This window comes from Xenopus laevis, chromosome 1S (genome assembly GCF_017654675.1).
Source record: "Xenopus laevis strain J_2021 chromosome 1S, Xenopus_laevis_v10.1, whole genome shotgun sequence".
In the NCBI taxonomy this organism is placed as follows: domain Eukaryota; kingdom Metazoa; phylum Chordata; class Amphibia; order Anura; family Pipidae; genus Xenopus; species Xenopus laevis.
Genome location: NC_054372.1, coordinates 155,998,537 through 156,135,016, shown reverse-complemented (window position 1 = coordinate 156,135,016; position 136,480 = coordinate 155,998,537). Strand labels below are relative to the sequence as shown.

Sequence of the window (136,480 nt, the reverse complement as noted above, 5' to 3'; positions counted from 1 at the left end):
TTTTAAATAGTTTTGAATTATTTGCCTTCTTCTTCTTACTCTTTCCAGCTTCCAAATGGGGTCACTGACCCCATCTAAAAAAAACACATGCTCTGTAAAGCTACACATTCATGTTATTGTCACTTTTTATAAGTCACATTTCTATTCAGGCCCTCTCCTATTCATATGACAGACTCTTATTCGAATCAATACGTGGTTACTAGGATAACTGGGCCCTAGCAACAAGACTGCTGAAACGGCAAACTGAAGAGCTGCTGATGCTGAATAAAAAGCTAAATAACTTGAAAAAATAAATAAATAATTAAAAATGAAAACCAATTGCAAATTGTCTCAAAGTATTACTCTCTATAGCATACTAAAAGTTTATTTAAAGGTGAACAACCCCTATAAAGCAGGGTTTTACATATGAGCTGTTCTATGCAATATATTTTTATAGAGACCTACATTGTTTCGGGGTATAGTTCTGACAGGAAATAATCTACATCATGCTGATCACTAATCATGCCTTATTATTACAGCAAATTAAAAGGTAAATTATTGACAAGTTCATATTTGTCAGCTTAGTAAAAGAATCAATTTAAAACGAGCAGTTCCCTAATTAAACATGCCTATATTGTAATTATGTTTAATAAGAAATTAGCTCTAGTCATTATAGAGTAGGATTTAAAACAAATAAAGCATTAATTATTCATCTGAAGACCATTTTGCTTATTGCAGCAATAACAATACAATATAAACAAGCATGTATTAACTGGAAAAGCTTGGCAGCAACAGAGCCAGAGATACTCTCTGATACGAAAGCAACTGCTTATTCTCATCCTGCTTCCATGCCATGTCCATTATATGGCTGTTTTGCTTCTAATTAGGTATATTCCAAATACTGAATATTCCATATTCCACAGGGCTGACAGTTATCACCCTCGACATACAAAAACAGTATTCCATTTAGTCAGTTTTTACGTTATAGACAAAATTGCTCTATTTGACTATGATGAGCAGTCACTTATGCTTAAAAAGGAACTTATAAATAGAGGTTACTCTGTTGCTATAGTAGAATCGGCTTATCTCAAAGCACGAGTCTTTTCACAAGTGCAAAAAATTCTAAGGATAAGTCTAATTTGTTATAGACGAGAGACAGTAATCAAAAAGACAAGAATGCCTCAATTTATTTTAGTACAGAATAAAGTCTGGAATTTAATGAAATCTGTAAAATTATAGGTAAACATCTTCCAATACTGTACAATGATCCTTTAATAAAAGATATTTTAACTGACAGCCAATTGAAATTAATTTCCAGGAGATCTCTCACTTTGGGCAGGAGATTATCGCCCAGTATGGTCTCCAGTCCTGTTTCTTACCTTCCAGGTGAGGTGACTGATAAAAGTTACTGTATATACTCGAGTATAAGACGTCCTGAGTATAAGCCGAGGAACCTAGTTTTACCTCCAAAAACTGGGAAAGCTTATTGACTCGAGGATAAGCCGAGTATAAGCCTAGGGTGAGAAATGCAGCAGCTTCTGGTAAGTTTCAATCAAACAATTGAGGGTTTCTGCTCCCATTGGAGGTGTCGGCATCTCGTTTTTGGACGCCGACGTCCATTCTTGGATGCCGACGTCCATTCTTGGATGCCGAAGATTATTCTTGGACGCTGGCGACTATTCTTAGACGCTTGCGACCGTTTTTGCGCTTGACCCGAGTATAAGCCCAGGTAGAGTTTTTCAACATATTTTGGGGGCTGAAAAACTCGGCTTATACTCAAGTATATACGGTACTTATAAATGTGGGAAATATCCCTGCAAGACATGTAAAGTTATATCTGTGAGTTCTGAATTTAAATCGAATGTCACAAACAAAATATTTAAAAATAACATGTATAACAATTGCTGTAGCAGCCATGTGGTATATTTATTAGAGTGTAAATCATGTTCCAAACAATACATTGGTCGTACAACTCGCCCTCTTAAAGACAGGATCAGAGAGCATTTAAATGCCTTAGAAAAAGGTGATAACAAATCTCCAATTGGCAATCTTGTAGCAGAAGGGGTGTTTTGGATTTAGGAATTAAGGTGGTTGAGAAAGTATATACCCCTTTGAGAGGGGGAGACCCTTTATACCTTCCAAACACCCTTGAGGCTTTCTGGATTCTGACTCTACATACCCGTAGTCCACATGGTTTTAACAAAAGATTTGATATTTCTCATTTTATATGAATTGAAGCTTTAGTCATTTGCTTAGTTATTTGTTCATTGTTTTATATTTACTTTTGTTTTTTGTCCAGTATATTTTTATTATCATTTTGTATCTGATCTGTAACCTGCTGTGTTGGTAGATACATTGTATGCTATAGTTACCCATTCATTAAGGAAATCCATTATTATATTCTGCCATCGGGGTCACTTTCAGTTTTGACTTTTTAAATGATGTTCTTACCGTACTCTTGTTTATGCTTATGATTAAGGGCAGCTGTGCCAGAAACGCATCAAGCCAGTGGCGTGTTTTAATATGGATTAAATAAAGATTCCCAAGTTTTAAACTACAGTTCGGTGTCTGGTGTGCGGAACTTCGTCGCTTTCTCCTTTGCAGAGCGTGGGAAGCTGAAAGATTCCTGCACCCGACCGGATGATTTAAGGTGGCCATACACGGGCAGATAAAGCTGCCGATATCGGTCGTTTGGACTGATTAGACAGCTTATCTGTCCGTGTATGGGGGCTTCCGACGGGTCTTCCAGATCGATATCTGGGCATGATATCGATCGGGAAGGTTTGATTTTTAACCGACCGACCCGTCGGAGCCCCTTGGCGCATTGTAATTCGATCATTCGACCATACGGCCGAACGTTCAAATTACCCCCGATATAGCCATGCCGTTAGTGGCATATCGGGGAAAGATCTGCTCGTTTGGCGATGTCGCCAAACGAGCGTATCTTTGAGTCTATGGCCACCTTTAAGCTGCCGAACTTTTACCCACGGCAGTGAGTCTGAGCGGTTCCTTTTGAACTTTATATTCCAAATACAGGTTTGTTTAGGGGTTTGGCCAAATCCAAATAATTTTGGGATGATTTGGATTCAAACCTTAGTGCTAAACCAAATCGAATTAAAGACATGTCCACAGTGTTTTTTGTGGTGGGGTTTGGCATTCTTGTAAAATTTAAATATGGAAATAAGGGTTGGGGTTTATTTAGACATGGGGCAGGATAGGGGTCATTTACAATGTGCAAGTTCAAGTTCAGACCCAATTGGCCATATTGTTTACACGTAACCTCCTGCACTTCTATAACTTTCCACAAGAGGTCTGTGTCTCCCTCCTCCTGTGCTGTGAGTTCAACAAAGCAGTTACCCTACCTGCATGAGTTAAAAGGAAAATTATACTCCCAAAATGAACACTTAAGCAACAGATAGTTTACATCATATTAAGTGGCATATTAAAGAATCTTACCAAACTGGTCTATATATTTAAGTAAATATTGCCCTTTTACATCCCTTGCCTTGAGCCACCATTTTGTGATGTCTGTGTGCTGCCTCAGAGATCACCTAACCAGAAATACTGCAGCTCTAACTGTAACAGGAAGAAGTGTGAAGCAAAAGACAGAACTCTGTCTGTTAATTGGCTCATGTGACCTAACAAGTATGGTTTGTTTGGTATGTTTGTGTGCACAGTGAATTGTACGATCCCGGGAGCAGCCCTTATTTTTTTAAATGGCAATTTTCTATTAATGATTACCCAATGGCACATACTACTAGAAAATTATTTTATTATGAAAATGGTTTATTTACATGAAGCAGGGTTTTACAAGTGAGCTGTTTTATGCAATATCTTTTTATAGAGACCTACATTGTTTGGGGGGTATAGTTTTCCTTTAAGCAGATGTAGAACTTACAGTGTACTGCCAGGTGCCGGCTGCAACAGAGTCAGGCAGGAATGACAGGCAGTGGTGGATTAATGCACAGGCTACCATAGGCTATAGCCTAGGGGCCCAATGTGATCAGGAGCCCTGTTACTTTGTATTCCCATTATTATTTCTATTTTATTTATTTTTATTTGTGCTGCTGGGTCTGGTTGGGGAGCACCTGGGCGAAGAAGGCAAGCAAGGTGTGTGCACCCACAGGCATGCAGATCCAGTGACCTCACTGGCACATGCTGAACCTGACCCAGCATAGAGAGCTGGATCTGCATGCATCCGTACCCAGCAGTAGCCTAGAAAGGGGACCAGTGTGGATGTACCTTAAGGGCCCCACATGCCATTAATCCACCCCTGAGGACAGGACTGCCTTGTGCCTACTGGCACTGCGCCTTGAACTTGATTTTCACTCTGGCAATAGGTACGGAGCACACCAGACACAAATGCTAGGAAATAGGGGTAGACAGATGAGGAACATGCCTAATGATGTGGGGGTGCCTGGATTTGTGGCACAGCTGGCAAGGCCCAAGTCTAAAGCAGCATAGATAAAGAGGCTGCATGCTGCCCAGCCACAATGGGGCACTCTGGGGTCTATTAGCACAGGTCTCTGTGCTTCTTGAATCTCTGCAATTAATCACAATTGCAGGAGTTTCCAAGGGGACGGGGGACAGTGGAAGATGCCTGCGCATCCCGTCACGTGCGTGCGAACCTGAGTGGGAGAGCAGGCACAGGCAGGCATGGGGGCAGAAGATGCTGCCGGGCTCAGGGCACCCACACACAAAATCCGGCCCTTTCTGACTACCTTGCCTTCCTTGCACCACTCACTCACATGGCAAGTATGAGGGAGCAGGAATTAGAGCTTTTAGTATGAGCATTAAGCTCATTTGGGTTTTTTTTTGTAAGGACAGAAATGTCTACCCACCTTGCACATGTTTTCCTTGAAATCTAATTCAAGTATTTTATGATTACTTAATCAATTTATATTGCACTCTGTGGTGACACCCAGACACTGTTCAAGTAGTGCACCTTCCAATGCTTAATGCGTTACATATAGCTGAATGCTGATCTGGACTGCCACCTGCTGGTGAGACAATTTATGCTTTTGTGTTACTGACAAGTTTTACCAGTGAGCAACTCTGGCATATTAATATGTGTATTGTGCCATCTGAATGTCTCATGGATGTTTTCATATGGTAGCATTGACTGAAGTGGAAGTGTTTAATTAATGGGTAGTCTTCAGATCAACTTTTGCTGTATTCTATTATCCATTATACTGTATGCTACCTTGTCATTGCCCAGTACATACATTTCATTTATAGGGGCGATCAGCACCAAACTCGTCTGTTTTAATTCTAAATGATTATTTTTCTCCCAGTAGCTGCACCTAACCTGACCAAGCAGCACAAATAAAAATAAATATTAAAATAAAATAAAAATTATAATTGAAAGTAATGCTAGATAGGCCCCATATCACATGGGGTCCCTAGGCTATAGCCTATGGGAGCCTGTATATTAATCGGTCCCTGATAATGGTGACGCAACATGTGGCTTTGCTATGTGCAGGGATGAACACCAGAGAAAAATCCAATGAGCCCGGCCTATATGTGCTCTCCCTGCCCTCCCCTCCCAGCTGTGGTTACTATGAAGGTATGTGCAGGGGAGGATGAGGGTTGCAGCATACATAAAGGACTTCACAACTATAGTGGGAGAGCTGTGGGGGTCCCTGAGTTGGCAACCCTGGTGGGCTCTAAACCCCCCAGTCTGACGTTGGCTATGTGCTAAAAAATAGATGGCCACATAGGCACTGACATTTTTAAGGATAAAAGTTAAAGCTTTGTGGGTTAAAAAACCCAATGTTTGGCAGTGAATAAGTGTTTAGTGCCTGGACCTGGCAGAGGAGTTTGCAATCAGTGCCGCCTTTGGTACCACACCATGCTCATGCCTATACTAGTCCCCTTGCTGGAACCAAACCATGTAATACATAATAAGGACACTCTCGTATTTTATAGGGAACAGGCTAAATAACAGCAACCTTTCTTGGCACATTTTCTAACATAGTAAGTTAGGTTAAAAAAAAGACACATGTCCATCAAGTTCAGCTTTTTAAATCTGTATATAACCTGTCTGACTGCTAATTGATCCAAAGGAAGGCAAAAAAAAAAAAACCCTGTTTGAAGCCTCCAATTTGCATCAGAGGGGGAAAAATTCCTTCCTAGCTCCAGAATGGCAATCAGACTAGTCCCTGGATCAACTAAGAGCTATCTTTCATAACTCTGTATTCCCTACCTTCCTAAAAGCCATCCAACCCCTTCTTAAAGCTATCTAATGTATCAGCCTGTACAACTGATTCAGGGAGAGAATTCCACATCTTCACAGCTCTCACTGTAAAAAACCCTTTTGAATATTTAGGCGAAACCTCTTTTCTTCTAATCGGAATGGGTGACCTTGTGTCAGCTGGAAAGACCCACTAGTAAATAAAGCATTAGAGAGATTATTATATGACCCCCTTATATATTTATACATAGTTATCATATAACCCCTCAAGTGCCTCTTCTCCAGCGTGAACAACCCCAATTTGGCCAGTTTTTCCTCATAGCTAAGATTTTCCATCCCTTTTACCAGCTTAGTTGCCCTTCTCTGTACCCTCTCTAATTCAATAATGTCCTGTTTGAGCGATGGAGACCAAAACTGTACGGCATATTCTAGATGGAGCTTTACAGCGCTCTGTACAAAGGAAGAATAATCCCTCCTCCCACAAATCTATGCTCCTTTTAATACAGCTCAATGCCTCATTTGCCCTTGATGCTGCAAACACTGATACATTACTTTCAATACCCGCCCCTAAGTCATTAATGAACAAGTAAAATAAAAGTAGACCCAATACAGAGCCCCTAGGTACCCCACTAAGAACCTTACTCCAAGTAGAGTTCATTAAGCCCAACAGCCCTTAGTTTAGAAAGCAGTCGTTTGTGGCACTGTATCAAAAGTTTTGGCAAAACCCAAATAGATCTACTGCTCCCCCATTGTCCAGCATCTTACTTGCTTCATCATAACAATCAATCAAACTTGTCTGACATGACCTATTCTTCATAAAGCCATGCTGATTACTGCTCATAATGGCATGGCATGGAAATTACATTTAAATTCAGTTCTCAACATGTCGAGAACTTTTACTAAGTTTACTTTTTCTTAGTTACTTTGTTGTTGGTTAACTTTTACTAAATTACATGGAAATTATTAAATAATTCATCAACGAGGCTTTACTAGTTATATGATAGGGACAGATACACAGATTCACATTGCAATAAATGAACAACAGAGGGAGCTGTTCAGTCAAAATCATTACCTCACTTGGCTAAAAAAAAGGATGTGGCAATGATTTGCTCATAGTCTATTATTACAGTAAAGACTGGAACTGTACACAAGTATATTTTCTATAGCTTTCAGATCATTATTAATTTTATGTTTTGCTTTAATTGTTATAGAAAAAGATAACTGAATTAGTGGGTTAGTAGATTGTATAAATATACTGGGCCCCACAGTAAAATCATTTAAGGGCCCCCAAACTTTTCTAGATCTTCTGATGGCTAAAGAAAGCCTCAAGTGCTCCAGTGTTCCTTATAGTCTCTGTAAACCACCATCTTTCTAGAATTTTCTGAAAGATGGCCATTTCTAATAATGTAAAGCTCCTTGCTGACTCCTCTTTGTGGAGTGATTTATAGACATTGCTAGGTCATGATATGTCTGCAAGACATATGGCACAAATGTAGCTCCATGAAATATGTAAAAGTTGATGTGGATTCCTATGGCCCAATTATGTAGGATAAGGGTAGAGAGAAGTCCCTTGGAGCAGCAATATGAGGGTCTCTGAAGTGGGGTAAAGACACCTACTGTAAGTGAGTAATACCACTAACTGTTACTACCACCCTGTCTGTGTCTATACATCTGTAGAAACTATTCACTATAACATCTGTAAGGCCAATGCAATACATTTCTACATTTAACTTTACATTATGAACCACTGGCACCCAGGTTGCTGAGATATAAGAAAGTGTGTGAAAAAATCAATGTGAAAACCCTTGCTATAAATTGTCAGCATGGGCCCACTGCGACTGAACCCCTATATAGCCAGAAACTGCTCTGAAAAGCAATAACTTGCATTTAATTCAGTGCAGGAATCACCCTGCAAATATTCTATTCTGATTCCCAGTCAATAGCATCAGTTACACCTGATCACAGATTTGTAAACCTATAAAATTTGCAGTTAGTACAGCTGGCCAGTTGCAGATTGATTGCATTTAAATGTGGTAAATCAATACTGTCTTGTCTCATTGCATATTCTTTGCATCCCCAATTTGACAGAAGAGCTGACTATAACCTAAACCTGGCCCTTGTAAATGCTTTACAATATTGGAATTAAAGTGGTTTTAATTAAGTTAATAGTCTTCCAATAATAAAGACTACATTTCTGTTCCATATACAGAAATATGGCAATGATACTGCATCACCTCCTGTTAATCATAAGGAGAGCAGAGGTCGCTGAGTAAATCTATGGGTAGGACTACACAGATGTTTTCGGCGCGATCCGATGCGCTGCGACAAATCACATGTGACGGAAATAAGGTAAGAGATAGAAATGCTGGATGAAGTTGCAGCGTCTGCATCCAACAGTCGTGTCGCGTCGGATCAACGCTGCGACTTCATCTGACATTTCTATCTCTTATCAAGCACTGCGTATCTTGACAGCGCTATATAAATAAATGATGATGATGATGATGATCTCACTGAAAAATGACTATATTCAGTGAGTGTAAGTACAGTCTATTTAGGAAATGAGAATTCCTTTAGGATATTTGCTGGTTCTGCATTCAATTATCTGTCACTGAGTGAAGAATGCCCAGTAGGCTGTTCTGCTTTCACTTATTGGTTCCCCCTGTGTATTTCCAGGCACTGGTATTATTCTTTTCCATGGCACACTGCAAGCCCCTTGGCTTAGTAAAATTGTAATGGGAATGAACCTTTTAAATAGCTGTCAAGTAAATGATAAGTGACTGTGAGTGTGAGATGATCTCCTGCCCCAGCTGAAGATGTGTCCAATGTAGAGAGCGGTTAATGTACGGAGGAATGACTTGATCTGACAATTCAATAAGGACAGCAAATTGCATCAATAAGCACTGCTGGGGTTTCCTTTACAGGATTAACTGCTTTGATGCTGAGCAATAGTAGGATATTAAAGTACCACCTTTTTCGGTTTCCCTAAACTTTCCAATATTAAGTGGTCCGTCCATTTCTACAGTATTGCATTGCTGCTTTTTTGTCATTTACTGAATTTAATCAATCATTTGAATCACAGTGAATGTTGTGGGGTTGAATTATTCTGCAGAGAAGGATCCCACCCACCGGATGAAACCTACATCAGACTCAGAGCATACAATGACTCCTAATGAGGTTGTGTGTGATTTCTGACAAAGTGATTGCTTTTTATTCCACACGCACAAAAAATGTTAACTTTGTGGCCATTTTGGCGAGATGGCGTACATGAAAATAGTAGATGGGTGTGATCTCTGGGTGTGAATATTCAGATTCAATTTCCTATGGTTACTGGGAAGTCTTATTTATCTGTTTACTAAGAACATGAAATGCACAGACCCGCATTTATTTGCAAAGTGCAAATGAATTCAAGTGGTATTTATTTACTTTTAATGTTACTGATTCTATAGTAAAACATTACCCTTATGTAATATCTCTAGATAAATCCAGTGCATGCAACCAGAGGTCACACCCATAAATACTTTGTTATATTAAAAGAAACAGGTCTCTTCTTTGAGGTGTTCATTGTGTCTCCTGCTCCTCAAAAAAGCTTTTTGGTACATCGATGAATGGTAAATTACCAGTTTTTCCTTTTTTGCACTGAACTGTAGAAAATTAAAAACTCTTCAAATTAATATTTTTGAGTTCGCTAGTTCTTCTATTTAACAGGAACGCCTCAGGTTAAAAGAGAACTCATAGTAGAGATATAGGACCTCTTGACTGGAATGCGTGGGACCAGGGGTTTTCTGCAAAATGGAACACCATTGTTTTAGTGCCCTTTTTTTGTGTGTTTCATGGGCGTTTGAGACACAGGTTTGATTGCATCTAAATGCATTAGGTAACTGTTTCCATTGTTTTCTGTGTATTCTGCCTGGCTGTACTCATGAGCGTTTAGAGTTGGATTTCACTTCATTCTTGGTGAACAACATTTACGGTGACAAATGAAGGTTGCTCTGGGAACTCAAAAAGCGTAATTAGCTGTAAAAGTGCATAAAATGCAAGAAATGCATCTTTTGCACTTGACATGCATTTGTGAACAAAACAAGATATAAGTTGGATTTCACTTCATTCTTGGTGAACAACATTTACGGTGACAAATGAAGGTTGCTCTGGGAACTCAAAAAGCATAATTAGCTGTAAAAGTGCATAAAATGCAAGAAATGCATCTTTTACTCTTGGCATGCATTTGTGAACAAAACAAGATATAATTTCTTGTTTAAATAGAAAATTGAATTTCTCTAATTCAGAGCATTCTGGATTATGACTTTCTGGTTAATAGGTGCCATGCTGTACCTGTCCAGTATTAATCCAGAAACATGTTTCACTGGTGTTGTGGAGTTAGTAAGGAAAATGTATTCCACTTCTAAATCACACTGGAAGCTTCTTATGGAGTATATTCACGTTTATCAGGATCACATTATAGGGCAGGTAGGTATTATTGTAATATATGGTTGAATTAGATGGACTTACCTGTATGGGATTGTTTACCTTTGAGTTAACTTAATGGGTATATGGGTATATTTATCAAAGGGTGTATTTAGAGACCGCCACAGCCTGCTAGAGTGAAAATCATGCCACTCTCCATTTATTTCTATGGGATTTTGAAAGGCATATTTATTAAAGGACGAACTTTCACTTTCACCCATTGATAAATACTCTTTAAAATATCCCATAGAAATGAATGGAGAGTGGCAGAATTTCACTCTAGCGGCTGACGGACTGTGGTAATCTCTAACTTCATTTTTTGATACATATATCCCTTAGCATGATGTAGAGAGTGATATTCTGAGACAACTTGCAATTGGTTTTCATTTTTTTATGATGTGTTTTTTTCCAAGTTATTTAGCTTTTTATTCAGCAGCTCTCCAGTTCGCAATTTCAGCAATCTGGTTGTTAGGGTCCAAATTACCCTAGCAACCTTGCATTCATATGAATAAGAGACTGGAATATGAATGGGAGAGGCCTGAATAGAAAGATGAGTAAGGTAATAAAAATTATCAATAACTATACATTTGTAACCTGACTGGGCATTTGTTTTTTTGGATGGGGTCAGTGACCCCATAAGTGCCTATCATTGAAAAAAACGATAACAAATAATTAATGAAAAGTAACTGAAAAAATGCTTACAATGGTCATTCTACAACATACTAATAGTTAACTTAAAGGTTAACCATCCCTTTAACCCAAATTCCTCATGTTACAGAACTGGTTGTGGCAAAATGGTTATATAACTGTTGTATGTGTGAGTTGTTACTTCCATATAGAATATAATTATTAATCAAGAAGCCGTTTATCACCCTCCTTTTCTAATTAGAAGAAAAGAAGGATATTTTTCTTTGAGTTATGAAGTCCCAGTGTTCTCTGTGGCTGTGTTGATTGGTGGCAAAGGACGGCACTAACTGGAGCCTACAGAAACAAAAAATTGGCTATAAGATGCTGAAATCCAAACACAAAGGACTTTTCAGTGGACAGTGAATGTGGCCCCAGGTGCTGAAAGAAGATGATTTGCTAGAAATCATATTAAGGGGGGGAAGAGTAGTTATGTGAATAGAAGGCTGTGAATGGAAGATGCTGATAACAGTGACCTAAAAAGTAATAAGACTGTAAGTAATGTGAAGCAATCCCTAGCAAACTTTAAAGGGAAAATGACATGCAAACAAGAAGCATTGGTTCATCAGACAGAACCGCACTAAGCAATTGCATGTATGTATATGCTACTAATTACAATGCCTTTTAATTCATGCAGTGTGGTGACTATGGAGCAAAAAAACAGACTTTGTGCCTGTTGACTAGAACTTCCTCTCCTTTGCTTAATGATTTTAGTGTGGGACACACCAATAAAAAACTAGTCTAAACTTCTGTTTACTCATATATGCACAGCAATTTAAAACTGCTGATAAATAACACAATAAGCCTTCTGCATATCCCTGGGAGACTTTCCTACTTGTGTTCTTGCATTACTGTGCAATAATGTCTGTTGTAGGGAGATCCCGTTTACTACTAACACCCTGGGCTAGCAGAGAGCATCACGTGATACTGTTCCACTGTTCCTGAAAGAAGCCTTAAATGTCAGACACACTCACTAAATAAATTACTTTTAGTGGCTATAGGATCTTATGGAGTAATTTGCTTGTTTTAAGTTCCTATTGCCAGGCACAACATATATGACTATTGCAATACAGCTGTATAGGGCATGTTCAGCAATAGGAATTGCACACGTTTTCAGCATAGATTCATGTACTTGCATGTATGGTACATATACTGTATATCTGGGATCTCTCAAGTCAGGCAAAACCAACTCCTTCTTACCAGCGGTGTTAGAGTACTGAGCACCTTCAATACCTACTGGAAAGCCTGACACTAGAGCAAATACCAGACAGTTCTTCTGCAGATTTTTGTTGCTATTGCTATAACACCCATACATTGCATGGACTGATAGCAGCTTTCACTACTGGTCTTTATACTATATATACTCATTAAAGTGTAAGTAATGTGAAGCAATCCCTAGCAAACTTTAAAGGGAAAATGACATGCAAACAAGAAGCATTGGTTCATCAGACAGAACCGCACTAAGCAATTGCATGTATGTATATGCTACTAATTACAATGCCTTTTAATTCATGCAGTGTGGTGACTATGGAGCAAAAAAACAGACTTTGTGCCTGTTGACTAGAACTTCCTCTCCTTTGCTTAATGATTTTAGTGTGGGACACACCAATAAAAAACTAGTCTAAACTTCTGTTTACTCATATATGCACAGCAATTTAAAAACTGCTGATAAATAACACAATAAGCCTTCTGCATATCCCTGGGAGACTTTCCTACTTGTGTTCTTGTATTACTGTGCAATAATGTCTGTTGTAGGGAGATCCCGTTTACTACTAACACCCTGGGCTAGCAGAGAGCATCACGTGATACTGTTCCACTGTTCCTGAAAGAAGCCTTAAATGTCAGACACACTCACTAAATAAATTACTTTTAGTGGCTATAGGATCTTATGGAGTAATTTGCTTGTTTTAAGTTCCTATTGCCAGGCACAACATATATGACTATTGCAATACAGCTGTATAGGGCATGTTCAGCAATAGGAATTGCACACGTTTTCAGCATAGATTCATGTACTTGCATGTATGGTACATATACTGTATATCTGGGATCTCTCAAGTCAGGCAAAACCAACTCCTTCTTACCAGCGGTGTTAGAGTACTGAGCACCTTCAATACCTACTGGAAAGCCTGACACTAGAGCAAATACCAGACAGTTCTTGTGCAGATTTTTGTTGCTATTGCTATAACACCCATACATTGCATGGACTGATAGCAGCTTTCACTACTGGTCTTTATACTATATATACTCATTAAAGTGTGGGGGCTCTATGGTTTATGGCCATGGAACTGGTGTGGCACCTGCAACAGTACCCACTGCTTGAGTAGTATGCTCTCCCAATCCTCTATATGCATTACAGGGCATCCTATTCTCTCCTAGCGGTGAATAAAGAGTGTTATATCACAAATCTACAGCTAATATAACATCATATTTTCAAAAGTATTCTTTGAAATGTAAACGAAATCTTCAAACATATTTCTTATGCAATGTATGCCCTTCTTGGCAGGTTAACGACTGATTTCAGTACTATATTATGTACTACTTATATTTATACAGTTATGAGATCCATTATCCGGAAACACTTTATGCAGAAAGCTCCGAACTACGGAATGGCCATCTTCTATATACTCCATTTTAATTAAATAATTCACGTTTTTCAAATGTATTTTTTCTCTGTAGTAATTAAACAGTGCCTTGTAATCCTTACTGGAAGCAAAAGGAGAAGCAAACAGAAGGTATGGAGGTCCAAATTACAGAAAGATCCCTTATGCGGAAAACTCCAGGTGCAGAGAATTCTGGATAACAGGTCCCATACTTTATGTGTATACATTATGGGGCCAATTCATTAACTTCGATTGAAGGAATAGAAGAAAAAATACTTCAAATTTCTAAATGTTTTTTTGGCTACTTCGACCATCGAATGGGCTACTTCGACTTTCGACTACAACTTTGAATTGAAGGATTCAAACTAAAAATCGTTCGACTATTCGACCATTCAATAGTCAAAGTACTGTCTCTTTAAGAAAAAACTTCGACCCCCTAGTTCGCCACCTAAAAGCCACCAATGTTAGCCTATGGGGAAGGTCCCCATAGGCTTGGCGAAGTTTTTTTGGTCGATGGATAATCCTTCGATCGTTGGATTAAAATCCTTCGAATCGTGCGATTCAAAGGATTTAATCCAACAATCGAACAATTATTCCTCCGATCGTTCGATCGCAGTATTTGCGCAAAATCCTCGAAGGATTTTCATTCCCTGATGAATTTGCCCCCAACCCTTATATTTCAGTTATAAATGTATGCTTTCTAAAGTAATTCTAAAAATATTAAGACAAAGTATGTTTTATTAAAAATCTGAAAATGAACTCTTGCATCAAATACATGTTTGGAAAGTGCTATGAAGAAACCCAAAAATAAGTATCAGCACTTCTGCAGAAAGCCCTGCCCTATGTTACTTTTCAGAGTGAGATTAACAAGCAGACCCCAGCCTGGGAATGATGCCTGCAAGTCCCTCCCCTCTGGGTGCCTCGGTGCTTCTGAATAGGGCTGAGATGAGCAATGACAACAGGCACTGAAGCTGAGACCAAAACATACTGCCCCATAGAGCTGAGCTCTGGATGAAGCATCAATACCGGAGAGCAGCTCACTACCCACCGCAGGGAACATTCCATCCGCACAAGGGACAATAAAGAACAGTTCTCCTCTTTATTCTCTGCATCTGCAAAGTGTTACACTGGAGGATCAATGAATATTGCACCATCAGGTTCAGCAGTGGGACATTCCTGATCCAGCAGAGAGAGAGTGTCTTTAGGGCAAGGTAAGGGACCTGATATCTCTTAAAATCCTTTATTCGCATCAAGAGCAATTTGTACTAAGCTGAGAAACTTGCATGCTGATCACTGGTAGTTCTCTTTCCATTGTATTCCTGCACCTTGAGCTGGAGTTTGCTGAGATGCGTTTTGTACATTGATATACAATTACAGGCATTACCAAAGTAGAAATAATGGAGGTTGAAATAACTGTAAGGGGCTGATTCACTAAGGGTCGAATAGCGAGGGTTAATTAACCCTCGATATTCGACTGGGAATTGAAATCCTTCGACATCGAAGTCGAAGGATTTAGCCAAATAGTGCGATCGTACGATCAAAGGATTATTCCTTCGATCGAACGATTAAATCCTTCGATTCGAAGGATTTAAATCCAACGATCGAAGGAATATCCTTCGATCAAAAAAAGTTAGCCAAGCCTATGGGGACCTTCCCCATAGGCTAACATTGACTTCGGTAGCTTTTAGATGGCGAACTAGGGGATCGAAGTTTTTTTTAAAGAGACAGTACTTCGACTATCGAATGGTCGAATAGTCGAACGATTTTTAGTTCGAATCCCTCGATTCGAAGTCGTAGTCGTAGTCGAAGGTCGAAGTAGCCCATTCGATGGTCGAAGTAGCCCAAAAAAACCTTCGAAATTCGAAGTTTTTTTACTTCGAATCCTTCACTCGAAGTTAGTGAATCGGCCCCTTAACGTTCTTCAACTGATGAAACTTTTATACATCGTTGCTATACGGTTATATAAGTTCCCGTAGTTGCTTTGGGTAGTTATAACAGTTGCCTACATTTCAAGATTCATATTTAATATTAAAAAGACAGTAACAGCAGGTTCTTATTTACAGTATATGGGAAACACTTGCTGCAGAGAAGCTTCTCTTTGGTGCGCTGACTTCTCACTTAAGTTGTCTGCGGGGGGAGGTATTAAAAAGTAAAAATAAGATTTTTGTTTTAAATTCCACAAACAAAATAAATAAATGTTACTGGCCGTAGAGAGGTGTATGTGTATATTTGTGTGAGAATGTTTGTGGGAAGGGGAGGGAGAGGTTGTGCAAAATATTGCTTCGGAGAAGTCTGTGGCCACCAAGTGCAAAAGCTCACTACGCCATAGCTACCCACAGATGGCTCACCAATTCTATTCCTCTGGATTATCTCTCAAGCACAGAAACTTTTTCAGCACAGCAGTTTTCATGGCGTTCTTTATTCTGCTTAAAGCTGTCCCAGCACAGTATAATTACTGTTATGACATTTGCTGGTATCAAAACACAAAGCTACTTTTTTGCAGTTAATAAAGTAACAAAAAAGGCACGCTTATGAAGAATATATAATGTAAAACCGGCATGAATGTTAGGTAGGACTGTATCGTTATTTTAACCCATGGCAGGAGCCCTTGGAGACCAACAAACATGACTCTTATTTCACACTAATCTTTTCTCCAGAACTATGGCCATGCATTTTGCTGAGCTGGCAGATTACTGCAGTGACATATTTCCTGGTAATAATAAACCATTTATGCCAAATTTACCTAGAAAAACAAGCAGACAATAGTCCATGTGGAAGTGCTCACTAGCTGTATTTGTTGATGTTTAAATCTGCCTGGAACCAGCTGCACATTACATCAGTAACACACACCACTCCGGCAGCAGCAGTGGCAGCCTATATGCTCTATGATATGGAAACTCTTTTACTGACAAAAAATATGTTTTGCACAAGATGTGGAAAATGAATTAAAGACACCCATTGTGCGTGAGCAGGTGTGAAAGGCATTAAAAATGTCTTCATATCACTAGTTAGTACCATGAAGATAACAATTATGCGCACAGGAAAAAATAAAACATTCTTTGCCTCCGAAATACAACCAAATGTCTGCACCAGAGGGATGCAAAATCTTTTGACATTTAAAACCAGTTTTCAGAGGTGTTCTGTCCGAATCTGACATTTAACTCTGCAGACCCAGCGGATTATAGCCTTCATTCCTTCTTCCTATTGACTTTATAGAGATTTGTATTGTCTGCTTCTACAAATGTTATGATAACAGGCTTGTCATGCCCCAAAACCTTCTTTTTCGATTTGGGCGTGTTGTAATTTGTGTCTGTGGAGGGCATTATGCAAGCTTCTATTCTGAAGCTGGAAATCTGGGATATAAAATATGCGGAAGTTTGGTAGACTAGTTTTTGTATACCTTTGTAAACTTTCCCTTTAGTACCTCCAGGCAGAGCAATGCAAATCATTGCTAATTTGGCCCTAGGGTTAATCAAATAATGATAACCACTGGTTAAATAACACACATACAGCGTATATTGCTAATTAGTTCAGAGTGCAAACTATTTAAATCTTGTTCAAGCTCATCAGAGCTAAGATACTGGAACGCGAGACTGAGGAGTTCCCTTGACACCTAGATACATTAAGATGTAGAATTTCATATTATGTTGACGGCTGGCTAAAAGATTTAAATATAAAATTAGCATCTACTAAACGCCAAAATACGATCAGTCTACATATGATAGGACTGCTCTGAACTGTGAGCCTATGTTTTCCTTTGGTAGGAATTCCAAAACGGAATTTGCATTGTGTGGACGTATTTATTTGCTTTTGCATACAGTGCTGGCAACTTGTTATTAAAAAATAGTCATTATTAACAGGTATCACTAAAATAATGTTATAGATTTTGTTATTTAATCTATAAACACATACATAGAAATGGTTTGTTCCCCCCAAGTAAAAAAAAAAAAAAAAACACTTTTAACATAGTATGAAAAGTTTGCAAAAGTCATGGGGACATTTAAGATGATAGAAATATCTACAAAGGATAGAGACAAATTAGGGCAATCAATATTCCCTAACAATAAATCTGGATTGTAAATTCCCTTTCACAGTGCTGTCAGTCTTTTTACCAATAAGACACCAGATGGCAAAAGATTTCCAATAGCAGATTATGGAAAAAAACAGAGTTGCACTATAACAATGAACTACTACTCTAATGCATGGCTTTTCTTCCATCAAAGCTGAGTGATGTTCTGCTTTTTTTTAGATCAGCAAAGTCTGAGATTGGGAAAAATTGTATTTCTTTTTGACAATTATATTTTAGTTGTTATAAAGTTGTTGAAGTGCTTGCAAAACTTGGTGCTATATAAACAAATGGTGATGCTGATGATAAAGTGATATTGACACTAAAATGTTTTCTTTTCAAAATATTTATCTACATTAAAGGGATACTGTCATGGGAAAAAAAATTTTTTTCAACATGAATCTGTTAATAGTGCTGCTCCAGCAGAATTCTGCACTGAAATCCATTTCTCAAAAGAGCAAACAGATTTTTTTATATTCAATTTTGAAATCTAACATGGGGCTAGACATTTTGTCAATTTCCCAGCTGCCCTTGGTCATGTGACTTGTGCCTGCACTTTAGGAGAGAAATGCTTTCTGGCAGGCTGCTGTTTTTCCTTCTCAATGTAACTGAATGTGTCTCAGTGAGACATGGGTTTTTACTGTTGAGTGCTGTTCTTAGATCTACCAGGCAGCTGTTATCTTGTGTTAGGGAGCTGCTATCTGGTTACCTTCCCATTGTTCTTTTGTTTGGCTGCTGGGGGGAAAAGGGAGGGGGGTGATATCACTCCAACTTGCAGTACAGCAGTAAAGAGTGATTGAAGTGTATCAGAGCACAAGTCACATGACTTGGGGCAGCTGGGAAATTGACAATATGTCTAGCCCCATGTCAGATTTCAAAATTGAATATAAAAAAAAACTGTTTGCTCTTTTGAGAAATGGTTTTCAGTGCAGAATTCTGCTGGAGCAGCACTATTAACTGATTCATTTTGAACATTTTTTTTCCCATGACAGTATCCCTTTAAAAGTTACATATATGTCACATTGATCGTTTTTTGCTGATAGTCCTGTTTTGTAAGTAATTATCACTTGAAGTTCCTAAACCTGACTGTTTTGCCAACCTGACTGATTCATAACCTGTCAGTTAGAGTTTCTAAAGCTAACCGACTATTGCTGTATGAATATGGCAGCACCCTCTTAGAGGAACACAGGGGTTAAAAAGGTAACATTAAAAGCATCAGGCAAATAATTTTATAGCAAAATTATAAATTGCATTCAAAGATGTTATGATGGATATAAAAATGTTCCTTTTTGGTGTCAGTATCTCTTTAAGCTAAAGCCATTATACAGGAGTTTACATCTCCCAGATTTCTTTCCGCTTTCTCAGATTACTCGCTATTTGTTGGCTTTGTGCTGCTATGCTCCAATTATTTCTTCTCATTTCTACTGTCCCCTAGGACAAGTCAAAGTGGGGTTCTACTATATATGATTTCTTGCTTGCTCTCAAATTAGCCATTAAGTTAAAACATTCACTGTAACACCCATTATCACTCTAGCACCCATTAGAGAAGAAACCCTTTACACTGCCACAAAATCTTACCTTTTGTATTCCCTGTCTAAATTGAAAGCTGTTAGGGGCAGGGCCATTTTATCACATATCTTAGCTTGTTCTTGTTGGTTTATCTCATTGCTTGTAAAGGGTATGCTTCTGTTTTCAGCACTATGTGTATCCTTCTCCAAAACACGGTTCTGTGTGATGTGTTTATACATATGATAATTTGATTATTAAACGCTGACCGCATTATAAACTGTGAAGGTTTGAGAGGGTCTGTGGCTGAATCATTTGCAAAAACTTTAGCTCACCTGCTGACATTATCCCATATTATATGCTTGGCAGGTTCTTGTAGTACAAACATTAAGCCACGTAGCAACTATAAAGCCTGATTTAATGTCAGGATTTAGCTGAAGAAGATGCATGTGCACATATACAGTAATTATGATCACAAGAGTAGCTGTCAACAGGGATGTGTAATGACTAGGGATGTAGCGAACGGCGGAAAAAATGTTCGCGAACATATTCGCGAACTTGCGTCAATAATGCGAACGGTTCGCAAACGTCGCGAACCCCATAGACTTCAATGGGAAGGCGAATTTTAAAAGCTAGAAAAGACATTTCTGGCCAGAAAAATGATTTTAAAGTTGTTTAAAGGGTGCAACGACCTGGACAGTGGCATGCCAGAGGGGGATCAAGGGCAAAAATGTATCTGAAAAATACATTGTTGACACAGCGCTGCGTTTTGTGCTGTAAAGAGCAGAAATCACACTACGTCACTCAGGTGATGTTTCTGGACACGGAATGTGAAAAAGCTCACACAGCTAGGTGGCACTTGGTTAAAGACCGGGCAAACAATGCCTGCAAGGGCAACGTATACAGTAGTGGGTACGGAATATAATATTGCTGCTGTAAAAACATCACTCAGGTGATGTTTACGGACACGGAATTATTATTGTTATTTAGACAGAATGTGAAAAAGCTCACACAGCTAGGTGGCACTTGCATACCTCCCAACTGTCCCTCTTTTGACCACTCAACCCCCTGTCCCTCTTTTGTACTGGAAAGTCCCTCTTTTCTCTGAACTGAACAGCCAGAAAAAAAACAGTTTCTAACTTAATTAGCTTTTGGCAGAGAGCTCAGAACAGCTAACAGGTGCAAATAAGATACTTTCTAACCATTTTTACTCTGGTGCTGGTAGTGGTGAACTACTAGGAGGAGCAGCACACCAGTCCCACTCCCCAACACAGCTAGACTAATAGCACTGGGCTCTTATAGTAGCAAAGTAAAAAAAGAAAAAAGAAAATAAAAGCAGTCCTTACAAGGACTATTGGGTTACAGGCAGCAGTCAGCAGATGAGAGATCAGCAGCAGGACAGCTGCCCACAGCAGCTACATACAGAGCACTGTAGTAGAAGGTAGATTACTAGCCAGCAAAGCTAACTAACCTAAACTCACTATCCCTCAAATCCCTGCAGAGTTCTGTCCCTACAATACAGAGCAGTATCAAGTAGATTACTAGCCAGCAAAGTTACTATCAACTGTCCCTCAAATCACTCAACAGCTCTCTCCCTACACTAGCTCTTCCAAGCACACACAGGCAGAATGAAAAAACGCTGCAGGGCTTCAGTTTATATATGGAAGGGGAGTGGTCCAGGGGGTGTGGGGGTGGTCCAGGAGGGAGAGCTTCCTGATTGGCTGCCATGTATCTGCTGGTCTGGGGTGAGAGGTCAAAAATAAGCGCCAGCTAAGGCGAACCCAAATTGGCGAACGTCGCACGACGTTCGCGAACATTCGGCGGACGCGAACAGTTGATGTTTGCGCGAATTAGTTCGCGGGCGAACAGTCCGCGACATCCCTAGTAATGACACAGCGGAGCATGGCAGTTTACTACAAATTTCTATACAATGTCAGTTTTGTCTGGTCAGTCTGTATACCCACTGATGACATCAGCGTTACCTCATTCTCAACATGTCTATCTTTTCAGTGAGTGGGAGGCATTTCATTAGAGATGGGGTGTAGAATACACAATAAGAGGTGAAGTACTGTATAAAATTAGCACAATGCAATCTATAAGTATAAGTATAAGTATGTTTTTTGCTGAAATAGAAGTCTTGCAACACCTGGAGAGATACAAGTTGAGTGTTGAAAGCAGTTTGCTATGGTCATTTTCATCGCCAAGCGTTCTAGAAAAAGCCACTGTAAAACCAATGAATATCTATAAATAATCTTTGTAGTTAGCACATTGCTACAAGGCATTATCACTAGTAGTTATCTACACAGTAGCATGGCAATAGCACAGCCCATTCACTTGGTTTACTTAGCATGTAACTAAATGGTATAGAATTACTTTTCCTTATTCTATTTTTTAAAAAGAAATGGACTTTCATAATTGAAAAGTCTATGGCACTTTCCACATCCAAACCATATTCACACCCAAGTGCGTTTATCATGATCTGGAAGTGGTCACTCACTACTGTGTTGTTATAAAACCACAAAAGCATGACATTTGGAGGCGGTGATGCATGATAGACCAATTTAAAGGAGCTTAAAGTTGCTTTGTCAGAGGGCACTTAGAAAAAGATACAGTTATATCATACTTTCTGATCAAATGAAATCTTAGAAAATCAGAACATTGGCTGATGCAAAAGATATTTTATAAGTTACAAAGTGTTTTTACTATTATTTTTTTTTAACTGGAACTAATGTTATCGTGTTAGAGACTAGAACATTCAACTATTGTTAGCCATTTTTTTATTACAAAATGTTATTGGAAGCCATGGGCTGCATGTTCTGTGTGTAACATAGAGGAATGGCTAAGCCACCATACTGCAACTTCTGCAAGAGTGTCTCTGAGGAATGTTTCACCCATCGAGAACACTGTCTAATAACAATGGCAGGCCAATACCATGCATGTGACAAGCTGACAAAATAAATCTTTATGTCTGATTGGATATAGGACCTACCCCAGTCAGCAGTGCAAATTAGCATGATAGCTCCCAGGAGGCTCTGAAAGAGAGACAGAGTAATAAATAAATACTAAATCATCTTGTGAACTAATGGCAGATGTGTTATTAATAACACCCCCTTCTTTGCAATATTAACTACTAGTGCCCCTGATATTCTTGGGGTTTTAAGGAGACAGGCAACAGGAGATAATTAGTGTCAACCACTGAAATACCTTCTTGTGGTCAACAGGGCAGGGATACAGTGCTTAGAACATTTCATGTCATAGAGAAATGGTTACTTAGCTTAGGGCTACCTGTATTTAACTTTAAAGCTTTTAGGTGCATCTTCAATAGCAAATAGGCATTCTTCCCAAATCTTCAGCTAACCAGCATTCAAGCTGATCCCAACTTGCCACTACTCGTATAGGATCTCAGCACTGTAAGACAGTGGTTCTATAATTCGGAGCAGGGCGGCATCTGCATGGAGTCCGTATGTTCTTTCCATGTGGGCATGGGTTTCCTCCTGGTGCTAATGTTTCTGCCAACACTCAAAAAACATACCGGCAGGTTAATTGGTTTCTAATGAAACTGACCTCAGTGTGTTTGTGCACCTGATGTGGGGAAATTAAATTGTATGCTCCACAGGAGCAGGGACTGAGATCTTTTTATAAACTGCATGATACATTGGTATGCTTTAAGGAAGGATATTCTAAAGGTAAAAACATACAAACACAAAATTACTATGTATGGTATTGTTATAAAAAAAACAGACCTGAACTGGTATATATGCACCAACTATTGACTGATGATTATACTGTAAGCAGTTGCCAGTCACAAGGCAGCCAGTGGTACTGTTGGTGCAACAATGTTGGGCATGGACATACATTTTAAAGGAAAGCTAGATCCCCCAAACAATGTTTATATATATATTGCATAATACAGTATATGTATAATGTGTTGCATAAAGCAGCTCATATGTAGAACCCTGCTTTATGTAAATAAACCATTTTCATAATCATATACTTTTTTTTAGTAGTATGTGCCATTGGGTGCCATTGTTCTGGCAGAAGCTTCTCAAAGAAAAAGTGCATAAAAAAAAAGCACACCATTTTTTCACTGCGATGCCTGGTGATGTTTGGCAAAATTTTCTGCCAATTTTTACACTACATAATAAATCTGTCCTTAGGTAAAGAGAGGAGCAGACACAAGTCAGCCCTGTGTCCACACCCACAGCTGCTCATTAACTTACGCATCTAAATGACGTGCAATTTATATGATGGGTAGGGGGCAAGATGCCTACATGCCTTCCTCTGCTCACCCCTCATAGATACAGCACTAACGAACACAGGCACTGCTGTATTCATGGGGGCAGCTGCAGGTCTATTTGCTCCATTTTGTAAAGACCAGTGGCAATTTATTTATCATGTGGGGCAAAGTGAAAAAACACATATTTTGCCCTCTCTTTGTATCCTCTCTTCAATTTCATATATGACCCTTTATGCATCAAAATAGGTGCAACTGGCAAATCAATACACAAGTAGAGAGGAACACAAGCACTATGCAGGGAGGCAATTTGATTGGAGACAGCTTTGAACATTCTAGTACCTGGAGCTTTGTCTATCAAACATAAATGTACCCTCTTGTTCCCATTTGAGAGAACTGAAAAAAGAATGGGGTGTTATGAGACACATCTTTGTTTTTGTAAACAGGATAGCAGGATACATGGTTACAGGCATTATAAAAGAATACATGTAGGAAGCATTCTGCCAGGACTAGTGTCAGACATGTTTAGGCTTCCTTAATATGAATCTTCAGTTTGGTACATTTTTGATACATTAACTAATTCCCAAATACCACTGCGTTTATTCGAACAGCTTTCGCTCATCCTTCAGCATTAGCATTTTAATGGGATATTGGTTCACATACATTAACCTATTTAGCATACATGTCATCATACTGTCTTTCATAATTAATTTTGAATTGTCTGCTTTTTGTTCAAGGTTAATTTGCTTTAAATTATTTCACATGTCCCTTAATGCTTTGGTATTTGCTGACGTCAATACGGTTCTGATACCTTCCAGTGCATTTAGCACTATGGCTTAAGTGCATTCGTTTCCAGAGAGTAGCAAAAAGGTTAAGTGACAAGATCATATTTTAACAAGAGTAGCCTTTTTTCAGGAATATAATTTTTGCCTCTGTCAGTTATTCAGACGTCCTTATGTTTGAAAGGAGCAAGCAAGTGCTCATGTTAGACCAACTACAGTATTGTTATCCATTTCTTGAAAACAGCTTGTTACTGAGCGGTGCCAGATAGTGTGGCAGGAGACAGTTCCCTCTATTCATGGCATGATGCAAATGATTCTTGGGAAATCTCCGCGGGAGATGAATGTTCATTAGGCCTCTGAGTACAATTATTGCTGCAGTGGATTTTAATTATCCGTATAATTATATTCTTGTGTCTGCCCCAACCTCTTGTAAAAAAACTGTTAGCACCGGTTTCTGAATCCAGCAGCTACTTTAAAGATTCCCACTTCTGAGCATGAAGTGCATCTCATTTGCTCTAGATGAAATGCCTAAAAAGACCCTGCTCTCCTGGCTTAGAATGGGCTCTGCATGCAGTCATTTGCATACGAGTTTATTTGGGGACTTGCTCATAGAGAGTTTAGAAGTGGAAGCAGCTAAAAGCAGGTGTTCAAAGATGTTTTAAATATAAACATGCTGGTTTTCCTTCAGACTTGCCTATCATTTAGTCAAATTAACACTGCTTATATGATATTTAAAATATATTTGTGCTTCCTTTTCCTGTTTCAACAATATTGCATGCTTTTAAAGCAATGTGTAAATGGAACAAACATCTCAAAATGTGATTCCAATTTGGAGTTTGATATGATGTACAACATACGGACCATTGCCAGTCTATCTATGGCTAAATCAACTCACGCCTAAATCAACGCACCTCATTTACTTTTCAGCAGGTGTTCCTACCTTACTGGTTACAGCAGATATGAATTCACATAAAAACAGCCCTGAGCCTGCTAAAGTGACTTCTTGCACACAACACATTGTATGTAGATTTAGATTTAGTGCTGCCCTGTAAACATCTGCTACCCTGTTCACTGTTATTGGTTCTAGCCACAGACATATTTACTAAAGAGGCTATTAGTGATAATAGCATTTAGTTATCAGCAGGAAAATCCGTTTGTTTGTTCCATATTATATGGCAACACATTTATGTGAACAATAAAGAATGGTATTGTATGTATATGCTACAATTACATTAATGATCATTCCTTCCATAAGTATTGAGTGGTGTAAATATTGGGGCAGCTGAACCCAACCTTACCCATCGCATTACCTGCAATCCCCTGTTCCTGCACTACATTTACATTGCTTTTGCTGGCATGGGAATTGTAGGGACACGCGGCTTTGCGGGTGTGGGTGGTTATAGTTACGCCCCTGTAGGCACTTGTTGCTTATACATTAACTCCACAGAACCAAATTTTTGAGTAATGGGTCAAATTTCCTCCTTCAACCCCCTCCCTAAACTGCAATCAGAATGTTATAGTGTAGCGCCTCTCTACCTGAGCTTCTGACCTCATGGGATATAATCACATCCAAAACAAAGGAGGCAGAGATTTTATTTTGAGTTCACTCTGATGAATGAAATTCTTTAAATCAGGGCTGTCCAACTGGAGGCCGCATGTCGGATGTGGCCCTCCAAAGGATTTTTATAATCCTGAGTCTGCACTGAGGCTCCATAGACTTCCCTATATCACATTATCATTTCAGTTTAATCTGGCTCTCTAAAATGCTTTATGATACATGTAATAAATTGGACAGCACTGGTATAATCAATAGTCTGCAGTAGAATGAAGAAGCAAGGGTAAAGGTGGTGGTGGTAAGGGGTCTGTAAAAGAGCAGTTTTAAGGGAAAATTGATGTCCATAATAGGCTATTTCAATTGTATTGAAATAGGCTATATCAATTGTACCAATAATTTATTACACAAGGGATTAAGCAACTTCAATTGAGTGTACGAGGATACCAGCAGTCCCCTAGAAGTGAATGGGTGGGAGTCACCGCCCCTGGGGAATGAGAGGGAATACTGAATACTTCTTCTGGAAAGACAGAGCAGGTATAGAATCACAGGACTGTATTTCAGTATTGGTGGGAGGGTGGAGCTAGGTGGATTGAGTGAATATTTCTTAGAGCCAAAAGCTGTTAACCAAAGTGTTATTGCTGTTGACTTTCTCAGAAGCTGGAAAAATATAAAATATGTGTATTATACAATAATATGACTTGCTTAACAAGGATTCTTCATCCTGGGGCCTTTCACCTAAGGATTAGGGCCACATCTCAGCACCTTGTTACATCATTTAGCAGTTGATTCTAATCAGATTTCAGAATCTAGACCAAGAGTATTTAGGACAACAATTAACAACATTGTGAAACCAAATATTACATATCTACATGGGCTTTTATTTGAAATGACTTCAAGCATGCAATTTTTTTTAAACCCACTACAATGTCAGGTGTTAGAAATGACCAGTATCGCCATGTATGCACAATTATTAATGAGCAACCAAGCACAATAGACCTTTGCTGCTAATTTCATCCACACCATATGTAGATGACCCACGGAAAGACTTTCAGAAAACAGAAACGCTGTTGTGTTCAATGGGAACAGTTGCTTAGATCCAGCAGAGGCAGCTGTTAACACGGCTTGTTAGGAAACACAAGGAAACTTGATCATTTAATCTCAGTGTTTTTCTTTCAGGTTGGAAAAGGCAACTGTACTTTACAGCTAACTGACAAATACTCATTTTAAGGAGAGCTGGCACTAATATAAAAGTTTCTGAAATGTGTAATTCAAAACTCAGTCTTATTTTCTAAGACTGAGCGAGAAGCGTAGTGCAAATATTGGTGCAATCCATCATGGTTCTTTTCATTACAATGCAGAATTTTTTCCCAGTATGTCAACATCAATATGCCTACAAATACACACATTTTGTGGCAACCACAGTGGGCAAAAAAGAAATGTGGCTTCCTCACTATATTTTTATGTGTCCTTAAAAACTGAACTTTTCATTATAACGTAGACGTAATACAATGTAACAATAACAATTAAATGGTAGCCTTACAGAGGAATAGTTTTGGCTGCTAGGGTCAGTGACCCCCTTTAGAAAGCTGGAAGAAAGCAGAAGGTAAATAATTCAACAACATGAAGACCAACGGAAGAGAATTAGGGCATTTTATGTACCCCTTTAATTGGTGGACTCTCTCATTTTTCAGTGTGTGAGAGACTTGCTTTGTTATGGACAGATCAGAAAATGGCAAGACATGAGTTCATTTCTTATGCTTCTGATCCTCCGTGGCCATAAAAGATTTTACATCTGTTCTGTTTTGTACTGTGTGTAATGTGCTCTGCATATTTATTGTAGGTTTGTAGGCTTTAATTTCCTTTGACTAAGATTAAAGCTGGCAGCTTAAGTATGGACTCATTTCAGACTCATTTTCCCAAACAACTCTCCATGAGCTAACTTATTCATTATTTTGTTTCAAAAAGTTTCCTAAGTTAAGAGGAACAAGTTGCCCCAATGTTGGTTGGTAAGAACCAAAAGCTACAGAAATGCAAACGTTTTGCCAAGTCTCTATAAAGCAGTTTGGTGGCTCTTTTGAAGCTAGCATTGCTTTCAGTATTTCTTTTTGTTTGAATCAGTTGCCCTTCTTAAAAACAGCAGATATACAAGTTGGGTTTATGACATGGAGTTCACGTGCCTATACTCAATTGATAAGGCTCTAAAAAACATAAGAGGAAAATACAAGCTAGACAAATGCACATACATTAGGTATTATGTTTTTGTATGTTGTTCTTTTGACTGTTGACTTAAAGGATAATTGATGTTTTTAATGTTTCAGCCTCCCATAGCAGGTTTCTATCACACGCATATTGTAAACCAGGCCTTGTAAGTGATACCAGTGGTTACCCTAAAATCCGAAAAGCTCTAAAATAAAAAGGCTCCATATAAAGTGATGTTTTATATATACAATTCCTACTATATCACCTACATTTCTATAAAGCTGTCTATGAATGGTGTTAACACTGAAATGTCTATTAGACATATGGCATTGCAACTAATTTTAAGGTAGCCATAGCTCCAGGATCCCTCAGCAGAATGTGTCAATAGACCAACTGACATGGATGATTTACATCCCAATTGCATCTGATTCATTTCAAGGCACAACTGCAGTTTTATGTGTTTCAAAATTAGTAAGAAGCATGGGAAATGCACACCCTAAGAAAATAAGTGAGGTGCCAATCCACTGGAATCAGCCCAAAAACTATGCCAAATCCATTGAGCAAAAAACAAAAAACAAAAAAAACCAAAAAAAAACCAAGGGATTGCACACTCTTCATCAGGGGAAAAATGTGCACTTTTTGTGGTTGAAATGGTTGGGCTTTTTTTATGATGTGATTATTTAATAAAGATTTTTAATTTTGGAGTTTGCAATCCCTTGTTTTTTTTGCTTATGTGTTTCAAAAGACTGAATGCAATTGTGCTAAGTGGGAAAAAACACATAATAACTTGCTCCTAAAACTGCATATTGCCCACTGCACTTGTGATAGTAAATAGGAATTTTTCCACCTCTTGATTGGCAATTGGTAAGACAGTGTCGGACTGGAATGTCCAGGTCCACTGGGGTTGCCACTTCAAGGGCCCATCTGCAACCCAACTTGACACCCTGACCAAATAATTATATAACACTATGGGGTATGGGATTCGATATCCGGAAACCCATTATCCAGAAAGCTCCAAATTATAGAAAGGCTGTCCCCCCATTGACTCCATTTTACCCAAATAAGCCAAATGTTTAATGATTATTTCCTTTTTCTCTACAAGAATAAAAAAGTACCTTTTACTTGATCCAAACTAAGATATAATTAATTTTTATTGGAGGCAGAACCAGCCTATTCGGTTTATTAAGGGTTTTTTTAGATTTACGGACTAAACTCACAATCCACAGTATCTTCAAATTAAAATTGGTGTCTCTCCCATTAACTCAGGGATCCCCAACCTTTTGAGCCCGTGAGCAACATTCAGAAGTAAAAGGAGTTGGGGAGCAACACTAGCATGAAAAATGTTCCTGGGGTGCCAAATAAGTGCGTGATTGGCCATTTTGTAGCCCCTATGTGGATTGTCGACCTACAGTGAGTCTCTGTTTGGCAGTGCACCTGGTTTTTATACAACCAAAACTTGCTTCCATGCCTGGAATTCAAAAATAAGCTCCTACTTTGAGGCCACTGGGAGCAACATCCAAGAGGTTGGAGAGCAACATGTTGCTCACGAGCTACTGGTTGGGGATCACTGCATTAACTTATACAGAACCTCAACAGGTCTGACATGGCGGATTTTCGAATTCTGGCTTTTTGCAGCATCGGTATAATAAAACTCTAAAAATTCTAGGTTTTTTTTTCACAAAAAGTTCCAGATTTTGCCCCAAAAAGTCCAACTAGATAAATTAGAGGTATAGTAATTAACCCCCTTAATGTTTACATGACTTTATAGTAGACTTAAGGTATGAAGATCCAAATTATGTAAACATCCATTATCTGGAACCTGTATAATAACTAAGTTGTATCCAAATATATACTATTCAACACTATATAAGCCTTAAAGTAAGGGTTTTCACTAACTAACTATTGCTTTGGCCTGTTGATACCTTTATTTGATCCCATGCTCGCTTTGTAGAATATGATCATGCTTAGTACATAGTAATTCTAGAGAATATGTTTTCAGTAATGTAGGAGTAATTATAGCATGGAGATAAATATATTATATGTATATATATATATATATATATATATATATATATATATATATATATATATATATATATATATATATATATATATATATAGATATATATAGATATATATATATAGATATATATATAGAGATATATATATATATATATATATATAGATATAGATATATATATATATATATATATATATATATATATATATATATGAAAAAATGGAGCACTCACGGTCCTCTTAGCAGGACTGAAAGGTTGACAAGAAATATTTTTTTTCTTAAGACCCATTAGTGCTCCATGTTTTCATGCAGATATTCATTTCTCTTGGATGCATTTGGACCATTTCTCCCAATATTATGAATGCGCTGCAATAATTATATACATATATTTATACATAATTGACAGGGTGGCACACCACTTTCTTACAGTTTTGCGAGGAGCAGGATTTTAGCAGGTGATGAGTCTCATAAACTACTTAATTACTATTTACAGTTTACATTTACTGTCATTTTTTGAGGTCCATGATATAAACCACATATTATTCTTGACAATGACTGCTCCGCCTTAGAACTCCTGAAACTGAAATTAAATTAGTTGCTCATCTGTAAAATGTGAATGCCCTTTACATAGTAATATCTTTACCAGATTAGCCTTCTTTCCACCTAGCCAAGCAAATTAAATCTCAATCAGATTCAATTAACTTTATAGGCATTGCCTTTCAGTACTGTGTAGGTCAAGTGGCTAAACTCCATAGTAAGTAAGTAGAGTATGTTTGCATCATGGCTGATGCACTGCTCCATTTTATATTGGGCTATATATATCACAACAGACTGATAGAAAATAAAATGTTTTTGTTTATGATTAAGGGGTTGTTCACTTTGAGTTAACCTTTAGTATTATGTAGAGAGTGATATTCTGAGACAATTTGCAATTGGTTTTCATTTTTTATTATTTGTGTTTTTTTTTTAAATCATTTAGCTTTTTATTCAGCAGCTTTCTAGTTTGAAATTTGTGCAATCTGGTTGCTATGGTACAAATTATCCTAGCAAACATGCAATGTTTTGAAAAAAAGACTGGGATATCACTAGGAAAGGGCCTGAATAGAAAGATGAGCAATTAAACGTAACAATAACAATAAATCTGTAGCATTATAGAGCATTTGTTTTTAGATTTGAAAGCTGGAAAGAGTCAAAAGAAGATGGCAAATAACTGAAACCCTTTACAAAATAAATAATGACAATCAATTGAAAAGTTACTTAGAACTGGCCATTCTATAACATACTAAAAAATAACCTAAAGGTGAACCACCCCTTTAAAGCTGAACAGAATAAATTTTCATGAGATGCTTGTTTAGCAATATAGCGGCCAATTACAAGTCATTGCTCATAATAATTTGACACCTGTTCTGAACACCATATACCATACCATACACTATTATTAATTATTATGTATATCAGTAATTTACAGGAAGTATTACCGTATATACTCGAGTATAAGCCGATCCGAGTATAAGCCGAGGTACCTAATTTTACCTACGAAAACTGGGAAAACTTATTGACTCTAGTATAAGCCTAGACACAACTACAGCCCTGTCTCCCAGCAGCGCACCTTCCGCCAAAGAGACTCCCCCAGCGATCGACCGGACTTCTTTGCAAAGTTGATGGTGACAGAGAATTGTGCAGAGAGTGCTGTGTGTCATAAAACCATCACTGATCTTTCGTATAACCAACAGATGGCGCTGTGTGATATTGCCATCACTGTTAATCCTTTATTCAACCAACAGATGGCGCTGTGTGATATTGCAGTTACTGTTATACTTTGATATAACCAACAGATGGCGCTGTGTGATATTGCAGTCACTGTTATTCTTTGATACAACCAACAGATGGTGCTGTGTGATATTGCAGTTACTGTTATTCTTTGATATAACCCAACAGATGGCGCTGTGTGATATTGCAGTCACTGTTATTCTTTGATATAACCAACAGATGGCGCTGTGTGATATTGCAGTCACTGTTATTCTTTGATACAACCAACAGATGGCGCTGTGTGATATTGCAGTCACTGTTATTCTTTGATACAACCAACAGATGGCACTGTGTGATATTGCAGTCACTGTTATTCTTTGATATAACCAACAGAGAGTGCTGTGTGATATTGCAGTCACTGTTATTCTTTGATACAACCAACAGATGGCGCTGTGTGATATTGCAGTTACTGTTATTCTTTGATATAACCAACAGATGGCGCTGTGTGATATTGCAGTCACTGTTATTCTTTGATACAACCAACAGATGGCGCTGTGTGATATTGCAGTCACTGTTATTCTTTCATATAACCAACAGAGGGCGCACTGTTATTCTTTCATAAAACCAACAGAGGGCATTGTGGGATATTGCAGTCTCTCCCCAAGTGAACTGTTGGTATAGGAATGATTAAAAGTGACTGCAATCTCAGCTACTGCCCGCTGACTCGAGTATAAGCCGAGGTAGACTTTTTCAGCACATTTTGGATGCTGAAAAACTCGGCTTATACTCGAGTATATACGGTAATCACATAAACCCCTTTGCTAAATACCCAATTATTATGTTATGTACACTAATCAGTGTTATGCTCCATTCATGTCTAATGATATACACGTATGGGACTTGTTATCCAGAATGCTCGGGACCTGGGGCTTTCTGGATAATGGATCTTTTGCTTTAGCTATGATGGATCTTGATACCTTAAGTCTACTAGAAAATCAAGAAAACATTAAATAAACCCAATAGGCTGGTTTTGCTTCTAATAAGGTTTAATTATATCTTATTTTAGATCAAGTACAATATACTGTTTTATTATCACAGAGAAAAAGGAAATATGGATAAAATGGAGTCTATTGGACACAGCCTTTCCATAATTCTGAGTTTTCTGGATTATGGGTTTCAGGATAACGGATCTCATACCTGTAATAATAATAAAAATATCCAGGAGTAAATGCAAAACAAACCTTTCACTCCAATTGAAAACCTGCTCCTATGAGAGCACTTGTCCCATCCGTCAATGTTCAGTTGATAAAGAGAATGTTTGTTATGGCTGAGACAGACGTCCTCTCCCATCAGTCACAACTAACGGTCAAAATGCTTTATTCATATCAGATGAAGATCCTTACTTGAAATTTTATATCTGCATATTTTTTACTGGGAAAAGTGATTCAAATAAAACACTTAAAAACTCCAGGACGCAGAGGGCCAATAGCCTCCTCTGGATCATACAACACTTTGTAGAAAGTAACAGTGGATAGGTCTTTGTTTTATTGTATTCTTTTAAATAATGTTCAAGTGTCTTAATCGTGTTGATTAAAGAACCTTGTCAATACTGCAAAACAGGGATCAGTCAATTATACCCAATCCATAGATGGGATCCTCTTTTACAGTGAGCTTCGAGGTGTTTTTTTATTTTGTACTGTTTTAATTAATTAGTTCTGCACACCCACCCATGAGCAAGGCACTAGACGCACAGAGAGACAACTGACTACTCAATGTATCAGGATTTCTGATATACAGTATGTAAATAAGTTCTTGTGCTGTTCAGGGAAAGGGGCAGAAGAAGAAGAGCCAAGATGGCTTATGCCTCCAATTTCAGAAACCAATACACTTCAGGGATGTCCAACATGTGGCCCTGCAGCTGTTTTTGAACAATAACCTCAAGTACCGGCCTTATAGAAATGTAGTGTTGGTGGGGAACAGAGATGTGTAGCTCAAAGCTGGAGCCCTGCATCCTGATGAAAATTGTACTTTTTCGATTAAGGATTGATCTAAATCTGGGGGTCTATCATGGCATATAAAACATCTCTGATGTTCCATGAAACTAGCTATGATTTTTGGGTGGGGAACAGTGACACTTCCCACTAGCTAAAGCAATAGATGAGGTTTGTATGGCATCAAGGTGACACTTCCCACTAGCTAAAGCAATAGATGAGGTTTGTATGGCATCAAGGGGTAATAGGCATTAAAATAAGTTTGTTTTACCTGCCATTTATAGTTGTGCTAGTGATATCGAGCCAAAATCTGTGCTTACACACAGCTATAGACATTTAGTTTGTTTGCAGAATACACGCTAGGTCATATCATAGAAGGGTAACCTCCTGCATAAAACATAATGGAAAATACCTGGATGTTGAGCTTGCTCTGCTGGTATCCCATTGGGTTACTAATGCTAAAATCTGCAATGTAGATTATCATGTCTCTATTTTTATTTGTTGGTATTTAAAGAAATATTGTATTTTTTAGGAGTTTCATTCTGAAAAGATGGTTCATTCATTCATATGCTCTTGGGTCTTCCCACTGATTCTCTTCCAATGGCTTGGAACTACGTTATCACTGAATCTTGAGGATCCCAATGTGTGCAGCCATTGGGAAAGGTAAGATGTCCAACAGTTTTCTGTGCCTGCAACCTTACACTTCCATTATTACTTTGCCTGTCAGTATCCACTGAAAGATCAACACCGCGGTGTATCTTCATGCTACCATATCTTTTTTCCAATCATACCCATACTACTTGTGTAAAGAAATATGCAGACCCTTCTGTATTTTCTGCAACCCCTTTGGTGCATTCAACTGAATGTAAGACTTTAGAAAAGGCTGGAGGCATTAGAAAAGGCACATGTGTTATTTTTTAACTCTCTAATTCTATTCTGTGGTTCACACATACAGTACAATTATTTTGATGAATCTTTACTTGAAAAGCTCTTCCTAGTTATAAACCCAGACGTCAAGACATACCATGACTTCTCTTGCTAGTTTCCATCTGTTTCTCTTTTTCCCACAAGATAATTTGTATGAAAACTTTTGTAAATAAAAGCATGTGTCTCAATATGGTTCACACATAATTTGCTTTTTCTCATGGCTTCCAAGTAGTTACACCTCCATTTATTCTGTTTTCCTGCTATTATTAGTGTACTGAAAACAGGCAGCGGGAACAAGGCATTACAAAATACTTTCTCAACATAATTTCTTTAAATTAAAGAGTATAAAGGAACTGTCATCTTAAATTATAGTAGTCCTTACATTTCCTTACAGTCCCAGCCTATAAACAATTACATTATCATGTACTAAAAAGGGGTAAAATCCAAAGGAAAAAACAATTCCTTGTCTTTTTAAAGTGTTTATGAGGGCCCATCTAAAACATTCAATCCAGTCTTGGTCTCCAATATACAATGAGGACATTATGCATACCTCCCAACATTTTGGAAATAGAAAGAGGGACAAAAAGATTTGCCACGTGGAGCAGGTTATGAAAGTTTAAACACATTTTTGTAGTTTTTATGTGTTATTACAGTTTTTGCCCTTTAAGCTTCAAGTCACAGTTTCCCTTAGAGACCTGCTTGTCTTAAATTGTTATAAGTGTTTCTTTAATTATCTTAAATTGTTACAAAGGTATCATAGGTTCCAAGGTATACGTGCACCTGCCACATAATCTTGGCTCTCTGCCAAAAGCCAATTAAGTTTTAGAAACTTTGTAAGAGAAAGTCGGGACATTGCAATAACAATCCAGGACTGCGGGTTGAACGGTAAAAATTGGGACTGTCCCGCAAACAACGGGACAGTTGGGCGGTATGCATTATGTAACAAGAATGCAAAGCTACAATCAACAATCTACTATAAAATAAAAGGCAATGTAGGAATTAGGAAATGGGTTGGCCAAGTTTTGTTTGTTTACAGTGGAGAAGACCAAAGGTGGTCACAATAAAAGGGGTAGGCTCCCCAAATGCATAAAATTGCAAAAAAGAGGAATTTAATGATGAAATTACCTGTACACTGACTTTTAGTCAATCCTTGTAATCCTTATAAATTTTATAATTATTTATAAATGAGTAATTATGCTTACAATTCTGCCATGAAATAAAAATATCTCATTATCAAGGTCACTGACACCAGCAGCAAAAAAGACTTGACTATGCGGCTACATTTTCTTTTATAACTTAAAATCTTAAAATGAGTGGCAGGCTCTCTGCTAAACGCGTGTAAAATTGTTTGCTGTTTTTGGTATCAATCACTATATATATTCTGATATGTGAATAGCCGCTTAATTAGGCACTGAAAATCAGTGTACAAATATGCTTTCCTTGTTAGTGCCCTTAAAATAAACTGGCAGCCAAATAAATCTAAACAGCTCAACCGAAAGTGATGGTGACCCGGGTGCATGTACCCCGGATCTGATCTGATGTTTTTAACAATATTGGAATAAAATGTACCTTTTAATCTACAAGGATGAATTTGAACATTGATGCAGGCTCTCTGCTACTCAAATATATCAGTAGAAGGAGGTAGATGTTCTCCCCCCAGTGTCAGGGGGCCTATCGGCTCCCAGCGGAGGAGTCAGGACCAAGGAGGAAGCCTTTTAGGGGCAAAGTTCAGGTTCAAGGTACAGACTAGGGTTAAGGCAGGTTCTGAGTCAAAGTCCAGTCAAAGATTCAATGGCAGGCAGAATGGCAGGGCTCAAAGTCCAGGATAAACAACAATAAAGCACCCAGGAACACTATTTAACTGATCCTATAATTGGGCAGCGTCTAGGTGGCAAGGGTGCCATTTTATTACGAATTTGGCGCCATTGGTGATGTCACCGCGTCAGCATCAATGCGTCGGCGTCCATACCGACGTCGTCGCACTGACGTCATTGCACCAGTGCCACTACCCACGTGGCCGCTATGGGCGCCACCATTTTGGGAGTGACGCCGGAGGGGAAGGATGCACCGCCTGGAGCTCTGACACCCAGCCACTAATGTAAATGTGTTCTTTATACATAGTTAGGTAACGCCAGACCTCCGAAGCTTTACAATTCAAAAACAATATCACTCTGGAGAACCATGTAAATCAGCAAGTAATAATTTTATTGTGAAATGCCCAACATGTTTCGGATCAAAAGATCCTTTATCAGGGAAAATTGTTGCTCTCTTTTATATATATATATATATATATAAAATACACAAAAGCCATGAATATCTTGTAAATTATATCCTTATAAACGGCTCTTAGTGATGTCATCCGTTATAAACGGATAAGCACAAAATAATTGCCGACATCACAGATATATTTTTGTGGTGTTTTTATATTGACAGAAGATTTGTTTTGTTTTTCAGCTATTCTGTTACTGTTCAGGAATCCTATGCACATCCATACGACCAGGTTTATTACACCAGCTGCACCGACATATTGAACTGGTTCAAGTGCACACGGCACAGGTAAGTCCTTATTACCTGTTGGTCAGGTTGCATGAATATATAATATATATATATATATATATATATATATATATATATATATATATATATATATATATATATATATACACTGAGGTACATCCTTTTAATGAAAGCTAGAAATCATAGAAGAGCTTATATACAATGTAAAAAGCTGTAGCTTATTTCAACCATATAATTTATAGTGTAAGTACTACATTACCAAGGTTGGGGTTGTTATATACATTTTAACAGGTACATTGTAAGACATGGCATGCTTTTACCCCACAGAATAAGTTATCGCACTGCATATAGAAGGGGAGAGAAAACAATGTACAGGCGCAAGTCCCAGTGCTGTCCTGGATTTTATGAAAGCAAAGAGATGTGTGTTCGTAAGTAATCTGCTTTTTTTCTGATCTTATAAAATATTATAAACTATATTATATATTATCTCAGTTATATTAATTGAGAAGGATCTTGGTGTTTTTGTGGATAACAAGTTGTCTAATTCTGAGCAGTGTCATTCTGTGGCTACTAAAGCAAATAAAGTTCTGTCTTGCATAAAAAAGGGCATTAACTCAAGGGATGAAAACATAATTATGCCTCTTTATAGGTCCCTGGTGAGGCCTCATCTGGAGTATGCAGTGCAGTTTTGGACTCCAGTCCTTAAGAGGGATATAAATGAGCTGGAGAGAGTGCAGAGACTAAGTGCAACTAAATTGGTTAGAGGGATGGAAGACTTAAATTATGAGGGTAGACTGTCATGGTTGGGGTTGTTTTCTCTGGAAAAAGACACTTGAGAGGGGACATGATTACACTTTACAAGTACATTAGAGGACATTATAGACAAATGGCAGGGGACCTTTTTACCCATAAAGTGGATCACTGTACCAGAGGCCACCCCTTTAGACTAGAGGAAAAGAACTTTCATTTGAAGCAACGTAGGGGGTTCTTCACAGTCAGGACAGTGAGGTTGTGGAATGCACTGCCGGGTGATGTTGTGATGGCTGATTCAGTTAATGCCTTTAAGAATGGCTTGGATGATTTTTTGGACAGACATAATATCAAAGGCTATTGTGATACTAAACTCTATAGTTAGTATAGATATGGGTATAAAGAATTTATGTGAAGGTATGGAGGGAGGTGTGTATGGATGCTGGGTTTCATTTAGAGGGGTTAAACTTGATGGACTTTGGTCTTGTAGTTACATACACAGTTCGATTGGGTTAAAAAAGACCAAAGTCCATTATGTTATTATCGGTCACAGAGATGATTTCAAGATTATTTTGTTTTGACTGCAAATCTTGTTTTATGTGGAGTAAAATAATTCAGTGATTTACTTTTCCTTATTGGGTGGGCAATGTCCTTGCTACCTTTGTGCTCCCAAATATTGAATGTATAAGTAGTGCTTTTACCACTTTAATGGCTAAATGTAAATTTGTTATTCTAGTGAGTCAGGCTCTTTTGGAGACTTAAGTAGGAAGAGCAGTTAGAACTGCTGTTAGTGTACATGCGCCTTCCTATTTTCTTCATTGTCAATTATTGGGTGGGCCTCACAGGTAAAGGGGGAGGTGTTAGTCTATAAGAGATTATACCAGGTTATAAAGAGACAGTTAGTTTCAATAATGTCTCTGGTATCCATTGTTGTGGCTGTCTTTGAAAAGGTCATTGATGACTGCATTTTTGGGCAAAACGCGAATTGTTGAGTATTTTTTCATATCATTCATGTTCCTGGGGTGTTTCAGTCATTTTGCCTTTCTTTGCATGGACAAACCATTGCTTTGATAAACAATAAAATACTATAAATTATATCAGTTAATTGTACCATTCTTCCTTTTCAGTTTCATAGAATGTCAATTAATCAACTTTCTATACTTTGAACTTCATTTTCCAAGCACAAGAAATTGCGTTAGTTAGTTTGTTATTTAGTGTCTATGCTTCTCTAGCGGTCTGATTATCCCCATTATGCAAAGTTGGTATGCCTGCCCATGCCAAAGTAAATATGGCCACAGTCCTGGTTTACTCAGTAGCCAATAATTTTACTTTGGGCCAGTCTGGGATTTCAGTGATGTGGTTTGGCATTGCTCATTTTCTGTTATCCTTAGTAACCACTTGTGGTTATTGTTATTCTTGGGTTTCTGTGCTGTTTACATACAGCACACTGGCCACATACTATTTTAAACTATGTCACTATATTGAACTTTAAGAGGGCTGAATAAAGATGGAGCACAGTTAAGATCCTCATCTGCATTACAACTCAAAGTATTTCCGCAATGAGCTGTGTCACACTTCACTATCAGTAATCACAAGAATTTCTACCTATATTAATGGTGCTCAAGTATAATAAAGCTTAAAGGGATACTGTCATGGGAAAAAAAACATTTTTTCAAAATGAATCAGTTAATAGTGCTGCTCCAGCAGAATTCTGCACTGAAATCCATTTCTCAAAAGAGCAAACAGATTTTTTTATATTCAATTTTGAAATCTGACATGGGGCTAGACATTTTGTCAATTTCCCAGCTGCCCCTGGTCATGTGACTTGTGCCTTCACTTTAGGAGAGAAATGCTTTCTGGCAGGCTGCTGTTTTTCCTTCTCAATGTAACTGAATGTGTCTCAGTGGGACATGGGTTTTTGCTATTGAGTGTTGTTCTTAGATCTACCAGGCAGCTGTTATCTTGTGTTAGGGAGCTGTTATCTGGTTACCTTCCCATTGTTCTTTTGTTTGGCTGCTGGGGGGGAAAAGGGAGGGGGTAATATCACTCTAACTTGCAGTACAGCAGTAAAGAGTGATTGAAGTTTATCAGAGCACAAGTCACATGACTTGGGGCAGCTGGGAAATTGACAAAATGTCTAGCCCCATGTCAGATTTCAAAATTGAATATAAAAAAATCTGTTTGCTCTTTTGAGAAATGGATTTCAGTGCAGAATTTTGCTGGAGCAGCACTATTAACTGATTCATTTTGAAAAAATTTTTTTTTCCCATGACAGTATCCCTTTAACAATAAGTTCACATCTGAAATAAACCCAGAGTCTGTAGTTATGCAAATACATTTTTAATCATAATGTCATTTAATTAATATAGATTTTATAGCTCCCATGAGAAGAACATTTTTAAATTGCAAAAGTTTTTGTTAACCAACGGAAAATAATTTCCCTTGGATGGTAACAGACACTGTGCCCCCTTAATTTTTCTTCCTCCATTTAAAACTGCAAAGGCTGCAAGTCCCAGAGGGACCAAAGAGTAAAGAGTGATTGGCAAGAGCAGATGTCTGGAGACTGTAATCTAGGGATGTCAGACATGTGGCCCTCCAGCTGTTTGGAACTACAATTGCCAGCACCTAACAGCTGGCTGAGAATCCTGGGGGCTGTCACTCACATCAACTGAAGGGCCATGTTTTTGAGATCTTGGCAACAATCTTTATAGAAGCTTCTGCAAAGCTACACATAAGAAATATTATAAAGCATAATATAAAGGTTATTGGCATCCTATCTGTAGGAAGATATTGCATGCACCTAATTGTTCAGTACAGTATTACTATATACTGTCTTTAAAATTATGCCCTGGGAGGGCATATCAAGAAGGGTATTTTTGCATACACATGTCTTCTGCTTGTGAGGATATTTACAGCAGCTCTATACATAGCATGTGTTGTCCAACATTCTCTAAGTGGAGTATTCTGCACTGGCTGCCACATCCTTTTCAATTGCATGGAATACATGCTTGAATGGCACACAGCAACAGCTGTGTCTGGTGCTTTTCTGCCACAAAATAAGGGTAGAAGGTACCCTATGTGCCAAGGCCCTTAAAGGAAAACACAAGTTTAAAGGGATCCTGTCATCGGAAAACATGTTTTTTTCAAAACGCATCAGTTAATAGTGATACTCTGAAACAGGGCTAGACATTTTGTCAATTTCCCAGCTGCCCCAGGTCATGTGACTTGTGCCTGCACTTTAGGAGAGAAATGCTTTCTGGCAGGTTGCTGTTCTTACTTCTCAATGTAACTGAAGGAGTCTCAGTGGGACATGGGATTTTACTATTGAGTGCTGTTCTTAGATCTACCAGGCAGTTGTTATCTTGTGTTAGGGAGCTGTTATCTGGTTACCTTCCCATTTCTCTGTTGTTAGGCTGCTGGGGGGGGGGAGGGAGGGGGTTGATATCACTCCAACTTGCAGTACAGTATCAGAGCACAAGTCACATGACTTGGGGCAGCTGGGAAATTGACAATATGTCTAGCCCCGAAACTGAATATAAAAAAATCTGTTTGCTCTTTTGAGAAATGGATTTCAGTGCAGAATTAACTGATTCATTTTGAAATTTTTTTTTTTCCCATGACAGTATCCCTTTAAGTAGACTTGCTTTTGCCTTGGAGTACTGGCTACTGTGCCCACCCAATGGATAACAGTGCACATTATTGGGCAAAAAAGTGTGCAAAATTGCACACACAATAAGAAATAATTTTCTGCTAGCACAGCAGTTTTATTGCTTTGCTGTTTATATATATATATATATATATATATATATATATATATATATATATATATATATATATATATATATATATATATATATATATATATATGTGTGTGTGTGTGTGTGAATATCTGGTTTGATAGTAATCTTGATGGTGACTTGGGGAGGACGAGGTGAAGATTTAAAATTGAGTACATTGTGCATCTGCTAATAACATGGGCTTCTCCAATGAACCTGCTTTCTAACATTGGCCTAAAGGCCCCAGAGACTGAGGGGCTGTAATAATCATTACTATTTCATGGCTGTTTGGTGATCAGTTCAGATGGATACTGTAAACTTGTTAATAGGGACTTACACTTTTAGTATGATGTTTGAAGCAAAGGAAAACTACAGGCAAAAGATGTAATGCTCTAACCCAGGGATCCCCAACCTTTTGAACCCATGAGCAACATTCAGAAGTAAAAGGAGTTGGGGAGCAACGCAAGCATGAAAAATGTTCTTGGGGTGCCAAATAAGGTCTGGAATTGCCCATTTGGTAGCCCTATGTGGATTGTCAGACTACATTGAGGCTCTGTTTGACAGTACACCTGGTTTTTATACAACCAAAACTTGCCTCCAAGCCTGGAATTCAAAAATAAACACCTGATTGAGGCCACTGGGAACAACATCCAAGGGGTTAGAGAGCAACATGTTGCTCACGAGCTACTGGTTGGGGATCACTGCTCTAACCGAACCATTTTAATAATTCTGACTTAGTATATATAGAGCAGCACTTTGTGGACATGATCAAAACCAAACTATTGGCCCGGAATTGCTTTCTGTCCACTTTAACAGGAATTGATGTAGGTCTGGTACTTGCTGCTGTGCCTCTGAACATTAATATAGGGTGGTGACTCTAGTGCATGTGAAGTAACTATGGGTGGGTCGAGGTGTTTTGAATGCTGTCACAATTACCAGAGATCATATTTATGTTATAACCCGTTAATATAGAATTTATCTACCCTGTTTGGTTTTGCCTGTCCTGAACCACCCCCTTCCCTCAACATATTCTCTAATATCACACAGTAACCTTAAAGGGGTATTCCACAAAAACATAACTTAAGCTTTTTGAAAAGTGAACATAATTTCAAGCAACTTTGCAATATACATTATTTAAAAAATATGCAGACTTTTCATGATTTTTTATGTTTTTTGACAGTTCCCTAAGCATAGCCCCTGCTCTCCTGCAGATCTCTCTGACTACTTTGCTGAGTTGACTGACTACTGTTACTTTGTATCAACAGCCATCTGTCCTCAGTCTACATCCTCCATACCCCACAATTCATTGCACACATGATTTCAATAAGAAACAGAACATCACAGTGCAATGCATGCTGCCTGTAAGCTGTGGAGTAGGTGTTGCAATTTGTAACATCAGTGTTTTAGTCCCTCCTTCCCTGCCAGGATTTCAAATGATGCAGAAAGAGAAGAACTGTTAAACAGCTGAATTTCAGCATACAAAATGGCATTTATTCATACTTTTTGAAGAAACTGGTAACTGTGATGGATATATTAGGGGTTTCTGTGTTGTGTGGGCCTCTTTATCACATTTTGGTTTGGAAGCCGGAGTTCTCCTTTAAATAAATTGGGCTATTGCATACTTTTCTTTTATTCTGATCAGTGTCACAGTGTATAGCATTACTGCCCCCAAAATTACAGATTTGAGTCTAACCAGGGCACTGCCTCCATTAATTTTGCATGTTCTTCCCATATCTACATGACTTTCCTCCTGTAGTTCAAAAACACAAAGTTAACTGACTTTTATTAAAATACCCTTGTGCGGCTTTGATAGGAAAACTTTACTGGGACAGACAATGTTATTTATATACCTGTATGTAATATGCTGGTGCCATATAAACAAAGGCTACAAACTGAATACATATAAACAACCCCTTTCGGATTGAGAGATGCCAACAGGCACCGGCACCTATTAGGTGCCAGTGCCTGTTGGCATCTCTCCATTCATTTTAGACTGGTCCAGTGTTCCTATCATCAGACATTATTGTGTTAGTAAATGACAGGTTCAGGATTAACCCATGAGTGGGAGATTAAACAAATGGCTCTCCATTTAATAAGTTTAGCACAATTTTCAGATCCAGTTTCAGCGTGAATTCTCAGTAAACATCTCTACAATTTGACTTTGGCATTGTGAATATTACTGTACAGGCAGCTGTTCAAACAAAATACTTCATGGCTTATTAGGTGGCTAAGGGGCCACTAGGGTTTAAAAAAAAAGTATTTCTACTGTAGGAAAGAATCTGTTATTAAGATTCACACTTGTGTCGAAAAGGAGGAGGAGTAAATCATTGTATCTACATTGCTCCTATGTCCCGCTACTGTATCTTACATAATAAGACTATTTTCATGTTATTTTTGCTCCTATAAAGTGAAAACAAGTAGAATCCTCTGTCTAAAAGATTTTATTTTTATAAAGACAATGCAGTGTTACATCCAAAATACTATTAGATAGCTATCATAAAACCATTCTTTATTAATAAATGTGCTAAAGGTTTGACTTAATGTGCAGAATATTGAATGTCTTACTGACTGAGGAATTAAAAATCATCACATGCTTTGATATCAGATACCATTTACAGTATAATCAGATATGATGTACTGTCTAAGAGTCCTACATAATCCTGACTGATTGCTGCTGTAAGCTTATTATGGACTTCCTCTATGTGTATAATGCTGCTCATGCTCTATAAATGCTTCTCTTTGTAGTGGTTTATGGTTCCAGATCTTGGCACTTCCAAGTCTGAAAATCTGCTTGGTGTTAGCGCCTGCTGAGTAATCAGTGTTTAGGGTGGGGGTGAAAAATCCTTATGGAAATCCTTCACAGTGGCATCGAGTTGGCGGCATGGATTGGTTTTTGGGGATTGTCCAAGATTATAAAAAAATCTTTTCTGTTTGCTTGTTTGTTATATAATTTAGAAATCTAATAAACCTATGGTAAGTTATATAACCTAACGGTGCTAACATATTGAGACGTTTCCTAGAAAAACAAGTGAGGAAAGACCTTCGAACATAAATGGCCTTTGGGTTTTATTTATATTTAATGGCGCTATACCGTAGAGCTGTAAAATAGTTTTAGATTTAGTTACTATAATAAATTCTACAGGGTATAACAGAAGTGGCCACCGAAGTCTGGACAATGCTCATTGATTACAACATATGTTGGTGATACTATATAATTTAGTGTCAGACCAGGGTGACAAGGACCCAACTGGGAACTATAGACCCAGGACCAACTAACCACTGTCCTCTTCTGTCTCTTAGGGGCAGATGTACTAATGCTCCTAAATTTACACAATATTTCTGTTTCTGATTACCTTGGCCAGGTCGGGCAGGCTCACCAAAGGTTTGACCTTCTAGGGTGAGGGCCTCCAATCTTTTAACCCATGTACAACATTCAGATCTAAAAAGAGTTGGGGAGCAGCACTTGCATGAAAAATGTTCCTGGCAAATGCAAGATAAGGCTGTTTGGCCATTTTGTAGCTCCTATGTGGACTGGCAGTCTACATGAGGCTCTATTTGACAGCACACCTGTTTTTTATGCAACTAAAATTGCCACCAAACAAGTAAAAAATAAACACCTGCTTTAAGGCCGCTGGGAGCAAAATCTAATGAGTTGGTGAGCAATATGTTGCTCATAAGTCACTGGTTGGGGATCACTGGTATGGGGACATTAACATTAAATGTTGTGCCTTGACAATGGTGGTTTGTTTTAATGTGAAGCAATTAATTAAGAGATGTATTTGCAATCATCAGGCAGACCATTATAACTCTTACAACCTGCAGTTTTCAGCAGGGTGTAAGCACAACTCAACATAATTGTCATACTAAGAACCAGGTGCTGGCACACTTTATGGTTTGAATACAAGTTATGTTGCCTCATTGAGTGAATAGATAGCCAATATCTATTGCTGATTGCCGATCCACACAGCTCTTGCTAACCAATGATATTTTAAGTTTTGCTGTACTCCCAGCAGCTAGCTGAACCAAGCCAATCACTCATTTTGTTGCTGTGGGTTAATGCCCATGTGCAAATGTGCCCTCTTGTAGTAAATGAGATGACTAGAGTAAGTAGTAAGAGTAAGTAGTATTTAGGAAGAAATACTGACCCAGAGTGCAGGCTTCTGTATCAATATGCATTTGTTTGGTCTGAAACTGGTTCTTCATGCTCTTTTCAAAACCCGCTCTTTATACTGTATCCCCTTTTTGGCCTCTGCAGTAACAGAAAAACTGAACAACTGGAAATTTATGAGAAAAACAGTGTGACAATTAGTTTGTGTAAACTTGGCTATGTCACACCTCCTCGGTACACATGAAAATATCCCACCACATAAATAAATATTTTGTAGCTTTGAACTTGAACTTCTTTCTTGGTAAAATCTTGTGTCTGAGTTATGACCCAGCAGCTGCTGCCTCTTACTGTATCTCATGCATAACACACTAATGAGAAATAATCCAGCTATTGCATATACTCATTAGTATTATAAATGGAAACTTGTTGAACCAATATATAAACACTTTGTTTGTAAACACAGGCAAGCTGTTATAGGGTCTTGTGGAAGTGCGGCTAAGCCAATAGGACAGCTGTGCCCTGTGCAGTTTTATTTACTCCTGTTTCTGATCTCTTTCTCTGACAGCTCACTGTGCTGATAAATGTGTCCATGGAAGATGCATTGCTCCCAACACCTGTCAGTGTGAGCCAGGGTGGGGAGGACCCAACTGCTCCAGTGGTAAGTCTCCAGCTGTTCTTGCCTGGCTCCAAATGTTTTTTTTTTGTCCCCTTTGTCTGGGAATAAGTAGAACACTGTGTTTGGACTTTGGCACTTAGACTACAGCAAAGAAATGTGTTCTGTAACTGCTAGAGAAATCTATGGTGTGGAACAAAATGGAGAACTGTTTCCAATGCCCAATATATTGTGTCTCCAATGAAACAGACATAGAACTAAAAGGAAGGGGCCACAAGGGGTGACTGCCTTGTGCCCTGCAGATAGGTACCTTGCATGACAGTCTTAACCGTTTTGTGCCAAGAAAAAGGCACTTACTCATAGGCTGTGAAATAGAAAATCTACAAGCTATTGCTTGTCGAGTCAAACTTTTGAGATAACCATAAAAAGCCGAAAAAACTGCCAATTCATATCAGAGCTCAGAGTTTCAAAGGCAATTTGGTGTCTGTAAGATCTGGAATTTGTTATTGCTCGCCTAAGGCTTCATTAGCAACATTTTACATAGCGTTTACATAGCAATAGCTACTGTCTAAGAGGGAAATTAGCCCTACTGGACGCAGCAAACATGTGGTTACTATCATTATGTATAGTGATATCCATGAGCAGTAAATTAATATACAATAAATAAATATTCAAAGGCAATTTTGATGCAGAGGGATAATGGGAATCTGTCAGCCAGGTACAATAGGTACAATTGGATACAAAGGTACCCAATTAGGTAAAAACCTAAAATTTTACATTTAACTTTGGACTGACCAAACTGCCAGCCACAACTTTATACAACCGGAGAGGGCATTTGATTTTATATTCTCATTTACTATTAAAGTACCAATTTCAGGCTACAGACACACCAGGAGATTCTCATTTTCAGTATGCACTGGCCCCCTTTGAAGACTTTTTTTGTGCAGGGGACAGGCACCTTGTTGTTGTATCTATGTTTATTAGCACTGTTTTAAATGTATAGCAAGCAACTTCTCTAGGTTCAACATTTAATCAGGTCCTGGTGATATCACTACTGACATTCTGGCAGTTTCTGTAGAGTATATTGTGACTGGTGCATATCATGAGCTTGTCTGATAATATTGCAACAGGAAGGTCAACTTGTGTGAAATTTCTAAAACTGGTAAGCATTTTGAGTTTTTTTTTTTGTAAAATTCTATATAAGCTGTTACAAAAACCACTACAAAATTCATATTGTTTAAATACATTAAATAAATTAATAAAGATTTATTGACCAAACACAATGGGGCAATCAGTGTAATTGTGGAGATGTGCTAAAATCATCCCCTGAAGCTCATCCATTAGACACTATCAGCATCATATATACTATTTTCAAAGGGCTGAAAAGAAGATGTATTGACTTTTCTTTGTTGTCCATGCTGTTAGGGGGCAGTCGCTTGCAGAAATCTTCTATGGATAAAGCTCTGATGTATAAACATATATAGTATTCTTTGTGTTAATGCTTCCATGCAAAAAAAAATATAGAAGATGAAAAAGCATAGATAAAAGCTACAACTAACATATCCAAATGCCTACTAGGCAGTCACTAGCATGCATTTCTTAATAGACTGGGCATAGCATATTAAGAGTCATCTTTTAATATATATCATGGCTTTACAAAGACTATACATCATTCCCTGCCTCAGTGGAGCTTACAATCAGAGTCACATGCATAAAGGTACTATAATGAGGAGTCCTTTGTCATGGGATTGTGGGAGGAAACACTTGCAGACACTGGCAGTGCTAAACACCATGTTACTTATATAAAATGAGTATATCTTGTGTATAAACTATTTTTTGGCTTTCCTGCTTAGAAAGAGCATTTTTTGCTGCTCATGTGACCTGTGTGCCTTATTTTCTCTATGGCAAAGGCAAAACAAACAACAGCAGCAAAAACAAACACAACCCTGTCTTGGTATAACAATATGCCACATAGACGAATGAAAATGCACTTTTCCCCCAGCAGCTACTTTCTATTCTGTTCAAATTGCAACAGCCCAACATAGTACAGGTATCAAGAATGCTCGGGACCTGGGGTTTTCCAGATAACTTTCTGTAATTTGGATCTTCATACTTTGTCTACTAAAAAATCATGTAAACAGTAAATAAACCCAATAGGCTGGTTTTACTTCCAGTACGGATTCATTTTATCTTAGTTTGGATCCAATTCAATGTACTGTTTTATTACTACGAAAAAAAGGAAATCAGTTTTAAAAATTTGGATTATTTGGATAAAATGGAGACTATAAGGGGCAGGTTTACTAAACGGTGAAGTGACTAAAGCTGGCGATGATTCGCCAGCGTTACTGCTTTTAGGCACTTCGCCAATTTACTAACAGCGAATGGACATTACTCTGCTATGCCATGGGTGATAATGGAGAGATTCCTGATACTTACAACAATGTGGGTTTCAGATAAAAAAAAAAGTAGCTGAGGCAAAAGAAAAGAAACTACAGATTTTTTATTTTTATAAATAAATTACATATATACTGTATATATAATCTCAGCAACTAACATGAGAAGCAAATACATACTGTTCTAGCTTCTGTAATAAATATGAGATGAGCACCAATCCAAGAATAAACAAATTGGTTGAGCTATTGACATCTGTTAATTTTTGTTGTTCGGCCTTCGGCTATAGAAGGGAACAGACTGCCCTAAGAATTAATAGTGCCCTCTGGAAATATTTTATTGAGTTTTTAAACTAATCTGCTTCTTATAATTAGACCACACCTGGAATTCTGTGACTTCTGCCAAAAACTGGTCCAGGAAATGAGCCTACCCACTAAGCTTTTTCTGGGATAAATAGAAGTGCCAGGTTGTTCCCTGTAGCAACATTACACAGCAACGGGAATGGACAAGCAAGCCAGGACAATAAACTCTGCCCTTGATCCTAATATTTATCTGTACAGATATATTGCTGTGGAACAGGGCTTATACATTCTTGGTAATGATAATTTAATATCATGTATAAATATTTTTAAAAACTAGTACACTGAAAGCTCAGCTCTACACTTAATAGTAGGCACATCTCAAATTACTATTAGTCTTAGCTGCATTCAAAGGCATGCTGTCATGGGAAAACGTGTTTTTTTTCCAAAATGCATCAGTTAATAGTGGTGCTCCAGCAGACTTTTCAATAGATGTTTTAATATTTAATTTTGAAATCTGACATGGGGCTAGACATCTTGGGGTATATTTATCAAAGAGTGAAGTTAGAGATCACCACAGAGATTGGAGGAAATTCATACTAGCAGACTGTGGAGATCTTTAAAGTGGACCTGTCACACAGACACACAAAGCTGTATAATAAAAGTCCTTTTCAAATTCAACATGAAATAAAATTTCTATTTTTTATTAAAGCATTCATAGCTGTTGTAAGCTCATTTAAAAATCTCAGCTGTCAATCAAATATTGTCTGCCCCTTCTCTATGCCTAGGCATAAAGGCCGGGCAGACAATTACTTTCACTTTTCATTCAGCACTTCCTAGATGTCACTGCTCTCCACACAATGCCCCGTTCTCTTCACCGTTTAATTGTGTAGCCAGGGCATGGAGATGGACATCAGGTCCCCTATTCTGGTGCATTAACAAGATTCTGAGATGATGCAAGGCTTGTCTTAATAACAGTGTCCACAAAATGGTTCCTGCCTGCTTGTTATAATTGTGAATTCCCAGACTGAAGGAAACAAGATTCAAAGCATTTATATAAAGTTATTTAAAGTTAATTTTGCTTGGCTAATGTGATAAAATAGGATTTTGGGTGACGGGTCCCCTTTAACTTCACTCTTTGATAAATATACCCCATTGTCAGTTTCCCAGGTGCCCCCAGTCATGTGACTTGTGCTCTGATAAACTCTGTACTGCTACACTGCAAGTTGGAGTGATATCACCCCAATTCCTCCCTCCCTCCCCACCAGCAGCCCATCAGCAGAACAATGGGAAGGTAACAGATAACAGCTCCCTAGTAAATATAAGAACAGCACTTAATAGTAAAAATTCATGTCCCACTTTGACTCCTTAAGTTACATTGAGTAGGAGAAACAATAGCCTACCAGAAAGCAGTTCCATAGTGCAGCACTGGCTCTTTCTGAAAGCACATGCCCCGGCAAAATAACCTGACATGGCTGCCTAGACACCAATATTGCACAAAAAAAATACACAGTTCAATCCCAGTTCAATCCCAATAAAAAACTTAGCATAAAGAACTATTATTCATCCACTGTTTGATAAATATGAGAAGCCACTTTCATCCCTGTATTGGTTTAATCTTTGGGACAATGAGAATGTAATATTTAAAAAAAAAGCAAATAATTGTGTGTTCATAGGCATTTTGCCCTTGCTTGGTGTGAGCTAAGAAGCAAGTCACTGAAAGAAAATAAAGAACATTGTTCCCTATGTAGCAGAACATACATAACATAAAAAACTGCAAACACAGCATATGCCAGCTCATTCTATTTTTTCGCTGCATTAAGAGACGAGGGGGCAGATTTACTAAAGAGCGAAGTGGCTAACGCTAGTGACTTTTCGCCAGCGTTGCCACCTGCATGGGATATCTCCAATTCACTCTAACTGGCGCAGTAGCCAATTTGCTAGCAAACTGGACCATCACTAGCGTTCATCTGCACTCTATAGCCAGGCGACTTTTCGCTTTGGCGAACGGACATTACTCTGCAAATTCATTAAAATGCGGATTTTACTGAACGTTACCTCTTTTGCCAGAGTTGCCTTCGCCACCTCAGACCAGGCGAATGCTACAAAGCAGCTAGATCTTCCTCAATCATCTGGCACATGTGTAATATAAACCAGTAATTTAAATCAATGCTTGCACAGCTAAAGTAATTCTAGCGAAAAGTTGCCAGCATTCGACACCCCGGGACGAAACTTTGCATTTTAGTGAATTAGCGTATTCATATGTATTTCTGCCTGGCAAAGTGGTGCGATGGGTGCGAAGCTGACGCTGGGGAAAATTCGCCTGTTAGTGAATCTGCCCCTCTGTATGTCACTGTATAAGGTTTCATGGGGTACAGTCCTGTTTTTCTAAAGTATTCAGTCTATACATAGAGCAAATACAAAGCATTTATGAAACAGTTTTGTATTTAAAATCTGTCTAATAAAGCCAGTGCTACGATAGTATTGTAACTGTTCCCTAGTAATTCCAATCTTTAGTTATTTTCTAGCAAATATATAATGCCCACCAGGTAGGCAATAGCTTCCAATATTTGATTCCTTAGCACTAGTAAAATGTGTGTGTTTGAATCAGAAAATAAATTGCCTCAGGAAATGGGTGATTATTGGCATTAAAAGAATTTGGAGCGTACGCTAAAGGAAAAGAACTCAAGATCTTCAAAGAATAAAAAAGCTACATGTATCTATTGTATGTGCTCTTCATGGCTCAGAAAGCTTTAACAAAACAACAGAATAGCCTAGTTTCTTGAATACAGGCTTTTTCTACTAAGCAGGACATTGTGCCTGAGTGAACAGTTGCCATAGGGTCAGGAAAGCAGAAGGACGAGTAAATGAATCTCAGAGAGACAAAGGACTCAAAATGAAGGAACTGCATTGCAACCAGGAGATACTTTAATGCCATGTACATGCTTTCCTCATCTGAGTAAGGGCACATATCATACAGTTAAAAACATATGCCTTAGTGAGTATGTTATCCTTCATTTTAATCTAGAGTGTTGGGAAATTGTAACTAAGCTGTCTTTAATAATGTAGCCACATGGAGTTAGGCCACTCGGGATGTGCATTACCCAGCCCAGCTCTGGTTACACCATAACTTACAGCCTAAGGACAACTTGTAGCTTCTGCTGTGCGTGTGTTTTGGTACCTGCAATGTGGGGACATCTCCTACTTCTGAGAAGTCAGTTTTTGCATGTATTCAGTTTCATTATCTGCGTGTAATCTGCCATAAAAAAATATAAAATGTCCTGAATCTGCAACTTCCGTTAGTGGACAAGGATGGACTATGATGTTAGGGGTCGCGAGGGAAAAGTAAGTCTCCAAATAGATAAAGTAGCGAACCATAATGTGGCTTTTAGCTTCTGAAATAAGGTTAAAAGTGATAAAGGGGCAATGTAATTTAAAGTGCAACCTTGAACTTACTGAACAGACCGTCTGTTCCCAAATCAGATTAAATCTCATCCCATCTGACAGTATGTAACCCAAATAAAGGTTTGAATTCAGTTTGGAAGCAGCTGTTGTTATTGCAACCTTTTTCAACTTTCCTCATGAAAAAAACGTTTGTCCCTTTAAAAGTCACTATGCAATGTGACTATATAGAAAAGAGACATTTTGTTGTTTTAAAAAAGTAGCTGATTGAATTCTTCCAACTCTTCTTTCATAATAGTATACAGGTAGATAAATGTATTGGATGGGATCCGTTGTCCAGAAACCCGTTATCCAGAAGCCTCTGAATTATGGGATGTCAGTCTCCCATTGATTCCATTTTAGTCAAATAATTCAGATTTTTAAAATTGATTTTCTTTTTCTCTGTAGTAATAAAACAGTACTTGTACTTCATGTCAACTAAGATATAATTAATCCTTATTAGAGGCAAAACATTCCTATTGGGTTATTTTCAGTAGACGTAGGGGGTTATTTATTGGAGTCCGAAAGCCAAAATAACTCAAAAAATTCAAGTTTTTTTTTACTATAAAATTCAAATATTTAGTGGGAAAAAAACTCTGAAAATCCGGCATCTCAGACCTACCGAGGTTTTATATAAGTCAATGGGAGAGGTCCCTATACCATTTGGAAGTTTCTGTGGTCTGCGCTGGAATTAGCCTGAAAATCCAAATTATTTTGGATTTTTCGGGCAAAAATCCGAAAAATTTGGGCTTTTCGGGAAAAAGCCTGAAAAAGATCACACAATTCAGACTTTCATTTGATTTTTTTGTGTTTATCCCCGATCTGATTAAATTGTCCTTTTTTAATAATAATTAAGGTCCAATCATGGATTCTAGTTTGGTTGGACATTTTTTTATTATAATACTCAGAAGAACTTGGATTTGGATAAATAAGGCTCTTAATGTATAGTGAGTGAAATTATGGAAAGATCCCTTATCCAGAAATACCCAGGTTCCAAGAATTCTGGACAGGTCCCATACCTGTGTAGTAATCCTCATTGGTGATACAATAAAGGGGAGATAAAAGTGGAGAGATAAAATGTCAAGTCTAATGGTAAATACCGTTTGGAATATTCATACTCACCAGTTATGCCCACTTTCTTTCTTTTGGGGTGTGCTACTTCTATGTCATAGGTCCAGATACCCCATGTAGCTGAACTCATATAAAGAAAGGACTATATAGGGCTAAATTCACTAAGGAATATATATAGGCTGTAGTTCTCTTGTCAGCATCAGGTCCTTGGTAGGATTACAGCCAGAGCACTGCAAGGACTTTGCTCCCATACACCAAAACACACAAGCAATTTAACTGGATCCTAATGAAATTGGGTGAATGTATATTCCCCTTGGGGGATTGACTGTAAAATATATAATCTCGGTAAAACAGTGAGGAATATGTTGGTGCTATACAAATAAGGAAATAATAATAATTGATGGCAGAGGCAAAAGCCAGTAATGCTTGTTTACGTATGTACCTGCGCTAAAGTGGACTCAAACTGTGCATGTAGTGATGCCATTTATTAAAGATACTTCTGCCCATAATCCTTACATTTCCTCATAGCTCTGTGTGTGTGTGTGTATGTAATGCATGCAAGGATACACAGTGCTTTACAATCGTAGAGAAAACAGGGAGGGCAAAAATTAGTATAAATACAATAACAAGTATATATACAGCACTACGTAAAAAGAGACATTAGGAAGGGGGTCCCTGTATGACAAGTAAAACAAGCAGTGTTTGTTTTTGCTTGAGGAAACAAAAGGGTGTTGGTGATATCCCCATCTAATCATTAGTCACTGAGAAGCAATCCATAGGGCATTTTTTCCATGAAAGGCACAATGCTCGTTCTTGCCAGAACCCTCAATAACGTTGAGGTTTATTTCTAAATATCTGGCATACTTGGAATTGTGGTTCATTTCTGCAACTGTAACTGTCAGAAGTTTATTGAGCTAAATGTGGCTATGTCTCACCGAGAAAGAAAAGGACCTAGAGGTTTAGGAAGTATAAAGGTTTAATGCCAGTAAAAACCACACCCACGCTGGCAGTGCCCCATCTAAATTGCACAGCCATGAGGGAATCATCTCCTGCCCACGGCCGGGTGGTTTTGATAATTTATTTGGAACAGCTGAAGCAGCTATCCTGTCTGGCGGTCAGTTTCCATTCCTCACTCTAGGCTGGTCAGAAAGATATTTCCTGCGTCTTCCAGTCTGTCACTAGGGTTTTGCTCTAAGACAAATGCTTACTGCAGGAGACTGTAAAATAAATTAATAAGAAGTTGTAAAGCACTGATTTACCCAAGCCTCAGAGGATTGTGTAACTGCCGCAGGATTCCGACGGCACACAAGTACAATCCCTAGACTGGGCTTCCTGTGCTGCACAAAGCTCAATTCTATGAAGATTATATTAACTCCTCTGTCTAGTGAGTCAATGCCATAATGATCCCCTTTGCCAGAACGAATACTTCTTTTTGGGTGTCTACCAAATACTTGTTGCAAGGATAGCTCCTAAACATTTGATCTGAAATTTATGAATTATAATTCACCATCATTTACCTGGTAGTGCTTCTATCATCCGAGCCAATTATATCCAATAAAAAAATAGTTCATATTGTAGGGTAAAAAATAGAAAAATATTAACCATAACCACTAAATAGCACATGGTTTTGACCAAATAATTTAAAACTCCATTATATCTCCTGGGTTGAATGTGGATAAGCAGTAAGATCATGTGAGAAGCAGCAATAAGGCCACTTTGCTAGGGATAATTGTCCCCTGAACACAGGGATTATGTTAAGAAGTCTTAGAAAGACCACCCAAGCGTCACTAAAATCAGAATACTTCAAAAAGCCCAACATGTGCGTGTGATAATCACAGTTAATTCGAAGACAACAACTTACTTCAAATTTAGGATATCTTCTAAACTAAATGGAAAATGAAATACATTCAACTTAAATGCTTCCTTATTATTTAAAAAAAAATCTATGGACCAGATTCAATCCAGTGAGAAAAAGTTATCTCATGGTTTATCCCTTGAAAAGTCAAGGATGAGATTCAATTCAATGAGAAAAAACTTTTCTTTAAATTCAGTTCCAGTTTTTTCCCATAGACTTCAACAGACTTTTCACGTGATAAACCTTGAGATACGTTTTTCGGAATTAAATTGCATCTCAAATTGAGTCACGTTCATGACTTTTCATGTGATAAACCCTTTTATCACTGAACTGAATCTGGCCCAATGTTTGAAGTGGTTTTGCCTTACCCTTTGGTCCAGATTTAATTCAGTGAGAAAAATCATGGGGAGATTCAATTTGAGATGCAATTCAATTCAGAAAAACTTATCTCACTTTTTCTCCTCAAATCGAATCTCGTACATTTTAGTTTGATAAACCGTGAGATAACTTTTTGTGATTTTTTTTTTTTGCCCTTTATGTGCAACCTACTGTAGAAACTACAGCACTAGCATAAAAGTACTGTTGATTCAAAGTTTCTGCCTTATCTTTGATCTGTTGAAAATTGATGACCAGGGGCCCACTCTCAGTACTAATAGTCTTCATCTTCTCAATCAACCTCTATTCTACAAGTTTGTTTTCTTTACATACTATAATCTATTATTCCATATATTTAGCCTCTTTGTTCTCATAGAAATAGGGAATGGCCATGAAATAGGCCAAATGTTTAGCAGCATAAGGGCCCACTGACACCTGGGCCCACCAGGAGTTTTCCTGGTATCCCGGTGGGCCAGTCCGACACTGAAGACATCTCATGGAGGTGTTGGTGAATTGGCTCATTGCAATATTTGTGAGTGAAATCAATAGTTTATTCCGTAAATAGCTGCAATTGTCTCTTACTTTCAAGTGTGGAACTTAAGGAGTATTTTCTAGCCATGTGAGGATCTGTTTCCGCATTAGTTACAATCTTGTTAGTATTATATAGTCATAAAGAGGAGAATTCAACCCTAACGTTAAAAAAAACCCTACCCCCTACCCTACATAGACCCCCTCCCTCCTCCCCCAGTGTTACCCTGGTCAAATGCCCCTAACATTTTACTTACCCCTCGGTGCAAATTCAGTCATCGGAGTTCACGGACGCCACCTTCTTCTCTTCGGAACTCTTTGGAATGAGACCAGCGTGGCGGCGCATGTGCAGTTGGATACATTTTCTGCATCAACAACTGCACATGCGCCGAAACTCACGAAAATTGCAGAAGGGACGGTCTCATTCCAACGATTACCAAAGTGGCTGAAGATGGCGCCAGTAAACTCCGATGCCTGAATCTGCACTGAGGGGTAGGTAAAACGTTAGGGGCATTTGCCTGGGATAACACTTAGGCTGGGGGGAATGGGGTCTATGTAGGGGGTTAGGGTTTTTTAACGTTAGGGTTGAATTCTCCTTTAAGGGCAACAATGTATCCCAGAGCCTTGCTTCTAAATCGGCACTGTCCTTAATATGTGAGACTGCATTCCAGCTCTAGTAGATAAAACGTAATCCATATTGTGCGTTCAATCCACATTCAAGCATTCAGTAATCCGTTGCATACACATTACCACCACCGGCGTGTCTGCAGTCATTTCTCACATAGCGGCCGAAATTCAATGCAATTCCGGTTGTCCATTGGAGTGCAAGCGGTAAACAAATCTCCTGGTTCCAGGCTTCTCCTTACACACATTATAAATTTAACCATTGCATTTCTGCTTTTTTAATCATTTATATTACTAGCCACAGTTTTTTTTTCTATTTCATTTCAATTATTATTTGCATATTAATCAACCAAACATTAGAATATGAACTAGTCAATTAATTGAATTAAGAGTGGTTTTTTTTATAGTTCAAATTATTGAATCCCCATTATTTATCACAAAAATATCCCAAATTTGCAATCCTCATTTAGGCCATTAGGCCAAAGTGTATTCATTTATCTTTGGTCTGTGTTGCACCATATGGACAGATCACAAACTCCTTTCAGGCAGAAAATCCGAAAAACTTGTACGATTCTAATTTTGGACGATTTTCGCCATTTTTTTCAGGTTTTTTCCTGAATTGAAGTTTTTCGGGAAAATGTATTGATAAATAATGTGGATTTGGTTGGAGTATATTTCAGAAAATAATGGGATAAATTAGGATTTTGATAAATAACCTCCTAGGTGTCAGGCAATGCCCCTGCTGCTACAAGATGTTCCATTTAAACAATATTGCTGCTCTCCCTTCCAGAAACAAATGCCCTATTTAGCCCATTTATCAATGCAACCCTGAATGGCACACTGACCCCATTGCCCCCATGCGAAACTCCTACCAGCTCTACCCTTTATAACAACTGGTTCTACATTCCACATTTAACCATTTGTTTCTACATTTAAAGAGGTTGTTCACCTTTGATATAACTTTTAGTATGATGTAGAAAGTGATATTCTGCAACAATTAGTGATTGGTTTTGATTTTTTTGATATTTGTGGCTTTTGGGTTTGCAATTTCAGCAATCAGGTTGCTAGGGTCTAAATTACCCTAGCAACCATGCAGTGATTTGAATAAGGGACTGGAGTATGAATAGGAGAGGCCTGCATAGAAAGATGAGTAATAAAAAGTAGTAATAGCAAAACATTTATAGCCTTACAAAGCATTTGTTTTAATATGGGGTAATTTGAAAGCTGGAAAGAGTCAGAAGAAGAAGACAAATCATTTAAAAAGTATAAAGAATGAAGATCAATCGAAAAGTTGCTTAGAAGTGGTCATTCTATGACATACTAAAAGTTAACTTAAAGGCGAACCACCCCTTTAACCAGTGCTTGCAAGTATTTGTTCAAGCTTTTAAACAAAATTTTGGAACTGAACCTGGTGTGTGATTTGTCTTTTTTTAATTGATTGTAATGTTTTCCTCATTTGGGTGATGTATTTTGGCTGATTGTAAAACTTTGGAGTTAGCACCAGAATACTTATGATGTGTTCCTGGGCAGAAGTTATAGTATTCTGTAATCTGAAAAAGCAAGAAAAAAAAGGAATAAGAAAGAAAAGAAACATGTCCATGCCACTATTTTGACAAGCAAGTATTATTTGACAAAAACACATTCACTTTTTCCGCTGCACTCCAATGCCAGAAGGAAAGTAATTTTTCCAAATCACGTGTTGAATAGCTTTGGAATGCCATATAATGTGTGGCTGACATAATTCGCCATGAAATGAGGTGCTAAATAAAGTGTAATTTGCTAGTACAAAGGAAAAATAAAGTCCATGTTTAATGATGTGCAGAAGAGCCCTGGGTTCTTGGCGGGTGACCTGTTCCACAAGTGGATTCTGCCTATTCATCAGTGGTGTTCACTGAATTCACCTTTTAATTACAGCAATTCCTCTCACTGTTTGTCAAAATGCCCTAATAATTTGCTTAAGTTTTTGAGTTGTGCAAGTCTTTCACTGCCATTGTCAGCCGTGTTTCCCATGCTTTGTTATGGGAAGTGTTCACAGCTGCTTTTTTTTGGTGTTTGACCAGCGTGGTTTTATTGTTTGTGCACTACGAAGGCCAGAACACTTCTTGTGCCATAGGTCTGAGCTGCACAGGTATGGGACATGTTATCCAGAATAATTGGGACCTGGGGTTTTCTGGACAATGGATCTTTAGGAGAGAAATGCTTTCTGGCAGGCTGCTGTTTTTCCTTCTCAATGTAACTGAATGTGTCTCAGTGGGACATGGGTTTTTACTATTGAGTGCTGTTCTTAGATCTACCAGGCAGCTGTTATCTTGTGTTAGGGAGCTGTTATCTGGTTACCTTCCCATTGTTCTTTTGTTTGGCTGCTGGGGGGAAAAGGGAGGGGTTGATATCACTCCAACTTGCAGTACAGCAGTAAAGAGTAATTGAAGTTTATCAGAGCACAAGTCACATGACTTGGGGCAGCTGGGAAATTCACAATATGTCTAGCCCCATGCCAGATTTCAAAATTGAATATACAAAAATCTGTTTCAGTGCAGAATTATGCTGGCGCAGCACTATTAACTGATTCATTTTGAAAACATTTTTTTTTCCCATGACAGTATCCCTTTAATTATATATTGGTTTGTATCAAGTGCAAGGTACTGTTTTATTATAACAGAGAAAAAGGTAATCATTTTTAAAAATTTGGATTATTTGGATAAAATGGAGTCTATAGGAAACAGCCTTTCAGTAATTCAGAGCTTTCTGGATAATGGGTTTCCGGATAACGGATCTCATACCTGTATATGAATAAGGGAACACAATAATGTCTGGGACAAAATATAGTAGACTCTATAAACAGAGTTGTGAATGTCTTGAAAATGGTGAAGGCCTAATAAAAATAAAAAGTGTACAAATAATTATATATTCAGGATCTAATAATTCTGCTATATAAAAATAAAAATAGGTTAAGAGTTCATTTAATAAGTATGCCCAATAAAGAGTCCAACATTTGCATCACCGCTACTACGGTGGAATGATGGAAGGAATGTTGTATTGTTGGTGAACAACAAGGCAAATTGTACCAATTATTTTGCATAATGATTCTAAATGAGCTCTATAATTTCTGTAATGTCTGATTTGTTTGATGCTGGCAGCCAGATCTATTCAGTGATGGGAAAGAACAGCACAAACCAAACCGTTACTTAACTTAACAAAAAGCAGCTGTCTTCTGAACCTTCTGCTCATCATTTAACTAAAGATACTGCTTTGAAAAAGTGTACTTGTACACATCAGAAGGTTAGTGATGAAAGACAGTTTGGGGCAAATTTACTTATGGTTGGATATCGAGGGTTAATTAACCCTCGATATTCGACTGCCGAATGGAAATCCTTCGACTTGAATATCGAAGTCGAAGGATTTACCGCAATTTGTTCATTCGAACGAAAAATCGTTTGATCGAACGATTAAATCCTTCGAATCGTTCCATTCAAAGGATTTTAATCCATCGATCGAACAATTTTTCTTCGACCCAAAAAAGCTTAGAAAGCCTATGGGGACCATCCCCATAGGCTAACATTGACTTCGGTAGGTTTTAGGTGGCGAAGTCTTTTTTTTTAAAGAGACAGTACTTCGACTATCGAATGGTCTAATAGTCGAACGATATTTAGTTCGAATCGTTCGATTCGAAGTCGTAGTCGAAGGTCGAAGTAGCCCATTCGATGGTTGAAGAAGCAAAAAAAAAAATAGAAATTCAACGTTTTTTTTCTTCTATTCCTTCACTCGAGCTAAGTAAATGGCCCCTTTGTGTTGGGTTTTATTGTATAGCATATGTATACATTGTATATTTGTGCCTGAAATCCATGGTTTCCATTAGGTAACACACAATGGGGATATTTTCTGCACTCATGATCTGCAACTACTGTGTTCCTCTGAAAACAAACAGACAAAACAGCATTTTGTATCTTATGGATTGTAAACAGGAGAGCATTCAGGCACATACCTACTATAACTTACTTTTTACTTCTTGTAGAATCTGTGCTCATAAAATGCTCACTCAAGTTTTCATTTATTAACAGCTTGTGATGTTGACCATTGGGGGCCACATTGCAGCAGCCGCTGTCAGTGTAAAAATGGAGCCTTGTGCAACCCCATTACTGGAGCCTGTCACTGTGCTTCTGGCTATAAGGGCTGGCGATGTGAGGAGCGCTGTGACCAACGGACTTATGGGAATGATTGCCAACAAAAATGCCAGTGCCAAAATGGAGCCACCTGCGATCATGTAACTGGTGAATGCCGTTGTCCTCCTGGTTACAATGGGGCTTTGTAAGTATCTAGTTATAGAATGTAGGCCAATAATCTTTCCAGGACAAGAAATGTCTGTATCTTTAATCGTTAACTTTTGTTGGAGGCCTAGTTATCTGAATAAGTGTGTTTATCCAAAACACAGGGCTGAACAAGTACATTACAAATACGCTCGGAAATGTACTTTAAGGGGCAGATTTTTTAAGGGTCGATTGAAAATTCAAATTTTTTTTATGGTCAAAACTCTTAAATTCATCTAGGGAATTATCCATACTTGATTCAAGTTTATTAAAAAAATTCCATTTGAGAAATTTATCATACTGACCCTTTCAATGGGAGAGGTCCAGGGATCAATTTGGTGATGTTTGTAGCCTTCCTGACATTCAAGTTTTTATAGGAGAAAAAAAACTGGAATCCAGTTTTCTATAATTTGAATCAAATTTGATTTTGAGTTTTCAGATTGGTAAAATTCGTCCAAGTTTTAAAAATTCGATTTTTTTAATAAATATCCCCCAATCGAATTTAAAGTGGACCTGTCATCCCGACACAAAAATCTGTATAATAAAAGTCCTTTTCAAATTAAACATGAAATCCAATTTCTATTTTTTATTAAAGCATTCATAGCTGTTGTAAGCTCATTTAAACATCTCCGCTGTCAATCAAATATTGTCTGCCACTCCTCTATGCCAGTGGCATAGAGGCGGGGCAGACAATTACTTTCACTTTCCATTCAGCACTTTCTAGATGTCACTGCTCTCCACACATTCCCCCGTTCTCTTTACCATTTAATTGTGTAGCCAGGGCATGGGGATGGACATCAGGTCCCCCATTCTGGTGCACAAACAAGATTCTGAGATGATACAAGGCTTGTCTTAATAATAGTGTTCACAAAATGGCTGCTGCCTGCTTGCTATAATTTTGAATTCCCAGACTGAAGGAAGCAAGATTCAAATAATTTATATAGTGTAATTAAAGTTCATTTTGCTTGACTAATGTGATAAAATAGGATTTTGAATATTTTATTTTGGGTGACGGGTCCCCTTTAAGGGAGTTTAAAACAACTCACATGAATTCAAATTCGACCCTTGATAAATGTGCCTCCCCTTGTTGTTGTAGGTTTAAGAACCCTTTAATATCCTAAGCAAACCACATGCTCGCTATTATGACAGTAATGCCCTTCTACATTTGCATTTATGGGGATAACATAATAAAAGTCTGCAAGTTTCCACCAGGTTGAGTAAAGGTGGCCATACACGGGCCGATAAAAGCTGCCGACAGACCGTGTCGGCAGCTTATTGGCCCGTGTATGGGGGCCCCCGACGGGCTTCCCCGATCGAGATCTGGCCGAAAGTCGGCCAGATCTCGATCGGATGGGATTAAAAATCCCGTCGGATCGTGGCCGCATCTGTTCGTTGATGCGGTCCCGCGATCCGACCGCCCGTTTGGTGAACACTAGGATCCGATCGTTGGGCCCTAGGGCCCACGATCGGATCAGCCCGATATTGCCCACCTCAAGGTGGGCATATCGGAGGGAGATCCGCTCGTTTGGCGACATCGCCAAACGAGCGGATCTATCCGTGTATGGCCACCTTAAGCCGTAAAAAACAGATATCTTCTATCCTACTTATTGATCACTATGAATTTCTAGATGTTATATAAGCTTTGTGACATTATTGGTGCAAAGTAATAAAAGAAGCAATGATGGCTAAAGTTGACCATAGATGCAACTATAATGTCATACAAATTGAAGTTTCGTATGATTTTCGGGGCATGTGTGGATTGTCCCGATATTTTTCATACCATGGCAATCGGTCATTTAGTCGATCAGACAGATAAGATTTCTGTCGGCTAATGATACTTTCTCTGCATGTATTGCCTATCTAACAATATCAATGGGCAACTGTGACTAGAATTAGTTGGACATAACTTGCATATGATTGCTGTCATGGCCAGAACATCGGCTGATGTCTAATAGTTAGTGGCAGGTCGGAAGATTGGGACATCCGATTGTTCGCCCGCTACAGGGGTAAAATCTGCACGTCTATGAGCAGCTTAAAGGGGAACTATCGCGAAAATGAAAATTTAACACAAGCTTCAGCATTCTGAAATAAGAAACTTTGTAAAAACAATCAATTAAATATTCTGCATTGTTTCTAAAATAATCAAGTTTATGTTCGCTATCGCTCTCTCAGCATCTGTTTCTCTTCATCCTGTCTTCTTGTAGAAGTTGGGTTCAGATTTTCATTTATAGCTAGACCAATATATCTTATAGGGGGGGGGGCTACCTTTCCCGTATCAGAGCTCACTCAAATAACTGATTCCAGTACAAACAAAATATAACAAAGTAACTGCCATTTGCACAAATCCTGCATATAGAGAGACATGGGGGGGATTTCACAAAAGTGTCGGTTAAAAAAGTAACCCAGAAGTGGCGGTCGACAAATTTGTAAAATGTCGTACGTACGGCAAATTCACAAAGGCAGATGTTACCATCTCTGAATGTCTCGTAAGTCTGACAATTTTCTAAAATGTCGTATATCTTTTCATCGTACAAACGACATTTACCAAGACTTTTTAAACGACAATTTGTCTGACATTTTCATTTTGGAGAGCCTAAAGTGTCTGAAAAATTGTCGGTAAAAAAAATGAGTTTATAAGTAATTCATAAAAATGTCGGGAAAAGTGGCGCCGAAAAAACCACGCCCACTTTTAACGACACTAATTCAAAAGTGTCGCACATGTCGGAAAACTGGCGGAGAAATGCTCTGTGAATTTGTCGGCTGTTGCTACGACACTTTCTACGACATTTTAAAGACATTTTTTCGTTCCCGACACTTTTGTGAATTCCCCCCATGGTGTCTGGTGATTTAAATACAATGGGGTCCGTTTACTAAAGTGCGGTAAATCTGACTTTAAGTTTCCGCATGTTACCGCTGAGAATATTTTTACGCCAGAATTTTCGCAGCGACTAAGTTTACTAAACAGTGATGCGCTCAGTAGTCATTGCAATCACTTGCGGTAACTGCATTAACGAATCAGCTTACGTTATCGGTAATTCTAGCGAATTGTGAATTTTCTGGCGACAAATTAAGTTTTTGCGAATATTTATGCTATAAAATAGTCTTGTTTTATGGCGGTTATTGTGGCAATTTTTACTGTGACATTTATGGCCAGAAATGCATCTTCAAAACTCATAAACTTTATTGACTGATGATTATACCATCCAACAACATTACCAGAGTAACACCAATCAAACATTTATGCATCATATAAACCCTTCTGCCAATAGAATAATATGAACAAGAAATGATACCAGTCAATCTCTTTGCTTCATAGAAATGCACAGTTTAATGTAGACAATCACAATGAAACCAAAAAAGCGTAGAGGCCAACGAATCCTTGGACTGTGATGCCCACTGCCAATAATTCACCTCTGAGCTGAAACTGCTGCTGTTGCACCAGATAGAAGCAGAAGCCAAAACATCCTGTCAGCAATAGCTACAGATCTCTCTCCTGTCAGCAAAGAATGATGGGTAAAAAAAACAAGTATTATGCAATAATTTCTGCCCCTTGAAAATTTTCTGGTGAAAAAATACTTTTACACCACTACATATGTGGCGGTAAAATTTTGCGAAAATTCTTGCGTAAAGAAAAGTTAGTCTTTTGCACATTTGGCTGTTTAGTAAAACAGGCGTTAGTGTTCGTAGCGTTATTTTCAGCGAATGCGATAACTGTCGAAAACATATTTTTGTGCAAGAAAATTTGCAAATTTATATTTACCGCAGGTTAGTAAACTGGCGAAAACATATTCTGCGACAAATTTCTCTATATTTTGTGCGAATATTTTTACTTTAGTAAACGGACGCCAGTGAACTCTAATACATACAGTATTCCAGGAAAAAGGAGCCCCTCTATAAGATATAGTGGATCTAATTATCAATGATTATCTGACACGCAACTGCTGCATGAAGGGAGAATGAAGAGAAACAGATGCTGAGAGAGGATTAGTGACGATGAACATGGTTATTTCAGAAACAATGCAGAATTATTAATTCATTGTATTTATTTCCTATTTCAGTATGTTGAAGCTTATATTAAATTTTAATTTTAGCGATAGTTCCCCTTTAAGAGCCTAGTTACTCATAGCAGCCAGTCAGCAGATAACATTTACCGTTAATCTGTTTGACAGCAATGTGCTGCAAATGTTTAAGTGTAGTTTTAAAATTGTTAATTTAACTTTGATCAATTGCATTTCTGAATATAAGCTCAAGAACTAAAAAAGGACTGCATGTTAAAAGCATGTCATATTATCTTGATGTTCTTTGCCCATCCAGCTGTGAGGACCTGTGTCCTCCTGGGAAGCATGGCTCTCAGTGTGAAGAAAGATGTCCATGTCAGAATGGTGGTGTGTGCCATCATGTAACTGGAGAATGCTCCTGTCCTGCCGGCTGGATGGTAAGTCACATGGTCTAATTAAGTTCGCTTTGCCTAACTTGGCAGCTACAAGGTGATCAATAAAAAATAATTAACTTATTTAGTCAATAAGCCTTTCTCAATCATGCCGAATGACCTTTTGTAAACTAATTAATTAGAGAGGGCTTTCCTAATAACAGAGGGCTTTCCTAATTTTCCAACTCTCTCCAGGGCTTGCACTATATTACAATTTGGCTGGACAAGATTTTCATTCACAAGGGCATTTCTAAATGGCAGTTGTCTTCATCTGAATGTTTATTTTTCAGATATCATTTCAGAATAAATTGTTTTTGATGCTGAGCCTCATATGACTGTATTTTCGTTGTTATTGCCTATAGATCCTGCAAGTAAGGAAACATCCAGCACATGTGTCATTTGTGCTGCATGTTTAAGGGCTAAGGAATTCTCTATGATAGGGGTCCCTAACCTTTTTAACCAGTGAGCAACATTCAGAGGTAAAAAGAGTTGGGGAGCAACACAAGCACGAAAAATATTCCTGGGTGGTAGCTACTACTTGGTAGCCCTATGTTGGCTGGCAGCCTACAGGAGGCTCTGTTTGGCAGAACATTTTTTTTTTTCGACCAATACTTGCCTCTAAGCCAGGAATTCAATAAAAGCACTTGCTTTTAGGCCACTGGGAGCAACAGCCATGGGGTAGGGGAGCAACTTGTTGCTCATGAACTACTGGTTGGGGATCACTGCTCAATGACAGCAGGAGAGAACTGACACTTCAGCAGACGAATCACAATTTGTGATGGGCGAATTTATTCGGCATGTACGAATTCACGTCCGATTTCCACATTTTGCTGCCAGTGAATAAATTCGTGAAATAGCCGTTAAAATTCGTCTGCAAATTTTTGCCCCAGTGTCAAATTTTTTTTTGACACTGGCGAGAATTCTAACACCGGCGGCAATTTAATGCCTGTTAAATTGTTGCCGGCGTCGGAAATTGTCTCTGCCGTCTGAATTATCGCCGGTGTCAAAAATTGCGTTTCACGAATTTTTCAGCGAAACGGGAAAAATTAGCCCATCACTAATCACAAAATCTGGTGGGAATCCGTTCATCTGAAACACTTTTCAGATAAATACTAACAATCCGCTAATCAGCCAATCAGTGCTGGGGGTTGTGCAATATGTTTGAACCATTCATTTCATAATAAAGAACATTTTATTTTAAAATACTGAAAAAAGAATAAACTTCAGATGAGTTTATGTTATATTGGGATATACAATATGTACATTTTCTAAACAATGATCAGGCTCACTGATGCTCTCTCTAAACTTTCCGCTGCTTACCTATTTTTGGCAGTGTAACCTGCATGTTGGGCAACACTGGGTTTGGGGGAGTGAGGTCCCTGACTACAGTGCTTATTATGTAGCAAACCTCCAAAAAGATAATGTATTTATCATAGAAAGCATTGAGCACAACTGAATATGAAATAGTGAGCTATGGGGAAACATGACCATGGCTGTAAATTATATACTTAGAATATAAATTCTATGCATTTCATTTTGAGAAACTTCTAGCCAAGCTTATATTTGTACTTTGGCAGTGGGAAAATGCCTCAAAGCTTATCAGGTCAAGTGCTAATTATAATTAGATTCAGTCACAGTTCTCAGCTTTCCACATATACTGTTAATTTTCTGCTTCAATTCAGGGCACAGTCTGTGGCCAGCCATGCCCTGAGGGTCGTTATGGGAGAAACTGTACACAGGAATGCCAATGCCATAATGGAGGAACATGTGACTCTGCTACAGGGAAATGTTACTGCAGTCCGGGATACAATGGAGAGAGGTGAGGAAATAAAAACCCATCTGTGCCTTCTTGTGATGGCAGAGATTCAAGGAAATTTCAATGGTGGGCATCAAACCCATTTGTCCAATGATAGGATCACATACCTCCCAACTTTCCCATTTTTCATGGGGCATTGACGATTTTGACAGTCCCGGATTGTTACTGAAATGTCCCAACTTTGTCTTTGTATCTTTTTCTGGCTGTTCAGTGCAAGAGATCAAAGTTTCTAACTTAATTGGCTTTTGGCAGAGAGCCCAGACTAGATACTTAGATACTTTTGTAACAGTTTAAGACAAGCAGGTCTCTTGGGATAACTTAGACTCACAGCTAAAAGGGCAATTGAACTTCATTAGTAAAACTGAAATAACACATAAAAACCCCATATATGTGTTCAAAATTTCATAACCTGCCAAATTTGGTAAAATGGACATGGTAATTAGGGGGTGTGGCCACAAAAATGGGCGTTGTCAAAAAATCTTTTTCTCACTCTTTCTATTTACAAAAGTTTGGGAGGTATAGGATCACATGGGAGAGCCTGTCAAGAATAGTCAGTGTCCCCAGCAAACTGCGTCTTTAGGATTATAGGAAGTTGACTGTTTTGGTCCCATACATGTAACATTGTGCTGACTTGATCAAGAAAAGCCAATTTAGCAGTCAATATCAGTCCACTTATGGGCACCTTAGATTAAAATTCAAAGAATATGGAGTTCATATGTAAATCATAGCAAACAGGGAACATCACTGGGCAAATAACGTGTCTGCAATTACAAGCGCTTTACGGTAGAACAAGCTTGTGTTAATATGGTCCATATATTAAACAACTCATGCTTCAATAAAAACATATTTTTGCATGTGTAATGTACTGGCTACTTAACTGTGCCCTTGGGCTAAGGTGTAATTTTTATTTTATAGATGTGTCTTTTATAATGGGAATAATCTTGCAAAAGGTTGACTTCTGTATTGTAATTTATATTGTTTTGTGTTATCTTCCCAATGATATCTACCATAATATCAGGCTTGAACTTGGCACAGCTAGCCTATTCTCTGCTGTATTCATATATGAGCAGGCAGAAAAGCACCTGCACCCACCACTGCTGCCTCCCATATAATTGAATGAATTAAGATTTGTGTGGCAGCCTTAAAATGCTCTCTAGAGCTATTTTGGGCTAAACCCTCAGTACTATTACTTTTAGCCATTAAAATATGGAATAGTACCAGTAATAGGAGTGATGATCTGTATTAAAAAAAAAAAACAAGCACATGTGGATGCAAAGCATGCACTTTTAGCATTTTAGCATGTGTAGACGTGCACATACATTTGGGCCTAGCCTTCATTAATAAACATTCCTCTATATTATGCCTCATTCTTTACAGGTGCCAGGAAGAGTGTCCTGTTGGCTCATATGGAGTAAATTGTGCCCAAACCTGTCAGTGTTTAAATGGTGGGAAATGTTACCATATCAGCGGTGCGTGTTTCTGTGAACCTGGTTATACAGGGGAGCGATGTGAGACAAGACTGTGCTCTGAAGGGACTTATGGGATTAAATGTGACAAGACGTGCCCCTGTCATTTACAGCACACACAGAGGTGAGAGAGAAATGTTCTATATTGTTGCACTTGTAATGGTATGTGCCATGGTTTCCAAACGTTTACCACCACTAAAACCTCATGAATCCTGTTCTCATTAATTAAGCCTGTCTTTGAAGTCATCTCCATTTAATTGCAGTTTATTTTGATAAACATTCTCACAGTTACATTTAGCCCTGTATAGTTACACTGCACATTTGAAGGAAGACTGAAGGCATCGTACAGAAAAAGGCTTGGGAATGTAGTAACAAAACTGTCAGCAAGGTGATGTATGGTACTGTAGGTTACCGGCGCAATCAATTTGAACTTCTTTTGGTTACGAGGCTGCACACTCAGCAGTTATTCTTTTTGCGGAATGTCAAATGCGCAAATATACACGTTGAATATGCCACGATACCCATCCACTTAATGATAAGAGAATATTCAAGGGGCAGATTTATCAAGGGTCGAATCGAAAATACAAACTTGAAATTCGATTTTTCGATTTTTTTTTTATCGTCAAAATTGTCAAATTCCATTAGGGAGTTATTGAAATTCAATTTGAGTTTTTAAAAAAAATGTGATTTTCGGGATTTATCATACTCTGGCTCTTTAAGATCTCAAATTTAACTATTTGCCATCTAAAACCTGCTGAATTGTTGCTTAAGTCAATGGGAGAGGTCCAGGGATCAATTTTGAGTTGTTTGTAGCCTTCCTGACATTCGAGTTTTTTTCAGGGAAAAAACTCAATTTGAATTCAATTCGAGTTTTCGGGTCAAATCAATTCATCCGAGTTTTAAAAATTTGATTTTAATAATACATTTCGATTGGTCAAATTTCGAGTTCATGGGAGTTTTTAAAAACTTACTTGAATTCGAAACTCAACCTTTGATAAATGTGCCTCTGAGTGTTCTAGGTATACTCAGGTTTCACACAGTGTGATTCACAACATTCAGTCAAATAAACCATGGGCCATATTATCCAGTCTGGTTATGCATTTGGATGGCTAAACTCCTTGATTCAGCTTTTCACCCCCCCCCCCCCAAATTGATCACATAACAAAAGTGCCATACTGTTCCAGGTCGGATGGTGACTTCTTCCACATCCAAATGGGTCATGAGTCAAACTTGTTTTCGGTTTTGGCAGATTCATACTGTTTGACTGAGCAAAATACTTATTTGGTGGTGGACAGACAGTCAGTTATTGAAACTTACAGTACCCATCGTACACTTATTCATGATTGTATTTCCAGGAGGTGATTGTTTTGTGTAAAGAGCTAGCAAAAAGTTTAATCCTCAGATGTGGAAACCGTCATACTTATTGACTTTAGCTGCAGTGATTAATCATTTGCAAGGGCAATAGTAATGCTCTGCTGGCTTATTTCACTGTTAACTGACTGACAACTAATTCCAGAATCCTACCCTCAAGCATTTCTGTCTCTCAAAACAAATTGGAAGTGGGCAAGGCTGTGTGTTTCCACATTATGCCTGAATAGTAATAGAGAAAATGCCTACTATTTCTTTATAATAGGGGATCTTGTCTAGTATATCATTTTGACCATTCAGATATATTCCTGGAGTTGATTGTGAAATTCTCCGATGATTCTGTTGGTCATTTAACACTTGGATACGACAGTTGCTGAGTGAAAAATTATGTGCATAAATGAATTATGGATATATCAGGTTTCATTAGATCAAGAGCATGGTATGGCTGTTTTAAACCAAATTGTGCAAAATAGAATACAAATGTCTTTATTTGTTCTTCAAAGTTAGGTCCATTTAATAACAGAAGCAGGTCCCATGCATTTAATGATCTACATGACAGCACATGCAACCCCAGATCCCTAGCAGTCTTGCGGAACCAGCAGATATTTGAAGAGGTGGATTCTGTATGTTAGAAAAACTATACAGACAAATACAATTGTCTGAACATTTTGGGCATGTTCAAGTATTCCTTACATCTGCAGTTGAATGATCACTACCTGCAAAATATTAGATAAAGTGACTAAATTCACATTTTCTAAAACCACGAATCTCATGAAATTTATTAAAAGATCCAAACTGAAAAGTCACAAATGAAAAAGTTGCTGAACAATCCGGAAAGGAATATGGAAAATCTCTAGAATTTTGAGTTTTTTGGATAATTACTAGTAAACCTCTAAAAGTCAGAACTGATTAAAATAATCCAATAGGATCAGCGCAGCTCCCATTGGCTTCTATAGCACCCTGACAATTTTTATCCATGTAGCTATCTCTAACTGGATATCGCAACACTACCTTAAATTAAACCTCTCTAAAACTGAAATGGTTCTCTTTCCTCCAACTAACACCAGTAGCATCCCCAAAGTATCCATCATAGCTAACAATTCACTATCACCCCCTCTCCCCAGGCCCGGTGCCTCGGGGTTATCCTAGATTCTGCCCTGTCATTCACTCCTCATATCCAGTCACTTATTAAATCATGTCACTTCCACCTAAGGAACATATCCAAAATACGATCATTTATCACCCAAGATGCTGCCAAAATTATTATTCACTCTCTCGCCATATCACGTCTAGACTACTGTAACTCTCTTTTAATTGGCTTTTCCCTCCAGAAACTGTCACTTCTCCAGTCCATAATGAACACTGCTGCGAGGCTCATATACCTCAGCAACCGCTCCTCCTCTGCCTCGCCATTCTGTCAATCCCTGCACTGGCTTCCGCTACCTTTCAGAATCAAATTCAAATTAATGACCCTGACATTCAAAGCATTTCATAACTCTGCCCCACCCTACATCTCTGAACTCATCTTTATATACTCACCCACTGGCTTACTACGCTCCTCTACTGACCTGCTACTCAACTCTTCTCTCATTACCTCCTCACATGCTCGCATTCAAGACTTTGCAAGGGCTGCACCCCTCCTCTGGAACTCTCTCCCATGGTCTGTCTGACTTTCTCTCAACCTTTCTTCTTTCAAGAAATCTCTTAAAACACACTTGTTTCGAGAAGCCTACCCTCACTCTGCTTAACTACCAAACGCTACACCACATACAGTACCACATTTCACACCCACTTAATCTGATCTTGCCCACTCCCACACCTTGTGTATTACTCCCTTCCCTTTAGAGTGTATGCTCTTTTGCATAGGGCCTTCCTCACCTTTTGTACCTGTATTGATTGTGATGTATGTAACTCCATATGTTCTATGTATATAATTCATGTAATTTAGTTGTATAATCACATTTACTTTACAGTGCTACGCAATATGTTGGCGCTATATAAATACATGTTAATAATAATAATAATAATAATAAAAGGCTCTGCTTCTCTTTACTGTTTTTCCATATATTCCCTTGAAAATTAATTTTTCAGATTTATCCTTCTTCCTAAAACAATTCCTAACTCCACCTTCCTCCTGTAATATTTCATAAAACTTTGCAACCTTGGTATAGTGCAATGTGTCTAGAATTACCCTTGACTACTGTGCCACATTGCTGCAGACTTATACTGTCCCTTTGTGCTCTACATTGCACACTGTCACATGCAGAATCATCTGAACCCATTTTGCAATTTAATCTTATTCCATTGTTTAAATTGTTTTGTCTCTAAAATCGCAGTCTTGGCCACTATTTTAGTCATATTAAAGTTTAATAATAATAATAATAATAATAACAACAACAATAATGGACTAATAGTTGAACAGAACTCTACTATCAAGATTAATTGGCAACATTTTGTATTAATACCAAGCTTGCTGGTCCTTTCCATCAGCAAAAAAAAAGGCCACTCACAGGTGGTATGCAGCATCTACAAACAGTGGGAATGTATATTATGGGAATGTAAATAGGGTTTAGGAGCCCGAGCGCAGAGAGGAACTGCCTTGTATCTACCCTGTAGCAGCTTGGTTTTTCATCAGGGTCTTATGTACCACCCTTTGTTTGGCCCCTGCTCTTCATCCTGTCTGACTTGGGTGGCCCTAAAAGGAGCATAAAGTCCCACCAGTATAGCAATATGGACCATAATGAGGCATGGTACCTCCTCAGTTCAATAACATTGCAAATTTTGAGGAGGGTGGTTTTATCACATTCCCAAATTAGTCACACAAAAGAGCACTTAATTTCCAGTATATATATATGAAAACAAATACAACTGCTCAGAGTGTCAGGAAGGTGACAAGCAGGGATTACCAACACCTCGTATTTCTAAGTAAAAGGCTTAACTGATAACTCAGGGATAACTGACACCTCATTTATAAATGTGTTGATGTTCAGGCTTGTGCAATTGCCAGATAAGCCAATAAGGAGCTTTATGGTTGATATATGCCGGCGTCAGACATGATGATATTGTTAAATGCCTCTTGGTGAGTCACAAATGCAATGATCATGTTCTATAAGTGCAACAATTGCAGGTTATTTATAATGCACTGCATTACAAAATTTTGCATATTTGAGATTTTAATCATTAATATATTAACTAGTAGCAGTGCAGCACATAAAACCTGTCTCTAATGATTCTGGCAGTTCCAGTTTCTGTGGTATACCTCCCATATAGAATGTTAATTCCAAGGACGCCCCTAGAAGAGACTTTACTGCAGTCTCTGACAGAAGATACTCATAAAACATCATTCCCATTGACAGGACATTTGATTTGGTTCTTAAAACCTGCCTAGTAGTGCAAAGGGAGAGTAGGACAAAGTATCCTATTGTGTTGGCCTCCTTAGCATGTTTCTTTTAGCACAGCTGACCATGTCAGTTAGTTATGTATCAGCAGCTGTTCTGATTGCAGATTCAATGGGGCTGCGGTTTCAGGTAGGGACAGATGGTCTCATAAACAGGTATGGGATTTAGGCTTCTGGCCTTTATTGCAAAGGTCAGTTCATTAACAAAAGTAATGTTCCTTCCCATGTGTCTAACAGAAGGTGAAATCATTAGCAGGCACAGAGACGTTCCCTCTATCTGCTTCCCAGTTAGGCTTATCTTTTGTACTCAGCTCGGCCAGTACTATCAGCTTGCTACAACAACTTAATGACGTAATGTGTTTTAAAAGATGTTAAAATGAAACCTTAAAACAAAAAGAAATGGTTTCTGCTACTGATTCTGACTGGCTTTGATTTCTCTGTTAACTTCTTGTCTCCCTTACTGTAACTGTGTATCAGGTACCAAACTGTAAACTGTAAGGGGCGGAACTCTCTGGGACTAGGTCTACATCTTGTGCTGCTCTTGGCCACGCTTGCAAAGCTGACAAATATACTGTATAAAATGAACATACAGAAATTTAATGTCAACCTTCCCATCTCCCTCCTGCACTAACACAATTGTAAAACAGCTATGGGATCCGTTATCCAGAAACCTGTTGTCCAGAAAGCTCAGAATTACTGGAAGGCCCTCTCCCATAGACTTCATTTTAATCAATTGATTACATTTTTAAAAATCATTTCCTTTTCTGTAATAATAGAACAGTACCTTGTGCTTGATCCCAACTAAGATATAATTTATCTCTATTAGAGGCCAAATATACCTATTGGGTTTATTTAATGTTGAAATGGTTTATTAGTAGACTTTAGATAGGAAAATACAAATTCCAGAAAGACCCATTATCGCATGTTCTGAGTATTCTGTATAACAGGTCCCATACCTGTGTAACGCTAATCTGGGCTAACCAGACCACAAGGAGTTAATGTGTCCAGCTATTGGTATGAGCATGGGTTACACTGCGACTTACACAACAGGGTCAGGGCCTTTGCCAAGTGGAAGCTATCCCTTTAAGGTGTAGTATAACTACAACACACAGGCTACTGCATATAAAATAGATTGATTGGACACCTTGATGCAAACAAAGTGGATGGTTTATTAGCATAAGCAATGACCACAGGTTTACTCACACAGGAGATGATGCAGGTATAGCATATCACAGAGGAGGGAGGATAGCAGAAGATGATATTGAATCATTCTTCCGAGTCCTACCCGAAAGGCATGGGCTCCATTGCCAGCTTGAGCAGGTGGGTCCCCCTTCGCCGAAGCTAGGGAGGGCCCACCATCCCCGCCCCCCGAAGGGGATTTGGGTCGTTTGGACTCCCCTGCAGATGATACAGTACAATGAAGACTGTCACTCCCATAAGGCATAGTAGTCAAGTGTGCATCAATTCCCAGAAGACAGATATACCTCTGTGGGGATCGGGATCAGCAGTGAAGTAGTTAGGGAGACGAAGTCTAAAGCTTAACACCCTGTCCACTGAGTCCTGCACTATAGGCAAACAAGAAGCCTTTGGGAAGATACTCCCTGCTACTATCCTTGATGGAGCACACAGATGCTCATGCTATATAAAGCTGACTATCTCACTCTCCTGGAGAGTCTATTAAAGATCCTAATGATGCCCTAATGATAGCTAACCTGGTTCACAGGATTTCCTGGTCCCTGCCTTAATTTCCAAAGGTACAGGTCTCTTTATGGCTAATGGCTTTACTGGGGCCTTGGTGATCCCAGGCTCAATGGGAAACACCTAGCAGCACAGACACCAGGAGGCCAATACAAGAGGCCACTCCCTACACAACACTATATAGCAGTGTGGCAGGAAGTGGTATTACACCCTTTGACCAATAACTAATGGAGTACTAAATAAACTGTTACAGGGGCTTATACCCAATAACAAAGGAGTAAAGAAAGGGTAGGGATTTAACTCTATAGGAGCCTAACAGATCCTATAGGTCCCTACACCTGTATAACAGTTCTAATTTCTGACAGTGTCTAAAGGCCTTCCTTGGATAACCCTCTGCCCCAAATATCTGCATTCCCAGGCCTGAACCTTTGTGACCTTTCAACGTTTACTAATTTACTAGTAATTTAGTGCAACCATTTGAAGGGCTCATATACTGAAGGGGGCAAAACACAAATGCAAATCAAGTTTGTGCTAATTATTACAACAAACATGTGCCTATCAATAAAGACCTCTATGAGGTTATGTTATGTTGGTACTCATGTTATAGTGTCACTGGCAGTTTGGCAGGAAATACACAGACTCCCATTGGCTGTGAATGCAGTCTATTGCTGATTGGTCCACATAGCCCCCACCACATTCCGGTAAAAAAATACATCAATTTAAGAACATTTTGACTACAAGCAAGGGAACAGTTTTATAATGTGTCCTTTTCTGTTCTGATGTTCCAAAGCTTCCTCTGCTTGAATTAATGCAGAACAAAGTAAAGATAAAGTTATATGCACTGAATTAAACATCTGTAGAATATAGTGTCACAGATATATTAAACTCAAACAACCAAAGCCACTCACACTCTGCTCATTGTTATGATTCCAAAGTAGACTAGCGCCTCCTTTTCACTGTAAAATAATCTAATCCAGGCAGTGATTTAGCACTAAACATTGTAAGTATTGCCACTGATATTATTTACACTTTGAATCATTTGTTCTTTTGCTTCTTTCATCCTCTCTTTTCAGCTGTCATCCTATGTCTGGAGAATGCGCCTGTAAGCCTGGAAGGTCTGGTCTCTACTGCAATGAGACCTGCTCTCTGGGCTACTATGGAGAGTCCTGTCAGCAGATCTGCAGCTGCCAGAATGGGGCAGACTGTGATAGCGTGATGGGGAAATGCATCTGTGCTCCTGGTTTTACGGTAAATAAGGACTTAAGCTCTTCAATTTCCCTTGTGTTTTGTGCTACAGCAGGAAAGTCTGTATTTTAAGAGCTTGTATAATGCTAAACAGGAACAGATTACTATGTGAAAATAGAGGTTTGTCATCTTACAGGTCTGGCTTACATCAGTGCCGTTCTATAAACAGTTATATAAAGTAAGAATTTATCCCCTGATTTCACCTCTGTGTAATATAGCCTTCTGCAGCACTGACCTAGACAATTACAGGAGGAATTGTATCCCCATTCATCTCAAAAGAGAAACATCATACAAATCAATTTTTATCTCAGCAGTAATGTATAATTATATAATACACAAAAGCCATGGGTATCTTGTAAATGATATCCTTTTAAATGGACTAGTGATGTCATCAGTTATAAACGGTGAGTAGTGATGTCATTTTTGTCACATGACTCACTAAAACTTGTGCATTATAATAAATAAAGTACTCCTTGCTGGAAAATATGAGGATATTAGAAGTCAGCCTTGTGCTTTTATATGGTCATGGAACTCCTCGGTAACTTATAATATCTTTATATTTTACAATAGGGGGTACTTTATTCACTATATTAAAGATGGTTTAAAAAAGGCGTTTTATACTTCCAAAAGCCTCTAGAAGTAGATCCGGAGGAAGGCAAACAAAGCACAATTCTTTTTTTTCAACCTGGATCAGTTGGCACCTATTGTTTAACATTCATTGTGTATATATCCTTTATTTTCAGGGTGTGGACTGTTCAACAGCTTGTCCCCCTGGTACCTATGGCGTTAACTGTTCTTCTCTGTGCAGCTGTAAGAACAATGCTGTTTGCTCACCAGTGGATGGTTCTTGTACATGTAAAGCAGGTATGGTACAAACCTTTCCAGCCTTAGGTATCTTCCTTTTCTTACAGTAATGCTGGGCAAGCACGCCTAAATTTGGTAAAACAAGTTGGATGCATATCCTTAAAGGGACACTGTCATGGGAAAAATGTTTTTTTTTTTTTAAACAAATGCATCAGCTGCTGCTCCAGTAGAATTCTGGATTGAAATCCATTTCTCAAAAGAGCAAACAGATATTTTTATATTTAATTTTGAAATCTGACATATTGTCAGTTTCCCAGCTGCCCCCAGTCATGTGACTTGTACTCTGATAAACTTCAGTCACTCTTTACTGCTGCACTGTGATATCACCCTCCCCCCCCCAGCAGCCTAACAACAACAGGTAAATAGATAACAGTTCCCTAACACAAGATGAGAGCTGCTTGGTAGATATAAGAACCACACTCAATAGTAAAATGCAGGTCCCACTGTGACACATTCAGTTACAGTTGGAAAAACAACAGCCTGCCAGAAAGCAGTTCCCTCCTAAAGTGCTGGCTCTTTCTGAAAGCACACGACCAGGCAAAATGACCTGAGATGGCGCCTACACACTAATATTACAACTAAAAAAATACACTTGCTGGTTCAGGAATTCAATTTTATAGGTAGAGTGAATTATTTGCAGTGAAAAAATCCCTTTAAGCAGGGGGCAGATTTTAACATACCATTTTGCAATCCTCTTGTATACTGACAAAACAGGATATTTTATGTGCCAGTGCTGCTGGATGGCAGATGAGAAATTTAAAGGGAGCTTTTTCATCCTCACTTTTTGTCAGACCAGGTCCAGCCTTAATATATGAAACATGCCATTAAAACATCCATGTGAATGGACGAATCACACAGAATCTGTAAATTCACCCCACGTGCTAATGAGTTGGAATTTATAGCGAACTGGAAACAAATGTAATTATAATTGAACCCATTAGAGATTAGAAGAACCAGTAGTTTGCGTAGTTGACACTGACACATGCTTTGATCCATAAGCAGCAATAATACTGCACTTTATTGATCTGAGAAATTGTTAGGAAAAAAAGGCGACTAATGTAGATTTAACTAAGAAAGATGCAGAAAAATATCAGGAGGAGCACATGGAAACATTTTTATGACATTCCTTTCACACCATAGTTAAGTTCTAGCATATAAATCTGTACCAAATAATAACAGAATCTGTAACATACTGTAAATACTATATACTAACATAAAATGCATCTAATATAAAGAAGTAACCATAATCATTTATGTTATTGTACACATTCCTAGGGTGGCATGGGGTAGATTGTTCCATAAACTGCCCTAGAGGATCTTGGGGTCTTGGATGCAACCTTACCTGCCAGTGCCTGAATGGAGGGGCCTGTAACCCACTGGATGGAACCTGCACCTGTGCTCCAGGCTGGAGAGGGTTCAAATGTGAACTGCCATGTCAGGTAAAGATTGCCATTTTAGTTCATTTAAACTGATGGCCCTCACTCCATTTAAATGACATGTTAAATGATGTTTCAGTCTAAATTTGATCTCACTTACATACAGTAAATAGAACAACAATATGTTGTTTGTGTTTTGTCCCTGTTAAGGATGGAACCTATGGAATGAATTGCATTGAACGCTGCGACTGTAGCCATGCAGATGGCTGTCACCCTGCTACTGGATTTTGTCGCTGTCTGGCAGGGTGGGCAGGTGAGCATTACAAACTGTGGGATGTGAATGCGTGACTGTCAGTTAAAAATTCACTTTTAGCATGTATTTGCAAAACACCAACAAATTCTGCAGTATATCCATAAGATAGTCCTAGATAAAATAGTAACTCACCAAATCATAGAGGAGGCTCAGGTGCACTGCCCTGAGCCTTCAGTAAAGGGAGCAGTTCAAACCATACATTTGTAGAGCAGGCACTCGAATGAAGGAAATCTTCCATCAGGCAAAACAAGAACATCTATAGCCTTACTCGTTTCATGTTACAAACACAGATTTAACAAAGGTCGAATTTCGAAGTTAAAAAAACTTCGAAATTCGACCCTCGAATTGAAATCCTTCGACTTCGCATATCAAAGTCGAAGGATTTTTAGTGTATTCGATCGATTGAACGATCAAATAGAAATCGTATGAACGAACGATTAATTTGTTTAAATTTTTAGCGATCGATCGAAAGACTCCTATTTTGCTTCTAGACTTAGTTAAGCTAGAACCAGCTGTATAGTAAATAAATATAAAGTGCCAAGTGCAATATTCACCATATGGATCTCAAATAAAGCGTTTTGAAAAATCTCAGTTGTTTGGTTGTTTGTTTTCTTTTAAAAAAGTTAAAAACGGCGCCGTAAACAATTGATAGCAATAAAAAGTTAATCACAATTAATTCTTGATATTGATTTAATCAAATTCTAAGTACCGCTACTATGGAAAACTCCAATTAATTAGTGATTATATCCTTATTACATCAGGGATCCTGGCAACCAAACTGCAGTTTTCAGCATAAATGTAATTTCATCATATGAGCAGCTACAACAATTTTGAATTTTTTGGGGGGAGGGGTTTATAAAGTGAGAATAATGAAATGTAAAGTATGTTTGCATGCGATTTCCACTTTTTTGTTGAGCAGAGGTTTGAGCCCAACTGATTAATGCAGTAGCAATTAAAGGGATACTAGCTCCAGCAATTGATAATACCGTATTACCGGTGCTGGGTAACAGTAGATTCTATTTAGAAGGATACAAAACCCTTTCATTTGCTGGTGGAACTGGCCCTTTAATGACATGAGGTTTTCTTCTGAGCTGTTTAGTGGAGTTTTATCATGAGCCTCCAGTAATTGCCTAGCAACTTGTGCAGCTCATAAAGGGCTCTTTGTCCTGGGACCTGGCAAAACATTCCTTCACAAATCTCCTTATCGACATCAGAACAGACCAAAATCAGCCTGGAATCTTTTACTTCTGAAGGGCTTCAACTTGACAAGGAACTGAGGAGAGATCTTCATAATATTCACCTAGTGCATGCTAGCTGCACAAATCATTATTTTGTATTTGTGGGAAATAATCCGTGTACACAAACATGGGAAAGTTTTGGCAAGCTTCTGTCATGTACGAAAGTTGAAGTTCCATCAACTTTGGGCTTTGTGTTGTTCATACAAAGAAACAAATGATCTATTCAGCTGTCAGGCAGCTTTGATTGTTAATGCAGAACAGACACAATAAGGTGTGGGTACTTGCTGTTATTTCCTGGGTATTCTATCTGTTAGTAGAATATATTACTCCTTCTACAGATCACTATTTCATTAATCACTCCTCTATTGTGCTAAAAGTAAGACTCTTCAACCTAAAGGAAGTCAGAGTCCATATCTGAGACTTTGGGGGTTATTTATTAAACTCCTGTCAGACTTTTTGGGGCAAAACTCTGACTTTATATAAGCGTTTCTTTAAAAAAAAAATTAATGTTTATTAAAGCCGATGCAGCAAAAAGCCAGAATCCGAAAATCCGCCATCTCAGACCTGCCGAGGTTGTGCATAAGGCAATGGCAGAGGTCCGTATTCTATTTTGAAGTTTCTGTGGTCTTCGCCAGAATTAGCCCGAAAATCTAACCTTTTCGCCCAAAAATCATGAATAAATAGAGCGATTCTGGAAAAAAACTCTGGATTTTATCGAGTTTTTACCCAAACCAATTAAATGGAATCGTGGATTCTAGAAAAATTCGGATTTTGATAAATAACCCCCTTCATGTTTGCTCCTCCTAGAGATTGTTGGCTCTGGATTTTGGGAAATTTCTGAACACAAGTTTAACAAAACAAACACATGAGACTTTCAGTAAATTGCACAATGAAAGCCAAATGACTTAATTTTGGAATCTGCAAATTTGCTATAATCCTACAGTAATCAGCTCAGCACAAATTGCAATTAACCCCATACCAAGCAGCCTTTAGAAATAAGCAGCTACGCAGACCTTGCCAAATATACTAATTCATTCCTATATTTTATTCTAATGTCTATGGCATCTGTTTAACAGGAATGCACTGTGACAGTGTGTGTCCTGGAGGACACTGGGGACCAAATTGTTCTCTATCTTGTAACTGTAAAAATGGTGCCTCATGCTCACCAGATGATGGGATCTGTGAATGTGCTCCTGGATACCGAGGAACGACATGTCAGAGAAGTAAGTCCACTAAGTATGCTCACATTCATCCTACAAGTTACAACTGTGTTTTCCATATTTAAAATAATATTTAAAACATATTTAAAGAAGCCTGATCATAGAATTTTCAATGGTACAGGAAATATTGTATAAAGGAAAGTTGTCTCTCATGTAAGAACTAACAGGCAGGTGCTGTGACTGTTTTCTGAAAAGTGTTCCGATTAGAGTAGAGAGAGTGTTTTCTGTGCTTGCAATTTATTGCTGGCAGAGAAAAAGTCCACATGACATAGACTTACAAAATAATGTGATTTTTCAGTAGTAACTTGTCACCATCCCCTACAACAGGGATCCCCAACCTTTTTTTTACCCGTGAGCCACATTCAAATGTAAAAAGAGTTAGGGAGCAACATAAGCATGAAAAAGTCCCTTGGGGTGCCAAATAAGGGCTGTGCTTGGCTATTTGGTAGCCCCTATGTGGAGTGGCTACAATTAAAACTTGCCTCCAAGCCTGGAATTCAAAAATAAGCAACTGCTTTGAGGACCCAGAGAGCAACCTCCAAGGGGTTGGTGAGCAACATGTTGCTCATTAGCTACTAGTTGGTTGTTGTGTTGTTGTGGTCTGTGGCTACAGGGTTAATCCCGGTTAAGGTTTATTTCAGGTGAAGCAAAATTGCAAGATAGTAGGAAGGAGAACAACTGAGGATTCTGTTAGCATTAAATAAAGGTGACGGAAGAAGCAGGCCCAAAAAGAGCAGGTCAACGTTACATTGCAGAACTATGGACATGAGAGCAACCATGAAAAATAAGCCTGAAACTGGAAGAGAAAAAAAACTGTATCATAATAAAAACTTACAATAATTTGGACATAGTTCTGCAGTATTTGGGTGGCCTTTTTATTCAATTAAATTGTTTTTGCAGTTTGTTCTCCAGGGTTTTATGGACATCGGTGCAGTCAAGCTTGTCCTCAGTGTGTCCATAGCAATGGTCCTTGTCATCATGTAACTGGCCAGTGTGATTGTTTAGCTGGCTTCATGGGGTCTCTCTGCAATGAAGGTAAGAATGGACGAATGCACTTTGGAAGGCCTTGGGTGGAAAAGTGATACTGAACTGTATGCTTTGCTTAAATGTAATATAGTATGCCCACATACATTTATCCCTGCTTATATTCCTATATACTCACTGTATGAGTAAATGTATCAGGAGATATTAATTTAATGATTCCATTTTGTAGTAGTGTGCACATACATTCAGGAATAAGTGCACTGTGGACATTTCTTTTTTGTTAAATATAAATTAATGATGTGGGGAGGCCCATTTATCAAATTCCGAATTTATCTAATTATATTCTGAAAACTACTCCAACCAAATCTGCATGGTTTCCCCCTTATTTATCAATACATTTTCCCGAAAATTTCCTGTGCGGGAAAAACCACGAAAAATTTGCATTGTACGAATTTTTCGGGTTTTCCGCACGAAAACTCCGTCTTTTTCAAATTTTTGCCCAAAAACTACGAAATCTTTGGATTATTGCACGAAACCCAACGGAGATCAAGATATATCGCGACTTCTCCCATAGACTTATATGCAACCTCGGGCAGGTCTGAGATGCCAGATTTTCGGATTCTGTCTTTTTCCATCCTACTAATAAATCCTGAAAAATTTGAGGTTTTTTTTTTTCCACTAAACATTTGGATTTTATAGTAAAAAAACACAAATTTTTCGGATTTTTGGTATTCAGACTTTAATAAATAACCCCCTTCGTTGCCTGTTTACTAAAGCGCAGTAAAAATATGCACACAAAATATAAACAGAATAGATATATGTTATCGCCAGTTTACTAACTTGCAGTAAATAGAAAAAGTTGCTAATTTTTTTGCTTAAGAATATGTGATCGCATTCGCTGAAAATAATGCTACATAAACATTAATGATTAAAGTTGTTTAATGCAAATGTTCTTTTCCTGATTAGTTTGTCCCAGTGGTCGTTATGGGAAGAATTGCGCTGGAGTTTGCACATGCACAAATAATGGCACATGCAATCCTATAGATGGAACCTGCCAGTGCTACCCTGGATGGATAGGGAATGACTGCTCCCAGGGTAAGTTTCACTCTTCCCCTCTGTTATTTCCAGGAATACTGGGGGATTGTACATTTATTAGCACAGTTTTAGACTCTCTGCTTAACTGACGCTTTGTCTGCCACTGGTTTCTCAGCAGATTTAGAGCAAAGGTCTGTTGTGAATTAGCCTCTATATATCACTCCCAGTACAGAGCCAGCACACTCAGGAGTTTGCATACAGTAATAGTTGCAAAGCATCATATGGGTCCATTTTTTTGTACATACTCATTTAGATACATTCCCTCTGAACATGTGCCTTTTCTGTAGGGGGGTGGAAAAAGCAGAAAATTGAATTGTAACAGAATAGGCTGAGAGGAGCGGATATCAGAGCTAACCCCCCTCCATTTGGTAGTTGTAGTGGCTTTTAATCCCAGTAAAGGCTTTTGGCATTGCATATAAAATTATCTCATTCATGCAGAACATAAGAGCCCTTTCAGATTCCAGATCATTTGCCTTGACCTCACATACTCTCAAACAAAAGATCATGACCCATCGTTACATACTGGCATCTTCATTTCCTTAGTATGGGAAGGCAAATGTAGACATTAAAACATTAATAGAGACAAAATATATCAACTTAATTTATATTTATTCTATATTATATTTTTATAAAAAGAAAAATAACTCATTAAACATAACAACCATACCTTCTTTAAGGGAGTTATTTATTAAAGTCAAATTTTTTCTTGCGAAAACTCACATTTTTTGAGTTTTATTAAACCCGATAGTGTTTAAAGTCCAAATAACAAAGTACTCCAACTCAGACCTGCCGAGTTCATGTAGAAGTCAATGGCAGATGTCCCGTTGATATTTTGAAGTGTTAAATCCAAATAAAGTCACAGGTTTTGGGCGTCAAATCCAAAAAGTCTGTTTTCAGCGACAAATCCGAAAAATTGAAGAATTTGGAACTTGGTCTTTTTCGCGGCTCAAGACATTTTCGTGAAAATGTATTGATAAATAGGGAGAAAAAGCATGTGTGGATTTGGTTGAAGTGTTTTGCAGAAAATAGTGAGAACATTTCGGATTTTTATAAAAAACCCTCTAAATATCTGCATGTGTTTTTGTCATCGTAAATTCCTGCCATTGTTTCTAAGCACAAGTGCTAACTATAGTTTTATTACATTTTAGCTTGTCCTCCTGGTCATTGGGGGCCAAACTGTATCCACACCTGTAACTGCCATAATGGAGCCTACTGTAGTGCATACGATGGAGAGTGCAAATGTTCTCCTGGCTGGACAGGGCTGTACTGTACTCAAAGTAAGTATCACTGTAATGCTCATTGGCAAGAAATCAATTCAGCAATTTAGACAAATAGTAGTTATTTACCCATACAGAACTATACTGCTTGTTCATTCACGTTCATAACATACTCATGACTATTCCCTGACAATTTTTTCTTCAGATGATTTATTTCCTTAGATCTCAGTATTCATGTTACAGCTCTGATTTTGTTCAGTATTCATTCAAATGTTCTGGGAAGGATTAGGGATTCAGATAATTCTATGTTTACCGTAGTAATACCGACCCTTATAATGTTTCATTTGAGTTTTTTTTACTATGAAATCTGAATTTTTAGTGAAAAAAAACCCTCAAATTTTTTCGTGATTTATTACAACAAGGATGGAAAAGTCTGAATCCGAATATCCAGCATCTCAGACCTACCGAAGTTATATATATAAGTCAATGGGAGTGGTCCCTATCCTATTTGGACGTTTCTGTGGTCTGCACTGGAATTAGCACAAAAATCCGACTAGTTCCGCAAAAATCCAAAAAATTCAGGCTTTTTCCTGAAAAATCAAGTGTTTGGTTCCTCTAATTAGTTGAAAGGAGCTTAACTTAATCAACCACAGCTCCTATGTTACAATTTTAAGTCACACTAATAACATAAAACGTAAATCCCAGAGTCATGTATATGGTTATTCTGGATAAAATGCCATCAACACCAAAGATACTTTTGGCTGCACGTAAATCTTCCAATGTACTTCTAATTTGGGGATCAGTCATGAAATCTGCTGGTGCTGGGCTTGTGACTTTCCAAACTGTTTGCTGTCATGTGGGGATAACACTTGGGGAAACAAGTTGTGCTCACCACTAATTTTTAAAACCATTAGGCGGGGGTGCAATGAGGCTGTGACCACAAAATACATATAGACAAATACAAGAGTCCTCTGCACTCAACCCATTATTAATATATTTAAGACAGAGACATTTTGTGCATACTGCTACTAAAAAATGCCTTACCCTTTAAACAAAACAGGGATTGTTTGTCCATATATTGCAATATATTTAAGCTGGCCAACTACGTCAAAGTCATCCCATATCTGGCCAGTCCTATGCTCAATTTTCATCTGATTCATTAAGAATTCTATTGCTTCATTATACATTTTACAAAGGGACTACGTTTTACCTGCAACTTACCAAAAATGCGAACGGTTCGCGAACGTCGCGAACCCCATAGACTTCAATGGGAAGGCGAATTTTAAAAGCTAGAAAAGACATTTCTGGCCAGAAAAATGATTTTAAAGTTGTTTAAAGGGTGCAACGACCTGGACAGTAGAGATGTCGCGAACTGTTCGCCGGCGAACTTGTTCGCGCGAACATCGGGTGTTCGCGCTCGCCGGAAGTTCGCGAACGTCGCGCGACGTTCGCCATTTTGGGTTCGCCATTGTTGGCGCTTTTTTTTGCCCTATCACCCCAGACCAGCAGGTACATGGCAGCCAATCAGGAAGCTCTCCCCTGGACCACTCCCCTTCCCTATAAAAACCGAAGCCCTGCAGCGTTTTTTCACTCTGCCTGTGTGTGCTGAAGAGATAGTGTAGGGAGAGAGCTGCTGCCTGTTAGTGATTTCAGGGACAGTTGAAAGTTTGCTGGCTAGTAATCGTTTTGATACTGCTCTGTTATTGGAGGGACAGAAGTCTGCAGGGGTTTGAGGGACATTTAAGCTTAGGTAGCTTTGCTGGCTAGTAATCTACCTTCTACTGCAGTGCTCTGTATGTAGCTGCAGTGGGCAGCTGTCCTGCTTCTGATCTCATCTGCTGACTGCTGCAATAACAGTAGTCCTTGTAAGGACTGCTTTTATTTATTTTTTTGTTGTTTTACTACTACTACTACTACTACTATAAGAGCCCAGTGCTATTAGTCTAGCAGTGTTGGGGAGTGGGACTGGTGTGCTAATCTGCTGCTCCTAGTAGTTCAGCAGCACCAACTTTAATTTTTTTTTTTAATATTCATTTTTTTTTTATTTTACTTTTTTTTATTTTACTACCGCTGTAGTAGTGTATAAGTTGACCTTTTAGGCATTATTTGCCCTGTAGGCATTATTTGCACACTGTTTTCTTCAACCCGCCATCTAGCTGTGTGACCTTGTTCACATTCTGTCTAAATATCCATAATATTACCGTCTCCAGAAAAAACACCGGAGTGACTTTTTTCAAGCAGCCATAATATATTTTACGTAATCCGTATCCACCGCTGTAGTAGTGTATACGTTGACCTTGTAGGCATTATTTGCACAGTGTTTTCTTCAACCCGCCATCTAGCTGTGTGAGCTTGTTCACATTTTGTCTAAATATTGATAATATTATCGTCTCTAGAAAAACCACTTGAGTTACTTTTTTTCAAGCAGCATTCATATATTTTACGTAATCCGTATCCACCGCTGTAGTAGTGTATACGTTGACCTTGTAGGCATTATTTGCACACTGTTTTCTTCAACCCGCCATCTAGCTGTGTGACCTTGTTCACATTCTGTCTAAATATCCATAATATTACCGTCTCCAGAAAAAACACCGGAGTGACTTTTTTCAAGCAGCCATAATATATTTTACGTAATCCGTATCCACCGCTGTAGTAGTGTATACGTTGACCTTGTAGGCATTATTTGCACACTGTTTTCTTCAACCCGCCATCTAGCTGTGTGACCTTGTTCACATTCTGTCTAAATATCCATAATATTACCGTCTCCAGAAAAAACACCGGAGTGACTTTTTTCAAGCAGCCATAATATATTTTACGTAATCCGTATCCACCGCTGTAGTAGTGTATACGTTGACCTTGTAGGCATTATTTGCACACTGTTTTCTTCAACCCGCCATCTAGCTGTGTGACCTTGTTCACATTCTGTCTAAATATCCATAATATTACCGTCTCCAGAAAAAACACCGGAGTGACTTTTTTCAAGCAGCCATAATATATTTTACGTAATCCGTATCCACCGCTGTAGTAGTGTATACGTTGACCTTGTAGGCATTATTTGCACAGTGTTTTCTTCAACCCGCCATCTAGCTGTGTGAGCTTGTTCACATTTTGTCTAAATATTGATAATATTATCGTCTCTAGAAAAACCACTTGAGTTACTTTTTTTCAAGCAGCATTCATATATTTTACGTAATCCGTATCCACCGCTGTAGTAGTGTATACGTTGACCTTGTAGGCATTATTTGCACACTGTTTTCTTCAACCCGCCATCTAGCTGTGTGACCTTGTTCACATTCTGTCTAAATATCCATAATATTACCGTCTCCAGAAAAAACACCGGAGTGACTTTTTTCAAGCAGCCATAATATATTTTACGTAATCCGTATCCACCGCTGTAGTAGTGTATACGTTGACCTTGTAGGCATTATTTGCACAGTGTTTTCTTCAACCCGCCATCTAGCTGTGTGAGCTTGTTCACATTTTGTCTAAATATTGATAATATTATCGTCTCTAGAAAAACCACTTGAGTTACTTTTTTTCAAGCAGCATTCATATATTTTACGTAATCCGTATCCACCGCTGTAGTAGTGTATACGTTGACCTTGTAGGCATTATTTGCACACTGTTTTCTTCAACCCGCCATCTAGCTGTGTGACCTTGTTCACATTTTGTCTAAATATTGATAATATTATCGTCTCTAGAAAAACCACTTGAGTTACTTTTTTTCAAGCAGCATTCATATATTTTACGTAATCCGTATCCACCGCTGTAGTAGTGTATACGTTGACCTTGTAGGCATTATTTGCACACTGTTTTCTTCAACCCGCCATCTAGCTGTGTGTATTATCGTTTCCAGAAAAACCAACTGAGTTTTTGTTGTTGTTGTTGTTTTTTTAAAAATAATGCCAGGCAAAGGCAGGCCGCCACGCAGAGGCCGTGCTAGGGGCCGTGCTGCTATGCAATCCTGTGGCCCTAGCAAATTGCCCAGTTTTAAAAAGCCAATGACCCTGAACTCCCAAAATGCTGAAGAGGTAGTTGACTGGCTTACACAGCACACCCCATCCTCTACCGTTTCTAACTTTACCACAACATCCTCCTCATCCTCCACTGCTATGGCCACCCCACGTAACACTTCCTCCACCACCGGTGCCCCTTCTTCACTGGGGTCAGAGGAGTTATTTTCCCATGAGTTTCTTGAACTGAGTAATGCGCAACCATTATTGCCAGAAGAAGATGAAGGAGATGAGGACCTTACACCAGATTTAATTCTGGCAGAGAACACGATAGAGATGGACATAATGAGTGATGAGGAGGAGGTCCCCGCTGCTGCTTCCTTCTGTGATGTGTCAGAAGAAATTGATGCATCTGAGGAGAATGATGATGAGGAGATTGATGTTTTGTGGGTGCCTAGTAGAAGAGAGCAAGAGGAGGGTAGTTCAGATGGAGAGACGGAGAGTCAGAGAGGCAGTAGGAGAATAAGACTTAGAAGAAGCAGGGAGGACAGCCCGCAGGGATCAGTAGGGCAACAACATGTATCGGCACCTGTGTTTCAGCCGGCCAACGCACCCGCCATTGCCGCCAATGCCGCCAACTTCTACTGTTACCGCCAGATCGCACACTTCCAAAAAGTCAGCAGTGTGGGATTTTTTAATGTGTGTGCCTCTGACAAAAGCATTGTAATTTGCAATGAGTGCAGTCAGAAACTGAGCCTTGGTAAGCCCAACAGCCACATAGGTACAACTTCTATGCGAAGGCACATGAGCGGCAAGCACAAAGCACTTTGGGAGCAACACCTCAAAGGCAACAGGCAAACTAAAAGCCACACTCCTTCTGGTCCAGCATCTTACTGCTCTACCTCTGCTCTCCTTGACCCGTCTGAACCACCCTCCACTCCGCCTTCCACCTTGACCACCTGTTCCCATTCCCAGTCATCTGCCACCAGCCAAGTTTCTGTGAAGGCCATGTTTGAGCGTAAGAAGCCAATGTCTGACTGTCACCCCCTTGCCCGGCGTCTGACAGCTGGCTTGTCTGCACTCTTAGCCCGCCAGCTTTTACCATACCAGCTGGTGGACTCTGAGGCCTTCCGCAAATTTGTAGCAATTGGGACACCGCAGTGGAAGGTACCAAGCCGCAATTTTTTTTCTAAAAAGGGAATACCACACCTGTACCAACATGTGCAGAGCCAAGTTACCGCATCTCTGTCACTTAGTGTTGGGCCAAAGGTCCATATGACTACTGACGCATGGTCCTCCAAGCATGGTCAGGGCAGGTATGTCACCTACACTGCCCACTGGGTGAACTTGGTAATGGCTGGGAAGCAGGGAATGGGTAGCTCAACAACAACAGTGGAGTTGGTGTCACCGCCACGGATTGCACGCGGTTCTGCCACCACCTCTACTCCTCCATCGCTCTCTACCTCGTCTTCTTCTTCTTCTTACTCTGCTGCTGGGTCCTCCTTCTCCTCCTCCACACCTGTGCACCCCCAGCTCCCCCTAGGCTATTCGACGTGCCAGGTACGCCGTTGTCACGCTGTCTTGGGGATGACGTGCCTGGAAAGCAAAAACCATACCGGATCTGTACTCCTGTCATCTCTGCAGTCACAGGCCGATCGGTGGCTGACCCCACACCAACTGCAGATCGGAAAAGTGGTGTGTGACAATGGAAGCAATCTGTTGGCAGCGTTGAGACTAGGCAATTTAACACATGTGCCCTGCATGGCACATGTGTTAAATTTAATAGTCCAACGTTTTGTCTCCAAGTACCCAGGATTCCAGGACGTTCTCACCCAGTCCAGAAAGGTGTCGGCCCATTTCAGACGTTCCTACACAGCCATGGCACGCCTTGCTGACATTCAGCAGCGCTACAACATGCCAGTCAGGCGTTTGATTTCTGACAGCCAGACTCGCTGGAATTCAACGCTCCTTATGTTGGAACGTCTGCTGCAACAACAAAGGGCCGTCAACGAGTACCTTTTTGAACTGGGTGGTAGGACTGGATCTGCACAGCTGGGGATTTTTTTCCCCGTTACTGGGTGCTTATGCGCGATGCCTGCAGGCTCATGCGACCTTTTGAAGAGGTGACAAATATGGTCAGTCGCACCGAAGGCACCATCAGCGACCTAATACCCTTCGCTTTCTTCCTGGAGCGTGCCGTGCGACGAGTGACAGATGAGGCTGTAGACCAGCGTGACGAGGAGCTGGAAGCGCACGATTTCTGGTCGGAATCACCAGAACGAACCCAGGCACCTGCTGCAACGCAGGGAGAGGTGCCAGAAGTGGAGTCAGAGGAGGAAGGTGGCTTTGTGGAGGAGGAGGAGGAGGACCAACAGGAGCAGGCTTCCCAGGGGGCTAGTGGTGACCTTTTGGGGACCCCTGGTCTTGTACGTGGCTGGGGGAGGAGACCGTGGATGATGCAGTCCTTGATAATGAGGAAGCGGAGATGGATAGCTCTGCATCCAACCTTGTGAGAATGGGGTCTTTCATGCTGTCATGCCTGTTGAAGGACCCCCGTATCAAGAGGCTTAAGGAGAAGGACCTGTACTGGGTCGCAACGCTACTAGACCCTCGGTACAAGCATAAAGTGTCAGAAATGTTACCAACATACCACAAGTCCGAAAAGATGCGGCATTTACAAACCAGCCTGCAAAACATGTTGTACAATGCTTTTAAGGGTGATGTCACTTCAGGAACTCATCAACATTCCAGGGGCAGAGGTGCCAGTAATCCTGCCACGAGCACACCTGCAAGGACAAAGCCCTTTGGCCAGTCTGTAACGTCAGACATGCAAATGTTTTTCTGTCCAAGGCAGCGCCACAACCCTTCTGGATCCACCCTCAAAGAACGCCTCGACCGGCAGGTAGCGGACTACCTGGCATTAACTGCAGATATCGACACTCTGAGGAGCGATGAACCCCTGGACTACTGGGTGCGCAGGCTTGATCTGTGGCCAGAGCTGTCACAATTTGCCATGAACCTCTTGTCTTGCCCAGCCTCAAGTGTGCTCTCAGAAAGGACCTTCAGTGCAGCAGGAGGGATTGTAACTGAGAAGAGAACTCGCCTAGGTCACAAAAGTGTCGATTACCTGACCTTTATTAAAATGAATGAGGGGTGGATCTCGGAGGGTTACTGCACGCCGGAAGACTTGTTCTGACTTCTATGCAGCTGTCCTTCTCTTCAAGCCTCATGACTCCACACACAGCTGTCCTTTAGCGTCCTCCTCCTCCCTCCGCCACCGTTACAAACTAGGGTGCAAACCCTACTGGTTTAATTTTTTCTGGCCTCTGTGCTTCAGTGGCTGCAACCAAAAAAACTGGGCAAACAATGTCTACAAGGTCAACGTATGGCAAAAAATGACTATTTTCAGCATTTATATGGCATATTTTTTCTGGCAACTGTGCTTCAGTGGCTGCGTCCAAAAAAATGCATATTTTCTGCATTTATATGGCATAATTTTTTCTGGCCTCTGTGCTTCAGTGGCTGCAACCAAAAAAATGCATATTTTCAGCATTTATATGGCATAATTTTTCTGGCCTCTGTGCTTCAGTGGCTGCAACCAAAAAAATTTATATTTTCAGCATTTATATGGCATAATTTTTCTGGCAACTGTGCTTCAGTGGCTGCGACCAAAAAAATGCATATTTTCAGCATTTATATGGCATAATTTTTCTGGCCTCTGTGCTTCAGTGGCTGCAACCAAAAAAATTAATATTTTCAGCATTTATATGGCATAATTTTTCTGGCAACTGTGCTTCAGTGGCTGCAACCAAAAAAATTTATATTTTCAGCATTTATATGGCATAATTTTTCTGGCCTCTGTGCTTCAGTGGCTGCAACCAAAAAAATGCATATTTTCAGCATTTATATGGCATAATTTTTCTGGCAACTGTGCTTCAGTGGCTGCGACCAAAAAAATGACTATTTTCAGCATTTATATGGCATATTTTTTCTGGCCTCTGTGCTTCAGTGGCTGCGGCCAAAAAAACTGGGCAAACAATGCCTACAAGGTCAACGACGTTGACCTTGTAGGCATTGTTTGCCCAGTTTTTTTGGCCGCAGCCACTGAAGCACAGAGGCCAGAAAAAATATGCCATATAAATGCTGAAAATAGTCATTTTTTGCCATACGTTGACTCAACGTATATGGCAAAAAATGACTATTTTCAGCATTTATATGGCATATTTTTTCTGGCAACTGTGCTTCAGTGGCTGCGACCAAAAAAACTGGGCAAACAATGCCTACAAGGTCAACGTATGGCAAAAAATGACTATTTTCAGCATTTATATGGCATATTTTTTCTGGCAACTGTGCTTCAGTGGCTGCAACCAAAAAAACTGGGCAAACAATGTCTACAAGGTCAACGTATGGCGAAAAATGACTATTTTCAGCATTTATATGGCATATTTTTTATGGCAACTGTGCTTCAGTGGCTGCGTCCAAAAAAACTGGGCAAACAATGCCTACAAGGTCAACGTATGGCAGTTGTTTAAAGAGAACAGTAGATTACTAGCCAGCAAAGCTACCTAAGCTAAAATGTCCCTCAAATCCCTGCAGACTTCTGTCCCTCCAATACAGAGCAGTATCAAGCAGATTACTAGCCAGCAAACTTACTATCATCTGTCCCTGAAATCACTAACAGCTCTCCCCCTACACTATCTCTTCCAAGCACACACAGGCAGATTTTTCAGATACATTTTTGCCCTTGATCCCCCTCTGGCATGCCACTGTCCAGGTCGTTGCACCCTTTAAACAACTTTAAAATCATTTTTCTGGCCAGAAATGTCTTTTCTAGATGTTAAAGTTCGCCTTCCCATTGAAGTCTATGGGGTTCGCGAACCGTTCGCGAACCGCTCGCGTTTTTGCGCAAGTTCGCGAATATGTTCGCAAACTTTTTTTCCGACGTTCGCTACATCCCTACTGGACAGTGGCATGCCAGAGGGGGATCAAGGGCAAAAATGTATCTGAAAAATACATTGTTGACACAGCGCTGCGTTTTGTGCTGTAAAGGGCAGAAATCACACTACGTCACTCAGGTGATGTTTCTGGACACGGAATGTGAAAAAGCTCACACAGCTAGGTGGCACTTGGTTAAAGACTGGGCAAACAATGCCTGCAAGGGCAACGTATACAGTAGTGGATACGGAATATATTATTGCTGCTGTAAAAACATCACTCAGGTGATGTTTACGGACACGGAATTATTATTGTTATTTAGACAGAATGTGAAAAAGCTCACACAGCTAGGTGGCACTTGCATACCTCCCAACTGTCCCTCTTTTGACCACTCAACCCCCTGTCCCTCTTTTGTACTGGAAAGTCCCTCTTTTCTCTGCACTGAACAGCCAGAAAAAACCCAGTTTCTAACTTAATTGGCTTTTGGCAGAGAGCTCAGAACAGCTAACAGGTGCAAATAAGATACTTTGTAACAATTTTGACTCTGGTTGGTGCTGGTAGTGGTGAACTACTAGGAGGAGCAGCACACCAGTCCCTCTTTTCTCTGAACTGAACAGCCAGAAAAAAAACTGTTTCTAACTTAATTAGCTTTTGGCAGAGAGCTCAGAACAGCTAACAGGTGCAAATAAGATACTTTGTAACAATTTTGACTCTGGGTGGTGCTGGTGGTGGTGAACTACTAGGAGGAGCAGCACACCAGTCCCTCTTTTCTCTGCACTGAACAGCCAGAAAAAAAAACAGTTTCTAACTTAATTAGCTTTTGGCAGAGAGCTCAGAACAGCTAACAGGTGCAAATAAGATACTTTGTAACAATTTTGACTCTGGGTGGTGCTGGTGGTGGTGAACTACTAGGAGGAGCAGCACACCAGTCCCTCTTTTCTCTGCACTGAACAGCCAGAAAAAAAAACAGTTTCTAACTTAATTAGCTTTTGGCAGAGAGCTCAGAACAGCTAACAGGTGCAAATAAGATACTTTGTAACAATTTTGACTCTGGTTGGTGCTGGTGGTGGTGAACTACTAGGAGGAGCAGCACACCAGTAAACTAATAAACAAATTCCAATTTTATTTAAAAGCAAAGCTTTTATATCTTTTGTTACTATTTCAGTACTGAAATACCTCTTGAGAACATTAATGGAATTATTTCAAATAGTTAAATTTTTTAACAGGAATTCTAAAATGTTAAGTCCCTATATGCATATCAAGGTCAACCCATGTGATGTCCCTACTTATTTATCAGTGCCACAGGCTCATCCTCCCCTAGCAAAGTCAACGGTCACAAGAGAAGTATTTTTATTTAATTCACTCCCAATGAGTTGGCAAAGTGATGGGGTTTAGGGAACAGTTGTTAGATGTCAGCAGTAAACTGACATTATACTACACCACTATAGGGATCATTTGTGAAGGCAGAGTGCACAGGCTAACTTGAAACACGGAAACACCATTCGCAAGGCTACTTATACATGTAAAGTCTGCCTAGCAGCTATCCAATATTTTCACTTACTTTACCTGCACGTGTAAAATAGTTTTTCCCATAGAACATTGATGTTCTGTTGAATTCTTTGTCTGTGTGATACTTGCTTGACTTGGTTTTAACTTGTGTGCACATTTCTGTCTCCACAGGGTGTCCTCTAGGGTATTATGGAAAAGAGTGCACATTGGTATGCCAGTGTCAGAATGGTGCTGATTGTGATCATATAACTGGCCAATGTACCTGTCGCACAGGATTTATGGGGAAATTCTGTGAGCAAAGTTAGTATCTGAAGAAACAGTCCTATACCTATTTACATTGTTTTTTATAGTAGTACTACAACACCATTTATGTATAATCCACTGATGCAAAGAATGAGGGTTCCTTACAGATACAAAACATTAGATACTGCATGCATATTTTCTGTATACTCGGAGGGTTACCAAAGTCCGAACACCAAAAACTCTCCTATTGACTTATATACAACCTCGTTAGGTCTGAGATGCTGGTTTTTTGGATTTAAACTTTTTGCAGCATTGGGCTTTAATAAATCCCCAAAAATCACAAAGAAATTAAAAGCTCAATGCTGCAAAAAGTTTATATAAGAGGTTGTATATAAGTCAATAGGAGAGGTCCCTATTGTATTTGGAAGTTTCTGTGGTCTGCACTGGAATTATCCCGAAAAAAAAGAGCAATTCAGATTTTCCCTTGATTATTTTGTGTTTGTCCCCTATCCAATTAAATCTTGATTTTTTTATTAATAAATAAGGTCCAATCGTGGATTCTAGTTTGGTCTGACTTTTTAGATTAAAATAATCAGAATAATTCGGACTTCGATAAATAAGGCCCCCTGTTAAATATGGCAGATTAGGTTCAATGTCTATGTCCTATGAATGAACTGTTAGCATAACGTATAAATGGATTGCATGGGAGATTCTGCAAATGATTATAATTGTTACAGTTGTGTTTTTTGATACTGCAAGTGCTTTATATGTCTACAAACTAATATATATTTATACCATCCCTAGAATGTCCATCAGCATCCTATGGATATGGTTGCAGACAGGTTTGTGACTGCCTCAACAATTCCACATGTGACCACATCACAGGGACATGTTATTGCAGCCCAGGATGGAAAGGAGCAAGATGTGACCAAGGTAAAAATGACCATAAATTGCGATGACCTAAAAGACTTAATTTTTTATTTTCTTTTGTATTTGTCTAATGGAATTGATAAGAGACACATTTATTGTTGTTCTGCTCTTTTCCCCCTTCCTGGAAGGTTTAAGGCAGGAGTGCACATACTTTACGAATACGGGATCTACTTTTAGTGATGTTGTCCCATTATGATCTACATCTATAAAAGCATTGTTAGCACTGAAAAAAAATACTTAAAGGGGACCTGTCACCCAAAAAAAATATTCAGAATCATATTTTATCACATTAGTCTAGCAAAATGAACTTTAATTACACTATATAAAATATTTGCATCTTATTTTCCTTCAATCTGGGAATTCATAATTATAACAAGCAGGCAGGAGCCATTTTGTGGGCACTGTTATTAAGACAAGCCTTGTATCATCTCAGAATCTTGTTTGTGCACCAGCATGTGTAACCTGGTGTCCATTCCCATGTCCTGGCTACACAATTAAATGGTGAAGAGAATGGGGGAATGTGTGGAGAGCAGTGACAACTAGGAAGTGCTGAATGGAAAGTGAAAGTAATTGTCTGCCCCGCCTTTATGCCCATGGCATAGAGGAGGGGCAGACAATATTTGATTGACAGCTGAGATTTTTAAATGGGCTTACAACAGCCATGAATGCTTTATAAAAAATAGAAATTGGATTTCATGTTTAATTTGAAAAGGACTTTTATTATACAGATTTTTGTGTCTGGATGACAGGTCCACTTTAAATATTGATTTATATGTAACTTTAATGTAATAAATATCTGAATGAAAAGCATGAAACGGGAGGTTGTTCAGAAAAGATGTTTGTTGACAATGTCTTGATATCTACTGATCTCCAGCTAAAGGTCTACTGGTAGATCCCCATCTACCTTTTGGACACCGCTGGTTTAAGGACTATTTTACAAGAGTTTTGGCACCTCCATTATTTAGTAGCTTACGGGACAGTACCAAAATCCCCTCAACCATCCATTATTGGCTGCATTGTGCAAGAAATTATCAGCCAACTGTTGCTTAGACACTTTCTTTCTAGCCACATTCACATACAATCCTCTTGTACTGAAATAATGCCCTTATAAGATACCAGCATGTTCTATTAGTTAGGGTCATGGCTTTAGGTCTTCATTGGGGACATGGCCTGACAAATACAACCATAAATGATTTCCCATAGGAATAAATGCAGCAGGTACTGCCCCATAGGTACACTAATGGTTGTACATAAAGATACTGTGACATTGCAGCAGGGATACTCTAGCATATCATGTTTCTAAAAAGAAAATAGTCTGAATTCTATCACTTCACTAGTCCACAAATTAAATTACAAAATGAGGTGTAACAATGCATTTGATTGAAATGAGTACAACAATCAGCTTATGCTTCTGTCCCATATGTATTACATCATACCTCTCCTACTATAGTAACCTGCTATGACAGAAACGTCTCCTTCTTGATGAGTATCATTCAGCAATTAGGGCAGTACAGGTGGTGCATCTGTAGTGGTTCCACCATTGTAGAGGCCCCTAGAAATCTATATTTTGAAAGCTTCTGTATGTCAATAGAGCCCAAAGAAAGCAGAAAAGTAGGTTTTTGATTGGGGGCCATAATGTTAAAACTCACATGTAGGGGCCAATTCATTAACTTCGAGTGAAGGATTCAAAGTAAAAAAACGTTGAATTTCGAAGTGTTTTTTTGGCTACTTCGACCATCGAATGGGCTACTTTGACCTTCGAATCGAATGATTCGAACTAAAAATCGTTCGACTATTCGACCATTCGATAGTCGAAGTACTGTCTCTTTAAGAAAAAACTTCGACCCCCTAGTTCGCCACCTAAAAGCTACCGAACTCAATGTTAGCCTATGGGGAAGGTCCCCATAGGCTTGGCTAAGTTTTTTTGGTCGAAGGATAATCCTTCGATCGTTGGATTGAAATCCTTCGAAACGTTCGATTCATACGATTGCAGTATTTGCGCAAAATCCTTCGACTAATATTCGAAGTCTAAGGATTTTCATTCCCAGTCGAATATCGAGGGTTAATTAACCCTCGATATTGGACCCTTGATGAATTTGCCCCGTAATGTTTAAAAAAAACACAGTTCTTTAAGCCTGTATGTTCTCATCCCTGTGTGCAACTCTCCTGTTTGTGTCAATGCAGCTGTAATGATTGTAGTAGGAAACCTGAACAGCCTGAGCCGGACAAGCACTGCCATCCCTGCTGATTCCTACCAGATTGGAGCCATTGCTGGAATCATTGTCCTTGTGTTGGTTGTCCTTTTCCTGTTAGCTCTCTTCATCATCTATAGACAAAAACAAAAGGGTAAAGATACAGCAATGCCTGCTGTGGCCTACACACCTGCTGTACGAGTCCTGAGCACAGACTACACCATTGGAGGTAAAAAATAAAAACCAAATCTTTGTTCGTATTACTGCAGTTATTATGGTTCATTATTTATATGCTCTATAAACTCCATCATCATTCCAATCATCTTCCAAAGAGTCGAATAATTATAAAGCATGAGCTAACAACCCTTTCCAGGCTTTGCTCTTTTAAAAAAGTGTCAGAAATGCACAGTGAGCAAACTTTGATGATTTATTAGACTATCCCCCAACATTTAACAGCCAGACTAGCACAATGCAACGTGGATGAAAGGTTTCAGTAATAAGCTTGTGTGCAAGTTTATTATCTGCTGCATCAGTTGACCAGTGGAGTGCAAGTTATTTAAATTCTGTTCTTAAAGGACGTGCTAAAAATACTAAAACATTTTCTGTCCTTTTCTAGACACTCTTCCACACAACAACGGAGTCAATGCAAATAGTCAGTATTTTTCAAATCCGAGCTACCACACTCTGAGTCAGTGCACCACTGGGCCGCAGGTCAACAGCATGGACAGAATGATTGTTTCCAGGGTAAGAATGAACTCTTAGGGGTAGATTCACTAATGGACGAATTTTTGCCAGCGTCAGCTTTGCACAGCTCACACCAGTTCGCCAGGTGTAAATGTGCTACGACTACGCCGATTCACTAATATGCAGAGTTTCGGCCTGGGCGCTGAACGCTGGTGACTTTTTGCTATCGTTACTTTGGCAGTGAGAATATTTCTTAGTGAAGATGCGCTAGCCTTCGTTTGTGCCTATAGAAAATTCGCTAGTGATCTTGCGCTTGGGTCAATTTGCCAGACCGTGTCGGCAGCTTATTGGCCCGTGTATGGGGCCCCCCCGACGGGCTTCACCGATCAAGATCTGTCCGAAAGTCAGCCAGATCTCGATCGGATGGGACAGAAAATCCCGTCGGATCGCGGCCGCATCTATTCGTTGATGCGGTCCCGCGATCCGACCGCCCGTTTGGGCATCGTTAGGATCCGATCGTTGGGCCCTAGGGCCCACGATCGGATCAGCCGATATTGCCCATCTCAAGGTGGGCATTTTGGAGGGAGATCCGCTCGTTTGGCGACATCGCCAAATGAGCGGATCTCTCCATGTATGGGCACCCTTATAAATGTTGGTGCAAATGCTTGAAGTTACCACTTTTTAATACAAATGTCCAGGAAACCTTAATAAAGACAAGAGAGTTAATATAATGGTCTACACATGAGCCCACTGTAAAATTAAAGTTCCATATGTTATGAAATGTCTGGAGAAAACCAGTTACCCAAAAAAAGTTTGTTAGGACTTTTGCAGGCAATCCCACTTCAAAAAAGGAAAAGTCGCCAGCGTTTTTGGAACTTTAATGCATTTTCAGCAGACAGGATATGATGTAAGTGACTTGAGGAAGATCTAGCTTCTTTTTAGCACTTCGCCTGGTCTGAGGTTGCGAAGTCAGCTCTGGCAAAAGAGGTAATGTTCAGTAAAATCCGCACTTTACTGAATTTGCGGAGTAACAACTTTTCGACAGACCAAAAACTCTCCTGCCGATAGAGTGTGAACGAATGCTAGAGACAGTCTCTTTAGCTAGCGAATTGCGCCTGCGCCTGTTAGTGAATTGGCGATGTCCCTGCGGGTGGCAACAATGGCGAATTGTCACTAGCGTTAGCCACTTCGTCCTTTAGTTAATCTGCCCCTTAGTTGATTTCAGTTTGCAATGATACATTTTCGTCTTGTTTTTGTCTACACTGACAACTGTCCATTTTCTTTTTAGTCAAAAAGCAGCCAGATTTTTGTGAACCTAAAAAACCTAGATCCAGGGAAGAGATCACACACTATTGATTACACTGGAACCCTACCAGCAGACTGGAAGCAAGGAGGATTTCTGAATGAAAATGGTAATATGGGGGTTAAACTAATAATCTTCCTATTTATACAGTTGGCTCTTGCACACAAAATGTTCATTATACATTAAAATGAGCTTGGAAATTTAAGGAAAACTATACCCCCAAAATGAATACTTAAGAAACAGATAGTGTACATCATGTTAAGTGGCATATTAAAGAATCTTACCAAACTGTAGATATCCGTAAATACTGCTGTTGAATCATAGGATCCCAAGGGGCGGTCCTTTTTTTTAAAATGCAATAAAAAATCTATAAGTACACGATGTGTACAACTTACACACATTGTTCTTGCGTACAGGTCTACTGAAAAATTCTGCTTATAGCATAAGTACCTGTTCCGTGAGTAGCAGTGAAAATCCTTATGCTACTATAAAAGATCCACCGGTCCTTCTGCCGAAAAACACTGAGTGTGGATACGTGGAGATGAAGTCACCAGCACGAAGGGACTCTGCATATGCAGAGATCAGCAATTCAAGCCTAGCCAACAAAAATGTTTATGAAGTTGGTAAGTAACAAATTAATAAATTCATTTGTTAATGGTGGGCTGTTGGTAATACTAATGATAGCTAATTTATAAGTGATATTTGCATATCTCAACTCACATTCACCAAGTACAAACTAAAATCCTAAAATGTAAAAGTAGTGGCGCTAATCTGCTATATCTATCTAACTATAAAGTTAGAGAAAAAACATCAGTAATGCACAACCTTCATACTTATCATAGTAAAATTTATCAACATTGTGCACATTTGCCCATGGGCTGTTACCTATAGCAACCAATCAGATTGCTGCATTCATTGTTCTCTTGCAGCTGGCTTTAAAAAGCTTATCACTGATTGGTTGCTATAGGTAACAACCCATGGGCAAATTTGCCCAGTGTTGATAAATGAGCCCCAGTAAGTTAGGTTGCAAAAAAACACACGCCCATCAAGTTCAACCTTTTAATCTGCCTAACTGCTAGTTGATCCAGAGGAAGGTGAAAAAATTCCTTCCTGACTCCAAAGTGGCAATTGGTCCAGTCCCTGGATCAACTTGTACTATGAGCTATCTTTATTATCATGAGTTTTTCTGTGAAGCACGGGCTTTGTTTTTCTCTTTTTATAGTTACAATTCTAAATTCTCTTAAGGTTTCGTTGTTTATGGACTGCAATGGGCAAACAAAAAAGTTTTGTTTTAAAAATTGTAAATGTACTCATACAATTCAGTGGTACTGAACTTCCGATAATTAGTGCATTAATTATGTTCAGTTGCACATACATAAGATGACAAATAGTAGACAGAAGGTCAAGTCCAGAAACCACACAAATGCCATTTAAAGGAGAAAGGCTTGGTGCACTTGGGGGTACCAAATGTTAGGCATCCCCAAGTGATTGTATTGACTACCTGAAACCCCGGGCCGGTGCAATGTTCTTCTTGAAATTTCCCAGGGCAAAATCATGCGCAGTTGAATGAAATAGTCAACTTTTTAGTTAAAGTTTGGCTTTTCGTTCTACTGTGCATTCAAAGCCACGAGAAGAAATAGGAATACGGAAGAAGATCGCTCCATGGTGCTCACTGGTATAACCCCGGGCTGTCGCAGTTTTCTGCTGATAGGAGCACCGGCCCTGGGTTTCAGGTAAGTCTATACAAATACTAAGGGGTGCCTAACATTTGGCACTCCCCAAGTGCACCAAGCCTTTCCTTCTCCTTTAAGAAAGGTAAATTGATTAAGGTTGGCAGGGATGGGGGAAGAAATAACATAAGCAACATATTGTACAAAGTCAGTGTACTGGGTATATAAAGGGTTAGAGAAAGAATTTCCAATTCAGTGTCTCCTAAACTGGCAACATAAGATTACCTCTCTATAAAGCACTGTTTTTTATTTTGGGTTTTTTTTGGTGTGGTTAAGTGACTGGTAGCTATGTAACTGAGTTTAATTTATTCTGTAGTCATACTCTGTATTGGTTTTTTATTTCAGCTTCTAATTTTTCAAAGTCTTTCCCAGAAAGGGTAAGGTCATTTTGATCATTTTCAGTGCGTGCCGGGGTTGCTTCTTCTTGCTAGAGTTGCTGCAATTGATTTCCTGTATATAAAAAACAAGCTACTGAATGTGGTGACTTTCTTCTCTTGGTGTTATGGTTACAAGTCCTCTTTACAGCACGAGTGTGGCAGATGAGGTTGAATATTTCTTATGCTTTATACGTGTCGCTGGCCGGATCATAATACCATGAAGTCACTGCACTTTCAGATATACTTGTAATAATCATTGTGCTGCATACATACTGGATGCCAATCTGTATAGAAATACACAGTATACTATGCACCAATGATACACTTGTATATTCACAATGTATTAATTGGTTCCCTCTCTTATTTACATGTAGGCCCAAATATTTTATGTGCAGTGAGAATATCAGCTTGGAATGTGTGTATTCTAACAATATGGTCACCTATCAAGTACCCTTATTTTTATGCAGACCATTTAACATGACCTGTGCAAAATAGTGAGCAATGTATAGCATTTTATTATAGTGTTTGCAGAGAAATTACTTGCTAGTGCCTTGCACAACTATACTTTTGTGTGCATGCTTTTGGAAGTGTTTACATATTCAGTTACAGTATATGACAGAGACGGCAGTCACTGATGAACATGCAACCCTACGACTGTTTATAGATATATCATGTGATTTCAAGAATCTTTTGGTAGAATTTGAATTTCGCTAGCTTGCTTGCAGTATGTGGTTCTTGGGTCCTGTGGCTTTAGTACCTTAGGGATTATTTGTACAAAAGCATGTTGCTTAAATTCCAGTTCTTGAAACTAATTACTAGGCAGTTGACTAGAAAGCAAAAGACACACCCTCTGCCATGGAATTTTCCCTAGGGAACAGTGAGTCTAAAGAAGCGACCTTAGAATACTGAAAACTTTCTTTGTGAATACTTAGGTATAGTTATCCATTGAGGGGTAAATATATAAATAAGCCACTCTTGAGCACAAAACTATTTTTTTCTAGTGAGGCCGTTTTATTATCTTTATAAGACTTTGGGACCAATATATGTCACAAAACAGAATGCGAACAGTATAAAACGTAGGAGCCTTTTTTTAAGATTGCTAGTACAGGAATGGGATCAGTTATCCGGAAACCCGTTATCCAGAAAGCTCCGAATTACAGAATGGCCATCTCCCATAGACTCCATTTTATCCACATAATCCAATTTTTTTTTTAAACTGGTTTCCTTTTTCTCAGTAGTAATAAATGAGTATCTTGTACTTTATCCAAACTAAAATAGAATTAATCCTTATTGGAAGCAAAACCAGCCTATTTGGGTTTATTTAATGTTTTCATAATTTTCTAGTAGATTTAGGGGCAGATTTATCAAGGGTCGAAGTGAATTCGAGGGAATTTTCGAAGTAAAAAAATTCGAAATTCAAAGTAATTTTTTGGATACTTCGACCATCGAATAGGATACTACGACTTTGATTATTCGAATATTTGACCATTCGATAATCGAAGTACTGTCTCTTTAAAAAAACTGTGACATCAATACTTCGCCAAATTAAACCTGACGAAGTGCTATGTTAGCCTATGGGGACCTTCGAGAGAAGATTTTTGAAGTCGAAGAAAAATAGTTCGATCGATGGATGAAATACTTTGAATCGTTCGAACGATTTTACTTTGACCGCTAAAAGGTCAAATTCGGTGAAAAAAAACTTCAACTTCGATGCCATTCGATGGTCGAATTTCGAAGTATTTATCACTTCAAAATTCGACCCTTGATAAATCTGCCCCTTAATGTATGAAGATCCAAATTACCAAAAGATCCGTTATCCGAAAACGCCAGGTTCCGGATAACAGTACTTTCGGCACAAGCAATCTTTAATGAACCTCCCAAACAGGCTTTTTAAAAAAGAAAAAGGTCGGTAGCTGAAGTTTTTCTTGGTTCCAAAAGTCCGTTAGAGGAAACTTATGAAGCTTGCTAAGCTGTTTTGGCATGAAACCCAGGGTGAGTTAGGAAACTCACGTGGATTTAAATTAAAGATTGCTTGTTCCATAAAGTTTAAGAAGTCTTAAATGGACTCCTCGGTGTCTGACTGAAGCCCTGAAACCTTAGCATCGCATTTCACTTACTTTATAAAGCTTCCTGGTTTCCTGCGAAGAATGTTCAGAGACAATGGCCTATATGCATCATGAAAATGATCTTGCATGTGTATGAGCTTGCTGTTAATATATTCAAATATATTGAACACTTACACTTACATTTTCCATGAAGTTACTGAAAATTAAAGTCATTATGCTATGCGCCTCTGCTTGCTGGAAAGACAGACCTTTGGGATATTAATGTGCATACAGTATAATATTTCATCATTTCCTAATGAATGAAAAATCATCTGGGAAACCACTGATGAAGTGATCTGAACCACTGAACAGAAATCATAATATGTCATTATTGTTTTCCTTAACTTGTATATGCTTATAACCCTTGCTTTTTCTTCTGTTGTAGAACCCACTGTGAGTGTCGTCCATGGAGCTTTTTGTAATAATGGAAAAATCAGCCAAGATCTTTACGACCTTCCAAAGAACAGCCACATTCCATGTCACTATGACTTACTACCAGTTCGAGAGAGCTCATCTTCCAATAAGGATGAAAGTACCAGTGAATGACAAAAGTGATCTATCAAATAGCAGTTTCCCTGCAGCAGAACTATGTGCTGAAATTCTTGAGACTGATGCCCAATGGAGACACTGCTTCCTTTAAATAAAAATTTCACAGAGCAGGTGGGCTGAATGTTTACCTTGACAAAGGTCATTGATGGACTAGTGACCTGAAGACATGGGTGACGTAATGTTACTCAAATAACCTGAGAGTTAGAAGCGGCACAAGAAACTATTATTTGTATGCTCTATCTCAGCAAGCTGAAGTTTTTCACTAGGTCTCCGTATAGAACAATAATGATTTGCAGGTACAATTCTGTATTATATTTTGTAGGTGCTTGTGTTCTTTCATTTCTCTATTTGTAAGAGAAAAATTATTATGTTAAATGTTCATATATATATATATTTTTGCACTGACCTGAAGGTGTCCTGTGGTTAACCAGAAGCCAGTGATCTTTGTTCAGAACTGGAATAATGCAATCATACCGAAAATGTGACTGCTGTGTACTATGCAACATACAGCTGAATACAAACCAGGAAAGCAATCTCAAGTCCGTTTTCCTGCTGATGATTTGTGGGATGAGGTTTTATTAAGAAAAGATTTTCATGAACCTGCAATTGACTATTCTAGTTTATTATGTACTCAGAGTTTATTTTTATCCCCAGATCCATTTGTCCACCAGATAATAGTGATGATTTTATAAGTTCCCATTTCATACTACAGAAGAACTACTTGGCACCCATTACAAGTGAGACAATATAACAAGGTGCCACACTGACTAATAATACCCTGCAGGATATTCTTTAATGCACTACACAATAATCTTATTTTATTTTTTTTAAACCGCTATGTACCTTTCTTGTTATAAATGAAAGAGAAACAAAATGGGGTACCATAGGCTACTGAACTTCTGAAAACCTTTGAATAGGACCCCAAAATGATACAAAAAAGGCCACATTTCACTGAGAACACGGGTGCATATCAGAAATATTTTTTTTTTGTAGACAAAATTCCTAGTATTTAGTCTTTATTTCTCGAGTGGGCGTGTAACTAAGCAGATAATGGGGTGAGAGTTTTACATAAGCAGTGTTGAATTGAGTTTGGTAGGCAAGTGGTAATATGTATTGTAATATATAAAATAAATAGTGATGTGTAGAATATTTCAAAGTTAGGACAACTGATTAATCTCTGTGCATACTTGCTGAGAAAGGCACCTTTTTTCATTTTTTAAATAGTCTTTTTAGAGGCTACATGCTAAAGCGGGTCTTTTGCATATTGCTAATAATGTTATTATCGATACCACTATTTTTTTAGTACAACGAACCTTCATTTGAATATTTTGTACTGGTTTCATTTCATGGGTTTGTGTGTAAATAGGCCATTATGCATTGAACTAAAAGTTGAAACAGAACTATCCATAAGCGTGTGTAAGTATGATCACAACCCTGGTATTTTAGTCTATATGTGACTTTTGAGCTTTTTGCCAAAACATTATTGATGTTTTTCCTTTCCTGTTATAAAAACATTTTAGTTGTTCTGCTGGAAAGAATTATTTTTGTAAATATGCCCAATTTTTTTTAACAAAATTATTAGATTCATTTAAGAGTAGACAAGTTTAGTGAACAATGTTATTTTGCAAAAAAAAAAAAAAGGTACCTCCGACATCTGAAATACATGGAACTACAGAATTACTGCCACAAACATTAGAAATCTGCTCTTTTTAATGTTGTACGAATCTCAATCTTTTCTGTGCTTTGCACGTGTCTAGGGCCCAGTTACTGAACAGCTGCAATAGAAAGGGAGAGAGGCCTAGAACTCTAGTATACTAAGTCTTAGTAATTTGCAGCTTTGTCTATCCAACCGTATAAATCCTACCTATGTTCTTGTTGTACAGTAAATGTGGAAATAAAATGTTATCACAAGACCATGTATTTCCTCTGTATACACAGTACAGCTTATTTTGTTAATCTACGCTATTCTATTGTAAACACGGACAACCATTAATCTTGTCAACAAAAAAAGAAACAGTTGAAATTCTACAATTTTTGTACTTATTAAATACAATAAAATGTTTATTACTGATGTTTGAGGTGTGACATATGTGCGAAAATCTTGATAAATAGTGATGGGCGAATTTATTCGCCAGACGCGAATCCGCTGTGAATTCCCGCAATTCGCCACCGGCGAATAAATTCATGAAACCGCCGTGAAAATTCACCTGCATTTTTTTGACGCCGGCGCCGTTTCTATCATCACTATGATAAAAAAGCAGGGATGGTTTGTGAGAAATCCTGCCTACTTGACTCAGTGACTACAAAGGTTTTTCCCACAGAAAAAAAATAATTTTAGGCCTTGGGCTCACACAACACATACATTCCACAAGGCTACCATATTATGCTCTGCATTTTATAAAGCACTAGACATTAAGCCCGTTAAATTAACAATATGTAGAAAATTCGCCAGAGACGGTCCGTGGGGCACATGCGCAGTAGCGCAATCCCACGGACACAGGGACTAGACGCAGAGACACTTCAACTTTATTATATCCTTATAAATGGTGAGTTTTGATGTCATCAGTTATAAACGGTGAGTTCTGATGTCATTTCTGTCACACGACTCACTGATAATAAGTAATAAAAAAAAGTAGAGCAGGGGAGGGATCAAACTTCATCCACCCGCCTATACAATCCCTATAGTGTTTTTTTGGCAGGAAGGAATTAGAGGGTTTTTTTTTTGGCAGGAAGAAATTAGAGGATTTTTTTTGGCAGGAAGGAATTATAAGGTTTGTAGGCAGGAAGGAATTATAAGGTTTTTAGGCAGGAAGGAATTAGAAGTTTTTTTGGCAGGAAGGAATTAGAGGATTTTTTTGGCAAGAAGGATACAGGAGCATGCGCACCATGAAATACATTCCCCCATGAAGCAAAATAAGGGCAATAAGGAACTGTAACCACTTCTAAATTAGGGATTCATGTTTCAATTAACCATGGGTAATTAATTGTTTTACATCTCTCTCTCTATATATTTACACATTTGTGAAGGACCTTTAGATAGGGGCAGCGGGGCAGCAGCCCAGGGCCTTTGGGTAAGAATTGGATAGACTGGACGGAGCGGGGGAGGGCTCAAATTTCATCCCCCCGCCTATCCAATCCTTTTTCAGTTCTACCGATGCTAAAACCTCTGTGACAAAAACGAACAGAATGAAAAGCCATGTATGGGCAAGAACATGAAGGCGGCACCATAGCTCCCGCTCTCGCTTCTGAAGTCTACAGGTCACTGAGGGTCCGGGTAATACAGGGAAGTGTATGCTGCCCAACAGTCCCGTATTTCCCAACCCAGCCCGCAGTCCCACAGCGATACTTACACCTCCCGAAAATCTCTTAACTGGAAACTCCTAGCCACCTGTCTCACACAAAATCCCAAAGCCGCAAATCTCATCACGCGAGACTGGCGTCGCGACTACGCGGAAGCTAGAGGTCCGTGGGGCACATGCGCAGTAGCGCAATCCCACGGACACAGGGACTGGACGCAGAGACACTTCAACTTTATTATATAGGATAGGATAATAAATATTGTGAAACATTTATCTGCAAAAAGTTATAATACACAGCAGCACAACAGCTAACGTTGCTTCCTTACATCAGTTGGGTTCAATTCTGACCAAAGACAGTGAGAAGCTCTTATGTTCTACCATTGTTTTAATGATGTTTTCTTGAGCTCATGGTTTTCTCCCACAAATTAAAATATACTGGCTTCTAAAAAACTAACTTTAGTTGAAGGTTGGAAATTATACTGTTAACCTCAGTGTGCCAGGCACATACATGAAGGATTAAATATACTATATACTATAAAGGGTTTAATAAAAATCAGGACCAATAAAGTGTATTGAAGGGGGGAATCCTACTACAAAAGTCAGAATATCCCCTTTTATTACATATGCCACTGTGGTTGGTGGTACATTCTTCTGACTTCTGGTTCAAAATGATTTGTTGATTTAGTCACAAGTCAACACAATTTCATTGTATTCAAAATAAATAAAAGCTATAAAAGCGGTCTTCTCTATAACCCAGTTCTACTGTTCAAGTTGCCTGGCCTGCTACTGCAATCATTATAAATATAAATACAACTTCCAGTCCACTTACCCTTAGCCTGATTTGCATTAAGCTCAAATGCACAAAACAAAATAAAGTTACATATTTAAAAAACACTTTGGTTTGAGCACCCTAAAATATTAAATAATAAGGGTTGTGAGGTTTACAGTGTAAGGATTGTTTTGTTGGATATTGTTTCAGTGAGTTCATTACATTTTGCCTGGCAGCCTAGCATCTTGATTGGTGAGCAAAATGCCATGTGACTGCTGAATGATCCAATGCTATTTTGTCAGTGTAAATCAGTGCTGCATTTGTTTAAGTAGGGTGCAATCTTTTATTGTTGCATAAGGAATACAATAAGGGCCCTTACTGACGGGCGTTTGAAGGTGCGCTCCCCTGCCTTTCGTTTTTATGCGATCAGCCCCAGGGGAGCGCAGGAGTAGAAGCGCTGAATTCTTTAGTTGGGACGCAGCATGTTGCATTTTACCTGCGTTCACCGCTTACATGTGTCTGTGTGAGTACAGCCACATTGAAAAGAATCACGTCTACTCCTGTGCTTCCCTGCAGCTGAAAGCATAAAATGGGAATTTTGATAAATCTGCAGTTAAATCTGTGCTACTGTGAATTATGAATCTCCAGAAAATGCCACCTCTTCTCCAACATTTAAATCACCAGAAGAGTATGACATTACTCACGGCAATTCAGGTTAATCACGGGAATATACTTCCTGTGATTGCTTTGCATTTTCCCACAAATTTCCCCAAATCATGTGACTTGTGCTCCCCCTCCCTTTCCCCCCCAGCAGCCTAACAAAAGAACAATGGGAAGGTAACCAGATAACAGCTCTCTTAAGGTCCCCATAGACGCAACGATTCTTCTTTGGTGAATGACCGATTTCAGCGAAGTCCGACCAATCCATCAAATTATCGTGCGGTTAGTGGGATTCAGAAAATTGATCGGCCAGGTTTAAAAATCTTTATCGTTCCCAGTGCAATCTATCTATGTTTGCAGAGCCAAGCAGGCAGCTACTCTTCAGTTTTGCTGGCAATATCGCCTAAAATGGTCTTTTTAGTTGATGGACACATCGTAGATTTAAACGATCATTTCGAGATAATCGTGGTCTCACGATAACGATTGGATCTTTTAAAAATCTTTACATCTATGGCCATCTTAACACAAGATAACAACTGCCTGGTAGATCTAAGAACAACACTCAATAGTAAAAACCCATGTCCCACTGAGACACATTCATTTACATTGAGAAGGAAAAACATCCCCTGCCAGAAAGCATTTCTCTCCTAAAGTGCAGGCACAAGTCACATGACCAGGGGCAGCTGGGAAATTGACAAAATGTCTAGCCCCATGTCAGATTTCAAAATTGAATGTAAAAAAATCTATTTGCTCTTTTGAGAAATGGATTTCAGTGCAGAATTCTGCTGGAGTAGCACTAATAACTGATGCATTTTGAAAAAAACATGTTTTCCGATGACAGGATCCCTTTAAGGAGCAAAACAGTACATTTTCCCCCAATGAATAGTCATGTCTGAATTTCTGGTTAGAGAGGCTGACATTCTCTACGAGTAATAAAGCCTCAATAAAAAAGGAATGATCTAACTTCAGATATATAAAATTGACTAAAAAGAACCCCCCAAGGTTTTATCTAAAAATGGTATAAACCAGTGAAAATGGCAAGCCAAAGCGCGTTTCGCAAAATTGCTTTTTCAAGGCTGTCTCACCTTGGGGGGTTCTTTTTACAAAAAAACTTTTTTATAGTGATCTGGGCGCTTCTCTCTGCCCAGGTTATAGGAGATTCCTCATCTGCATTCTTGTTTTACTGTTTTCACTATAAGTGCTCTGGAATTTGTGTGTTTTTTAGAAAAGATAGCTTGTTAAATAGATAGTTAGTTAAAATAGAATTGAGACCACAGTTCCAGAAGCACTGACTTCTCCTCCTTTGTGGGGTCCCGCAGTTAGTAAAGCAATCAGCTAGACAATACGGGACTTCTCCAGCCTTCTACCAATTTCCTTTTCCTACCTTTTCTTGGAATCAGAGATATTTATAATTGCACTTTAAGTAATTTATATGTGAATCGATCACAATTGGTGGCACTTTACCATCCTTATTGGTGTTTTAGCTGGTTGTAAGTAATTCATTAATTAATGTTAAATGAATTGTTTATGAGTTAGAAATTACCAAATACACACAAAATTTAAAAGGAAAATTAATTGTGCCTTAGTTTTACCCTATTTAATGTTAATTTATTGAGGTTAAGCACTAGCACTTTGTGGGATAAACTATTAAGGGGGGAACTCATAGATACTGGATCACGTGACCTAATGGTTTAACTGAAAACAAATCACACAGTGATAATATATATCCTTTTGTAATTTTTCTGATTAAGAAGACGGGGATACTTTTCTTCTTTTCTCCTATACAAGAGTAATACAGCCTCATTAACAAGTGATAACTGAGCTATGTAACTGCAAGCCATGTTAATTCATTTTCTGAAATCTGAAAGCAGAGTCTGTTTATCAGTCATTCTTTGCATTTGTTGATAGACATACAATAGCACATGTCTGGTGCCTTGCATGTTACATTTGTTCAGTAACATATAGAATATCACCAACTTAAAAATGGCACAGATCCCAGTGAGGCAAAGATAAAATATTTTGGAACAAAACTGATTTTTTTATGAAAACAATCTGATAGAGGCTCCTTAAAGATTAGCATTGTCATGGAATTATCATTCATTATTTATTCATGGCTCTATAAATGTCCCCTTTGTATTTAAAATTCCTTTGGGAACATTTCTTCTTTCTCCTTCCTCTTTAATGCAATTTATTTCTGGCATAAATTTTACGGGGGTAGTTCACCTTTGGATTAACTTTTAGGGGGTTATTTACTAAACGCCCCAATGCAAAAATCCCAAAAATTTCTTATTTTTTGTTATAAAATCAGACTTTTAAAAAATCACGAATCTTTTGGAATTTATTAAACCCCGAGGATGGAAAACTGAAAATCTGGTCTGTCAAGGTTGCATGTAAATCAATGGGAGAAGTCCCAATGATTTTTTGATGTGCACTGGGTTTTGTGCAATACGTCCGAAAAAAACGTGAAATTCGTGAAAATCGGATGATCTGATCTGAAGAAATCATGAAAATCTGATTTTTACCCGCAAAGCAAATTTTGGGAAAATGTAATAATAACTAAGAGTAAAAAACCTGAGTGGATTTGATTGGAGTTTGTAGCAGAAAATATTGAGATAAATGCGGACTTTGATAAATAACCCCCTTAGCATGTTGTAGAAAGTTAAATTCTGAGACAATTTCCAGTTGGTCTACATTTTTATTTTTAATAGTTTTTTAGTTATTTGGCTTTTTGTTCAGCGGCTCTCCAGCTTGGTATTTTAGCAGTTATCTGATTGCTAGGGTCTGATCTTCCTCAGTAATCAGGCAGTGTTTTGAGTGACAGACTCAAATAAATAAAGGAGAGGGACAGAATAGACAGTAACAATAAAAATTAAATTGTAACCTTATAGAGCAATAGTTTTTCATCTGCTGGGGTCAGTGACTCCATTTGAAAGCTGGAAATAGGTAGAAGTGGAAGACATATAGCTCAAAAACAACAAAGAATAAATATTATAATATAATATTTTAAGACCTATTGCAAAGTTGCTAGGAATAGGGGATTCTATAAAATACTAAAATTTAACGTTGAACCACCCCTTTAAATGCATACTGAAAAATTACTTATGAATTCAGTGAAAAAAAGCTCCTTCACTGGGATCTCTTTTTTAGCAGCAAAGGAATATCATAATCTGTTTTGAGGAATGCAAATAATTTTCTAAAATCCAGCTAATAATCACATTTGAAAATTTAAAGGAGAAGGAAAGGTGAAATCAATGGTGGATGCCAAAAGATAGGAACCCCCAATGATGTATTTGCTAACCCAATACCCCGAGCACCATTAACCAATCCTTTTACAGCTTCTTTTTTCTTCTGCTTTACCTGAATAAAATCCCTTCAGTACTATCAACTGCCACTCCCAGCCCCCTGTCTTGACATGTGCATGGGCACCTTAACCCTAAAATGTACCCTGGGTGAAGAAGAGAAGATGTATAGTAAGTTTGAAAAAAGACGCACATCCATCAAGTTCAACCTTTTAAGTCTATATAACCTGCTTAACTGCTAGTTGATCCAGAGGAAGGCAAAAACCTAATTTTAAGTCTCTTTGAGACGGACTTCATTTAGATGGATCCTCCCTGCTTCTAATAGGAATGGGCACCCACATGTCAGCTAGATGGAGCTACTGGTAAATAAAGCATTACAGAGATTATGATATGATCCCCTAATATATCTATACATAGTTATCCTATAACCCCTCAAGTGCCTTTTCTCCAGCAGGAACAACCCCAACTTGTCCAGTCTTTCTTCATAGCTAAGATTTTCCATTCCTTTTACCAGCTTAGTTGCCCTTCTTTGTACCCTCTATAATTCAATAATGTCCTGTTTGAGCGCTGGAGACCAAAACTGTACAACGTATTCTAGATGGAGCCTTACCAGCGCTCTGTACAAAGGAAATATAACCCCTCCTCCCATGAATCTAAGCCCCTTTTAATGCAGCTCAAGACCTTATTTGCCTTTGATGCTGCTGACTGCATTTCTTGCTACAGCCAAATGTATTATCTACAAGGACCCCAAGGTCCTTTTCCATAATGGATTTGCCTAGTGCAGTCCCATTAAGGGTATAAGGGGCTTGGATATTTTTACATCCCAGGTGCATGACTTTACATTTATCAACATTGAATCTCATCTGCCACTTAGCTGCCCAGATTGTCAGTTTGTCAAGATCCTGTTGCAGGAATGTCACATCCTGGATGGAATTAATTGGGCTGGATAGTTTTGTGTCATCTGCAAACACTGATACATTACTTACAATACCCTCGCCTAAGTCATTAATGAACAAGGTAAATAAAATCAGACCCAATACCAAGCCCTGAGGTACCCCACTAAGGACCCTACTTCAAGTAGAGAATGTACCATTAACAACCACCCTCTGTACCCGATCCTGTAGCCAGTTTCCTATCCATGTGCAAACGACTTCATTATGCCCAACAGCCCATAGTTTAGAAAGCAGTAGTATGTGTGGCACGGTATCAAACACTTTGGCAAAATCCAATTAGACCACATTTACTGCTCCCTTGCTGTCCAGAATCTTACTTACCTCATCATAAAATGCAATCTAATTGTCAGACATGACCTATCCTTCAGAAAGCCATGCTAATTGCTTAATGCCATTCGCTTGGACAAAAGTTTGAAAGTGATCCCTTAACAGGTCTTTAAATAATTTTCCCACCACAGATGTCAAACTTACTGGCCTATAATTGCCAGGCTGAGATCGTAATCCCTTTTTAAATATTGGAATGACATCAGCTTTCCTCCAATCCATATGTACTATACCAGTTGAACTTCAGTTGAACTAAAGAAGCTGCACAGATGAGTAGTAAAACATCTTCAATGATTACTCCGTAAGTTCAGTTGATTTAAATTTACTTCTACTAGAAAACCATGACTTGGATGAATGAAAATCTTCAGACACATACCCCCAAAATGAATACTTAAGCAACAAATAGAAAAAGAAGATATTAAAGAATCTTACCAAACTGGAACCTTGAGCACCATTTTGTGATGGTCTGTGTGCTCCCTCAGAAATCACTTGACCAGAAATACTGCAGCTCTAACTGTAACAGGATAAAAGTGTGGAAGCAAAAGACATTAATTGGCTCATGTGACCTAACATGAAGAAACAATATCAGAGAAAAAGATGAGTCATGAGTCTATTATTTTTATGAAAAATAATACATTAGGGCAGTTCAATTGTAATAAACAGCGTAATAAACCAGAATAAACATGTGACTTATGCCTTGTTGATTAGTATCTTTGACCAGAGTTATAGAATATATTTCTGCTACTCTTCAGTTTACACAGTATAAAATAAATCAACTGGCGGTAATAACTTAGGAATTTTCTGGAATTTTATTAACAACTTTAGATATCTCCTATCAGCAAACAGATGACTAGCTGAAACACATCACAATACATTTCTTACACAAATGAATATGCCAATGTAGAATTAAGGTTTTCAAGGAAACAGGTGTCTGCATCTGAGTGAGAGGAGTTAGGCTGAAATTCTTGCAGTAGTCAATGTCTCTGTGAATAAAATATGCTTATATCTATATATCTACATTTTGCATTCTACTCTGGTAGATTTACCCATGACCTCATAACTTCCAGTTGGCAGGTCCAGGGAGGAACTGTTGAGTTTACAACAAGATTTCTTTATTTGGTATACATTTATGAAACGTTAGGGGGCAGATTTACCAAATGTGAGATTAGAGCTCACTAATAGACTTGGGCGAATTTGACCATTTTCGTTTTGATAAAAATTCGCTGCTGGGGAAGTGTCGCCAACACCCATTAAAGTCTATGGGCAACAAAAAAAATTTGAAACGCGGCAACAATTTTTTTACCTGCGTCATATTTTTTTGACGCACGACTCCATACAAGTCTATGGGCATCATTTCCATAGCGGGAAAAAATTCGCCCATCCCTACTCACTAATAGTGATGGGCAAATCTTCGCCAAAAATTTGCAAATCAGCAAGAAATTTGCCAAATGCATTGAAGTCTATGGGTGTCTTTTTCGCACCGAAACCTGGCTTAACATTTTGCTCATCACTACTCACTAAAAAAATTAACTCCCTTTCAACTGCCTGTGACAATTCACCAATGGCAGAGGGCAGTGTTTTGGAACACAAAGACTTGCAACTACACACAAATTCTCTCAAATTTGAATTGTGAATTCTCAAAACTCGATTCGAGTTTTAATTTGAATTTGAATTTTAAGATTTATCATACTCTAGCCCTTTAAGAATTCCAATTTGACTATTCGCCACCTTAACCATGCCGAATAGCTGTATAATCTTATATCTACATTTTGCATTCTACTCTGGAGGAATTACCCATGACTTCGTAACTTCCAGTTGGCAGGTCCAGGGAGGAACTGTTGGGTTTTCAACAAGATTTCTTTATTTGCTATACATTTATAACATTTATGAAGTGTTAAGGGTGAGTATTTATCAAAATGTGTAAGGATTCACAGACAGGAGCCAATGTGCTGAATAATTTGAAAGGTGTTTAATAACAAAGGTGCACAGACCTTTGCAGAAACTTAGAAAAAGACAGCAAAAACACCAGTCCAGATTCAGGCTGAAATTCCAGGGCAGGTGGCAGACAAACAGTTGAGGAACAGTCCAAAAGTTGAGGCAGGCAAAGTTCTTACAATGTCAAAAAACAGGCTGAGGTCAATACCAGGAGATCCAAAAAAATCAGGAGTATAGGGAGCAGATAAGAAACAGGGCAGGGAAAAAACAAGGCAGGAACATGACAAGATTTACCAGGTACAGGATTTCAGGAACAAGAGAAGAAACCAAAACAGGATCAGGATATCAAGGAGGAAGCGGTAGGGCCAATAATCCCGCACATGGTGTTGGGGAATTAGTCTTAAATTGGCCTCAAATGAGTAATTGCCCTCAGCTGGATTGGGGGGGGGGGGGGGGGGTGTACTGAGAAAGGCTGAACTGGAGGCAGCAAAACAACAGTCAGGCCACTACCACACCACCTCCTGTGGCTCAAGCAGGAGGAGCAGTGCCTACAACACAATAGGTCCCTTGTTCGAAACCAGGGAGTTCCTCACAAAATGTGAGATTAGAGCTCACTAATAGTGATGGGCAAAAATTTGAAAATCGGCAAAAAGTTTGCCAAATGACAATTTTTTTCAACATGCAACATTTTTTTTTTCAACGTGCAACAATTTTTATTCACCCATTGGCGCCTACGGGTGTCTTTTTCACACCGAAACCTGGCTAAACATTTTGCTCATCACTACTCACTAAAAAAATTCACTCACTTTCAACTGCCTATAAAAATTCACCGATGGCAGAAGGCAGTGTTTTGGAACACAAAGACTTGCAACTACACACCTGAATAGAGCACTGTCTGCATTCCACATCCAAACGAGCATGTTAGGGAGAGGCAGAGAACACATATTGCACTTGCCCTGTCCTTGTCATCTGCCCTATGGCATGCAGTAAGGACAGGTCTCAACTGCAGTTGCCTGAGCAGTTTCCACCATTCCCACAGCAAAATTTCTGCCGGAATGAGCCTGAAAGGGCACACTTTTTTTGTCTCTTAATGCTCTTGCACTTGCCTGAGGGAATTGCAACTAATAACTGCTAGAATACATTTTTTTAATGATTTTTAACATGACATAGTACTTCTGAATGCAGAACACTTCTAGGATTAATTCAGCACTGCAATATGTAGCAAAACATTGTGTACTGTATCTCTGGTATGCACGGAGCTCCCTCTAGTGATCATAAAAGACTGAAAAAGTTGAATCTGTTTCAAAACATTTTCAAGATTGCTTTTGGGTCAAAATTTGAATTTTGAGATATATCATACTCTGGCCCTTTAAGAACTCGAGTTTGACTATTCCCCACCTTAAACCTGCCGAATTGCTGTATAAGTCAATGGGAGAGGTCCAGGGTTCAATTTGGTGATGTTTGCAGCCTTCCTGACATTCAAGTTTTTTTCTGGAATTAAATTTGATTTGAGTTTTTCCAAATTAGAATCTAATTTGATTTAAGTTTTCGGGTTGATCCAATTCAACTGAGTTTAAAAAATTTGATTTTAATAATACATTTTGATTGGTCTAATTTCAAATGTATGGGAATTTATGTGAGTTTTAACAAAAAACTCACACGAATTCGAAATTCGACCCTTGATAAATGTGTACAATGAAAACCATAAAAAGCATGGACATTTTTAGTAGAAGGACAAGCTTACCGCTTTCGATAATGGGTTCGGGTGCTCATGCCCCAAACCCTCAGCAAAGGGGAGCTACATGCAAACACCTTGAATGATGAGCAGGCACCATTATGGAACACCAAAAAAGTTAATTAATTAGTAGAATCCAGGAGTCCAATCATTTTGTGAAGTGATACAAAAATCTTTATTTACATCATGTATACAAAATAAAAGCCTCAAGCGTTTTCCCACAGGACACTTAGGGGCCGATTCACTAAGGGTCGAATATCGAGGTTTAATTAACTAGGAATTAAAATCCTTCGACTTTGAATATCGAAGTCGAAGGATTTAGTGCAGATAGTTTGATCGAACGATCGAAGGATAATTCCTTCGATCGAACAATTAAATCCAACGATCGACGGAATATCCTTAGATCAAAAAAAGTTAGCCAAGCCTATGGGGACCTTCCCCATAGGCTAACATTGACTTCGGTAGCTTTTAGATGGCGAACTAGGGGGTCGAAGTTTTTTTTAAAGAGACAGTACTTCGACTATCGAATGGTCGAATAGTCGAACGATTTTTACTTCGAATCCTTCGATTCGAAGTCGTAGTCATAGGTCGAAGTAGCCCATTCGATGGTCGAAGTAGCCCAAAAAAAACTTTGAGTGAATCGGCCCCTTAATCATTGATAAATGTGCCTTTACGTGTATTTAGCTTAAATTTGGATTTTTACCTAACTTTTTTGATGGACAGTTTTATCAGAAGACAGCTAACATGTCTTTATATTTTTGGAGAGTTTATTAAAATATATTTTTTGCTTTACAGGCCAAATTCTCTAATTGACATATAAACTGAAAGCGTGAATGCCATGTACTGAGTGTAATTCACCTTTATGTTAAATTAAAAACTAATGCAAAAAAAATTGTATGACATATGAGTTACAAAATAGAATAATTTACTACTGAAAAGAGAAATTGATTTTAAGAGGTTTATTTACTAAAACTCAAAGTTTTCTCATTATTTTATTGAAACTAATTTGACCAAACGTCTATCCACAATTTTACCTTATTTATCAATAAATATAACTCAGAAAATTTAATGTGGGAAAAGACTTGATAAAATTGTGACCTTCAAAAACTCAGATTGTTGCCTGAAAACAACAAATTATTTGGATTATCGTACAAAACACAGCGCATATCATGATTCCAATTGTAAAAGGGATATCTGCCCTTGACTTCTACATGACCTCGGCAGGTTTGAGATGGAGTATTTTCGGATTGAGACTTTTAGCAGCTTCAGGGTATAATAAATCTCAAAGTGCATTTTAGTAAATAACCCCCTAAATGTTTGTAATCACATGCCTAAAACTGCGATACACCAAGGTACTTTTTTTCTATAAACACTTTTTTTTTATAAAAAATAAGGACTGCATACATTAGCAGCATTGGGTTTAAAGTTAAGTAATTATGACTTGACACAGCAAGTAAAATTAATAGCATATTACATGGATTATTTTAAGTTATCTGAACCCTTTTTAAATTAGTTTATTTGGCATATCACATATCATTAAGTTATGATTACCTGTAAAAAGAAGCCTACACAGGTTTAGGTTTTGCAACTACCACAACATTACTGTGTTACTCAAGGAGACATTGTGAGCGATGGCTCTAACCCACGCTGTATTGTTGACCAGCTGCTATTTTTTCAGCGCTCGGACTAATCTACATTCAGGACCTGATCAAAGATATTACAGACACTATTTGCACACACAAAAAGAAAAAAATTGCCAGCAGTCAAATCCAGACTGTGTTGAGTGCTGGTAATTTTTCTTCTCTTTAGTGTGTGTAATTACTGTGTAACTGCATGTAAATAAAGCACCAGTAACATCAAATATTTATTTTAAAAAAAATTGTATATAACGGGGAAAAAAACCCACCACGACATATTTACCTTTAAAATTGCAAAGTCTTTATTAATAAATACCTTATCGAAACTCTGCTTACGCTCCTCTTCAGAAAAGGCGACAAGGAGACGATCCATCATGCGGCGATCGATTTCTCCTCCCTGGCTATCTCCTATTGAAGGCAGGACGGAGAAAACGAGCACAGCACGATGGATTGTCGCCCTGTTTTTATTTTGCAAACGAAAAATTATAGTAATAATAATAACCATGACTGGAAGTAACATAATTTAACTTATTCTTGCATTGTGCACTCGCTGAAATAGTTTAGCAATTTGTGCACTCCTGGGCTGACTATGCATGTGTGTCAATTTGCGTTGTCTCCCCACCCTCGACACAAGTATGTAGCTGTGCAAGCGTTTTGACGCACTCTTGCACAAGGACGGACACATTTGCATTGCATTTAAATAGACACCGAGGCCTGCAGTCTGGTGCAAGGTGATCATTTACTTTGGCTAATAGTGAGAATTTTCTACAATTGACTCCTGGTTTGACTTTGGCTCTCCCCTTACGACTTTGGCTGCTTCCTGATCCCTTCACTGATTCTCTGGCTTGACCCTTGGCTTTTTTCTCGGACCCTCTTGATTGCTGCCCGATTTGACCCTTGCCTGCTTCTGGATTTGATCATTGGTCTGACCCTTGTACCTGATTTTGGACCCAGCAGACCCTAAATCTCTTTGTTTTTTTATTAAATGTCTCTAAGTCTAAAGCAACTGGAAGCTGCTCGGATAAGTAGTGAAACGTCTTCAATTGTTTTAGATTGACCTATACTAGATATACCATGACCTGGATGAATGAAAATCTTCATAGTCATTTGAAAATGTAAATAGTTAGTTCAGAAATTAAGATGCATTCTTCAAGTACAATATCTATGGAGTGTGCGATAGCTGAGATAAGTGTAAAGTCAGTTTTGTATACAGTAAATTATTGGTAGGTAGGGTCAAGAAGACTTAAAGTTCTTACATTTCTGTCATTTTTCGCAAACAATATTTTTTTTAAATACGATTAAAGTATGCAATATTAAAATAAGCAAAAACTGTCCGTGAAAATATGATAAGCCAACACATGGAGGCGTATTTATTAAAGGTTGAATTTTACCAATTTAGAGGCTTCTGAAACCACGACTAAACTCACATTCTCTAAAACCACAAATCTTATTTATTAAAAGATCGATTAGTATGTAGAGCAGAACGAGTTTACTATAACAATTTCCCCACAAGTTAGCAACGAATTGAGAAGTCATTGAAAACAAAACTGTAACAAATTAGAATGGAATGTGAAAAGGTAACACTTCTATCCGCAATGTAACAAGCCAACTAGTTCAGGTGATTGTTATGACTATGTAACTAAAATGTAACTTTTAATAATTATACCAATAAATCCTTTGCTAGCTATTATTAAAAGTTATGTTTTAGTTACATTGTTATAACAATCACCTGAACTAGTTGGCTTGTTACATTGTGGCTGGAAGTGTGACCTCTTCACATTCCATTCTAATTTGTTACAGTTTTGTTTTCAATCACTTATTAAAAGATCCAAAAGGAAAAGATACAAATAGCACAAAAAACTCTGATAATTTAAAACTTTCAGATAATTCCTAGAAATCCAAAAACCTCTTAGGGGTAAATTTACTTAGGGTCGAATATCGAGGGTTCCACTGTCGAAGTTAAATCCTTCGACTTTGAATATCGAAGTCAAATATCGCTATTCGTTCGATCGAATGATTAAATCCTTTGAATCGTTCGATTCGAAGGATTTTAATCCGTCGATCGAATGTTTTTTCTTCTAACTAAAAAAGCTACCAAAGCCTATGTAGCCTTCGGTAGCTTTTTGGTGGCAAACTAGGGGATTGAAGTTTTTTCTTAAAGAGACAGTACTTTGACTATCGAATGGTCGAATAGTCTAACGATTTTTAGTTCAAATCATTCGATTCGAAGTAGCCCATTCGATGGTCGAAGTAGCCAAAAAAAACATTCGAAATTTGAACAATTTTTCCTCTATTCCTTCACTCGAACTAAGTAAATGGGCCCCTTAGAGTCCAAATTGATTAAAAGTGGTCCAATAATATTAGCACAGTTCCCATTGACTTCCATAGGACCTCGACAACTTTTACTTGGCAAATATTTGCATTGGAGGTTTTTTAGAGGTTTTTTGTAATATATCTTACATTTTTAGAGATTTTAAGGAATATAGAAAGAAACTGTTTTTTTAGATTTTTGGAAAAAATAAAAATTAATTTGTTACTAAATGGGCCCCTTAACCAACTTGTGCACCAAAGCAATTTCCAAAGTTTCAACATTACCGCCAAAGTGACAGTGTGCATGTAGTAGGAAAGCTCTACATCAATGCGCATATGTAAAAAAGAAAGAAAAGAGGAGAAAACACTATTAAAAGGTTACACTGCAAGGGAGAGTAAGATAAACTATACTGTAAAAGGGATCATTTTTAAAACAAAGTACCATTGCAAGCTGATATATATATATATATATATAATTATCTAGATTTACATTTTTTGCTTTTTAATTGGGCTAAAAGCAAAGTTGCTTTAAAGGCAACCGGTTACCCTAAGAAAAAAATCCAAATTATATTCTATTGTGTTTGTTAATCAAAATACACTTTACATACACTATATAATATATTTAAATCATGTTTCCTTCAGTCTTGGGGGCAGGCACTATTTTGTGGACACTGTTATTAAGGCAAGCTGTGCATCATCCCAAAATCTTATTGATGTGCCAGAACTGGGGAACTAATGCACATGCCCATGCACTGGCTACACAATTACACGGTGGGAAGGGAGGGGGGAATGTGAGGAGTGCAATGACATGTAGGAAATTAAGAATGGAAAATGGAAATAATTGTCTGCCCCATCTCTACTGTTTGTCTGAGGCATAGAGACAAGGCAGGCAATATATGATTAATAGTTGAGATTTGTAAATACCTTTATAGCAGGTATGGATGTCTGGGTGACAGGTCCCCTTTAAGAATACAATAGGGATTTTGCTGTACTACAGCGACATGTATACTTTTATAATATTTTGGAATATGCTATGATTTCTACTTCATCAAAGTATATGTAAGATTTAGAAGATCCATTATCCGGAAAACCTCAGGTCCTAAGCATTCTGGATAACAGGTCCCATACCTGTAGTATCTATTTGTATTGCAGGGGACAATATAACATACAGTATATTGGGAGAGCTGTCGCTGCTGTATTCTTATTATTTTTCAGACTGAAACTACAAAATATAATTCAGATAATAGAGATTCTGTGCATCATCTCTGTTTATGAGTGTGCATGTTTACAAGTAACAGCTAAGGGAAGCAAATTGCTCTAAGCCATAGGGAACAATCATTTTAATTGTAAGGTTTTGGTATTATGATGTGACAAGGCTAAATATATTATACTAGGGTCGTTTATAACATCTACCAAGCTCGTGTTCCAGATTAATATGTATTTACTTTTTTGCAGTATATCTCTCTTTCATGTTACACATGATTTCGGTATATGTAATATTTCCTCCTTTCATTTTCATTTATTATGCATTAGTGTATTATGCATGCCGTAAATCTTAATATTACATGAAGTACTTTTGTTTTTGCATGGTAAATGACAATGACAGGAATTCATAATCCAAAGAATATTTGTCAGGCACTTACATATCCCAAGAACAGACGTAAGAGAAAATAATTATTTTTTAGAAAAACAAGTCAGGTAAAACGCGTGAGGCTATTTTTGTACATATTTTTGTTGAAAAAAAATATTCTGTTCTGTTATTCCTATTCATGGGATTTATGAGTGTCTGTCATAATTATTTTGGTTATGGATTACCTCCTCTAGTTGTAGGTCTGGGTATGTACACTCGAGCCCCACTTCTCTACTGGAGATCCCTAACTTTCAGGCAGTTACACTTAGGGGCAGATTTATTAAGGGACGAAGTGAAAATTCAAATTAAAAAAATTTAAATTTCGAGCTATTTTTTGTGTACTTTGTGACTAGGAAATAGTCCAAATTCGATTCTAATTTGAAAAAAATTTGAATATCGAAATGTACTGTGTCTTTAAAAATTTGACTTTGATCATTCGCCATCTAAAACCTGCCCAATTGCTGTTTTAGCCTATAGGGGACCTCCTAGAACCTATTTGGGGTCAATTGGTGGACTTTGGAAAATCACAGTTTTTCTTAAAAAAAAACCTTCTAATCGAATTCAATCAAATACAACATTAATTGGATTCGTGCGATTCAAAATAGAACTAAAACGGCCTATTCACCCGAAAAAAAAAACTTTTTAATCGAAATTCGTCCATTGATAAATCTGCTCCTTACAGTACAACATCCTTAAAATACATATGTAAAATTCTTGTTTGAAAGATTCCTTGATTAACAAAAAGTTTAATGAAGGTCTTCACTCTTGAATATGCCTAATGTACATACATTTCATATATCTCATAGACTATCATATTTGTACTTGGTATAATGAAAGAATAAATATTTTAATAAAATAAAGATGTTAGTATTGTACAGTATTATTATTATTAATGATAATAAAACATGACCCCGCATTCTGCAGTGTTGTACCTAGAAACTATTAAGAGCAAAGATACTCAGGGAGCCAATGCTCTTATTTGATGCTGTCCTTGCCATACAATACTTTTTCCAATAATTTACAGTTTGTCAGGTGGTCAGGTAAACCCTTCTCCAGTGTTCCCTTGGAATCATGGCAAGGGAACTTCCTTTCTTCAATTCCTTTAGTCCCTTAGTATTTCTTTTGCCAGGTCCATCAGCTTTTCTCGCCAGTAAAGAAAAACTTACACTTCATAATCTTCAGTTAAAATTTTGTGCTAAAGATGTACAAGTTGTGACCTGAGCACTGACTGATGGAATAACTGGATTACATCATTGTGGCTACGTATATTATCAACAAAGCTGACAAGAATGAAAAAGAACAATAAATGAAATAGAACAATTCCTCACTATAAGGAATTATTTGTTTTTGATATGTGAGTTTATGTGCTTGAATTTTCCTAATTTGGAAAACTGGTCGGGTAGTTTTGACCGGGACAGCCCTTCAAATTAACGGGCTGTCTGGATCAAAACCGGACAAGTGGCAACCCTAATATATTATATAGTGAATAAAGTACCCCCCTCCTGTGAAATATAAGGATATTATAAGTTACCGAGGAGTTTCATGACCATATAAAAACACGAGGCCAAAGGCCGAGTGTTTTTACACAGGTCATGGAACTCCGAGGTAACTTGTAACTTGTAGTCACCTTCGGCCTCGTGCTTTTATATGGTCACATAACTCCTCGGTAACATAATATCTTTATAAATGACAGTAGGGGGTACATTATCCACTATATAATACACAAAAGCCATGAATACCGAAACGCATTGATCTGGGGGAACATGTGAGAAGTTCAATAAATCCACTAATATTTATATCCGCGAGTGCCTCCAATTTCTACAATGATCGAGATTTGTTGTTTGGGAGCCGCACCTGGGATTAAAATAGCAGCCTTCCAGTATATATATTCCAGCCTCATATATTTGTGCACAGGGCACCGCCGCACCTTGCGACAGTATTCAATGTCTATTTAGAAATTGCAGGCAATAGTGGCATAACTAGATAGCACAGGGCCCCACAGCAAATTATTTTTCAGGACCTCAAAATGTCCAGAGATTGAGCTGTTTTACCAATATCTATTGAAACTGTATATGAATTAGAGCCTCGTGGGTTCCCTTTACTTCCTGGGCCCCCCTGCAGCCACAGGGTCTGCTTCCTCTGTAGTTAAAAGACTGGGCCTGCTTTTGCTTATGGACTTAGCTCGAAAAACTACACCATGAACAATATGCTTTACACAATGGAGTGCTCTAACATTTTCCACAGACACCTCTTCTCTTATTGCGTGGCAGTGATTCCCTAAATCACATGCAACTGCCTAGAGCAGTGATCCCCAACCAGTAGCTCGTGAGCAACATGTTGCTCTCCAACCCCTTGGATGTTGCTCCCAGTGGCTTCAAAGCAGGTGATTATTTTTGAATTCCAGGCTTGGAGGCAAGTCTTGGCTGTATACTAACCAGATGTACTGCCAAACAGAGCCTCAATATAGATTGAAAATCCACATAGGAGCTACCAAATGGCCAATCACAGCACTTATTTGGCACCCCAAGAACATTTTTCAAGCTTGTGTTGCTCCCCAACTCATTTTTCTTCTGAATGTTGCTCACGGGCTCAAAAGGTTGGGGATCCTTGGCCTAGAGGTTTCGTGAAGGCCGAACGCCTCCTAGTAACCATAGTACCCAGATAGCACTGAAGCCACGCCCCTATCTCGGACACACTAATCATACGTCCCTCCGTCACTCAACCATGAGGCCACGCCCCGGTCCGGGTTACGTGGCAGCGCTGCAGTCATCAGTAGAAGAGCGGACATATTCCATGCCGGGCTATACCATTGGAACTTGCAGGGGCGGGAGTGATTGGCATCGGTAGCTGGTGGCGACCTGTACTTTACGGCGTGTGTTTGGGAAAATCGGCTACTTGCTGAAAAGCGCTAGATCCTATTCCCTTGTCTTGGGTAAGAGAAGCGAGCAGTGGAGGGGGAAGGAGGTCTAATCGCTTTACGTCTTGGAGGGAATGTTGGCTTTTCCAGCTGCTCCTGATAACTAAAACAACTGGTGCACTTGCTTCTGTGGGAAGTTACGTTTGCAGGGCAGATAAAGCAGTTTCTATATCCCTAATAATGGAGTGAACGTATATCTACTCTGCAATTTCCCATTGGCTGCTACTGTACCCTCTGCACTGTACGGGTCGGGGCAGCGGCCAGAAACCTTACAGATCTATGGGAAGTGTTCATTCATCATCTGGAGGCTTTTATCATTTATGTTTTACTCTTACATGATGATGATGCTGCTGCTGTCAGTGGGTGGAGACTTTGACGTGGCATTGCTTTGCTTTTGCAGTGCATGGTGGGAAGTGTAGTCCATCTTTTCTTTTGCAAAGCAAGGTGTATCCCTGTTATTTATAGGAGAAACAAACCCCTTATTAAAAAAAAAACCCTATCCCACATACACCCCCCTCTCACCAACCCAGCTGCTACCCCGGGCAAATGCCCTTAACGGTTTACTTACCCCTTGGTGCAGATTCAGGGATCGGAGTTCACGGCAGCCATCTTCCGGTTCTTCGCGTCTTCCGGCGTTTCGGCAATTTCCGTCAAATTCGGCGCATGTGCAGTTGTCGAGTACAGGGAAATTGCTCCAACTGCACGTGCGCCGGTCTCAGATTACCGAAGACCCGGAAGATGGCTGCCGTGAACTCTGGTCCCTGAATCTGCACCAAGGGGTAAGTAAAAAGTTATGGGCATTTGCCTGAGGTTGAGGCTGGGTGGGGGGGGGGTCTATGTGGGGTAGAGTTTTTTTTTTGTTTTTTTTTAATAAGTGGGTCTGTTTCTCCTTTAAGCAACATCTTAATTATAACTGATTTTGCACTATAGTAGTAAACCCATATAGCTCCACACAGGTAGTGCCCTGGCCAGAGTTAAAGAAACAGTGACACCAAAAACATTAAAGTGTTTCTATAAATCGTTTATATAAACATAGCCATGGGGGCAGCCATTCAAAGCTGAAAAATGAGAAAAGGCTCAGGATACACAGCAGATAACAGATAAGCTCTGTAGTATACAATGGGATTCTTCAGAATGTATCTGTTATCTACTCTGTGGCCTATGGTTGAATGGCTGCGCAGCAGCTTGTTTATATAAACTATAGTATTGTTTCTAAACCAAACACGCCAGTTTTACCAGTGCAGCACAAAAGTACATTATAGTGTCATTCCTTTGAAACTCTCTAAATTTTTTTTGTGTTACCGTTCATTGAAACCCATGAGCCACACACAGCAATGCCAACAGCTGCGCCACTTTTAGTTACAAATATCTTAGATTTGATCATCTGTTGCTTCGCTGAACTGTCAATATGTTATTCATTCTGCCTATCTGATCAGTCTTCTGCTTGGTTAACTGTTTATGAGACTTTAGGTCTACTTTACTGACACAGGTACCAAACTGCGCCAGTACTGTTACCCATGGCAACCAGTCTGCTCCAAGTTAGAAAATGAAAGTGATGCTGTGGATAACGGCACTGGGGAAGTTTAGCACTTGTAGAAGTCGGCTCCTTTGTCTCCATTAACTCTTCCCGTCTAACGAGTCTGTTGTAGCAAGAAATGTACAGAGTGCCAACAACGTAGATTCGGCATATCTGACTTCTTCCAGGCGAAAGGAAAGGCAAGGCACCAATAAGAACAGCAATTGGCAGGGAGGGGGTAAAAGCACACGCTGTATATGCTGTGGATATCTTCAAAGTTATCAAATACTTTGTCTGCTTTCTCCTTTCCTACATGAATCATATGCTGCCCTGTTTGTGTAATTAAACAATTTGATGTCTAATAATCACCTGTAAGGCTTATGGCACATGGGTGTTTTGACCACCTTCAGTGTGCCATAGCCATTGTTGTTCTGCATTTTATTTAATTGCAAGAGAGGACACTTGTGCTGATTTAATTGGTGTAACTTATCTTTCCAGTTCCCGTTTGCAGAAAATGATGGAAGAGAGTGGTATTGAAACGACACCCCCAAGCACCCCTCCTCCCAGCACCATAGGAACATCAGTACCTGCAGCTACAACAGCCATCTCCACCCCCGTTCCACCAAGTAATCTTCATATTTGGTTTATTTCACATTTTTTCAAGTGGCTGTTAGATGGCATTTTGGTTTAATTTGCTTGTGATACATACAGACTTTGTAATCTATACAGATTTACTGTAGTGGTAGTATATCAAATACTGGTACTGGTTGGTTTGCTTAGATTATAGTGAGGAAAGTAGAACATTAGGCTGTAACCGTGGGTTAAAACTGAGCGAAGAGAGAGATGAAGAAATTAGACTATAACTATATTAAGGGATGTGTCAGCACATGGAAGATATAATAATTGCTAATGCAGATACAGGCCATGTTTCTACAGTGTGTATTAAAGAAACAGTAACACCAAAAAAAGTGTTTTAAAGTAATGAAAATATCATGTAGTGTTGCCCTGCACTTTTTGCTTCAGAAACACTACTATAGTCCATATAAACAAGCTGCTGTGTAGCAATGGCAGAAATTGAAAAAAGGGCTAAATGGCACAGATTAAATAGTGGATAACAGATAACATCATTATGTTCTACAGACCTTATCTGCTGTGTAACCTGAGCTTTTTCTCCTTTGAATTGCTGCCCCGATTGCTACACAGCAGCTTATTTATATAAACCAGGGGTCCCCAACCTTTTTTTACTCGTGAGACACATTTAACTGTAAAAAAGAGTTGGGGAGCAACACAAGCATGAAAATGTGAATGGGGAAGTCAAATAAGGCTGTTATTGGCTGTTTGGTAGCCCCTTTATTGATTGGTAGCCCTAAGGAGGTTCTGTTTGGCAGTACTCCTGGTTTTTATGCAACCAAAAATTGCCTCCAAGCAAGAAATTCAAAGCATCTGCTTTGAGGCCACTGAGAGCAACATCCAAGGGGTTGGAGAGCAACATGTTGCTCACAAGCTACTGGTTGGGGACCACTGATATAAACAATATTAGAGTCTCTGTAGCAAAAAAAGGTGTAGGCCCGCGCTCCGCACTCCGGTTGGGGGAAACAGACGGGGTTTGTTTTGTTTTTTTAATTGCCCCCGGCCAGCGATCAGACATTCACTCCCAGTTTGAGCGGCCATGTTGATCGCAGCACATGCGCATAACGAGCTTCTGTTATCATGTGCAGAATGAGCAAGTTGCAGCATTCACTCGTTATGCTTATGTGCATGCCCCAACATGGCCACTCGAACCATGAGCTGCCTCCTGGTGTGAGTGGCCTAGCAGGGGACATTTAAAAAAAAAACAAAAAAAAAAAAAAAACCGTTGGAGTTAAGGCTTAATCAGTTTACACCTTTGGTTGGGGATTATATTTTGGCACAGGTGCCCTTTAAAAACCCTTGCATTTTTCGATGTTACTGTTCCTTTAGATGCAAATATTATGGAATAGAACTATAAAAGAGACACAAACTGTAAACTGTTTTCCTGTTTTAAAAAGATGTGCATTATTTATTTTAGTGTTCAATACGTGACTTTCTGTTGTTATAACTCAATGCTCATTACCAGTGGCATGACATGAAAATAAAATGTGTTCTTTTCTTAACAGTTTTTTCCAGCCCTCTAGCTGCACCAGTATTCTCCCCATTGCCATCTTTTGCACAGCCAATTTTTTCTACCCCATTGCCTTCCTCGGTTCCTCCACTGAGAACATCGGTCCCTCTCACATATGCACCCCCCCTTCCTGTCACTGGGGTGCACTCTCCTCCTGCCCACACCTCTGTACCTGCTTTTAGCAGCCCATTGCCAGCATTTTCTTCCCCACCATCTTTCCCCCCTCCTCCTCTGAATACCACTCCTGGTCCAGTTCTCACAGCACCACCCACGGGTCCACCTGTAGGAGGATTCTCTATGTCTTCACACTACGATATCACTAAGGGTCATGCTGGGCGAGCACCTCAGACCCCTCTGATGCCAACATACTCTGCAGCCCCTGTCACAGGTTGTACTCTGTTTAACCTATAATCGTTTTCTGCTTTTGAAATGTACAATTCCTTGCTGGTTAAATGTTCTTTTTTTTTTTTTTTTTTTTTTAACCAAAATGCTGAATAAATTGTCCTTTTCCTCTGTATGTGACTTATGTATTTTTGAGTTTGGGATGAGTTTACAGCTTGTTTCCTATTTCTGCTTCTGTGAGTTATGCTGACTGTAGTAAGGAACGCTTTCTAGGTGGAATGGAATTTAACAGAAAGTGGCGCTGAGTGACTTCTCGATTTTTTTTCCAGTATTGTAGCTGTCAGCTGTATGTATATGTACAATGGTATTGGGTTTTATTTAAGATTGCATTCATTGGCCATAGCTGCAAGGATAAGACCTAGCTTTCTAAAATTAAAGACTTATATTGCAAGTATTTTTACGGTTTGCTTAAGATGGCATGTTTGTGTGTTTGTGGGGGGGTTTTTTGTATTGGTCATGTGTTTTTTTTTTTTTTTTTTCCTTCATGGACATTTATTACACACTCTCCCTATTGGGTCAACTGCAAAGAAAAGAGCAGAAAAAAAATGTATTAACTAGTCTAGTGTGTTTTGTAGGATGAGTAATGGCACTCGAGATTTGCTGCCCTTTAGGAAGATGTACATAAATAATATGATTAGATGCTTTATTTTTTTTAAATATATCCAGATCACCGCATGAAATGGAGTTTTACATTTGCTGATCTGAATGTTAATTAAAGGAAAAACATTTAAGAGATTTTTTGCCTGTGATGGCACAGATTTCCTGTGGGCAACAAATTACCTTGTGTGTTTTCTTACATGTTTCTTGCCGTCCCACTCATTTGCTTATTTCTTCATAATTGAGTTCTCAGGAACTTACCGGTAATCTGTATTTTTTTTTTTTCTTTAAAGAGAGACTGTCATGGGAAAAAAATTTTAATAGTGCTCCAGCAGAATTCTGCACTGAAATCAATTTCTCAAAAGAGCAAACAGATTTTTTTACATTTCATTTTTGAAATCTGACAAGGGGCTAGACATATTGTCAGTTTCCCAGCTGCCCTACGTCATGTGACTTGTGCTCTGACAAACTTTATTTGCTCTTTATTGCTCTACTGCAAGTTAGAGTGATATCATCCCCCCCCCCCAGCAGCCTAACGACAGAACAATGGGAAGCTAACGAGATAGCCGCTCCCTAACATAAGATAACAGCTGCTGGTAGATCTAAGAACAGCACTCAATAGTAAAATGCAGGCCCCATTGCGTCACATTCAGTTACATTGAGTAGGAGAAACAACAGCCTGCCAGAAAGCAGTTCCATCCTAAAGTGCTGGCTCTTTCTAAAAGCACATGACCAGGCAAAATGACCTGAGATGGCTGCCTACACACCAATATTATAAATAAAAAAATACACTTGCTGGTTCAGGAATGAAATTTTATATCGTAGAGTGAATTATTTGCAGTGTAATTTAGAAATAACCACTACATCATAAAAATCATGACAGAATCCCTTTAAAATAGCTACATGTGTGCTATTGCTCTAATTGTTTGTGCAGCTGTGTGGTGATTGTCATACATACTGTGCTTTAGTTATATGGACTAGGCAGCTGCTTCTGCGGTAACTACAAACGATAATGAATGGTTTTGTGATATTTATGAAAAGCGTAAGCTTTTTCTAATTTAGACTTTTAAAGCTAGAAGTACAGTCCGAAATATTGCTGGTACTGGTGGTAGTTTTTGGGTGCCTGTGGTACACTGAGGGTGTATAACATATCATAATGCTTATGTACAGCACTCTAAGGGGGGTTAATTCTTTACTACCTTAAACTGACTTATTTTTTCTGTTTTGTTTTTTTTTTGTTTTTTTTTTAGTTCTGCCGAATCCTGTTATACAAGCTCCTCTAGCAGGGAGTGGATCTTCCATTACATTCCCAGAGGAGCCTGAAGACTCCAGGGTACATACAATGCACGTTGATGGCTCTGCTGGTGGCATCTGGGGATTCTTTAAAGTAAGAGGTGTCTGTTTATAGTCTGTTCTCCTGGGTGTTGGGGTTTGTGGAGGCTTCAGCAAATTAAACTGTTTATCAGATACTAGGCAAAGGAAGTTGCTGTAATTCTATTACAAACAAGTCCATAAAGCTGAAAAGTGCGTTCCATGTTGTTTGGTTGCTGCTATTCACAGGTGCAAGTAGTTTTGTTACTCCAGCTCACTGCCCAAGCGATTAGTTAAGTGAATGAATCAATCCTCCCAAAGATTGCCGACTTTAATGCTAGAGCCACACGATGGTAGATCTCGACCTGCGGAAAAATGCATGCAGAGAATCCACACTCGTTTGGCCCTAGCCTTATCAACAATGGGGAGAATTCTCAACATGCAGTTTAACTGCTGTAATAAGATTTTATTATAGACTGGTTATACACAGGTGTATAGGGATAAAAGACACTGTTCTGTAAATAGATCACGTGGACTTTCCTTTGTTATTGATGCAAGGCTTAGCTTCTTTTGTAGTTTTGATTTTCTTTAAAGAGATACTGATACATTATTGTACAGTGCATGTGTATCCCATTCTGGCTGTATACAATGCATTTTTAGTATATAAAAGTGAGTGAACAGTAAACCGCTGTTTCTATATTTTTGAACTCCGTTCATATAAGTACACTTGACCTTTTTGGATGTGCTCAGCTTTAGATTCTCTATTGTCCTTGATAATTCTGTCCTCATCACCAAACTATCCAGATGGAGCTACAAAACTGGGCAGAGTTGCTGCAGCTCGGAAAATGTAGTGAAACAGGGCCCTGTATTTGTACAAAATATTTCAGAGGAAGAGATCAGAGCTTTGAAAGCAACTTTTTGCTTTGCTTGTGGACATAAAGGTAAAATGTACATATGAGAATAAGACTGTGATACAAGCCTTGTTTCTTTAAAAGGCCATTATATCCTGTGTATAATTGTAAAGTACTCTCTTTCTGTAACCCCATTTGAAGTAATAATAATAATCGCATCACAATTTCCAAGTTAATTTGTTTGGTCTGCTTTACCACTAACCTTTTTAGGGCAGTGGCATACCCATGTTCAGTTTTATGCCATCCAATGGCAAGTGAGTGAATTTTATTGCCAGGCAATTTGTTCAAGTTGAAAATGCTATAGTAAGCATTTCCAAAATAACAATTGCCTGGTAAGCAAGAGCAACAGCACTTGCAAGCTATTGTCATATAATCAAAGGTGGGGGTTATTTCTGGCACCCATAAAGCAGTATGGGCTTTTGTAATTTCAGGGAGTAGCTGGAAATCCAATGGTGAAATCAGTGCTTGATAAAACCAAGCACTCCATGGAGACGGTGATCACCACTCTGGACCCTGGCATGGCATCATATATTCGTAAGTTGTGTGACATTTTGCAATAATATCTATGTACATTTAAACACATATTTTTTAAATTTACTCTGGTTGAGTAAATGCCTTCTGGGAAAACAGAGCAAAATTATTTTCTGTTTTTTAGTAGTGTGGGTAAAAAGTGCTCGAGCCCTGTAAGCCAATCAGGCATTTGCATTTCATATTTATAACACTTGATCAAGTGGAGATCAAGGAGAAATGTAGCTCCCGTTTTGACATGAGTTTATTTAGTTAGGTTTATGTAGAAATAAAAATGTATTTTTTTCTGCAGAGACACACCTGATTCCATAGAGTAAACGAAAACCATGATAATCATACAAACAATATCACAACATTCCTTAGACACACAATACAATGGAACCCCTTAAGGGGACCATACACTATAAGATACACTCATTTGGCGAGATCAAACGATGGGAATGGGCGCCGACGGGATGAGGACCGCATTAACTACCCTATGTTGTCCTTGATCCAGGAGAACATCAAACCTGCCTGGTCGATACCTGGCTGATTTTTGACTAGATGTCAGCCAGGGAGACCCATAGGAAGGTCCCATAACTGGGCAGATAAGCCACGGAATTTGTCTAAAGGACCTGAATCGGCAACTTAAATCTGCCCTTGTATGGCCACATTTCTTGCCTTGTTCCATTGTTAAATGATGGATTCTAGGACTTGAAGTCCTTAATCGCTGCACCACCCACTATGGAAAGCCCTAGATTCCGTTATTTAACGGATAACTTACCACCCCACCCCACCCCAAAGTGAAAAGCCCCATTCACTACCCTCCATAGTGTCCCCTACCTGCTTCCTTCCTGCATAGAGCATTAGTGAAAAATGTGCCCATAATTGTGAATCTCACACATCCGTACAGCGTAGCACAGAATAGTCTGCTCCAGACTATTTGGGTTCTTTTATCTGTTTTATTTTTTTTTTTGTCTATTCCAATGTGTAGTAATTAAACAATGTATATTAAATAAACATTGATAGTGTGCACCAAATATCTACCCATTACCAATATACCAGCAAGTTGTATACGAAATATAGGAAAAGTACACACATTGTCAATTGCAGCTCTATGTGAGCTATTGTTTGTCTTTTGCATATCTATAGGGTGGCTCATATAATTAATATTAAAGTAGTCATCCACTACAAATCCCTATTTATTTTAAAAATTGGATTGTCTAATATAAAAAGTATTAAGGTTCAAATGCAACTTTAAGGGGCACATTTACTTAGCTCGAGTAAAGGATTAGAAGGAAAAAAACTTCGAATTTCGACCATCGAATTGACTACTTCGACCTTTCGAATCGAACAATTTGAACTAAAAATCTTTCGACTATTCGACCATTCGATAGTCAAAGTACTGTCTCTTTAAAAAAAAAAAAAACTTTGACCACCTACTTCGCCACCAAAAACCTACCGAGCACCAATGTTAGCCTATGGGGAAGGTCCCCATAGGCTTTCCTAGCAATTTGTGATCGAAGGAAAATCGTTCAATCGATGGATTAAAATCCTTCGAATCGTTCGATTTTCCTTCGATCGAAGTAATTGCGGTAAATCGTTCGATATTCGAAGTCGAAGGATTTAACTTCGACCCATAGTAAATTTGCCCCTAAATGTTTATAACAGCTTGATCCCATAATAACAGGCATTGTGTTAAAATGAGAGAAAAAAGTTCCAAGACAATCTAGTGCAAATTTAGTATCGTAGTAAGGAACACTGTAAAATGATGAGAAATTTAACTGAACTAAA

At 38.7% G+C, this 136,480-nt stretch overlaps 2 protein-coding genes and 1 long non-coding RNA gene across 5 annotated transcripts in view; 2 read left to right on the top strand and 1 right to left on the bottom strand.

Annotated features, from left to right (window-relative positions):
• Positions 1 to 14,805: 14,805 nt before the first annotated feature.
• On the top strand, positions 14,806 to 107,903 carry megf10.S (multiple EGF like domains 10 S homeolog). The gene is made up of 24 exons (XM_041580417.1): positions 14,806 to 15,128; positions 34,552 to 34,682; positions 37,401 to 37,502; positions 37,791 to 37,891; positions 46,663 to 46,755; positions 61,353 to 61,599; positions 65,913 to 66,033; positions 67,710 to 67,846; positions 69,221 to 69,433; positions 76,846 to 77,020; positions 77,761 to 77,881; positions 79,157 to 79,320; positions 79,468 to 79,570; positions 81,885 to 82,031; positions 82,929 to 83,063; positions 83,979 to 84,107; positions 85,256 to 85,384; positions 95,893 to 96,021; positions 96,769 to 96,897; positions 99,079 to 99,315; positions 99,703 to 99,830; positions 101,059 to 101,182; positions 101,490 to 101,696; positions 105,671 to 107,903. Exons 2-24 carry the CDS (start codon positions 34,570 to 34,572, stop codon positions 105,829 to 105,831), a joined length of 3,345 nt encoding a protein of 1,114 aa, XP_041436351.1. The 5' UTR covers positions 14,806 to 15,128; positions 34,552 to 34,569; the 3' UTR covers positions 105,832 to 107,903.
• On the bottom strand, positions 82,968 to 101,800 carry LOC121399502. 2 transcript variants are annotated; one of them, XR_005965087.1, is made up of 4 exons: positions 101,524 to 101,800; positions 101,358 to 101,414; positions 99,150 to 99,220; positions 82,968 to 83,052 (listed from the first exon to the last, which is right to left on the bottom strand). It is a non-coding gene; the product is annotated as an uncharacterized LOC121399502 (long non-coding RNA). The 2 variants fall into 2 exon arrangements; XR_005965088.1 differs by lacking the exon at positions 101,358 to 101,414.
• A 19,208-nt stretch (positions 107,904 to 127,111) lies between the features above and the next one.
• prrc1.S (proline-rich coiled-coil 1 S homeolog) overlaps positions 127,112 to 136,480 on the top strand; it is a 15,256-nt gene continuing 5,887 nt past the window's right edge. Inside the window, 5 exon segments of one of the 2 annotated variants that reach the window (NM_001099908.1) lie at positions 127,171 to 127,317; positions 129,317 to 129,444; positions 130,954 to 131,346; positions 133,208 to 133,344; positions 134,611 to 134,713. In NM_001099908.1, the coding sequence (NP_001093378.1) occupies positions 129,333 to 129,444; positions 130,954 to 131,346; positions 133,208 to 133,344; positions 134,611 to 134,713 (745 nt within the window). In that variant the 5' untranslated portion in view covers positions 127,171 to 127,317; positions 129,317 to 129,332. 2 annotated transcript variants of the gene reach the window in all.

Bases quoted from the DNA above. Each gene is read 5' to 3' on its own strand.
- megf10.S (XM_041580417.1), top strand. From the start codon at position 34,570: ATGGTTCATTCATTCATATGCTCTTGGGTCTTCCCACTGATTCTCTTC. The intron at 37,503-37,790 runs GTAAGTCCTTAT...TTTACCCCACAG, and splicing joins TTCAAGTGCACACGGCACAG to AATAAGTTATCGCACTGCAT. The intron at 46,756-61,352 runs GTAAGTCTCCAG...ATTTATTAACAG, and splicing joins AGGACCCAACTGCTCCAGTG to CTTGTGATGTTGACCATTGG.